The 144,179-nt window shown below is 49.3% G+C and overlaps 1 pseudogene; it reads left to right on the forward strand.

The window, feature by feature from the left end:
- Positions 1-2,953: 2,953 nt before the first annotated feature.
- On the forward strand, positions 2,954-48,032 carry LOC139262460 (homeodomain-interacting protein kinase 4 pseudogene; annotated as a pseudogene).
- Positions 48,033-144,179: the final 96,147 nt, after the last annotated feature.

Below are 144,179 nucleotides of genomic sequence, written 5' to 3' on the forward strand. Positions count from 1 at the left end.
TACAAATAAATCCAACCTGAATAAACATTTATAAGCAAAGAAAAGATTAAATAAACCATCTTCCTACCTGTGTGAAAGTGCTTCAGCCAGCCTCACAAGTTCGTTCGTTCGTTCCCGACGGCAGGGGGGGAGGAGGAGGCCGTTCCCGACGGCGGGAGGGAGGGAGTGCGGGCCCGCCCGCCCGAACGCAGCGGGGGGGGGGCGGAGGAAGACGTTCCTGACGGCGGGAGGGAGGGGAGTGCGGGCCCGCCCGCCTGAACGTAGCGGGGGGGGGGGGGGGGGGGGAGGAATCCGTTCCCGACGGCGGGAGGGAGGGGAGTGCGGGCCCGCCCGAACGCAGCGGGGGGGGGGGGAGGAAGACGTTCCAGAGGCGGGCGGGAAGGAGACAGTGAGAAGGCTGCAGGAAGCCTCAGTGCTGATGTGCTGATGGCAATGTGCTTTTATAAAAAAATGTTCAAAAATTAAACAGCTACAAAGAACTACAAAAATGGCCGAGTGCCAATGTTTTCCTTCACACTGCGCGTGCGCGAATGCTCCAACGCGCATGCGCAGGGTTGCCAGCAGGAAAAAAACTAATTTAAATAGTACCCGCCCCCCTGGGCGCCACGCCAAACAGACAAGGAGCTGCAAGGCTCTCCAGAATCGCTAGTTTTTTTTCCGGCGCCGTTTTAGGCGCGAAAAACGGGCGCCCAGCTCGGAGGGGCGCCCGTTTTTTATCGTGTGGAAACTTGGGCCCATTGAGTGGGGATAAGATTCTATGTACTAATAACCATCAGCTATAGTAGGAAAAGCTGGCCCACTTGTCTCTTCCCCTTTGATAATAGGTAGCCAGATCAGTTTCCTGGCTGAAAATTTCTACTTGTCCTATTGCAATGAATATAATGCAAAATATTGGAACTCTGAAATTAAAACAAAAACGGCTTTAAAAAAAAACACACACAACAAGTCAATCAGCATCTGCCGAAAGAACAGACAATTGATTTTTCAGGTTTGTACTATTCTTCAGAACTGAAAATAAGAGGCGGATAAGCACAATAATAGGATCAGGGAGGGGGGAAGGGGAACATATTTTAAAAATGTACAAGTGAACATAGAGAGGAAGTATCAGTGGAATGATGGAGAGATGTCTCCTGCATTGATGGATTATGTGATAAGTGAGACAATATTACTTGATTTGCTTCATTCTACCTGTCAAAATATCTGCTGTATTGAAGTGTATTGTCTTGAGTATGGTTAGAGTGGCAAAACATTGTCACTAAGAGGTTAGAAAATATACTAAATCTCAATGGCAGGACACATTAGAGAGTTACTGTACAGTATGTCAGAGTTTTAATGCTCTGGGAGGCCCATCATACAAGGTACCGCCAGACCAATAAACATCTGACTCTCTGCTTAAACAGCCTAAGTATTTGCTCTGTAGTGGAGTGCATACTTTTTTGTTTCTGCTGTATTCGGGTCCAGTTGGCATTTAGGGTTGGGTTGGTGTAACAGGATTATGAGCCATGTTCTAAATCATTGCTACTGCTAGTCCTGTCCTGTTCAAATATTAGCCAAGGATGAAGCAGTTAAACATCAACTCTTGAGTATTTTGTTTGACATCACATGCCACCTGCATGTTAAACTAGAAATCTTGCAATGGGTGTTGTATCACTTTTGGATTTACCAATCTCCATCTGGATGCATAGCACTCTGGGAAAGGCAGCAATGCCGTAACATTTTTACTGTGAGGCCAATATTTGAGGAGAAACGAATGGACTTGCCAATGTTCTGGACTTTGGGGGTAAAAAGGTGGGTGATGCTAGTCAGAAAATTAAGTGAAGATCCATTCTGCTGTGGATGGGTGGATGCAAATGTGGTCAACCTTTTCAAGTTGGCATCTGAGCTGACAGCTTCCTACGGAGCTCCTCTCCTGTGAAATTCTGTTTTTGCCTATGCATTATCATTCCTTCCCCTTGTTCTCCCCACCCAATCCCACCCCTGGTCCCCACTATCCCAATGCTTAAGACCCCTTGGCCCTTTAGTTTAATCTATAATTTAATAAAAATATATTATGAGAAGAGCAGCTGAGTTTTGTTTACAAACCCAAAGGTAGCAGAAAATTTACTTTGCACATCTACACCCTCCACGGTCTCCCGCCCAGGAATTTGGAGAGTTTCTTTATGCTGCTGGGTAAGAGTTATAAAGTTAGGGGTCATCTTCTGCAAGCCAGGTAAAAGAAAAGAGAAACTTCCAATGGTTAAGATGAGATGCAGGAATATCCCAGTGTCAGCATGCAGACCATAGTGGGTATGATAATTGATACATGAAATATTCAATTGCCAGCTCTTTCATTAGATAGGAGGATTCTTTTGGACTGAATGGATGTGAGTGAAGCAACATTTCCAGGTGAAGGTGGGAACAAATGGGCACCCTGCTGTATAATGGATGTTTATGGTAAGGTTTAAAAATATTTTAAAGACAATGTGAAAGAGCAGTCATTGTAAGTATTGGCTATGCTCAGGGCACTGTATTAATAGCAGGTCATTGTGGATTCTACTTAGCTGATCTGGTAAAGTTATTGAACTTTTTCCTGCACTGCTTCCAGGTGCATAGTGTCGTGGAGGTGGCATTCACACTAAAAGTACATGCTTTGTAAACCTTTCAATTTAAACTAATGAGAGAGGAGCTCCTTGAACAAGTGTAGCTTTCCACTGGGTAAAATAAAAAGAGGTTCAAACCAAGCAGGATGAATGGACTACCACATTATTGGAAATCATATGGTAGCTGTCAGTCTGAGGTCATCAGATTCTATTACTGGGCACATGGTCACTAGGTGGTGAACCTATGTCACAATGGGATGCCTCTTGCACCTTAGTGACAGCAGTGGAGTTGGAATATGTTGAAGGTTCTGTTGTTGGATACAGTGGAGCTTTACTTGAGCAGTGAAAGGGTTAGACTTGGGATCCTTATGAAAATGTCTATATTGTACTCCGACACTGATGCCTATGAAGTCATTGCCATTTTAGGAAAGGGAACATTCGGAGAAGTGACAAAATGTTGCAAAAGGAACACTGGCCACTATGTGGCCATAAAGATACTCAAGAACTATACTTTCCGGAAAGGGGTCATCAAGTGTGAGTTAAAAATGCTAAGAATGTTGGGAAGTGTGGATTCAGAGAAGTTCCATATTGTTCGTTTTTTTGAGTCCTTCAGTGACAATGCCAGGCTATGCCTAGTGTTTGAACTTCTAGAACAAAATTTATACGAATATCAGAAGAAGAATAATTTTGTTCCTCTGCCAATCAGGCACATTCGCTCGATTACTAAACAGCTGCTAATTGCTCTGCAGAAACTGAAGGAGCTCACTATTGTCCACACAGACATCAAACCCGAAAACATCATGCTTGTTGAACAGGCTCAATTTCCTTTTAAAGTCAAGGTGATTGATTTTGGTTCTGCCTGCATGTTGTCTGAAATTCAGCAACTTAAAGGTATGTATTTGTTTTCATTTTTTTTTTAATTGACTAGGCAAACCTGGACATGTACAATGATGACCAGTCGGTGATGAATGACTATTGGTTTGAGCAACTAATGAAGGAGTCTTGCTATGAGTCGAAACCAACCAGTAAATTGGTGCACTTCGACACCTGTTCATTTAAAAAAAAAGATTCAAGTAGTAAGTGGTTCCACCGGTACGCTCGCGGCCTTCCGCGAGAGGTGGGCACCGGAGGGACTGGAGTGCATCATCACGCCCGGCAACCAAATTTTAATTTGATTTTACGTTTTAAAGTTAATTTGTTTTAATTGCCGGTGCTTTTAGTGTCCCCTTCCCTTTTATAGGGGGCACTGGGGAAAAATTGTGATTTTAGTGCCCAAAAAAAAAACCAAAAAAAGAAAAACACAAAAAAAAAGGGGGGAAAAAAAGGGCCTTGTAAATGTCTGGAGTGTCACCCAGGTCGGGTGGCACTCTTTAATGTTTTATGTTTTCGCAGGTAAACTCAAAAGAGTTTCAAGTAGTAAGTGCTGATGACATCGTTAGGGTAACAAGTTGAGAAAGCAGCTAATTGACTTGTTCCATGAATTCAGAGGATTTGTGTTTCAATGATCAAATATAGCATCACACCTTCATACCTCATTTTAAGTTTAAAACCATTAAGGTGATTTATTTAACTAAAGTCTAACAAGAAGATAAGTGACATTCCCATTGAAATGTATAAAATTCTTACAGGGCTAGACAGGGTCGATGCTGAAAGGCTGTTTCCTCTGGCTAGAGAGTCTAGATCCAGGGGTCATAGTCTCCGGATAGGGGGTTGGCCATTTAGGACTGAAATGAGCAGTTTCTTCACTCAGTGGGTTGGGAATCTTTGGAATTCTCTACCTGGAGGGTTGTGGTTGCTCAAGTATATTCAAGTCGGAGATCGATAGTGTTATGCATGTAAACATTACAAATGTGTAAGACTTGCCACCAGGGGGCGCACCTGTGGGAGACCCAAGGGTCACCTGCACACCCTGGGCAAGCAGGTATAAAAGGCAGTCTACCGTGCTGCTTCCTCACTCTGGAGTTACAATAAAGAGACCAAAGTCAAAACAGTTTGAGCTTAAGGTGTACAGTCTGAACGTAACAATTGGCGACAAGTAACAGATCACGAACTTTCACGCAGTTATGGGTGCCATTGGTATTCTTGAGAGATTTGTTGAGGGTGATGATTGGGAAGCCTTCGTTGAGCATCTTGAACAGTACTTCATGGCCAACGAGCTGGAAAAGGAAGAAACCACGGTCAAGCGCAGGGCGATTCTCCTCACCGTTTGTGGGTCCACAATATATGGCCTCATCAAAAATCTGCTAGCACCGATGAAACCAATGGAGAAGACATATAAAGAGTTGTGCACACTGGTTTGAGAACACCTCAAGCCAAAAAACAGCAACTTAATGGCCAGGTATCGCTTTTATATGCACCACCGCTTCGAGGGCCAGGACGTGGTGAGCTATGTCGTCGACCTAAGATGCCTTACGGGACCGTGCGTATTTGCTCGATTTTTGGGGGAAGTGTTGCGGGACTCTTTCGTGCTTAGAATCGACCACGAGGTCATTCTTCACAAACTGCTCTTTGCCGAATCCCTAGATCTAAGCAAGGCCATCACGATAGCCCAGGCTTTTATGTCCACGAACGATATCACTAAACAGATATCATTGCAGCATTGAAGCTCACCGGCAAGTACTGTGCATAAAATAACACCATCAGCAGGCAGAACTGTACATGGCAGAGCCTACACGCCCGCAGAGGACAAACCTAGGATGACTCAGAGTCCACCGTGGGGCGTGAATGCGAATCCATTAACACCATGATGGCGCTGCGGGGGTAATCATCGAGCCCATCAATGTCGATTCAAGCACTACGTATGCAAAGGCTGTGGAACAATGGGGCACCTCCAGCGAATGTGCAGACGTGCTGCGACTCACCACGTGGCAGAGTCAGCAGAAGATGACCGATCCGGCGTGGATCACGTTGAACGAGTAAGAGAGGTAACTCAGCCCGAGGCTGAAGAGGAAGTGTATGGGGTACACACCTTCACCACCAAAAGCCCTCCGATAATGTTAAAAGTCAAATTAAATGGCATTCCAGTTTCCATGGAATTGGACACGGGGACGAGTCAGTCAATTATGAGCCAGAAGGCTTTTGAGAAACTGTGCAGCAACAAGGCACAAAGGCTAAAACTAAGCCCGATACACACCAAGCTGCGCACTTACACCAAGGAGCTCATACCAGTCATTGGCAGTGCGGCAGTGAAGGTATCATATGATGGAGCTGTGCATGATTTACCACTATGGATTGGACCAGGCGATGGCCGAATGCTATTCGGCAGAAGCTGGCTAGGAAAGATCCGATGGAACTGGGACGACATCAAAGCACTGTCTTCGGTGGATGATGCATCGTGCGCCCAAGTGCTAAACAAATTCCTGTCATTATTCGAGCCAGGCATCGACAACTTCACAGTCACTTAAGTGCAGATCCAGATAGTCCCTGATGCATGACTCGTTCATCACAAGGCCCGCGCGGTTCCATACATGATGCGAGAGAAAGTCGAGATTGAGCTGGACAGACTTCAACGAGAGGGAATCATATCACCAGTCTAGTTCAACGAGTGGGCCAGTCCAATTGGTCCGGTGTTGAAAAGTGATGGGACGGTCAGAATCTGCGGGGACTGCAAGGTAACGATCAACCGAGTCTCGTTACAGGACCAGTACCCACTACCCAAAGCGGATGACCTGTTTGCAACGCTAGCAGTGGGGGGGAAGTCATTCACCAAGCTGGATCTAACCTCTGCTTACATGACACAGGAGCTGGCTGATCCTTCGAAAAAATTGACGTGCATCAACACGCAGAGTACTGTTCATATACCACAGATGCCCCTTTATGATTCGCTCGGTGGCAGCCATCTTCCAGAGGAACATGGAGAGTCTGCTGAAATCGGTTCCATGCACCGTGGTGTTCCAAGATGACATCTTGATCACTGGTCACAACACCACCGAACACTTGCACAACCTGGAAGAGGTTCTCAAGCGACTGGACAGAGTGGGACTCAGGCTGAAATGCTCCAATTGTGTTTTCCTGGCGCCAGAGGTCGAATTTCTGGAGAGAAAGATTGCGGCGGACGGCATCAGACCCACAGACTCTAAGACGGAGGCCATCAAGAATGCACCCAGATCACAGAATGTGACGGAGTTGCGTTCGTTCCTGGGACTCCTCAACTATTTTGTAACTTTCTACCAGGGTTGAGCACTTTGCTGGAACCATTGCATTTATTGCTAGGTAAGGGTGACAACTGGGTTTGGGTTAAATCTCAAGAGACAGCCTTTAACAAGGCCAGAAACCTGCCGTGTTCTAACAAGTTACTTGTATTGTATGACCCATGTAAATGTTTAGTACTAGCTTGTGATCCATCTTCGTACGGGGTCGGTTGTGTGTTACAGCAAGCCAACGGGTCAGGCAAACTGCAACTGGTTGCATATGCGTCCAGAAACTTATCTAAGGCTGAAAGAGCCTACAGTATGGTTGAGAAAGAAGCATTAGCAAGCGTATACGGGGTTAAGAAAATGCACCAAAATCTACCTGGGCTCCGGTTCGAGCTTGAAACCGACCACAAGCCGCTCATTTTGTTGTTCTCCAAAAGCAAAGGTATTAACACCAATGCATCGTCCTGATTCCAAAGATGGGCACTAACGTTATCTGCGTATGATTATGTAATCCACCACAGACCAGGCACTGAGAACTGTGCTGATGCCCTCAGTCGTCTACCATTGCCCACCACCGGGAGGAAATGGAGCAACCCGCAGACTTGCTTCTTGTAATGGATGCTTTTGAGAACGAGGGGTCACCCGTCACGGCTCATCAGATCAGGACCTGGACTAGCCAGGACCCTGTGCTATCACTGGTAACAAGATATGTCCTCAATGGGAGCTGGTCGGCAGTCCCAGGGGAAATGCAAGACGAAATTAAGCCGTTCCACCGACGAAATGTCCATCCATTCGAACTGCCTATGAGGGAATCGTGTAATTTTGCCAAAAAAAGGCAAGGAAACGTTTATACGCAACCTTCACAGTACTCACCCAGGCATAGTCATAATGAAGGTTATCACCAGGTCGCACGTTTGGTGGCCCGGCATTGACTCGGAGTTGGAGTCATGCGTACACCAATGTAACACTTGCTCACAGTTGAGCAATGCATCAAGGGAGGTCCCACTGAGTCTGTGGTCATGGCCCTCCAAACAGTGGTCAAGGGTCCACATAGATTTTGCTGGCCCCTTTCTAGGAAAGATGTTCCTCGTAGCAGTGGACGCTTACTTTAAATGGATTGAATGTATAATAATGTCGTCATGTACATCCACTGCCACTATTGAAAGCCTTCGGGCCATGTTCGCCACCCATGGTTTGCCCGATGTCCTTGTTAGTGACAATGGACCATGTTTCACCAGCTCGGAATTCAGCGAGTTCATGACCCGCAATGGCATCAAGCATGTCAAGTCTGCGCTGTTTAAGCCTGCATCTAATGGTCAAGCTGAACGGGCAGTCCAAACCATCAAGCAGAGCTTGAAACGCGTGACAGATGGTTCCCTGCAAACCTGGTTATCTCGGGTTCTGCTCAGCTACCGCACGCGACGCCACTCGCTTACCTGGATTCCCCCTGCAGAATTGCTAATGACAAGAGCACCCAAAACCAGGCTCTTTAGTCCACCCGGATCTCAATGATCATGTAGAAACCCAGCGTTACCGGCATAATATGTACCACGATTGCGCGGCTGTATCACGTGACATTGAGGTTAATGACCCTGTGTTTGTTTTTAATTATGGTCATGATCCCAAATGGGTAGCTGGCACTGTGTTAGCCAAGGGGGGGAATAGAGTGTTTGTTGTCAAACTTTTGAATGGACAAATGTGCAGAAAGCACTTGGATCAGACCAAACTGCGGTTCACTGACAACCAAGAACAGTTTGAAGAGGACATTACCATCATTGATCCACCCACACACACTTAACCTGCAATCGACCTCACTGTCAACCACGAGGATGAACCCACCATGCCCGACAGTCCGATCAGACCAGCCACACCGCAGCACAGCAATGATCCAACCGAGTCACCCATGCCAGGACTTCAACTCAAGTGATCAACCCGGGAACGCAGAGCCCCGGATCGCCTCATCTTGTAATTAACTTGCACATAAGACTTTGAGGGGGGAATGATGTTATGTATGTAAACATTACCAATGTGTAAGACTTACCACCAGGATGCGCACCTGTGGGAGACCCAAGGGTCACTTGCACACCCTGGGCAAGCAGGTATAAAAGGCAGTCTACCATGCTGCTTCCTCACTATGGAGTTACAATAAAGAGACCAAGGTCACAACAGCTTGAGCTTAAGATATACAGTCTTGTGGAGTTATTCTGAACATAACATAGATTCTTCGGCACTAAGGGAATTAAGGGATTATGGGAATAGGGTGGGAAAGTGGAGTTTATGTAGAAGTTCAGCCATGATCCTATTGATTGGTAAACCAGGCTTGAGGAGTCCTATTGCCTACTCTTACTCCTATTTGTTATGTTATATTTGCAATAGAAATCCTACCCCCTAACTCCAGTGAAAAATAAGAAGGATTCCAGCTCTAAGTGCTAAACTAACCAATGTCTTTTCTTCAGACATTTCTTACTCCTGCAGGAGTCTGCTCTAATCTAAATGAACTCTTCGAAATTTCAAACTGACCAGTTCCTCTTCATGAGATTTTCAACAAAAGTCCACTCAAACAGAATCATAAGAACATAAGAAATAAGAGCAGGGGTAGGCTACACGGCCCCTCGAGCCTGCTCCACCATTCATTAAGATCACGGCTGATCTTCCATATCAATTCCACATTCCTGCCCTATCCTTTATCCCTTGATTCCTTTCGTGCCCAAAAATCTAATGATCTGAGTCTTGAATATACTCAACAACTGAGAATCCATAGACCTCTGGGGTAGAGAATTCTAAAGTCATCTCAGTCCTAAATGGCCAACCCCTTATTCTGAGACTATGACTGTTAGTTCTAGACTTTCCAGACAGGGGAAACAGCCTCTCACTATCTACTCTGTCAAGTCCTTGAAGAATTTTATATGTTTCAATGGATTACCTCCTCCTCCTCCTCATCCTCCTTTTCCGCCTCCCCTCTCTCCTGAGGTGGACTGGCAATCCCATCTGGCAATTGTTGTCCTCTCCTGATAGCTAGGTTATGCAACATGCAGCACACTGCAATGAACTCAGTGACCCACTGAGGGTGGTATTGTAGGTTGCCTCCTTAGTGGTCCAGGCACTTCAGAACTCCAATTGTCTTTGATGATATTGCGTGTGGCTATATGGCTTTCGTTGTAGCGCTTCTCGGCTTCTGTCTGGGGCTTACGCAGGGGGTCATGAGCCAGCTGGCAAAGCCATATCCTTTAACCCCCAGCATCGAACTGTGTCCTTGTGGCTGACTCTTAAATAGTCCAGAGACAATGCTCTCACGCAAGATGTGCGCATCATGGATGCTCCCTGGAAAATTAACATTTGCTGCCATGATTATTTGCTTGTGGTCGACAACGAGTTGCACATTCAGGGAATGGAATCCCTTTCAGTTCTGAAACACCTCTGCATCCTGTAAAGGTGCTTGCAGGGCAAGGTGCGTACAGTCTATTGCTCCCTGCACCTTGGGGAAGTTTGCTATTAGCGAGAAACCCAAAGCCTTCTTATTCTGTGCCTCCCTGCTTATAGGGAAGTTTATAAAGTCCATCCTGCATGCGTAAAGGGCTTCAGTCACTTGTCGAATGCAGCAATGTGTGGTGTGCTGAGAGATGCAGCAAATTTCACCAGCTGAGGCCTGAAAGGAGCCCGATGCATAGAAATTGCCACAGTAACCTTAACCTCAACGGGCAGTGTGGTCCTGATGGTGCTGGTAGGCTGCAGATCTCTCTTAATTAGCTGGCATATCTCACTGTTGACCTCCTTTCGGAAGCACAGTCTTCTAACACACGTGTTATTGGACAAGTCCAGGTATAATCGCTTATCCCAATAAATGCATTGGTTGTAATGTCTCCTCCTCCTCAGCAGTCTGCCACCTTTGGGCAAATAATGTTCTTCATTGAACCTTCTCCCATCTCTATTCTGCAGCATGCGAGTAGTCATCAATACTGGTTGAGAAATTACAGACCCCATCACTATAAATGCCCTAATCTGTCTTTAAAATTCTTAAATTGTCCTCAACAAATACAATATAAACTCAAAATTAACCACAGTGTGATTAGATGATTGGCAAGATTCTAAAACGCCCTTAAAATCATTCACTAATTACTTCAATGCTCCCATCCACTTCAAGCAGCCTTTTATTAACTTCCTCTATACTGCCAAGTTAAGGTCAGGTGAGTGCAGCTTTTCTTGAATGTCTTTTTGGACGAGCGATCGTTTGGGCGCAATATGGGCGAAATGCCGAAAGTAGCACTCAGCGATAATCTGGACGATATTTGGGCGCTAGTTTCCATTATAAACAGTATTCTGGGCCTTGCACGACTGAGGACATTGGATTTTATTTTTTAAAAATAGGCTGGGCGATTCAGCTCATTTCTGTATGCCGAAAGTTGCGCCGGTAATAAATGGGCGATAATCGGGTGTTAGTTTCCATTTATCATCAAATATGGGCGATAAACTGAATCTCAGCGCTAATGGGCGATTATGTGCCGAAAGTCTAGCCCATATAAACTCCAGAAAATATAGGCCCATTATACTCAATCTCTCCTCTCAACCTAGCAAATCTTCGTTGTACCCTCTCTAAGAGAAGAATATTCATTCGGTAAGGAGATCAAACCTGCGCATAGTTCTCCAGGTGTAATCTCACCAAAGCCCTATGTATATTTGCAGCAAACCTTCCTTACTCTTATACACCAACCCCCTTGTAATAAAGGCTAACATATCATTTGCCTTCCTAATTGCTTGCTGCGCCCGCATGTTAACTTTCTGTCATTCGTGAATAAGAACACCCACACTCCTTTGAATACCAACATTTACTAGTCTCTCACCTTTTTAAAAAATATTCTGCTTTTCTTTTCAGTTTTTTTTATATCACAGAAAGCATTATCGCTAGTTCCTCGATTTTCAATATCCAACCATTCAGATTTAAGAAGGAATGGTCAGTCATACACAAGCAGAGCCAATCACATAGCAACCGTTTAACTTTGAACTATTCCTCTCTTTCTCTCGAGCCTATAACTGAGGATGCTTCCAAGTATGTACCAAAATAAGTTTAGTACAGGAAGCTGAACTGCAGTCAGTTTTTAAACTACTTAGGTGCTGTGACTGGATTTAACAGAACATCCACCAATCCAAAACTAGAGCAAAATGCCTAAACTTATTAAATGATGTAACCATCCTCTGTTAATCTTCTTAAAGCTGGCATTGAGGAGAGATGAAAAGTTTTAAAAACTATGTGTAATACTGGGTCCATTATTAGTGACAACCATAGATAGAAAGTCACGTCTTGCCAAAATTTCCTAAATGTCCCTCTTGTAGCCATTGATATAATGGAGAAAATCTACAGCTTCCATCCAGAAATGGGCAACTATTGGAATTAAAAATATCTTGGCTATTGACTGAATATTCTTGGTTCTTTTGAGTCTAATCCACAGATTGATAATATCATTGGTACAAAACCCCAGACACTATTACTTCTACAATGCCCCAGACACTGTGACCCGATCACTGGTACAATGCCCCAGGCATTGAGAAACTATCACTGGTACAATGCCCAAGACACCAAGATATTATCACTGGTACAATACTCCAGACACTTAGGGCTCAATTTGCGCCATTTTTTTGGGCCTAAATTTAAAAATCCAAGTTTCCCCAACCTTTGTGCAACAGTGTAACTCAGTTAGTTACGATTTTTTTAGGTTCATTTTTTTTTGCATCATAGGGGGCGTAATCTGATGTCTGTGCCAGTTTTTCACAATTACGGAAGTTTGGCCAATTTAAATTTCTCCGAGGACGGCGTGTGCGACCATGCCCGAAAAACCTTTTGGACACTGAAGAGAAACCAGCGCACGTTAAAACATTGGCGCAGAAAGAAGCCATTGTTTTTAGGCAAAGTTTTGGAGGCAGTCAAGAACACATTGTTGTGTATCTGTAAAGCATGCACTCCCATGTTCCACCACCAGGGAGCGCATCCCCTGAAGTCCCAAGGGATCCCAGCATCCTTTGGGAGCACTGTATATAAGCTGGCCCCTAAGGCCTGTACCTCACTCTGGAGTGTCTTAATAAAGACTGAGGTCACTGTTATTTTAACTTCCCTGTGTGCAGTCTCATCTATGTTAGGAACACAATAACTGGTGACGAGTATACGCATTCAACGCAAAGATGCAGCAAACTGTGGGCATCCTGGAGAAGTTCTCGGAAGGGTAGGACTGGGGACGGCTAGACCAGTATTTTGTAGCCAATGAACTGGACGGAGAAGGAAATGCTGCAAAAAGGAGAGCGGTCCTCCTCACAGTCTGCGGGGCACCGACCTATAGCCTGAAGAAGAATCTTCTGGCTCCGGTGAAACCCACAGATAAGTCGTATGAGGAGCTATGTACACTGGTTCGGTAGCATCTTAACCTGAGGGATAGCGTGCTGATGGCGAGGTATCGATTCTACACGTGCCAGCGATCTGAAGGTCAGGAAGTGGCGAGTTACTTCGCCGAGCTAAGGCGACTTGCAGGACAATGTGAGTTTGATGGCGACCTGGAGCAGATGCTCAGGGACTTTTTTGTACTGGGCATTGGCCACGAGACCATCCTACGAAAACTTTTGACTGTAAAGACACCGACCCTCAGTAAGGCCATTGCGATAGCACAGGCATTTATGTCCACCAGTGATAACACCAAACAAATCTCTCAGCACACAAGTGCAAGCAATGATCATAAATTAACTGGAATTATGTTTGCGAGCAGAAATGTACAGGTCAGAAACCACAAGTCTGCAACTGCCAGCAGGCCTCAGGTGACCCAGATGACTCAGTCCACAACAAAGGATGAATGCAAGGCAATTCACACCTTGTTGGCGTTGTGGGGGCTTCCATTCAGCCCATTCATGCCGCCTCAAAGGGTATGTTTGCAACAGCTGTGGAACAATGAAGAACCTCCAACGAGCTTGCAGATTAGCTTCAAGCTCTGCAAAACCTGCTAACCACCACGTGGCAAAGGAAGATCGGTCCATGGTGGATCAAAGCAATTTTGAGCCTCAGAGAGGAGGCAGATGCTGAAGTACACGGGGTGCACACATTTGACGAAATGTCCACCTATAATGCTAAATGTAAAATTGAATGGCTTACCCATAGCCATGGAACTGGACACTGGCGCTAGCCAATCCATCATGAGTAAAAAGATGTTTGAAAGACTGTGGTGCAACAAGGCACTCAGACTAGCCCTGAGCCCCATTCACACAAAACTGAGAACGTACACCAAAGAGCTCATCACTGTCCTGGGCAGCACCATGGTCAAGGTCACCTACAAGGGCACAGTGCATGAACTGCCACTCTGAATTGTCCCGGGCAATGGCCCCACACTGCTTGTAAGGAGCTGACTGTGCAAAATCCGCTGGAACTGGGATGACACCCGAGCGCTATCACATGTTGATGAGGCCTCATGTACCCAGGTTCTTAACAAATTTTCTTCCCTTTTTGAGCCAGGCATTGGAAACTTTTCCGGGGCGATGGTGCGGATCCACTTGGTCCCAGAGGCATGACCCATTCACCACAAGGCGCGAGCGTTACCTCACATGATGAGGGAAAGTGTGGAAATCGAGCTGGACAGGCTGCAACACGAGGGCATCATCTCCCCAGTGGAATTCAGCGAGTGGGCCAGCCCGATTGTTCCAGTACTCAAAAGTGATGGCACGGTCAGAATATGCGGCGATTATAAAGTAACTATTAATCGTTTCTTGCTACAGGACCAATACCCGCTACCTAAGGCAGAAGATCTATTTGCAATGCTTGCAGGAGGCAAGATGTTCACCAAGCTTGACCTGCCTTTGGCCTACGTGATGCAGGAGCTGGAGGAGTCTTCGAAGGGCCTCACCTGCATCAACACGCACAAGGGACTGCTCATCGACAACAGATGCCCGTTTGGAATTCGGTTGGCTGCAGCGATCTTCCAGAGAAACATGGAGAGCCTACTCAAGCCAGTATCACGTACGGTGGTTTTTCAGGACAACATATTGGTCACGGGTCAGGACACCGTCTAGCACCTACAAAACCTGGAGGAGGTCCTCCTGCGACTGGATCGCATAGGGCTGCGGCTGAAGAGGTCGTAATGCGTCTTCATGGCAACAGAAATTGAGTTTTTGGGGAGAAAGATCGCAGCGGACGGCATTCGGCCCACAGACGCCAAGACAGAGGCTATCAGGAACGCACCCAGGCCACAGAACGTCACGGAGCTGCGGTCGTTCCTGGGACTCCTCAACTATTTTGGTAACTTCCTACCGGGGTTAAGCACCCTCTTAGAGCCCCTACATGTGTTATTGCGTAAAAGGTGAGAACTGGGTAGGGGGAAAAAAACCAAGTGATGGCTTTTGAGAAAGCCAGAAACATTTTATGCTCCAACAAGCTGCTTGGATTGAATAACCCGTGTAAAAGACCTGTGCTAGCATGTGATGTGTCGTTGTATGGAGTCGGGTGTGTATTACAACTAGCTAACGTTGCGGGGAAGTTGCAACCTGTCGCCTATGCCTCCAGGAGCTTGTCTAAGGCCGAGAAGGCCTACAGCATGATTGAGAAAGCGGCATTAGCATGTGTGTTCGGGGTAAAGAAAATGCATCAGTACTTGTTTGGCCTCAAATTTGAGCTGGAAACCGATCACAAGCCCCTCATATCCCTGTTCGCTGAAAACAAAGGGATAAATACTAATGCCTCAGCCTGCATACAAAGGGGGGCACTCGCGCTATCAGCATATAACTATACCATCTGCCACAGACCAGGCACCGAGAACTGTGCGGATGCTCTCAGTCGGCTACCATTGCCTACCACGGGGGTGGAAATGGCACAGCCTGCAAACTTGTTGATGGTGGCGCAGCCCGCAGACTTGTTGATGGTCATGGAAGCATTTGAAAATGATAAATCACCTGTCACGGCCCGCCAGATTAGGACTTGGACCAGCCAAGATCCTCTGCTGTCCCGAGTAAAAAACTGTGTACTGCATGGGAGCTGGGCCAACATCCCCATTGAAATGCAAGAGCTAATCAAGCCGTTCCAGCGGCGAAAGGACAAGCTGTCCATTCAGGCAGACTGCCTGTTGTGGGGTAACCGCGTAGTGCTACCCAAAAAGGGCAGGGAGATGTTCATCTTGGATCTCCACAGCACACACCCGTGTATAGTAATGATGAAAGCGATAGCCAGATTCCACGTGTGGTGGCCCGGTATCGACTCTGACTTAGAGTCCTGTGTACGGCAATGCAGCGTGTGTGCTCAGTTGAGCAACGTGCCCAGAGAGGCACCACTAAGTTGGTGGTCCTGGCCCTCCAAACCATGGTCGAGGATCCATGTCGACTATGCGGGCCCGTTCCTCATTAAAATGTTCCTGGTGGTGGTGGATGCTTTTTCAAAATGGATTGAATGTGAATTAATTTCGGGAAGCACCGCCACCGCCACCATTGAAAGACTGAGGGCCATGTTTGCCACCCACGGCCTGCCTGATATACTGGTCAGTGACAATGGGCCATGTTTCACCAGTGCCGAATTTAAAGAATTCATGACCTGCAATGGGATCAAACATGTCACCTCGGCCCCGTTTAAACCAGCCTCCAATGGACAGGCAGAGCGGGCAGTACAAACAATCAAGCATAGCCTTAAATGAGTCACAGAAGGCTCACTCCAAACCCGCCTGTCCCGAGTACTGCTCAGCTACTGCACGAGACCCCACTCACTCACAGGGGTGTCCCCGGCTGAGCTACTCATGAAAAGGACACTTAAAACCAGACTCTTGCTGGTTCACCCCAACCTGCATGATCAGGTAGAGCAGGCGGCAGCAACAAAATGTAAACGATGGTCGCGCCACTGTCATGGGAAATTGATCTGAATGACCCTGTGTATGCGCTAAACTATGGACATGGTCCCAAGTGGATCACGGGCACGTTGATAGCTAAAGAAGGGAGTAGGGTGTTTGTAGTCAAACTAGACAATGGACAAATTTGCAGAAAGCACCTGGACCAAACGAGGCTGCGGTTCACAGACTGCCCTGAACAACCCACAGCAGACACCACCTTTTTCGAGCTCACAACACACACCCAAAGGATCAACGACACCACCCCGGACCAGGAAATTTAACCCATCATGCCAACAGCCCAGCAAGGCCAGGCTCACCCAGCAGTCTTGCAGGGCCAACAACACGCCAGCCCAGCGAGGGCACAGCCAACACACCAGAACAGACATTTGTACCGAGGCGGTCCACCAGGGAAAGAAAGGCTCCCGACCGCCTCACCTTGTAAATAGTTTTCACTTTGACTTTGCCGGGGAGTGACGTTGTGTATCTGTAAAGCATGCACTCCCATGTTCTGCCACCAGGGAGCGCATTCCCTGAAGTTCCAAGGGATCCCAGCATCCCCTGGGAGCGCTGTTTTTATAGGCCGGCCCCTAAAGAGTGTCTTAATAAAGAATGAGGTCACTGTTACTTTAACCTCCCTGTGTGCAGTCTCATCTGTGTTAGGAACACAATACACATAACTATCAATGATCAACATAACATTTTTAAAACTTAAAATGCAGGAAATGGATGCTTAATGGAATTCTTTAAGTTTTCATTTTTTTAAAAACTGACACACCACCACCAAACGTCTCCAAACCGGGCTCGAGGGTCGGAGTGTCGGCTGGCAGAATCGGTCCCTCGCCCGGACACAGGGGCTCGGAGTTCGGCTTGAAAAGAAGCCGGGGAAAAGGGGAGCTGTGAAAGGCTACAAAACGCATCAAATGAAGCCTGGGGCGGGGGTTGGAAAGCGGACTTTCCCGATCATTGCGCCTGCTCAGACCTGGGTGTGGTCCATACTATGGCATTGACCTTGGGGAGAGAGACCAAAGAACCTTGTCTTGCCTGCCGTTTTGAGCTTCTTGCAAAGGTAGAATTAAATCATTGGGCCAATACTAACAATGTCATACCTTGTACAATCTTTCTGCATGATGATGCTGCGGAGGAGACAATTGATTTGACGTCATCACATGAGGAACCTCAGAGCCCGTAGGGTGATGGGCAGGAGGCCTTACCCACATCGGGTATATAGAGATAGGCCTTTGTACCTGCACCTGAGTGATGCAGACTATGTCAGAAGGTTGTGTTTCTGCAAAGAAGTTGTAACTGAGATCTGTGAGTTAGTAAAAGCAGACCTGCACCCTAGAAGCGTCAGGAGGACTGCTTTGTCAGTTGAAGTGAAGGTTATAGCTGCACTTTCATTTTATACATCTGGATCATTCCAGGCTACAACTGGGGATGTGTGCGCCATTTCTCAACATGCAACACATATCTGCATTCGGCAGGTGAATGCTGCACTTTCTGCCCGGAGGAATGACTACATAAAGTTCCCCATGACCACCCAGGCAATGTGTGAAAGGGCTGTGGGATTCTCCAGGATTGCTGGCTTCCCAAAGGTACAAGGCTGCATTGATTGTACCCACATCGCCTTGCGAGCACCTTTGGAGGATTCCAAGATGTACAGGAACAAACAAGGCTTTCACTCCGTTAATGTGCAGCTCGTGTGTGACGACATGCATCGCATCATGTCAGTTGATGCAAGATACCCTGGGAGCACCCATGATGCGCTCATCTTATGCCAGAGCGCTATATCTGCCATGTTTCAGCAGCAGCCAGAAGGGCACAGCTGGTTACTGGGAGACACCTGGCTCATGACGCCCCTGCACATAACCTGGACGGAAACTGACCGGGAATACAACATGTTGCATATTGCGGCACACAGCCTAATAGAGAGGACCATTGGCATCTTGAAACAGCGTTTACGATACCTGGACCATTCCGGAGGCTACTTGCAATATTCCCCTGAGATTGTCGGTCAGTTCACTGTTGGTGTGCTGCATGCTGCATAACATAGCCATCATGAGGCAGCAGCAGCTGATAGTAGAAGACCCACCTGAGGTGAGAGTGGCTGATGATGAGGAAGATGTAGATGATGAGGAGGAGGATGAGGACGAGGAAGCCATGCAACTACCTGAACCCGGAGCACGATGGTTACCTTACGTCAGCAGCTCATCCGTGAACGCTTAGCTGCCTGAGGGCTCAGCAGCAACTATTCCAAATGGATCATGTTCACCGGTTGGACCTGTTCCGTAATGTTGTGTTGATGGAACAAATGATGGAAATTATTATTCTTTACTTCAAAAAGTTGTGTAAGAAAATAGGAGCAGTAGTAGGCCATTCGGCCCTTCGAGTCTGCTCCGCCATTCAATATGATCATGGCTGATCCTCTATCTCAACACCATGGGCCCAAGTTTCCACATGATTTGCGCCTGATTTTTAGGAGCAACTGGTGGAGAACGGACTATCTTAGAAATCGCAATTCTCCACATTTTTTTTTTCTGCAGTTCTAGTCAGGTAGAACAGTTCTACTTTGGAACAGAATTTTTTCTTCAAAAGGGGGCGTGTCCGGCCACTGACGCCTGATTTCAAAGTTTCCACAGTGAAAACGTACTCCAAACTAAGTTAGAATGGAGCAAGTGAAGATTTTTGTAGAACTGAAAAAACCTGTTCTACACATTAAAAAATCAGGCGCAGGTTACAAATTAGGCGTCCAGAACGAGGGGGGGGGGAGGGGGAGGGAAGTCATTAAATTCTACAATAAATCCTTACTTATACTTCTACAAATATTATACAAATAAATCCAACCTGAATAAACATTTATAAGCAAAGAAAAAATTAAATAAACCATCTTCCTACCTGTGTGAAAGTGCTTCAGGCACGGAGAATTCTGCAGCCGTTCGTTCCCGTGGAGGGGGGGGGGAATTAAACAGTCGTTTCGTTCCCGCGGGGAGGGGGGGAATTAAACAGTCGCTTCGTTCCCGCGGGGGGGGGGGAATTAAACAGTCGTTTCGTTCCCGCGGGGGAGGGGGGGAATTAAACAGTCGTTTCGTTCCCGCGGGGGGGAGGGGGGGGGAATTAAACAGTCGTTTCGTTCCCGCGGGGGAGGGGGGGAATTAAACAGTCGTTTCGTTCCCGCGGGGGAGGGGGGGAATTAAACAGTCGTTTCGTTCCCGCGGAGGGGAGGGGGGGGGAATTAAACAGTCGTTTCGTTCCCGCGGGGGGGAGGGGGGGGGAATTAAACAGTCGTTTCGTTCCCGCGGAGGGGAGGGGGGGGGAATTAAACAGTCGTTTCGTTCCCGCGGGGGAGGGGGGGAATTAAACAGTCGTTTCGTTCCCGCGGGGGAGGGGGGGAATTAAACAGTCGTTTCGTTCCCGCGGGGGAGGGGGGGAATTAAACAGTCGTTTCGTTCCCGCGGGGGAGGGGGGGAATTAAACAGTCGTTTCGTTCCCGCGGGGGAGGGGGGGAATTAAACAGCCGCTTTGTTCCCGCGGGGGTGGGGGGAAGGAGACAGTGCGAAGGCTGCAAGTGCTGATGTGCTGATGGCAATGTGCTTTTATTAAAAAAAATTTCAAAAATTAAACAGCTACAAAGAACTACAAAAATGGCCGAGTGCCAATGTTTTTTTCACACTGAGCATGCGCGAACGCTCCAACGCGCATGCGCAGCGTTGTCGGTAGGAAAAAAACTAATTTAAATAGTATCCGCCCCCTCCCACTTACAAAATCGGCGCGAGTGTAGGCTCCGCCCCCCTGGGCGCCGCGCCATGCAGACAAGGAGCTGCAGAACGTTCCAGAATCGCGATTTTTTTTTTTAGGCGCCGTTTTAGGCGCGAAAAACGGGCGCCCAGCTCGGATGGGTGCCCGTTTTTTATCGTGTGGAAACTTGGGCCCCATATTCCCTCTTTTTCCCCCATACAGCTAGATGCCATTTGTTTCTCTAAATCTATCTATCTCCCTCTTAAATATATTCAGTGACTTGGCCTCCACAGCCTTCTGTGGTAGAGAATGTCACAAGTTCACCCTCTCAGTGAAAACATTTCTCCTCATCTCGGTCCTAAATTTCCTACCCCGTATCCTGAGACTGTGACCCCTTGTTCTAGACTTCCCAGCCAGGGGAAACATCCTCCCCACATCCGGTCTATCCAACCCAGTCAGAAGTTTATACATTTCAATGAGATCCCCTCTCATTCTTCTAAACTCTAGTGAATACAGGCCTAGATGACCCAATCTCTCCTCATATGACAGTCCTGCCATCCCAGGAATCAGTCTGGTGAACCTCCGCTGCACTCCCACTATGGTATGTTGACTTTGTTTAATCCCGTTGATATTATCGAAGTGTGCCATTATCACATCCTTTATAATAGACTAGCATTTTCCCCACTACTGATGTCAGGCTAATCGGTCTGTATATCCTTTCTTGGGTAAGGAGACCAAAACTGCACACAATACTCCAGGTGCGGTCTCACCAAGGCCCTGTATAACTGTAGTAAGACATCCTTGCTTCTGTACTCAAATCCTCTTGCAATGAAGGCCAACATACCATTTGCCTTCCTAACTGCTTGCTGTACTTGCATGTTTTCTTTCAATGACTGGTGTACAAGGACACCCAGGCCCTCTGTACATAGACACTTCCCGAGCCATCACCATTTAAATAATACTTTGTCCTTATGTTTTTTTCTACCAAAGTGGATAACTTCACATTTATCCACGTTATACTGCATCTGCCATCTGTTTGCCCACTCACTCAACCTATCTAAATCGCCTTGCAGCGTCTTTGCATTCTCCTCACAACTCACAATCCCACCTAGTTTTGTATCGTCAGCAAACTTGGAAATATTACATTTTGTTCCCTCATCCAAATCATGTATATATATTGTAAATAGCTGGGCCCAAGCACTGATCCCTGTGGTATCCCACTAGTCACTGCCCGCCACCCTGAAAAACACCTGTTTATTCCTATTCTCTGTTTCCTGTCAGTTAACCAATTTTCAATCCATGCCAATACATTACCCTCAATCCTATGTGCTTTAATTTTGCACACTAGCCTCTTATGTGGGACTTTATCAAAGGTCTTTTGAAAATCCAAATACACTACATCCACTGGTTCTCCCTTATCTATTCTATCAGTTATATCGTCAAAAAACTCCAATTAGTTTGTCAAATATGATTTTCCTTTCATAAATCCATGTTGACTTTGTTTAATCCCGTTGATATTATCCAAGTGTGCCGTTATCACATCCTTTATAATAGACTCTAGCATTTTCCCTACTACTGATGTCAGGCTAACCGGTCTGTAGTTCCCAGTTTTCTCTCTCTCTCCTTTTTTTAAATAGTGGGGTTACATTTGCCACCCTCCAATCTGCAGGAACTGTTCCATAATCTATAGAATTTTGGAAGATGACAACCAATGCATCTACTATTTCCATGGCTACCTCTTTTAGTACTCTGGGATGCAGATCATCAGGCCCTGGGGATTTAGCTGCCTTCAGTCCCATTAGTTTCTCCAGCACTATTTTCTTACTAATAATCATTTCCTTTAATTCCTCTTGCTCACTAGACCCTTGGTTCCCGAGCATTTCTGGGCCGTTATTTGTGTCCTCTTCCGTGAAGACAGAACCGAAGTATTTATTTAATTCTACTATTTACTTGTTCCCCATTACAAATGCTCCTATTTCTGACTGTAAAGGACCTACATTTGTCTTCACTAATCTTTTTCTTTTTATGTTCTTGTAGAAACTTTTGCAGTCAGTTTTTATGTTTCTTGCAAGTTTTCTCTCATACTCTATTTTTCCCATCTTAAATCAATCCCTCTTGGTTCTTTTTTGCTGAATTCTAAACTGCTCCCAATACTCAGGCTTGCTACTTTTTCTAGCAACTTTGCATAACTTCTCTTTGATCTAATACTATCCTTAATTTCTTTTGTTAGCCACTTTTCCTTTTGTGTTTTTACGCCAGAAAGGAATATATAACTGTTGCAATTCATGCATTCATTCCTTAAATATTAGCCATTGCCTATCCACCGTCATGTCTTTTAATGAATCTTCCCCATCTATCATAGTCAATTCATTCCTCATGCCTTCATAGTTTCCTTTGTTTAGATTTAGGACCCTAGTTTCAGATTGGATTACTTCACTTTCCATCTTAATAAAGAATTCAATCATGTTATGGTCACTCTTCCCTAAAGGACCCTGCACAAAAAGACTGTTAATTAACCCCTTCTCATTACCAATCTATGATAGCCTGTTCCCTTGTAGGCTCCTCAATATATTGGTCTAAAAACCACCTCGTACACACTCCAGGAATTCATCTTCCACAGTATTATTACGAATTTGGTTTGGTCAGTCTATATGTAGATTAAAGTCACCTACGATTACAGTAGTACCCTTGCTACATGCATCTCTAATTTCATGTTTGATGCTGTCCCCTACACTACCACTACTGCTTGGAGGCCTATAGACAACTCCCACCAATGTTTTCTGTCCCTTGGTGCTCCTTAGCTCCACCCAGACGGATTCTACATCTTGATTTTCTGAGCCAATATCCTTTCTCACTATTGCTCAGATTTCATCCTTTACTAACAACGCCACACCACCCCCTCTTCCTTTTTGCCTGTCCTTCCTAAATGTCGAATATCCTTGGATATTCAGTTCCCAACCCTGGTCACCCTGCAATCATGTCTCCATAATTGCAACTATATCGTATCTGTTTACATCTATTTGCGCTGTTAATTCGTCTACCTTATTACAGATGCTTCGTGCACTTAAATTTGTCTTCATAACATTAGACATCTTGTGTTAGATTTTCCATTATTTTTGCATGCATAAAGCCCAGTTAACATCCATTTTACTGCTGAAATGAGGTATAACGGCCAGATATCGCCCATTTAGCCACAAAATGGAAACTGATGCCCATTTTTCGGAGACTTATCGCCGAGCGTTACTGTGAAATAGTTAATTGTCTTATGATGCCATTCATTTCCTTTTAGAGCGCAATTTAACCTCGTAGTTGGGTTGGATCAATGTAACGCCGGGAAAAATAATACCGCCCGCCCACTTTTTTTGGACAGAATCATCAGAATGGGCAAAACCAACGGCCATAATATTGTCCAGCATTACTTTCAGCATGTAATTAACACTGAGGTTCAATAATACCGACCGCCGACTTTTTTTTGTCGTAAAGATCACATTTGCCAAAACTAATGCCCGGTATATCGCCCAGCGTCACTTTCACCACCTCACACACATCTCGCCCACAATATCGCTTGCCCAAAACACCGCTCTGAAAAAGCACCATTTTTCAAATTGCAGGCCGCTTCAACTTTGGGGGAGTTTGCATTGACTCTGGACTTCTTCTCAGGTGAAGTGACCATCTCAACAGATATATTTTCAGACTCTGGATGATTGGGTTTTACTGTTTTAGTGTGGAAATTATTGCTTCTCATCAATCGCTATTATACTTTCATTGGAATGGGGCCAACCATTTCTCAGCCGGCATCGATTATTATGCAGTTGCTGCAGAGTGCAAATGGCACAACGTCTAATGCACATCATTATGTGCCCAATCGAAGACATGCCAGAATGAGGAGGAGATCCAGACCATACACACCCCGCACTTACAGGGAGAAGAGGTTTTACCTCGACGTGTCCGAGCACACCTGCCTTTGGAGACTGCACTTCAACAAGGTGGTGATCACTGAAATATGTGAGCTCATCAAGCCACATATGCAGCCTGCCATCAGGACATCACTGTCTGTCGAGGTCAAAGTCACTGCGGCACTGTCGTTCTCTGCGTCCGGTTTCTTTCTGGCCTCTGCAATCGAGATTTCCCTTCTGTCTCACCAGGCCACGCATCGCTGCATTAGACAGGTCACGGAGGCCCTGTACGCATGAAGGATGGACTTTATCAGCTTCCCCATGACCACGGAGGCTCAGACTGACAGGGCTGGAGCATTCTACTGCATTGCTAAGTTTCCCAGGGTAAAGGGAGCAATACAGTGCACTCACATCGCCATGCGGGCACCTCCTCAGAACCCGGAGCTTTTTTGTAACAGAAAAAGGATTTCACTTCCTGAAGGTCCAACTAGTTGTCGACCAGAAGCAGATAATAATGGCAGTGAAAGTGTCCAGGCAGCTTCGATGAGGCTCACATCCTGCAATAGAGTGCTGTCTTTGACATGTTTAAGAATCAACTACAAGGACAATGCTGGATGCTTGTTGACAACCGATATAGCCTAGCCACCTGGCTGATGATCCCCCAGTGTGACACCCACACCGAGGCCGAGAAGCGATACAACCAGAGCCACAGAGACACACGCAATGTGGTCCAGAAAACAAATCCTGTGCTGAAGCAGCGCTTCAGATGGCTAGAGCACTCAGGAGGGGAGCTACAATACAACCCTGAGCAAGTAGCTCAATTTGTGGTTGTATGCTCCATGCTGCACAACCTGGCTATCAGGAGGGGACAAGAATTGTCAGAAGGACTGATGGTCCACCTCAGGAGAGAGAGGAAGAGGAGGACGAAGGGCTGGATGCTGACCTCGGGCCAGACAATCAGGCTGACTATGCAACCATGCCCACGACCCCTCCAGACCACAGGAAAGGGCCCATAGTGGCAACAGAGCTGCAAGACTCTTGCGCCAGGAGCTCATAAATGAGTGATTTGCCTGAAAGAATGTTGCTGTAATTGAGAAAGCTGACACACTGCTGTGTGTGTGCAGCTCAGACATAAATGGTGGGCATCACCTTGGTGTCAGTTAAAGTTTAAGTTGATTCAAGTTAAGTTTTACTTAATCCTTTCATGTTAAGGAATCACCAGTGTGTAACAGTCTAGCTATCTGAGACTGCGCAACGAGGTTATGTTCAATAAAAAACATTTTATACGATCAGTGGTCTGAAATCATAAGTATCACGGGCAAAAACACCCTACCCCCACCCCATTTTTTCGACCATTGACATCAATCAAATGGTCACAGAATACAGATGCAAAGCAGGAGGGTGGCCCCCTCCCCCCATACATTACAACAAATTGCACACACCCAGATGGAGATATAACACAGCCATCACCTGCTGACATGCACTTCACTTTCCTTCCCCCCTCCCCTTCTTCTCCCCACCTCTACTCCTTCCCCTCCTCACTCCACACCGCCTGGCCGAGGAGCTCCTCAGGCGGTGGTTACATGGGTATGGGAACAGGGGGGTGCTGAGGTGAGAACATTCTCGGATCCAAAAGCAGGATTTTGGTCCTACCTCTCGTGTCGTTGGCACTGGTGGTGCGGAACCGAGGGGTGGAGTGCCGCGCTCCGGGACCACTGGGAGGCCTGTGCCACGAGTCTTCCTGGCTATCGCATCCAGGGCCTCCGCCATCCACGGAACGTATTCTGTCATGGTGCCGGAGATGGTGGCCAGCTGTCAGGATATGCCTCCCAATGCATCGAGGATCTGGTCACCAATGTCTATAGTTTTCCTGGACAACATAACCATCTCTCCGCTCTCATCTGGCGCTCGTGGACCAGACCTGCCGCATCCACGAAACCTCCGCAGGTTCGGCGCCGTCCTGGGGACAAATGGGGCGTCCTGTGGCGAGGTGCTTGGGCCCGGTGCTTCCAGAGTGGAGGCGGGAATGGCTGGAGGAGCACTAGATGGCCTTGGTGGAATGCCTTTGGAGCCTGGCGATGCAGGTTCCTCGAAGTCGGCGCTCTCATCCGTGGAGAACAGACCCAGCCGACTGACAGGCGAGAATCGGAGCTCCTCAGCAGATGTAGGATCGTCTGCCGAGTCCGGCCCCGTGCCGTCACCTTCTGGCCTCTGTGGTCTTGCCCGGGTCCGCGCTGCTGGCTGAGCTGCAAAACACAAATGAGGTTATTAGAGGAGAAGGGGGTGCCAGGGTCACAAGGTGAGTCCAGCGCTACACACAGCATATGCATGACAAAAGCACTACCGCTATCAAAATTGTCACAGACATCACATTTCATGACCATCAACACATTGTCATTAGGCTAGCATTATTTATAGGACAATTTTAGAAATCATCTATCATATATGATTGTTCGGCTAGGAGTAGGTGTGGCATCAATTGACCTTACATCACGCAATGGTGTATACTTTACTCACGTGGCATCACTTCAGGGTCTGCAGCTGCTTGCGTGGCTGTCCGGGTGTGCTTCCCCACGAGTGTGAGCACCCGCTCCTCGATATCGGTGACGTCGCTGATGACTGGTGACCCCCCCACCCGTTCGCTTCTGCATGGACCTCATCGTCGATAGCTTCTTCTGTAAAATGTAACAGGACGACATGGCATGAGATCATTGCATGATATCATTGCTAGGTACTGTCACAGGGACTGATAGAACACATAACCGACAGATGTAATCGTGATTATTATGATAATTATAATTCTTTACCTAAAGACGTAGACCATGAACGCAGGCTTTGAGTACAACATTCCCAGTAAAAGTGAAAGACCTCACATCTGATTATCGTTACTCATGGCTCTTACAAATCAAATTATATAAATATATAAGTACATGTAAATAAATGTAATACTCTTGCGGATCCAACAATGTTGTTCCATCGCTTGCGGCATTGGTTGCCCTCACGCACCTCGTTTGTCGCTGATGAGACCACCTCTGCTGTCTCAGCCCATATCTTCTGGTAGGCCTTTGGGGTGGGCTTCCCACGCCTTCCCTGGGTCAAATCACCCCAGTGTAACTCGACCTCCTGCAGGAGGGAGGCACTTGCCTCGTCTGAGAACCTCCTTGCTCTTTTGCGTTCTCCAATGTGTTCCTCTCCCAGCTTACTACTCTCGCCAGTGTCAGTCTCCACTGCGTGCTGTGTCACCTCCTCCTCTCCCTCCATTATAGGCACCAAATTCAGGCAAATATCTGGCTGGTAACAGCTAATTTTTTTTATCCCAATTTGCTATAAAGCTCTAAACTTTCCTTCCTTCCTCCCAAAGCAGCCACACCACACCCACACACGCCTTCACTCCCTCTCTCTCTCTCTCTCTCTGTCTCCTCTTATGCGCATGTCATGATGACCCTTGACCTCCTGAATCGCGGGAATCGAGCGTTGCCATGCCGTTGCTAAGGACAGTGACACTTTATGGCAGAAGGTCAGAGAGATTTAATGCTAACGCCCAATTCATATCGCTCGCGGTAACGCCCAATTTCAAAAATGGAGACTAGGGGCTTTGAGAATGGGCAACAAGCTGGCGATCTGACAACCCATTTTTACCGTCCATGCGAGAAATAACGCCTATTTTTGGCCGATCTGCACAAAAAAAGTGTAAAATCTAGCCCCTTAACATTATTTTGTACTATAGCCCTATTTGTCTAATCACTATTCTTTCTTACCTAGACCTTATTTTTTAGTGCACTCTTTTGTTTGTATGCTCTGTCTCTTCCTGACATAATCTGATTATCCTTACCACAATCACTTTCCTGCATTGCTTCCTTTTCTTTTATCTTTAGCATTCTGGATTGCTCTCTACTGCGACCGTCCTCTCCCCCACCCACTTATTTAGTTGAAAGCCCTATCTACCTCCCTAGTTAGTCGGTTTGCTAGAACTCTGGTCCCAGCATAGTTCAGGTATAGTCCGTCTCCACGGAACAGCTCTCTTGTTCCTGAGTGTTGGAGCCACTGCCCCACAAATCGAAACCTACTTCTCCCACACCAACCTCTGAACCACGCATTCATCTCTTTGATTCTACTGACCCTATGTCAATTTGCTCGTGGCTCAGGTAATAATGCAGAGATTATTATCTTTGTGGTTCTGCTTTTCAATCTAGTCCCTAGCTGTTCAAACTCTCTCAGCAGAACCTCTTTCTTAGTCCTACCTATGTCATTGGTACCTACGTGTACTACGACAGCTGGATCCTCCCCCTCCCACTCCAAGTTCTTCTCCAGCCTGGAGGAGATGTCCTTTACCCTGGCACCGGGTAGGCAACACAGCCTTCGGGACCCACGCTCTCGGCTGCAGAGAACCCTATCTATCCCCCTAACCATACTGTTCCCCACTACACCCATTGTCTCTTTACTCCCCACCACTTGAATGGCTTTCTGCACCATGGTGCCTTGGTCAGTCTGCTCCTCCGCCCCACAGTCTGCACACTTGTCCACAAGGGTTGCAAGAACCTCAAATCTATTGGAGAAGTGCAGGGACTGAGGCTCCTATAATACTACCTCCTGGATCCCCTTACCTGCTTATCACGCAGTCACACCCTCCTGTTAAGTTCAGGACCCTAGTCTCTGAATTAAGGAAAGGTAACTTCGATGGTATGAGACGTGAATTGGCTAGAATAGGCTGGCGAATAATACTTAAAGGATTGACAGTGGATGGCAATAGCAAACATTTAAAGATCACATGGATGAACTTCAACAATTGTACATCCCTGTCTGGAATAAAAATAAAATGGGAAAGGTGACTCAACCGTGGCTAACAAGGGAAATTAAGGATAATGTTAAATCAAAGGAAGAGGCATATAAATTGGCCAGAAATAGCAGCAAGCCTGAGGACTGAGAGAAATATAGAATTCAGCAGAGGAGGACAAAGGGTTTAATTAGGAGGAGGAAAAGAGAGTATGAGAGGAAGCTTGCTGGGAACATAAAAACTGACTGCAAAAGCTTCTATAGATATGTGAAGAGAAAAAGATTAGTGAAGACAAACGTGGGTCCCTTGCAGTCAGAATCAGGTGAATTTATAATGGGGAACAAAGAAATGGCGGACCAAGTGAACAAATACTTTGGTTCTATCTTCACGAAGGAAGACACAAATAACCTTCTGGAAATATTAGGGGACCGAGGGTCTAGTGAGAAGGAGGAACTGAAGGAAATCCTTATTTGTCAGGAAATTGTGTTAGGGAAATTGATGGGATTGAAGGCCAATAAATCCCCAGGGCCTGATAGTCTGCATCCCACAGTACTTAAGGAAGTGGCCCTAGAAATAGTGGATGCATTAGTGATCATTTTCCAGCAGTCTATCGACTCTGGATCAGTTCCTATGGACTGGTGGGTAGCTAATGTAACATCACTTTTTAAGAAAGAAAGGAGAAAGAAAAGAGGGAATTGTAGATCGGTTAGCCTGACATCAGTAGTGGGGAAAATGTTGGAATCAATTATTAAATATGAAATAGCAGCGCATTTGGAAAGCAGTGACAGGATCAGTCCAAGTCAGCATGGATTTATGAAAGGGAAATCATGCTTGACAAATCTTCTAGAAGTTGTTGAGGATGTAACTAGTAGAGTGGACAAGGGAGAACTAGTGGATGTGGTGTATTTGGGCTTTTAAAAAGCTTTTGACAAGGTCCCACACAAGAGTTTGGTGTGCAAAATCAAAGCACATGGTACTGGGGGTAATGTATTGGCATGGATAGAGAACTGGTTGGCAGACAGGAAGCGGAGAGTCGGGATAAATGGTAAGCAGTGACTAGTGGAGTGCCGCAGGGCTCAGAGCTGGGACCCCAGCTATTTACAATATACATCAATGATTTAGATGAAGGAATTGAATGTAATATCTGCAAGTTTGCAGATGACAGTAAACTGGGTGGCAGTGTGAGCTGTGAGGAGGATGCTAAGAGGCTGCAGGGTGACTTGGACAGGTTAGGTGAGTGGGCAAATGCATGGCAGATGCAGTATAATGTGGATAAATGTGAGGTTATCCACTTTGGGGGCAAAAACACGAAGGCAGAATATTATCTGAATGGTGGCAGACTAGGAAAACTGGAGGTGCAATGAGACCTGGGTGTCGTAGTACATCAGGCATTGAAAGTTGGCATGCAGGTACAGCAAGCGGTGAATAAGGCAAATGGCATGTTGGCCTTCATAGCTAGGTGATTCTGAGTATAGGAGCAGGGAGATCTTACTGCAGTTGTACAGGGCCTTGGTGAGGCCTCACCTGGAATATTGTGTTCAGTTTTGGTCTCCTAATCTGAGGAAGGACGTTCTTGCTATTGAGGGAGTGCAGCGAAGGTTCACCAGACTGATTCCCAGGATGGCTGGACTGACATATGAGGAGAGACTGGATCGACAGGGCCTGTATTCATTGGAGTTTAAAAGGATGAGAGGGGATCTCATAGAAACATAAAATTCTGACGGGACTGGACAGAATAGAGGCAGGAAGAATGTTCCCGATGTTGGGGAGGTCCAGAACCAGGGGACACAGTCTAAGGATAAGGGTTAAGCCATTTAGGACCGAGATGAGGAGAAACTTCTTCACTCAGAGAGTTGTTAACCTGTGGAATTCTCGACTGCAGAGAGTTGTTGATGCCAATTTGTTGGATATATTCAAGAGGGAGTTAGATATGGCCCTTATGGCTGAGGGAGTTAGATATGGCCCTTATGGCTAATAGGATCAAGGGGTATGGAGAGAAAGCAGGAAAGGAGTATCTGAGGTGAATGATCAGCCGTGATCTTATTGAATGGCGGTGCAGGCTCGAAGGGCCGAATGGCCTACTCCTGCACCTATTTTCTATGTTTCTGATCACGTGTCAATTCTAAAGTATTTAATCTAGAGGGTGTGGCTGCCTCCTGGAGCTAAAGGTCCAGGTAACTTTCTCCCTCCCTGATGTCTCGCAATATCTACAGCTCGGACTCGAGCTCCTCAACTCGGAGCCGAAGTTCATCGAGCCGCAGACACTTACCACAGATGTAGTCGCCCTGGACCAAAACGTCCAGAAGCTCCCACATATTGCAGCAGCAACACATCTCCTGTTTCCCCATTATTTTAATTAATTAATTAATTAATTAATTAATTTAGCGTTAATCAAGTATTTATTCTCTATAGTTTATAAAATTAGTTGAACTAATAAAGGTTAGTTTTTAGTATTAAGTTTATTTAAAAGAAAAACTTAGCCTACGATCACTACCAATCACTTACCTGCCTTACCTGTGATGTCACACAGCAGAGTTCTCCTCACCCGGAGCCGTGCGATCTCCTGGGAGAGAAAAAAAAAGGTTAAAATCCCAGGCCAATTGGAGAAAACATCTGGGAAAATTACTCTCTGACCCAACCATGCGATTGAAACTAGTCCAGGAGATCACTCTGGTCGTATGCTATGGTCTGCTGTGGCTTTTATCCCCACTCTTGGGCCTCGGTCTGCTCCCGCTCAGGTATGCCACTGCTCTATGGAAAAAGTTAGGAAAAACAAGGCAAAACAACACCTCCCGCCCCCACTTCACCTAACTCTCCCACTTACCAAACTCTTGTTTTCTCACTCGGAGCTGATGCACTCCAAGCTAGCAGCACCCAGCCCTGGGTTTTTAAACTGCTTGTGGCTTAGATGAGTCACCACTGGTCAGCTGTTCAAAGAACTGGTTTTAACTAGTTTTAACTTATCTGGCTATTTAGCAAACTGTTGGAGAGCTAGCTTGCTAGTTTGTCTCTACTTCAGCCTGAAAGAATCCTAAATATTTAACTGTTAATTTTACTTGAAAGCGACTAGCAATTTCCACTAGCCTCCAAATGGTTTAAAAGAGATTAACCCTTAAGACTCTCCCTTAAGTCTCTCCCACTTACCAAACTCTTGTTTTCTCACTCGGAGCTTATGCTGTTAATAATGGAACAAATAATGAAAATGATTCAGTTATAATTTAAAATATATTTTATTCAACAGTTTAACAAACATTTGTTTGTACTTAACTTTAATAAAAATATTCTTGTATCAAACTTTAAAGTTTTCAGTTAAGATCACTTACAAACTTTAAGATCACTTACAAACTTTTAAACATGTAAATTTACATAACTTATAAAAATCTTTTAATTTGAGAACAGTTACAACAGAAACAACAATAATAACAACAACAGCAACAGCAGCATCTCTCCACCTTATTCTAAGACCGGCCGCTGCGCTTGGCCTTGGTGACGCCACCCCTGCCCGCAGGCAGTGGCGCAGCGTTTCTCGGGTTGGTACCAAGCTTATTCTTTCGAACATCTCAGATAATGCACACTTCTTGAGGAGTGGAGGCGGGGGGCGGGCAGGCAGTAATGTGGAGGGCCCATCTTGGGCCTCTTCAGAGTTTGGTCTGGGGATTGGAGTGTGAGTGGCAGTTTGATTCTGTCAATGGGCGCGGGGTCTGGGCATGTTCCCTTATTGCAGCAGCTACTTCCGACATTCCGTCTCTCATGTGCCCTGACAGTGTTTCAATTACCTGAAACATTCCCTCCCTCATATTCACTGACAGCGCATCAGCTACCTGTAACATTCTCTCCCTCACGTGCACCGACATTGTTTCGGCTGACTGAGACATTCCCTCCCTCATGTTCCCGGACAGTGTTCCCATTTCTCATGAGAGTGCTGTTACTTCTCCCAGCAGTCCTGATACCTCATCACTCACTCCACTGATGGTGTCCAGGAGTGATCGGGTAAGGTCAATGCTCTCCGCAATCACTGCCATCATCTGAATCACGTCTGTTAGATCCTGCTCCTCAGGAGAGTGGTGTCGAGCTCTCCTTCCCCTCCTCACCCTGGGTGTGGCTCACTGCATCCCACTGGGACCCGCAGTCTGGGACGGTGGGGCCCTGGGTGTGGCTCACTGCATCCCACTGGACCTGCAGGCTGCGACAGTGGGGCCCTGGGTGTGCCTCGCTGCACCCCACTGGAATCCCCAGCCTCAGACGGTGGGAAGCCATGGAATGTCCCACCAACACTCAAACCACTCGGGGAAGGGGCTGGCACCTCAATGGGCGGCACCTGCACCTCCTTCAGAATAAGTGCAACAGTGGGGCCTTCTTCCATCCATTCCCCCTCCCCCTCATCCCCATGCTCTTGATCTGGAAGATGGGATTGGAAGATGTTCTCCTGTTCAGGCTCGTCCGCGTTTGAATCTTCTGCATCGTCATGGTTGGCCTCAAGTTCTACAAAATGTAACAGAACAGACAAATAGTTAGCAGCAGAGGAGATGGCAGGGTGGGTGGTATGAATAGGCTCACACAGCACAGCCAGCAGGCTGATTTGAAGGACCACGATGAATGATAGCACATTGCATCAACCGGTGTAGCTGACGGAGACATCCCCATTAACCAAAGCATGGCTAGCCCGCGCAGTACTTACACTTAGGAAAGCCAGAATGTGGAATTTGCAGGACAGACCCTCTCCCTCGAGCGTGGGCCCAGCTTGTGCACTGGTGGTTGCTTTTCTCCAGGCAGAACCCATCAAAGCAGCGACACTCTCTTCCAAGGATGTCAGTGGCTGCAGATTCGGCGGGCCTCCTCCTGTTCGAGTTCTTTCTCGTTTGTTGTGTGCCACTTTCCTCTGCAAAGATGAAAACATAACTTTTTAGAGAGGGTGGGCCAGACTTTCGACTTCATTTTCGGCGATTTTGCCGGCGTTACAGCTGGTATCTCGCCCAGCAAAAGTTTCCATGTAAGTTTATGAACGTTATCGCCTATATCTGAAGTCGCCCGCCGGGACCAAACTGTCCACATGCATCGCCGAGAACTACCACCTTGGCGAAAGTTTGGCCTCAACCAACGACGTCCAGATCGCGGAGAGACCCGCCCTGTAAAAGCTGCTTTCCCAGGGCGGTAAGGGAGGACCCTGCAAAGAAAGGTAAGTTAAAGGTTATTTAATTATTTAAAAAATTTTTTTACCACAGCAATTAGAGTTAAAACTGTCTTGGGAATGCTTTGTATGTGTTTATTTTTTTAATGGAATTTTTTTTTTTACCTTTTCCCCCTTCCGTAGGCCCAACTGCAGCCTTGGACTAAATTTTTCTAATTACCGTCCATTCCGGTAACGACCGCCCATTTGCACTTATCCGTCGAGAAAACCGCCGAGAATGAGTGCGCAACGCCCATTGTCTCGCCGGGCGATCAGTTCTACTTACTTTTACCTTCAAAATAGAAATTCTTGCCCGCTTTTTCTGCCAAACATTAGCAGTCCTTCTCAGCGGGCAATCGGGCGTTGAGGGCCTTTATGGAAAGTCTGGTCCGGTATCTTTCTACTGGGTGGAACATGTACAGCTGGTCACATTTACAATTGCAATTCCATTGAATAAATTAAAATATTACTTGCACTAACTACTTAACCAAGGTCCTGCCACTTCTTTTTGCACTGGCCTCCAGACCTCGGGGTGGTCACCATTGCACAGTAATCTTCTGCAAGTTAGTTCCAGCGTTTCTTCATTTCTTTTTGTGGAAATTTTATTTGACCTCTGCTGGTGTCCAGCTCGTGCCATCTGCCCTCAATCACAGGAACCAGTGCCTCCACTTCATTCTGTAAGAAATTGTTGGTCCTTGCGCCGCGTTGCATATTGTGTTGCAACTCCAATTTTTCCAATGAGAATTAAAGTTCTCACACACAACTGGCTCTTTAAAAATGGCCGAATGCAGACCAGGAGCTGTACTGGGCATGCGTGCTCATAGGAATCACTTCAAAAACGTCCTTTTTTTTCACACATGTGCAGAAGTGGTGGCATGATTTTTTCGGTGCAGTCATTTGGTTCCACCCCCGAAGGCTACAGGACAGGCTGCGCAATGCCAATTAAAAAAAATTGAATGGGAAAACTTTTTTTTTTGGAGTAGTTGGGACCAAGAAAAGCGAGATTGGGGAAAATTGAGCCTTGAGACACTATCACTAGTACAATACCCCAGACACCAAGACACTATCACTGGTACAATGCCCCAGACATCAAGACACTATCACTGGTACAATACCCCATACAATGTGACACTGTCACTGGTACAATGCTCCAGACACTGTGACACTATCACTGATACGAAACCCAAGACACAGTTACACATTCACTGTTACAAAAACTGTATACTGTGACATTATCACTGTTACAATATCCTAGACTTTGTAACAACATCACTGTTAACAATACACAAGAGTATGACATTCACTGGTAGAATATCCAAGACACTGACACTATCATTGGTACAAACATAATGGCAGACATTTTGAAGCTATCATAGATTGCTACCATAATTTTTAAACATTCTACTTATTAAATAAAACTGTTGAATAATTGCATGTTCATTGTTGTAATAGTTCCATAAATGTCATTCATTCTTACTACTGTTCAAAGAAAATATTTTTTTTCCTCCATTACAGGGCCATACATCCAATCTAGATTTTACCGATCACCTGAGATCTTACTTGGATTACCTTTCTCTGAAAAGTTGGACATGTGGTCTCTTGGTTGTGTTATGGCAGAGCTTTACCTTGGATGGCCCATCTATCCTGGTACCAACGAGTATGACCAGATCAGATACATTGTCGAAACTCAAGGGCTACCAAGCGACCAACTGTTGGAAGTGGCCAGCAAAACCCACAATTTCTTCAAAAAAGTTCGTCAACCTAATTCAACTTACCAATGGAAGCTCAAATCAATGGATGAATATCAAGCCGAGACCATGGTTCAACCTTTGGAGACCAGAACAAGAAGCATGCACTCACTTGACCAACTTGCGACAATCAACAGCACCAAAACTATGTTCCCAGATAAGGAGCTCAAAGCTGAATTGTTTGACCAGCTAATGATGGTGGCGCTCATAAAGAAAATTCTCGTGTATGATCCTGGGCAGCGCGCTCCCTCAAATGTAGCCTTAAAGCACCCATTTATTACAATGCAGAAACTCAAATCGAAATACAGACATACAAAATACTATGAGGTATCTAATCAGGCCATCCATGTCGCTCTACGCTATAATCAAAAATGTGAAGATCGGAATGTTTGCTGTCAAAGGTTCGGAAAGAACATCCATTTAGAGAGTGAACCATATGAACAAGTCCATGCACAGCAAACATCTGAAGTAATCGACAAACTAACAGATACTGATGATGTGGATGGTTCACCTAATGAATCCGAAAGACAGGTCGGTCTGCAAATCTGTTGTTTATTGGCACTTTGGGAAACAAATCTTCTTACAGAATTATAGATTTAACCTAGAGCAGTGTTTGTGAGACAGCAGCTGACATTAGTGCCAGTATAAGAGATGGCAGGGTGATGTTCCAGTCTCCTACCACCCTATCTGACGTGCATTGCCCCTGTCCAGGCCTAGGAGCCCTTGGATTGCCTGTCCTGGGTTGTTAACTTGGTCTTAAGATGGCCACTCCTGCTGCAAGCTTGTTCCCTAGATAGGCCCAGCGCCAGCAGAAGAGGCAGCAAATTTAAGCACAGCTGTGGACCTCAGGTCTGCAGTTGCATGTTAGGCCTCCAAGATAGAGATCAGCAGTCAACAACTCTCACTGACCTCTGAACAACCCAGCAGGTGATTTAATTATAAAAATTTTACTTGCCTTTCAATCTTTGTTGTGTCTCAGGAACCCCTGTGGACTCTCAGGTTGGTGGCCTAAGCAGACACAGGCATATCTCCTCCCACCCCCACTCCTCCCCCACAAAAAGAAAGCCCCAGAAATCCTGAGGCAACATAAAAATGGTGGATCTGGTAGAAGTTTATGTCCAGAGAAATAAGTGTTCTCTGGTGGAAAGAGTAATGGAATTAGCCCTTACATTGATTGCAATGTATTGTGATTTGATAAGTATTATGAATCAACAAATCTATGCCTATGGCTGTCAACATAAAGGGTTGTACAGACTTGTGAAAGAGGTCAATTATCTTCCCCATTTTAAAGACTTGCATTTATATAGTGCCTTCCACGACCCCGGGTTGTCCCAAAATGATTTACAGCCAAAATACTTTTGAAGTGTAGTCACTGTTGTAATGTAGGAGCTGGGTCGATGACACAGGAAGTCAGTTAGGTCCTCCATATTCTCCATTGGATAAATAGTGGCAAGAAAATGACAAATTGTGCAAATAGTGCCCTTTGTCTGGTAGCTGGGATAGCAGGTCTGAAGGTGTAATGTTCACTCCCATAGATATATAAAACGGAAGAGTGACTAAAGTAAATGTTGGTCCCTTAGAAGATGAGAAGGGGGATTTAATAATGGGAAATGTGGAAATGGCTGAGACCTTAAACAATTATTCTGCTTCGGTCTTCACAGTGGAAGACACAAAAACCATGCCAAAAATTGCTGGTCACGGGAATGTGGGGAGGGAGGACCTTGAGACAATCACTATCACTAGGGGGGTAGTGCTGGACAGGCTAATGGGACTCAAGGTAGACAAGTCCTCTGGTCCTGATGAAATGCATCCCAGGGTATTAAAAGAGATGGCGGAAGTTATAGCAGATGCATTCGTTATAATCTACCAAAATTCTCTGGACTCTGGGGAGGTACCAGTGGATTGGAAAGCAGCTAATGTAACGCCTCTGTTTAAAAAAGGGGGCAGACAAAAGGCAGGTAACTATAGGCCGGTTAGTTTAACATCTGTAATGGGGAAAATGCTTGAAACTATCATTAAGGAAGAAATAGCGGGACATCTAGATAGGAATAGTGCAATCAAGCAGACGCAGCATGGATTCATGAAGGGGAAATCATGTTTACCTAATTTACTAGAATTCTTTGAGGATATAACGAGCATGGTGGACAGAGGTGTACCGATGGATGTGGTGTATTTAGATTTCCAAAAGGCATTCGATAAGGTGCCACACAAAAGGTTACTGCAGAAGATAGAGGTACGCGGAGTCAGAGGAAATGTATTAGCATGGATAGAGAATTGGCTGGCAAACAGAAAGCAGAGAGTCGGGATAAATGGGTCCTTTTCGGGTTGGAAATCGGTGGTTAGTGGTGTGCCACAGGGATCGGTGCTGGGACCACAACTGTTTACAATATACATAGATGACCTGGAAGAGGGGACAGAGTGTAGTGTAACAAAATTTGCAGATGACACTAAGATTAGTGGGAAAGCGGGTTGTGTAGAGGACACAGAGAGGCTGCAAAGAGATTTGGATAGGTTAAGCGAATGCGAGAAGGTTTGGCAGATGAAATATAATGTCGGAAAGTGTGAGGTCATCCACCTTGGGAAAAAAAACAGTAAAAGGGAATATTATTTGAATGGGGAGAAATTACAACATGCTGAGATGCAGAGGGACCTGGGGGTCCTTGTGCATGAATCCCAAAAAGTTAGTTTGCAGGTGCAGCAGGTAATCAGGAAGGCGAATGGAATGTTGGCCTTCATTGCGAAAGGGATGGAGTACAAAAGCAGGAAGGTCCTGCTGCAACTGTATAGGGTATTGGTGAGGCCGCACCTGGAGTACTGCGTGCAGTTTTGGTCACCTTACTTAAGGAAGGATATACTGGCTTTGGAGGGGGTACAGAGACGATTCACTCGGCTGATTCCGGAGATGAGGGGGTTACCTTATGATGATAGATTGAGTAGACTGGGTCTTTACTCGTTGGAGTTCAGAAGGATGAGGGGTGATCTTATCGAAACATTTAAAATCATGAAAGGGATAGACAAGATAGAGGCAAAGAGGTTGTTTGCACTGGTCGGGGAGGCTAGAACTAGGGGGCACAGCCTCAAAATACGGGGGAGCCAATTTAAAACCGAGTTGAGAAGGAATTTCTTCTCCCAGAGGGTTGTGAATCTGTGGAATTCTCAGCCCAAGGAAGCAGTTGAGGCTAGCTCATTGAATGTATTCAAGTCACAGAGAGATAGATTTTTAACCAATAAGGGAATTAAGGGTTACGGGGAGAGGGCGGGTAAGTGGAGCTGAGTCCACGGCCAGATCAGCCATGAGAGGGCTAGATGGCCTACTCCTGTTCCTAATTCTTATGTTCTTATGTTCTTATAGCCACAGCACCCAAAAACACAGACCATTTAGAATAAAAATAGTGGAACTGCACACTAGGTCAGTCAGCCTCTGAAAGAGAGAGATGGGTTAAGGCTTCAACCAGATCCTCTTCATTAGAACTTACATTTATTTAGGCAGTAAACTTTAAACAATCAGGATCATACATTGCAGTCTTCGAGCACGTGCAATATGTAGACTTCAATAGACATGGTTAACAACTGTATGAAAATCTCCACCTACTTTCTTACCAATTCAGACATGTCCTTGTCTGGGACTGCTTCAGATTTTTATGCCATAAGAAGTAGAGGGATATTCTGTTCAAGGAGGAGAATGACTTCAGTTTTGTCAAATAATGTTTTTGATGCCCTGCATCCCTTCCTTTGCCATTGTTTTTCCTTTATTTTCCTTCTTCTTACATTTTGGTAGGAAGAATAGGGTGGTCGCTTATTGGAGGGTGAGAGTCGAGGTGGGGAAGAGAAACAAAGCGATCTGGGAGTACAAATACACAAATCACTAAAAGTTGCGACACAGGTTAGCAAGGCCAAAAAAAAATCAAACCAAAAGAAAGAAAGACTTGGATTTATATAGCGCCTTTCACGACCACTGGACGTATCAAAGTGCTTTACAGCCAATGAAGTACTTTTTGGAGTGTAGTCACTGTTGTAATGTTGCAGCCAAGCACTAGGGTTTATTTCTAGAAGTATAGAATTGAAAAGTATGGCAGTTATGCTAAACTTGTATCTAACCTTGGTTAGACCACACTTGGAGTACTGCATACAGTTCTGGTCGCCATATTGTAAAAAGCATATAGAGACTCTGGAGAGGGTGCAGAGAAGATTTACAAGGATGATACCAGAAATGCGAGGGTATATACATCAGGAAAGGATGAACGGGCTGGGTCTCTTTTATCTTTAAAAAAGAAGCCCAAGGGCTGACCTAATAGAGGTCTTTAAAATTGAAAGGTTTTGATAGAGTGGATACAGAGAGAATATTTCCACTTGTGGGAAAAAGCATAACTAGAGGCCATCAATATAAGATGGTCACCAAGAAATGCAATAGGGAATTCAGAAGAAACTTCTTTCGGCAAAGAGTGGTGAGAATGTGGAGCTCGCTACCACATGGAGTGGTTGAAGTGAATAGTATAGATACATTTAAGGTGAGGCTAGACAAGCGTATGAGGGAGAAAGGAATAGAGTTAGATGAGGAAAAATGGGAGAAGGCTGGAGTGGAGCATACATGCCGACATGGAGTGGTTGGGCCGAATGGCCCTGTTTCTGTGCCATGTATCCTTCCTGCCCCCTTTTTTCCATAATACCTCTTGCCCACCACTGGAACTTGATCTAACCATACCCTGGTTACTGTAATGCACTTTGTCGATTTTTACTTCCTAATAGGAGAACAACAGCATGACATCTTTACCTGGAAAAAAAGACAAATTGGGCAGTAACGTGCAGAAACAAGCTCACAGTCAGACAATACATAACCGCCTTAAGCTGCTTGGATGGATGTGGTCTCGACCAAGGAGATCAGCACCCACTGAGCAGTCAAAGGAGAATATTTCCTCTGTACCTGTTCTAAACGGGCAGTCTGTGTCACATCAGCATGGAGAAGGTGGTCTGCTTCTATCTAACGAGTGGAGTACATTACGTGTTGGCAGCTGGTCACCTCTTCTACACAACACTGAAATTACATCATCCTTTGCTGTATCTCAGAAAGAACAACTCAACAGTAACTCCACTAAAGCTGAAGAAGAAGGTAAGAATCGGGTTAGGAATAAAACATTTTTTTAAAAAGCCATTTTTTTTTTAAAGAGAAGAATCCAGCGGAACAAAATAATGTTCAAACAAGCAAGAAAATTCAGAATGTAAAGAAACATAAAATAAAACTAGGAACTGTTAGGAGTGCAAAACACAACAGACCAATCGACATTGGTAAGAAAAGTAAAGGTTAACATTTGCAGAGATGGAGGCTGCTACAGAGATAGACAAATAGAGTGGCAGGGAGAGAAAGATAGGCAAGCAGGAAAGCAAGCAAGCAAGGAGAGAGGTGGATCCTTTTCATGCTCTATCCGAACCCATGGCCTTGGGTGCTAAATAAAATCATATCTAGTACCACCTGTCTCTCAAGTGAGTTATGAGCCTTGGTGAAAACATAGAAACATAGAAACATAGAAAATAGGTGCAGGAGTAGGCCATTCGGCCCTTCGAGCCTGCACCGCCATTCAATGAGTTCATGGCTGAAAATGCAACTTCAGTACCCCATTCCTGCTTTCTCGCCATACCCCTTGATCCCCCTGGTAGTAAGGACTACATCTAACTCCTTTTTGAATATATTTAATGAATTGGCCTCAACAACTTTCTGTGGTAGAGAATTCCACAGGTTCACCACTCTCTGGGTGAAGAAGTTTCTCCTCATCTCGGTCCTAAATGGCTTACCTCTTATCCTTAGACTGTGACCCCTGGTTCTGGATTTCCCCAACATTGGGAACATTCTTCCTGCATCTAACCTGTCTAAACCCGTCAGAATTTTAAACGTTTCGATGAGATCCCCTCTCATTCTTCTGAACTCCAGTGAATACAAGCCAAGTTGATCCAGTCTTTCTTGATATGTCAGTCCCGCCATCCTGGGAATCAGTCTGGTGAACCTTCGCTGCACTCCCTCAATAGCAAGAATATCCTTCCTCAAGTTAGGAGACCAAAACTGTACACAATACTCCAGGTGTGGCCTCACCAAGGCCCTGTACAACTGTAGTAACACCTCCCTGCCCCTGTACTCAAATCCCCTCGTTATGAAGGCCAACATGCCATTTGCATTCTTCACCGTCTGCTGTACCTGCATGCCAACCTTCAATGACTGATGTACCATGACACCCAGGTCTCGTTGCACCTCCCCGTTTCCTAATCTGTCACCATTCAGATAATAGTCTGTCTCTCTGTTTTTACCACCAAAGTGGATAACCTCACACTTATCCACATTATACTTCATCTGCCATACATTTGCCCACTCACCTAACCTATCCAAGTCACTCTGCAGCCTCATAGCATCCTCCTCACAGCTCACACTGCCACCCAACTTAGTGTCATCCGCAAATTTGGAGATACTACATTTAATCCTCTCGTCTAAATCATTAATGTACAATGTAAACAGCTGGGGCCCCAGCACAGAACCTTGCGGTACCCCACTAGTCACTGCCTGCCATTCTGAAAAGTACCCATTTATTCCTACTCTTTGCTTCCTGTCTGACAACCAGTTCTCAATCCACGTCAGCACACTACCCCCAATCCCATGTGCTGTAACTTTGCACATTAATCTCTTGTGTGGGACCTTGTCGAAAGCCTTCTGAAAGTCCAAATACACCACATCAACTGGTTCTCCCTTGTCCACTCTACTGGAAACATCCTCAAAAAATTCCAGAAGATTTGTCAAGCTTGATTTCCCTTTCACAAATCCATGCTGACTTGGACCTATCATGTCACCTCTTTCCAAATGCGCTGCTATGACATCCTTAATAATTGATTCCATAATTTTACCCAGTACTGATGTCAGACTGACCAGTCTATAATTCCCTGTTTTCTCTCTCCCTCCTTTTTTAAAAAGTGGGGTTACATTGACGACCAGGATGTCATCCTGGAATACGATTATTCCAGGAATGGATTTAAGCAGGCTTTCCATGTTTAGTTGAAAAATCGCAGCCGCTGATCGAATGCCAAACGGGCACCTGTTATACGCAAACAGTCCCTTGTGCGAGGTGATGGTGGTCAGTAGTTTAGATTCGTTGGCCAGTTCCTGGGTCATATAGGCTGAAGTGAGGTCCAACTTGGTGAACAGCTTGCCACCTGCGAGCCTGGCGAAGAGGTCCTCTGCTCTCGGGAGTGGGTATTGATCTTGTAGGGACACCCGATTGATGGTGGCCTTGTTGTCGCCACAGATCCTGACAGAGCCATCCGCTTTTAGGACGAGAACGATGGGGCTCACCCAGTCGCTGAATTCAACAGGCGAGGTGATACCTTCTCTCAACAGCCTGTCCAATTCACTCTCGCTCTTTTCCCGCATCACATACGGCACCGCTCTGGCTTTGTGGTGCACTGGCCTGGCGTCCGGGGTGATGTGTATCTCTACTTTAGTGCCTTTGAAAATCCCGACGCCAGGTTGGAATCGTAAATCGAATTGTTGTAGGACTTGTGAGCACGAACTTCACTCCACAGATGACATTGGATGAACATCCCCCCATTTCCAGTTCATCTCGGCTAACCAGCTCCTCCCCAACAGTGCGGGACCATTGCCTGGGACAATCCAGAGCGGCAGCCGATTCACTAACCCATTGTGTGTGACAGCCAACATTGCACTGCCTAGCACCGGAATGATTTCTTTAGTGTTGTCCGTAATTGTGTCTCAATACGTGCTAATTTGGGTCTACTGGCTTTAAGTGGCCATAGCTTCTCAAATTGCTGAACGCCCATGAGTGACTGGCTGGCCCCAGTGTCCAGCTCCATGCGTACAGGGATACCATTTAATAAAACCCTCATCATCGTTGGTGGCGTTTTGGTGTATGAACTGTTAATATTCACCACATGGACCCGCTGAACCTCGGCGTCCATCGACTTGCCCCAAAAGTCATCCTGCCTCAAAGAACCCTCTTCTGGTCCATCCACCTCATATATTAGTCTGGTTGCAGGCTTCCTGCACATTCGAGCTCAGTGGCCACTGAGATTGCAGTTCCTGTAGACAAACTGTTGAAATCTGCAAGATCTAGCTGAGTGTTTCCCCCCACACCTCCAGCATGAGTTAAAGTTTCCATTGTTGGGAACAAAGGGACTATGGCCAGGCATTCTGCGCTGACTGTCCCTTTGACTGCTCTTAAGTACCCTATTGGTGGGTGTCAATGGCCCCATCCCGGGCCGCATTGTCCACTGTGATGGCGTGAATGTCCATTCAGCCAGCCATTGTCTCTATTGAAATCCTACTCTGGGGTCTATTGCTGCCTAGGGAGTGTCGGACTACCCCTGCCTGCCTGCAGGGCTCTGAGTCGCATTGATGATGTTGACTCCCTGATCCATCACTGCGTTAGAGGCAGAATTGCGTGCATATATTATTTTCGTCTCTTCATCTCTTCCTCCCCCGCCATGAAAGTTTGAGCTATCAATGCCTCCGCTTCAAGGTCAAATCCTTGGTCTCAATTAATTTGCGGAAAATTCCCGCATGACCGATGCCCTCGATAAAGAAGTCCCTTAGCATCTCCCCCCTGCAGGCGTCTGTGAACTTACAGAGGCTGGCCAAACGCTACGAAGTCCGGTATGCTCTGTCCTTCACGACGTCGGTGGGTGTAGAATCAGTGTCGGGCCATATGTACGCTACTCGCTGGTTTGAAGTGCTCCCCGATCAATTTGCTAAGTTCTTCAAAGGTCTTGTCTGCCGGCTTTTCGAGTGCTAGTAAATCCTTCATGAGCGCGTAAGTCTTTGGTCCGCAGCTGGTCAAAAGATGAGCCCTTCGCTTGTCGGCCGCTGCATCCCCCAGCCATTCTTTCGTAACGAAGCTTTGCTGAAGCCTCTCGACAAAATCGTCCCAGTCTTCCCCAACACAGTACTGTTCCTCTGTGCTACCGGTGGCCATTCTCGTGGGTCGTGAATTTCTGTTTCTCGTCGCCAATGTAAAGTCCTTACTCTATAGTATGAAACCACACGAGGCACATTCTGTGGACAAGGTCACTCTGTAACCTGAACTTTTTACTCACAGGAGTCCAAGTGTTGACCCTGCATGGGACCTCCCTTTTTATACCTGTGTGATCAGGTAAGGAGTGTCTCCCACAAGTTCACCCCTTGTGGTCAAGAAGTGCATCTAGGTTGAATGTATACAGTAATACAATGGTGTTACATTGTGGTTACATACATGACAGGATGAGCAGACATTTTCTCCATTTGAATCTTGGGAAGACCGAAACCACACAATCCGTTTCCTCACCACTGACTCTACCCCTCTCCCCAACTTCTGTCTGAGGTTGAACCAGACTGTTCGCAACCTTGGTGTCATATTTGACCCTGAAATGAGCTTTCGGCCACATATCCGCAGCTTAACTAAGACCGCCTATTTCCACCATTGCAACATCGTCCGTCTCCGCTGTTGCCTCAGCTCATCTGCTGCTGAAGCCCTCATCCACACCTTTGTTACCTCTAGACTTGACTATTCCAACTCCTGGCTGGCTTCCCACATTCTACCCTATGTAAACTAGAGGTGATCCAAAACTTGGCTGCCCATGTCCTAACTAACACCAAGTCCTGCTCACCTATCACCCCTGTGCTCGCTGACCTACATTGGCTCCCGGTTAAGCAATGCCTCGATTTCAAAATTCTCATTCTTATTTTCAAATGCCTCCATGGCCTCACCCCTCCCTATCTCTGTAATCTCCTCCAACCCCACAATCCCCCAAGATGTCTGCGCTCCTCTAATTCTGTCCTCTTGAGCATCCCTAATTATAATGGCTCAACCATTGGTGGCTGTGCCTTCTGTTGCCTAGGCCCTAAGCTCTGGAACTCCCTGCCTAAACCTCTCCGCCGCTTTACCTCTCTTTCCTCCTTCTAGACACTCTTTAAAACATACCTCTTTGACCAAGCTTTTGGTCACCTGCGCTAATTACTACTTATGCGACTTGGTGTAAAAATTTTTATCTCATAATACTCCTGGTGAAACGCCTTGGGACGTTTCACTATGTTAAAGCTGCTATATAAATACAAGTTGTTGTTGTAATTCTATGAAACAATGAATTCATTTTTATGCCATTCTTGTCCACTGTCTTCTTCTCCTCCTCTGCTTCTGGCTTGTGAATTTATGGGTGCTCGGCATTTTCTGATAACTCGTGCAAGCTGTCTTTTGTCATGCATTAGTTTGGGCAGTTAATGTTGCCAAGCTATTGAACCATGGGACTCGGGGAGCACAGCTGAGCCCAATCCTTTTTATGGATGCACGTGTTTTCCAACAGGGTCACTGGATAGCAATCAAGAGTGAGGCCCGTGATTGATTTTACTTTTTATCCACTGTAGCCCATGTATGCTGAGACTGATGATGGCCCTTCTGCTAACTTAACCAGGGACTATTTGACCTGCATGGCTAAGTTACATGCAGCCTTTGCCAAATTAGCCATTGGAGAAGATTAAAACTATTGATTCATCGATGTGTACAGAGCTACAGGACCATTGTGCACTAAAGGCGATACACAGTATTGATGTAACCCAATCAGGCTCCTCTCCGAGATAAATGGAGTAAAGAGTGAGGCAGTAGGACTATAAATCTCTGAAGTGCCTTTGCCAATGCATTTTTGGTTGCATCTTTCAACATACAATTTATAATTCATCTTAAAATCTGTCTCTGTATACATTAAATTGGAATTTGTTTTGAAAGGCGACCTAACAGTTGCTTTGCATAATCTTTGTCTCTGCCCCTCATATCATTGGATCTCGGTTCCCAATCTTTGACCACCCACCTGATAACCATTTCCTAATTTAAAATAGATATTCAGTTCAACCTAGAGTCGAGATTCAAAACTCATATTCAATCCATCACCAAGACCACCTATTTCCAAATTCACAATTTCAACCACTTCCACCCCTACTTCTCTTTGCTGTTAAAAGCCTCATTCCTGTACATTTTATCTCCAGACCTGATTTCTGCAATGTTGTTCTCCATGACCTCCCAAGCTGCATAGACACCAAATCATTCAAACCTACATTGCCCACCTCCTGTTGTATACTAACTTCTGCTCACCTATACTTTTATCCTCCATAATCTCCATTGGCTTCCAATCCCTCAATGCATTGACTTCAAAATCCTCCTGATCATCTATAAAACCCTACATGGCCTCACTTCACTCCTTTAAGCAACATTCTCCAACCTTACATTCCAACTTGCACTTCCCACATTTCTGAATCTAGTCTCGTGCACCCCACCACCCTCTGCTCCACCATTGGTGGCAGACTCTTCAGCTTCTTGTTTGTAACATCCTTCCTGAACCTCTCCACCCTGCCTTCAAAATGCTCATCTTCAACCTCATATTCAATCACCTCCCCTAACTCTTCTCATTCCTTGCATAGTGTCTCATTCCGCCTCCCCCCGCACCGCCACTCGTCCTTTTGTCAACTGATTGCGAACATTTTTGCTATGTTAAAGCCACACTATAAATGTAAGTTGTTAAATTAATTAACAACGTTCTTTATGAAGAAATAAAATGAATGAATTTCAACTGAAAAGTAAAGTTTTCCTAATTTCCATTAATTAATTCATGCAACAAACTATCCACAGCAGTGTTGGGTATAAACAATTTAAAAAAAGAAGAGTGTGGTGGAAATTCATTTTGCAAACATGCAGTAGCATGTATTTATTAACCATACTGATAATTTAAAACCAAGAACCACAGCGATGCAAGAAATGGGAAACAAAGAGAGCAAGAGAAAGGCCACAGAGTCATGAGAAAGTAAGGAAATGAAAGAAAAGTGTTCATTTATATTTAGATTTTAATGGGAGTGAAATTGGTTTCTGGCAAATGCACAAATTGGATGAATCAGCTATCCCGCACTTTTGCTGAAGACCAATATTACCCCAAATGTGCTTGCTCTCTTCTCACACCTACCGAGACTCGCAGGCCTGTGCCTCTTTCCCTCTAAAACTAGTTACTCAGCAATGGTTCAGGACGAACTCTCAATTTGCCCTTCGCATGGTGACTCTCCTTCATGGGTCTGTGAATTGATCTGAATAATTCCTCCTTTTTTCCCTCAGGCTCCCTTGGCAACAAAAAGCCAGGCAGATCTAAGAAATACTGAAAAATAAGACATAGGCCAAGAAATTTGTTTGCCCCCAAAAAAGGCGTGGGGATCATGATGCGCTAGCAACGCATGCCCGTTCGGAGGACACAAACTTTGTGCTGCCTGCTCATTTGCATGATTGTGGCATTCAGCCGAGCACTGAATGGCTGAATGCTCAGCAAGGGGCCCAAGGTTGTGTGAGGCTAACAACAATTAACTACTTAAAGGCAGTCTGCACTACTTAAAGGAGAGGAGCATTCTGCCTGCAGCAGCTCATTCAACTGGATGAGGAAGATAATCAATTAATGATGGCACAACAGGGGAGAGAATGTGCACCAAGGTTCTCTGATGCAGAATTGGGGATCTTGTTGCAGGAGGTCAACAGACGGAGGGAGATCCTCTTCCACAGGGGGACAAGAGGCCCTCCGGGCAACAGACCAATGTGCAGTGGGAGCAGATAGCCACTCTGCTGAATGCTAGCAGTGTATCCCCGAGGACATGGACGTAGTGCAGGAAGGTGCTTAATGACTTCACACGAGTGGTCAAGGTCAGTGAATTCATCTTCAACTGCCTTATCCAACCATCTGCACCACCAGCCTCTCACACTGCTCAATGCACAACACCCCATCACTCACCTACCAACAATCTCTACGAAACACGACTCATACCTCACATTCAAAGCTTCACCTCACCTTCACACACTTACCACTGCTGCAAACCTCACACCCACATCTCACAGCTTGCACTCACTGTCAGCTATTCAACCATGACAGATACATCACCAAAACAAATTGCACCACGCACTGACACACTTCCCTTTCTCTTGCAGGAAAAGGTGCCGCACAATAAGAAAAAGCTACAAACTAATGAGTCACAATTAGTGCAAAATTGAGGGTAAGGAAAAAGGCATACACTAAATACATGCACAGCATGACAAGGGAGAAACATAGAAACATAGAAAATAGGTGCAGGAGTAGGCCATTCGGCCCTTCAAGCCTGCATCACCATTCAATAAGATCATGGCTGATCATTCCCTCAGTACCCCTTTCCTGCTTTCTCTCCATACCCCTTGATCCCCTTAGCCATAATGGCCATATATAACTCCCTCTTGAATATATCCGATGAACTGACATCAACAACTCTCTGCGGCAGGGAATTCCACAGGTTAACAACTCTCTGAGTGAAGAAGTTTCTCCTCATCTCAGTCCTAAATGGCCTACTCCTTATCCTAAGACTGTGTCCCCTGGCTCTGGACTTCCCCATCGTCGGGAACAATCTACCCGCATCTAACCTGTCCAGTCCCATCAAAATTTTGTATGTTTCTATGAGATCCCCTCTCATCCTTCTAAACTCCAATGTACAAAGGCCCAGTTGATCCAGTCACTCCTCATATGTCAGTCCAGCCATCCCGGGAATCTGTCTGGTGAACCTTCGCTGCACTCCCTCAATAGCAAGAACGTCCTTCCTCAGATTAGGAGACCAAAACTGAACACAATATTCCAGGTGAGGCCTCATCAAGGCCCTGTACAACTGCAGTAAGACCTCCCTGCTCCTATACTCAAATCCCTAGCTATGAAGGCCAACATACCATTTGCCTTCTTTACCGCCTGCTGTACCTGCATGCCAACTTTCAATGACTGATATACCATGACACCCAGGTCTCGTTGCATCTCCCCTTTTCCTAATCTGCCACCATTCCGAGAATATTCTGTCTTTGCGTTTTTCCTCCCAAAGTGGATAACCTCACATTTATCCACATTATACTGCATCTGCCATGCATTTGCCCACTCACCTAACCTGTCCAAGTCACCCTGCAGCCTCTTAGCGTCTACCTCACAGCTCACACCGCCACCCAGCTTAATATCATCTGCAAACTTGGAGATATTACACTCAATTCCTTCATCCAAATCATTGATGTATACTGTAAAGAGCTGGGGTCCCAGCACTGAGCCCTGCGGCACTCCACTAGTCACTGCCTGCCATTCTGAAAAGGACCCGTTTATCCCGATTCTCTGCTTCCTGTCTGCCAATCAGTTCTCTATCCACATCAGTACATTACCCCAAATACCATGTGGTTTGATTTTGCACACCAATCTCTTGTGTGGGACCTTGTCAAAAGCCTTTTGAAAGTCCAAATACACCACATCAATTGCTTCTCCCTTGTCCACTCTACTAGTTACATCCTCAAAAAATTTCAGAAGATTTGTAAAGCATGATTTCCCCTTCATAAATCCATGCTGACTTGGACCAATCATGTCACTGCTTTCCAAATGTGCTGCTATTTCATCCTTAATAATTGATTCCAACATTTTCCCCGCCACTGATGTCAGGCGAACCGGTGTATAATTACTCGCTTTCTCTCTCCCTCCCTTTTTAAAAAGTGGTGTTACATTAGCTACCCTCCAGTCCATAGGAACTGATCCAGAGTCGATAGACTGTTGGAAAATGATCACCAATGCATCCACTATTTCTAGGGCCACTTCCTTAAATACTCTGGGATGCAGACTATCAGGCCCTGGGAATTTATCGGCCTTCAATCCCATCAATTTCCCTAACACCATTTCCCGCCTAATAAAGATATCCCTCAGTTCCTTCTTTTTACTAGATCCTCGGTCCCCTAGTACTTCCGGAAGGTTATTTGTGTCTTCCTTCATGAAGACAGAACCAAAGTATTTGTTCAATTGGTCTGCCATTTCTTTGTTCCCCATTATAAATTCACCTGAATCCGACTGCAAGGGACCTATGTTTGTCTTCACTAATCTTTTTCTCTTCACATATCTATTGAAGCTTTTGCAGTCAGTTTTTATGTTCCCGGCAAGCTTCTTCTCGTATTCTATTACCCCCCTCTTAATTAAACCCTTTGTCCTCCTCTGCTGAATTCTAAATTTCTACCAGTCCTCAGGTTTGCTGCTTTTTCTGGCCAATTTATATGCCTCTTCCTTGGATTTAACACTATCCCTTAATTTCCCTTGTTAGCCACGGTTGAGCCACCTTCCCCATTTTATTTTTACTCCAGACAGGAATGTACAATTGCTGAAGTTCATCCATGTGATCTTTAAATGTTTGCCATTGCCTATCCACCATCAACTCTTTAAGTAGCATTTGCCAGTCTATTCGAGCCAATTCATGCCTCAAACCATAGAAGTTACCTTTCCTAAAGTTCAGGACCCTAGTTTCTGAATTAACTGTGTCACTCTCCAGCCTAATAAAGAATTCTACCATGTTATTGTCACTCTTCCCCAAGGGGTCTCGCACAAGATTGCTAATTAGTCCTTTCTCATTACACATCACCCAGTCGAGGATGGCCAGCTCCCTGGTTAGTTCCTTGACATATTGGTCTAGAAAACCATCCCTAACCCACCCCAGGAAATCCTCCTCCATTGCATTGCTACCAGTTTGGTTAGCCCAATCAATATGTAGATTAAAGTCACCCATGAAAATTGCTGTACCTTTATTGCATGCATCCCTAATTTCTTGTTGATGTTGTCCCCAACCTTACTACTACTGCTTGGTGGTCTGTACACAACTCCCACTAGCGTTTTCTGCCCTTTGGTATTCCGCAGCTCCACCCATATCGATTCCACATCATCCAAGCTAATGTCCTTTCTTACTATTGCATTAATTTCTTCTTTAACCAGCAATGCCACCTCGCCTTCTTTTCCTTTTTGTCTATCCTTCCTAAATGTTGAATACCCTTGGATGTTGAGTTCCCAGCTTGGTCACCCTGGAGCCATGTCTCCGTGATGCCAATTACATCATACCTGTTAACTGCTATCTGCGCAGTTAATTTGTCCACCTTATTCCGAATACTCCTCGCATTGAGGCACAGATCCTTCAGGCTTGTCTTTCTAACACATTTTGCCCCTTTAGGATTTTGCTGTAATATGGCCCTTTTTCTTTTTGCCTTAGTTTTCTCTGCCCTCCACTTTTACTTTTCTTCTTTCTATCTCGAGATAGAAGATGATGAGATTGGGAGAGAAGTCAAAAAAACAATTAGGAAGGCAAAGAGGAATTATGAAATTAAATTATCAAGTAACTTAAAATAAAATAGTAAAATATTCTACAGGCATATAAATTAAAAAAAGAAAGTCAGGATGAGAATAGTGCCATTGAGGAATGGTCAGAATAAAATCACAATCAGTGATAGTGAAATGGCAGAAATATTAAATAATTACTTTGCTTCAATATTTACCAGGGAGACATATCAGGTGGACATGACATCAGAAGATTATATTAGGAATGATATGGCTGCATTTAAAATTAAAATAATATGAAATAAATGAATCAAACTCAAAGAGATAAAACCCCTGGTCCAGACTGATTACATCCACGCATTTTAAAAACATCTAGGGAAGAGGTAACAGAGGCACTATTACACATATTTAATAATTCATTAGAAAATGGTGTAGTGCCAGAGGACTGGCAGATAGATAATGCAATATCTATATTTAAGAAGGGAGATAGGACATGTCCAGGGAAATGTAGACCAGTCAGTTTAACATCAATATCGGAAAAATAATGAAATCCCTACAAAATACAAAAACATCTGAAAACCAAAAATATAATAATGAATAGTCAGCATGGATTTCAAAAGGGAAAGTCTTGCTTGATCAACCTCATTGAATTTTTTGAAGTGGTAACAGAGAAATAGACAAGGGTAATGTAGTAGAGGTAATTTATCTAGATTTCTAAAAGGCCTTCGATAATAGACTAATGAACAATATCAGAGAATGCAGAGTCAGGGGACAAGTAGCTTACTGGCAAGATAGAAAGCAGAGAGTAAGGGTTCTAAGGATAGCTATTCAGAGTGGCAGAAGGTAGAAAATGGGGTCCTACAAGGATCAGTGCTGGAACCACTGTTGTTCACAATTTACATTAATGATTTAGACTTTGGAATCAAAAACACAATTTCTAAATATGCGGATGACACAAAATTGGGGGCGATAGTCAATACTGAGGAGGGCTGCAACAAATTACAAGAAGACATTAATGAACTTGCAGAATGGGCATATAATTGGCAAATGAATTTCAGCACAGGCAAAGACACACTGAAGACAGGCACCAAGGGAATGCATAAGGATGATTAGTTGACTTCATTGGATGGGTTGATGCATAAAGTTGGATTGGAATGTTTCTTTTGTGGTGGCTTTTATTTCAGCATTGTGGCCAACACACAGTGATGGTCAGTAACAGAGGGAACGTAAGGACTATTGTTGAATGGGGAATGGGGAATTGGGAGTTGCGTTCACTTGTACTGCAGTCAGATGAGTTGGTCATGGACCAAGAGGCAGAAAGGAGCTGTCTGGGTTGCCTCCTCCCTTCCCCTTCCTCCTCTTCTGCTTGCTCCTCTTCCGCATTGTCTGCCTCTGCCTCCTTCTCACTTGGTCGCCATATGCCTGGTGGCAAAGGCTGTACCCTCATGATGACGAGGGTGTGGAGAATGCATCAGACCACGGCGAATCTTGAGACGCGTTCTGGTGAGTAATGCCGGGTTCCTCTAGAACAGTTCAGGTAGCCGGAAGCATTGTTTAAGGATGCCGATTGTCTGCTCTATCAGATTCCGTGTGGTAGCATGGCTCTTACTGTACGCATTCTGCTCACGTCTGGTTGGGTTGCAGAGCAGAATAATGAGCCAGGTGGTCAGCGGATAGCCCTTGTCAGGCAGTAGCCAGCCTCTGGTTTGTCGTGGTGGCTCAAAAACTGAAGGAACAGCAGACTGGCGCAGAATAAAAGCATCATGACTGTTACCAGGATATGGGCATTTACCATCATGATGTTCTGAGCATGGTCACACACCAACTGCACAATTAGCCAGTGGTAACCTTTGCAGTTACATCTCAGCATTTAGATACAGTGCCCGCAAAGCCACATGTGTGCAGTCGATGGCACCTTGCACCATGGGGAACGCACTATCCTGGCAAAGCCACGTGCATGCTCCACCTGCTTCTCTGACAATGAAGTCCCCTCTCATGGGATAATGAACATCTGTCACTTCTCTTATGCAGCAGTGGATTGTGAGATAGACACATAGAAAATAGGTGCAGGAGTAGGCCATTCGGCCCTTCAAGCCTGCACCACCATTCAATGAGTTCATGGCTCAACATGCAACTTCAGTACCCCATTCCTGCTTTCTCACCATACTTCTTGATCCCCCTAGTAGTAAGGACTATATCTAACTCCTTTTTGAATATATTTAGTGAATTGGCCTCAACAACTTTCTGTGGTAGAGAATTCCACAGGTTCACCACTCTCTGGGTGAAGAAGTTTCTCCTCATCTCGGTTCTAAATGGCTTACCCCTTATCCTTAGACTGTGACCCCTGGCTCTGGACTTCCCCAACATTGGGAACATTATTCCTGCATCTAACCTGTCTAAACCCATCAGAATTTTAAAAGTTTCTATGAGATCCCCTCTCATTCTTCTGAACTCCAGTGAATACAAGCCCAGTTGATCCAGTCTTTCTTGGTATGTCAGTCCCGCCATCCCGGGAATCAGTCTGGTGAACCTTCGCTGCACTCCCTCAATAGCAAGAATGTCCTTCCTCAAATTAGGAGACCATAACTGTATACAATACTCCAGATGTGGCCTCACCAAGGTCCTGTACAACTGTAGTAACACCTCCCTGCCCCTGTACTCAAATCCCCTCGCTATGAAGGCCAACATGCCATTTGCTTTCTTAACCGCCTGCTGTACCTGCATGCCAACCTTCAATGACTGATGTACCATGACACCCAGGTCTCGTTGCACCTCCCCATTTCCTAATCTGTCACCATTCAGATAATAGTCTGTCTCTCTGTTTTTACCACCAAAGTGGATAACCTCACATTTATCCACATTATACTTCATCTGCCATGCATTTGCCCACTCACCTAACCTATCCAAGTCACTCTGCAGCTTCATAGCATCCTCCTCGCAGTTCACACTGCCACCCAACTTGTCATCCGCAAATTTGGCGATACTACATTTAATTCCCTCGTCTAAATCATTAATGTACAATGTAAACAAGGGGCCCCAGCACAGAACCTTGCGGTACCCCACTAGTCACTGCGTGCCATTCTGAAAAGTACTCATTTACTCCTACTCTTTGCTTCCTGTATGACAACCAGTTCTCAATCCACGTCAGCACACTACCCCCAATCCCATGTGCTTTAACTTTGCACATTAATCTCTTGTGTGGGACCATGTCGAAAGCCTTCTGAAAGTCCAAATACACCACATCAACTGGTTCTCCCTTGTCCACTCTACTGGAAACATCCTCAAAAAATTCCAGAAGATTTGTCAAGCATGATTTCCCTTTCACAAATCCATGCTGACTTGGACCTATCATGTCACCTCTTTCCAAATGCGCTGCTATGACATCCTTAATAATTGATTCCATCATTTTACCCACTACCGATGTCAGGCTGACCGGTCTATAATTCCGTTTTCTCTCTCCCTCCTTTTTTAAAAAGTGGGGTTACATTGGCTACCCTCCACTCGATAGGAACTGATCCAGAGTCTATGGAATGTTGGAAAATGACTGTCAATGCATCCGCTATTTCCAAGCCCACCTCCTTAAGATGTTACAGATGTTGCCTGCTCCAGCCTGGAAGGATCCCGACGTGAAGAAATTCAATGCCACAGTCATCTTCACAGCCATTGGCAGCGCCGTGTTTGCCCTGGAGAGAGGCTGCAGGTCTGGTTACAAGAGTTCTGTGAGCACTTCCTTCATAAATCGCAGCTGCTTCAGACACTGCTCCTGGCTCAGGTTGAAGTAAGTGAATTGCTTTCGAAAAACCAGAGGTGGGTAAAGCCTCTTGCTGAGAGCCCCTCCCTCTCCCTCCTCCCCCTCTCCCTCCTTCTCCTCCCTCTGTGAGCAGCTTATCCTCTATGCTGCCTCTGCTTCATCTCCCCGACATACTGCAGGCCAAGGAGGATGACAACTCGAGCATCCATGACTGGGAGCAGATGGACTGACCAGAACCCTTGAATTCAGAAGTAAGGCCATCTCCACTTGCAGCACCACTCCCTGTCACCTTACCAACTTTAAATAACTGTAGAAAGTTCCAATCACTTCCACAAACTTACACAGAGCCAGTAGAAATTAATCAGCAACTGATTGGAGAGTGGTTCTTTGATCCCTTTAAATATTGCTGGTAGGGGGTCCTTGCAGCTGCTGAATACTTGTTCACCATTGAAGATGAAACTGGCAGCGTTGCCGTCAAATCAATGTTGCACGCTGATTGATGTCACAATCTGCCTACTTTACATACTTCTGGCACATACTCCCAGAGCCAACACTAATGTCCTCATCAAGATGGCAGTACACACGGCCTGTGCCAGAATTGTGCGTGCACAGCTCGGACGCCATTTTCAACCCAAAACATCACCTGTAGCGCCAAAACAACGGGCACTATGCAATCAAACTGCAAGAACTGTGAGTGCGTGGAACAGGGTCTGTGGAATGGGAGGCATTGAGCCTTAACATCAATGAGTGAGTGGATCAGTGGCAGACTTGTGGGTCTGTGGAACAGTGAGTCTATGCTGCTATGGGACAAAAGGTTGCAAGGCTGTATGATAGTCTGCTTGAGCACTGTAACTAGGGGGGAACTTTTTACCAAGTTGAATTTTCTATATTATCTGTATGTACTTTTTTTAACCAGTAGGAAATGGGAACCTAACCAATGGAACGGAAAACCATTCTGTGGATGGATTTAAGCAGTAAGTACTGTTATACAATACTTTGCATATTTTTCTTTGAAATCTATCATTGTTTTCTCTATGCCCTCCCCCAACTGTCCCTGCATTTCCTCATAATTCTCCAGATTTGATTGGTAAATTGGCAAATCATTGATAGATTTTGTACCAGTGCAGTAGCCGCTTTCCATCAAGAACGGGGGCTCGCTTTGGAAGAGTACTATCCATTTGCTGCTGTGGGAAACAGAATGGCCATGAAATCCCGGTCAGAGGCTTCCCGCAGGTGCTCACCAGCGATTGTGGTTTTAGACCTAAGAGGCATTCGCATCGGAGCGCGTGCACATCTGAACGGACGTAAAGCTGGAGTTACGTGGGCATGTACACCCAATCAAGGATAAGTATTTTTTCATTCATAATAATGGGAACTCCGTATATAGGAGTTCTCATTATTATGAATGAGAACCCTCCCCCGCAACACCTAAACACACCTAAACATAAATAAAAATGTTTTTAAAACACCCCACATATATAAATTAAAGTTAATAAATGTGTTCCAAAAAAAAAGTATTTTTCCGATTAAAAAAAAAAAGTTTTGTAATAATGGTTTAAAATAAACTTACCTCAGTGGGCAGGGCTTTTAACAAAAAAGTGTTTTAAAATTTTATTTTTATGTTTTTTGTATGTTTTAAAACGCAAGCGTTGTAAGGACATTCACTGGGCAAGAGATGGGCAAATACCATAATCTTGCCCATGCGAATCTCCTGGCTGCCAAGATGCGTTGAATCAGTCAAGCCAGAGCTTGATAGATCGGAAAAGCCGTTTTTCGGCGCATGTGTATTGCGCGCCGAAAATCGGCTTTTGCGATGCCTTCCTGGGTCCATACACACACCGTACGGACTCTGGGCCATTGTCTTCATAGGTGAGCTGCAGTTTCTGGGCACTCAACAACAGAGCTGCTTACAACAACAACAACAACAACAACTTGTATTTATATTTATATGTGGTCGGGGTTGTGCCAGAATTGTGAGGTCTGAGGCAGCCCAGATATTGGACTTCGGGCCCGATTGTGATAGAGCAGTATAAGCATCGAATCCCCTAGGATTTGTTGGACATATTTATCTCACTGCAGAAAAAAAGCTGGAAGCTGTTTGTGGGAGGGGCCCAGATACTTCTCCATGTTGGACATATGTGGTCTGGGAAGACAATGGCCAAGATAAGGCAATTCATCGCAGGTGATGGACAAATAGAGAGTCCATTGTTAAGCAACGTGAACTCGTCAAAGGTAAATCAGGTGAACTGATCACTGATCGAGCCATTACCTGGATGAGATACCAGAACAATAGAAAGCCATTAAGCCCAGGCCGGTCGGAAGCAAAAACCCATTACTGGACTCAAAACAGGAAGCCTTGAAAACAAGGAAAAAATTTTATTGGGCCAAAAGAAGACACCCACAGGAAATCTCGAAACAACAACAAACTTTATTCGGCCTGAATGGGCGGACAGTATGGAGGTATAAAAGAGGCCGTGTGGCCACAGCTCGCTCTCTTGCTCTCGCTGCTTCGCTTCTACAGGAACCGAATCCTCCGCGTGGGACGGAGAAGAAACCAGAAGAGACACGTTTTCATCAGGAGAAGCAGCGAGTAAGTCAACGAATCGGTGAGCATCATCTCTGCGTACACATCTTTTAAGATCACAGCCATGGTGTGAGGGGGTATCGTGCGTTCTCCCAACTAAATCTTAGCGGTTTTCAGGGGAGGTTTTCGATGTGGGTACTTCGCGATAGGGGCTTGTTTAGATGGGCCAGACTGTGTATTGTACTGCATTTGTTTGTTTTACACAGCAGGTGTGTGTGGTTTTCCTGGGTCCAGGTGTGTGCTTTAATTTTAATAAAAGCATTGCTGGTTGAGACCCAGGTATTCATCCCTGACTCATTCATCTGTTCAGTACAGTAATCACTCCCAGCTCTAGAACTATTGTAAAATGGGGGTGCGTCAAAAACACCTAAGGGAAACCACTTACAGTGGAGCCCCAGCCCACTGGCGAAGAGTAGTGCAAAATCGGTTCACTTCTAGTCTCACAGCAACCCTCAGGTAAGTTGATCTAGAGATTGGGTCAGGTCTGGTTGGAGATACATGGGGGGGGAGAGGGGGGTGGAAATTTTGGGATGGGATGGCGGAGCTTGGGGATGGGGGCTGCAGGGGATGCGGTGCTGGTGATTGGAGGTCCGAGAATTGGTGGGGTGCGAGGGAACACAGAGGCAGGGCCCGAGTTGGGGATCACAGGGGTCGGTGTCCGCTGGGATTGGTGTCAGGGGGTTCAGTGTCTGGGATAGGTGTTGGGGATCCCAGGGGGTTGGCGATCCGGGGGGGGTGGGGCTTGGGGTTTGGTGTAGGGGATTGCGGGAGAGAGGGGAGATTGTGGGGTCGGGCTGGGAGGGCTGATGATGAGAAGGAGTTCGGTAACGACAGCGTTGGGGGAGGAGCAGCAGCAATTGTGGCCTTTAAAGTGGGGTCGGGATGAGTGATCATGCTTCTCGTGGCTCCACATTCAGTTATTGACCTTGGGTGCGGCCCGCGATGGCATTGGCTGTACAGGGTAAACAAATCCTGGAGAGAGGACCTCAAAAAAAAAGTGGCATAGGATCTTTTACATCCCCCTGAAAGAGCAGATGGGGCCTCAAAATAACATCTTCTGAAAGAAAGCACATTTGACAATGCAGGATTGCACTAGCCTAGATTTATGAGTTCAGGTCCTGAAGTGGGGCTTGAAGCTAGATCTTGTGATCAGAGATGAAAGATCAAGTCACCGATGTGAGGGTTAGATGGACATGTCTTTATTCAGGGACTATAAATAAGTCACTACAGAACAAAGCATTTTATTGTTACTGTAGGATCTTGATCTCTCTGCAGTGTGAGCACACTGACCACACACTAAAAGTTAATAAAATATCATTAAAAATTAACGCACGAGTTCTCTTGTTTTTTTCACCATAACGCACTCTTGGCTGGCCTCCCACATTCTACCCTACGTAAACTTAAGGTCATCCAAAACTCAGCAGCCCATGTCCTAACTCGCACCAAGTCCCAATCACCCATCACCCCTGTGCTCACACCCCCTCAGTACTGCACTGGAGTGTCAGCCTAGGTTTTTGTGCTTAAGTCCTGGAGTGGGACCTGAACCCACAACTTTCTAACTTTGGAGGTGAAGGTGCTACCAACTGAGCCACAGACTCATATGGGAGTGATATATAAAATTATGCCTTTAATCACTTTTTATTATTGCTGTTTTTTTTAAGCACTGACAAAGCAAAAGGTGAAATCCAGATTGTGAAAGATTTCAATGAGCAGATTAGCTTGAAGCCGAAGAACCAAAAGCTGGTGAGTCAGATTCAACTGACAGAACCAGTGCTGCATTCAGTGATAGTACTGATGCTCTGACTGGGATAGGCTTTAAATTATTGAACATGGTGTCTTCACAAAGTAATTTACAAGCTATTGGAGTATGATATAGTCCAAGCAAGTGTCTGCCTTGGCTTAGTGGTAGCACTCTTGCCTCTCAGGTGGGAATAGATCCCACGGCACTATCCGTAGAAGAGCTGAGGAGTTCTTAACAAAGAATCCTCCAAATTAACACTCTGATCTATTTCAGGCCGATGGAATTGAGTGTATGGTTGATCATTGATGTCAGTAAGTCTCATTCTACAGTGGCTCACAAGACCATTAAAAGAATTGTGGAATTAGAGCTCGTGATTGGTCACTGAACTTGGATTTTTGCCATGGGTAGTGCTGCACATTCGTGTATTTTCATATTAGTGAGTAGAACTTCTGTTTGAACCCTTGATGCAGTTAACATTTACACTTGGGCATATTGGTGACATTGCAGTTGCTGATCCTGGTTGGGTTGTTGTCTGGTGTGGCTCTAAGGAGAAGTGAGGTGCTTTGCCAACGGGCAAGAGGGGAAATCATCAAGAGTTCTATCTTCAGTTACAGTACTGCACCCTTGCTCCCATCCAAACTAACCGGGCACCAAATGGCATCCGAACATATCCTTCTCAATTTAGACAGTGCCCAAGCACACCAGTGATGTTAGTAGACAGGTTATTGTGGCATAGAATTAAACATTGTATTTCATATTAAAATGATGGCATAACTTCAGATATCATTTCATAATACAGGCAGGATTATACACAGGAAAAAGAATAACTGGAACATAGGACAAGAGGAGACCACCCGAACCCTGGGTACAGCTGTGAAGGGCTGCTGGTGTTTGAGTATTAGGAGGACTTATTGCTCGTAATCACTTGTATCCTTAGGAACTTGGTTTCTGTATTTTGATTTCTATGAGCTTTGAAGAAAAAGTTGAAGAAATGACATTTTTTTATAAAAAGTAACCATTTTCTATTGCAATAAGATTTTTAATGACTATATATATATGTGTGTTGGTCATGGTGTTGGTGACATACCTAGAAATAAATCAGTTACCATCTCCATTATTCTCTGCATGTGGTCACCTTATTTTGATTCCTCATTAATTCTGATAATATTGGTTGTTCATTTTCACTGCATGTGTCTTTGCGTGTCTTGGAAACAGCACGATTCACTTTGTGTGCATTTTAAACATGATTGCGTAGACTTTGACTTTACCTTCTAAATGTTACACATTGCTTGGGCAGTGTACAGAGAGGAGAATCTGGTGGTTCTTTAACAGTCGTCCCATACTCCCTACCCAATTTTCCTCTCCACACTCTTCCCAGGCAATGCTTAATTATCAGGCGGTAAAGATGAAAATATACCTCACTAGCTCATGAATTGTACTTTTGATTTGCTCTGGCAACCCCCTTTGGAATTTTCTGATCTTAAGGTATATGAGAGAAACTTTCCAACTAATGTCCAGCTGCAAGTATCAGTTTAAGTCAGTATTAACTTTACACCGTTTTTCCACAGCAGTAAATGATTAGTAAATAAATTGAAGCTATCGCAACAATGCTGAGTGACAGTGAGTAAAGCAAATCAGATGTTGGGATGTATTAAAGGGTCATTATTGAGCCAAACTAGTAAGGTAATCTTGCCACTTTATAAATTATTGGTGCAACCACACTTAGAATACTGTGTACTGTTCTGGTCACCGCAGTTCAAGAATATTGCGGATATTGAAAGGATACAGAAGAGAGCAACCAGAAGGATTGAGGGGATAGAAAGATTGGATTATAAAGAGTGATTATGTAAATTGGGCATTTTCTCACTGGAAAAGCGAAGATTGAAAGGTGATATCATTGTTTTTAGGGTTCTAAAGGGTCTAGATAATGTAGATCATGACAAGATATTTCACCTTGTCCAGACAGCAGAACCAAAGGACACGGCCTGTGCTCGAATGGGGGTAAATTCAAAACTAATTGGTGGAAACAGTATTTCAGTGAATGAGTGGTCAATCTATGGAATAGGCTACCTAGGGTAAGGGTGGAATCAATTAGTGTTGATTGATTCAAATGCAAATTAGCTATATCTTTCAGAAAATAATATTTTGGGATGGAGGATATGAGTAATTTGAGACATGGCATGTGGTAAGTGTAGCATGCTTGGGAGAAACTGGTGACTGTTCCCATAGCTGTCCACCACTGCTATTTTCCTTGCGTTATGTCTGGGTCTGTTGTAGACTATTTGATAGAGATTGATTGCTATGATTACTCAACAATTCCATTATCATTGTATCATGTGATTACTAGGATGGTGGAAGGCGAACTAGATGGATCTTGGTCTTTTTTTTTAGCAATTCATATGTTCCTATGTCAGTGAATTAAATCTACCAACTTAGCCAAGTATTAAGTGGGTCACAATGACCTGTTTGACTCTCATGATTTTGAAGTCTTTATGTCACCAGTATTCTAAGTCACAATCTAAACCGGTTTACTACTGTAGTGGATTAAAACATTCTGTTGAATGATGGCCTGGAATTGACAGAAATTCTAAATAATATCGTTGAACGTCACTTAAGTATACAGAATTTGTATAGCTGCTTTGACACTTCAGTTAACCATATTTTCTAATTCTGTATTCAGAATCTCACATCACATACTGTGCACTGCTACAACTGAGTTAAAACCAGTACCTATATAGAAAACAATATATGATTATAATTATACTCCCCTTATCTGAAAACAAACTATCTTCCTTTGATCCATATGTTATGGCTTCATCCTTTCTTCAAGCATTACACTACCAATTGATGAAAATAGTTTATTTATTAAAGAAAATAATAAATGAAAGCTCTTAATATTGTATTTGGGTGTTTTGCTCTGTGAAACCTTTCTGTACCTTCTCACTGAATGTCCACATTTTCTGATGGTAATTGATTGTGAATCTCTCCAGGCATTAGTACTACTGGAAAAGAGAGTCATTTTTGGATGTGGACATAATAGATAAATCAACAGCATTCTCTGTTTGTCCTTTATTGCAAGGAACACCTTGGGCCATCTTGGAGGGAGGCAGGGCTAGAAATTGGCCAGCCTTGCGCCCGTTTTTTCGGCAATATTTCACCTTTTTTGACGGTAAAAGGTGTTCACCTAAATTGGCCAAAGTTGTGCATTGGCAGTTTTGAAATACCATTGAAAAAATGAGCCGCTGTCGTGCAACACCAAAAAAAGCATTATCGCTTTAAATTGGCCGTTCGGCGCATCCGTATTCTGCGCAAAAAAAAACGCCTGAGAAAAGCCTGCGTTGCAGCCCCAGAAACAGCGGTAAGTATGAAGATCTCAAAAAAGGTAAGTGAAAGTTTTTATTTCAAAATGTTTTTGCAGTGGTTAAATGTTTAGTGATTTTTTTATTTTTTGCATATTTTTTTTGTGTGCTTTCCCCCCTCCCAGAGCCTGTCTTTTTAGCGGTAATCAGCCTCGGACTAAAGTTGGCGAGGACCGTGGTTTCCACCACGAATCCTCGTGCAACGCCAATTTTTATCTTCGGGCGCATTTTGTTGCCAATTTTATGCCTTTTAAAAAACAGTATTTTTAACGGTATTTTTGGTGAAAAATGCCGAAAAAATACCACTATCGCCAAAAGACCAATTTCTAGCCCTCAGTGTTTTTTTTTGAAAGCTTCTAAAATTGCGTTATATGGGTTGCCAGCATCATAGATAAATCACTGGCACAATACCCAGTTTTGTGCCAAACAGGCTTTCCTGATTAAGAAGGTCCAATATGCAATCTCTGGTCTGTGCTGAATCAGCTGATCTCGGTTGAAATGGTGGTGTGGCATTACAATTGGCTTCATTGGTCTTCGGCTAGGAAGGGAAAAATGAGCCACAATTCAGGTTGACCGTCATTTAGTGAACCCATGTTGAAAACGTTTGGCTATCAGTGGCTGCAGCAACCCGCCAAGGCTTTTTTGACAGGACCTCCCTAACCCGCGATCTCTACCACCTACCACGAGGGCAGCAGACGCATGGGAACACCATCACCTCCAAGTTCCCCTCCAAGTTATACACCGTCCTGATTTGAAAATATATTGCCGTTCCTTTATTGTTGCTGGGTCAAAATCCTGGAAGTCCCTCCCGAAGAGTACTGTGAGAGTTATTGTGTTCCTAACACAGATGAGGCTGCACACAGGGAGGTTAAAGTAACAGTGACCTCAGTCTTTAATAAGGTACTCCAGAGTGAGGAACAGGCCTTAGGGGCCGGCTTATATACGGTGCTCCCAAGGGATGCTGGGATCCCTTGGGACTTCAGGGGATGAGCTCCCTGGTGGCGGAACATGGGAGTGCTAGCTTTACAGATACACAACAGGAGTACCTTCACGACACAGATTGCAGGAGTTCAACAAGGGCAATTAGGGATGGGCAATAAATGCTGGCCTTGTCAATGACATCACATCACAGGAATGAAGAAAAAAAAAGTTGAGGACAGGATTCAGATTGGCTGTGATGCCTCAATGCAAACTGCTTATTGACGCTTGCTGTGTAGGTTCACATATGTAGAACGGCCATTTGGATATGGTATTGAAAAGTAGACCTGTACTCCAACATGACAATGTCTTCAGTGATGGTGGGGGAGGGATTGAGAAGGCGGTGGGAGGAGGGAGGTGGGGTATGATGTCCCAGGCTTTGCCTCATGTCGCTTTCAGCATCTAGTTGGCCTCCATGGCAGTCTAACTATTGCTTGGCTTATGGTTTAATATTGTTTCATCAACAGAGTTATTTTACATTATCAACTTTCTGCTGAGGTTTTAATTAATGGATTACCAGTCATGAACTAACGGTACTAATTAAACCAATTATTAGGGGACAGCTCTGCTGTGAATTTGTGCTATTTTCTACATTTTGAAACCATTTAGTTCACAAGTATGTTTAATACCTCCCAATTATTACTTTTAATACTTTCCAAAATGTTCCCATCATGAAAGACAATCTAATATATGTAAGGACTAGATTTTACACTTTTGTGCATATCACCCAAAAATGGGCATTATTTCCGATGTGGGCGGTAAATATAGGTTTTCAGATTGCCGGCTTCTCACCCATTCTCAAAGCACCTAGTCTCCATTTTTGAAATTGTGCGTTACCGCGCGCGATATGAAATGGACGTTAGCGTTAAATATCTCTGACCTTCTGCGGTAAAGTGTCACAGTCCCTAGCAACAGCATGGCAACGCTCGATTCCCACGATTCAGGAGGTCAAGGGTCATCATGACATGCGCAGAAGAGGAGACAGAGAGAGAGAGGGAGCTGAGAGGGACTGAAGGTGTGTGTGGGTGTGGTGTGGCTACTTTGGGAGGAAGGAGGGAGAGTTTAGAGCTTTAGAGCAAATAGGGAAACAAAAATTAGTTGTTACCAGCCACATATATATGCCCAAATTTGGCCTATAACGAAGGGAGAGGAGTAGACATCACAGCACGCTGTGGAGACTGACGCTGATGAGAGCAGTGAGGTGGGAGAGGAGCACATTGGAGAGCGTAAAAGAGCGAGGAGGTTCTCGGACGAGGCAAATGCCTCCCTCCTGCAGGAAATCGAGTTACGCTGGGGTGATTTGACACAGGAGGGCGTGGGAAGCCCACCCCAAAGGCCTACCAGAAGATATAGACCGAGATAGCAGAAGCGGTCTCGTCGGTGGCCAACAAGGTGCATGAGGGCAACCAATGCCGCAAACGATGGAACAACCTTGTGGGATCCGCAAGAGTAAGAATTACATTTATTTACATGTACTTATGTATTTATATGATTTGATTTGTAACAGTCATGAGTGAATATCAGCAGATGTGAGGTCTTTCACGTTTACCGGAAATGTTGTAGTCAAAGCCTGCAGTCACGGTGTACGTCTTTAGGTAAAGAATGATAATTATCATAATAATCATGATTACATCTGTCGGTTATATGTAGTATCAGTCTCTGTGATAGTACCGAGCAATGATATCACACAATGATCTCATGCCATGTTGTCCTGTCACCTTTTACAGAAAAAGCTATCGACGATGAGGTCCATGCATCGGCGAATGGGTGGGGGGCCATCAGTGCCCAGCGACATCACGGAGATGGAGGAACGGGTGCTCGCACTCATGGGGAAGCACACCCGGACGTCCACGCAAGCATCTGCAGACCCTGAAGTGATGCCACGTGAGTAAAGCTTACACCATTGCGTGATGTAAAGTCAATAGATGCCACACCCATTCATATCCGAACAATCAATCATAGATGATTTTTTAAATTGTCCTAGAAATACTGCTGGCCTAATGAAAATCATTGCAATGCAAATGTGCTGATGGTCATGAAATGTGATGTCTGTGATGATTTTGATAGCGGTGGTGCTTTTGTTGTGCATATGCTGTGTGTAGCGCTGGACTCACCTTGTGACCCTAGCACCCCCTTCTCCTCTAATAACCTCATTTGTGTTTTGCAGCTCAGCCAGCAGCGTGGCCCCAGGCAAGACCACAGAGGCCAGAAGGTTGGGGTGTAGGGCCCGACTCGCCGGACGATCCTATATCTGGTGCTGAGGAGCTCCGATTGTCGCCCGTCAATCCGCTGAGTCTGTTCTCCACGGATGAGAGCGCGGACTTCGAGGAACCTGCATCGCCACGCTCCAGAAGCCATTCCATCCCAAGGCCATCTAGTGCTCCTCCGGTCATTCCCGCCTCCACTCTGGAGGTACCGGCCCCAAGCACCTCGCCACAGGGCACTCCATTTGTCCCCAGGCCGGCGCCAACCCTGTGGAGGTTTCGTGGACATGGCAGGTCTGGTCACCGAGCGCCACATGAGAGCAGAGAGATGGTACAGTTGTCCAGGAGGACTGCAGACATTGGTGACCAGCTCATCAAAGCATTGGGGAGCCTATCCCGACAGCTGGCCACCATGACTGAGTACATTCCATGTATGGCGGTGGCCCTGGATGCAATAGTCAGGAACACTGCTGGCACAGGCCTCCTAGTGGTCCCAGAGCGCGGCACTCCACCCGTGGCTTCCGCACCACCACTGCGAACGACAGATGAGAGGCAGGACCAAGATCCTGCTTCTGCATCAGAGAATGTTCCCCCCCCCTGCACCCCCTGCTCCCGTGCAACCACCAGTGGACTTGCTCATGGTCATGGAGGCATTTGAGAGCCAGAAATCCCCCGTTACGGCCCGCCAGATCAGGACCTGGACCAGCCGGATCCTTTACTGTCCCTGGTAAAAAAACTGTGTCCTCCATGGGAGCTGGTCCAGTGTCCCAGTGGAGATGCAGGAAGCAATTAAGCCATTCCACAGACGCAAAGATGAGCTGTCCCTGCAGGCGGACTGTCTTTTGTGGGGCAATCACATAGTCTTGCCCAAGAAAGGCGGCGACACATTCATTTGCGAACTGCACAGCACCCACCCAGGCCTCGTGATGATGAAAGCCATAGCCAGATCCCATGAGTGGTGGCCTGGCATCGACTCAGATTTAAAGTCATGTGTGCGCCAGTGCAACACTTGCTCTCAGTTGAGCAATGCACCCAGAGAGGCACCGCTAAGTTTGTGGTCCTGGCCATCCAAACCATGGTCGAGGATCCATGTAGACTATGCGGGCCCATTCCTAGGCAAAATGTTTTTGGTTGTCATGGACACTTACTCAAAGTGGATTGAATGTGCAATAATATCTGTAAGCACGTCCACGACCACCATTGAAAGCCTACGAGCTATGTTTGCCACGCACGGCCTGCCTGATGTCCTAGTCAGTGATAAGGGGCCGTGCTTCACCAGTGCTGAATTCAAAAGAATTCATGACCCGCAACGAGATCAAACTCGTCACATCTGCACTGTTCAAGCCCGCATCCAATGGCCAGGCAGAACGGGCAGTTCAGACCATCAAGCAAAGCTTGAAACGCGTGTTGGAAGGCTCGAGTACTGTCCCGAGTACTGCTCAGCTACCGCACCAGACCCCACTCACTCACCGGGATTCCCCCAGCTGAGCTACTCATGAAAGGGTGCTTAAAACAAGGCTCTCTCTTGTCCACCCTGATCTACATGATCATGTGGAGCACAAGCGGCATCAACAAAGTGTGTACCATGACCGCGCAAACTTGTCACACGATATTGAAATCAATGACCCTGTGTTTGTGCTCAATTATGGACATGGTCCCAAATGGCTCGCTGGCACGATCACAGCCAAAGAGGGGAGTAGGATATTTCATGTCAAACTGACCAATGGACAAACGCACAGAAAACACTTGGACCAAATCAAATTGCGGTTCACCAACAGCTTGTGGTCAGTTTCAAGCTCGAACTTGAGGCAAAATAAGTACTGGTGCATTTTTTTTTACCCCGTAAACGCACGCCAGAGCCTTTTTTTCAACCAGGCCTTGGACAAACTCCTGGATGCATACACAACTGGTTGCAAAATTCCAGATTCATTAGCCTGTTGTAACATACACTCAACCCCGTATGACGACGCATCACAAGCTAACACCAATCGTTTACATGGGTTATACAGGACAAGCAGTTTGTTAGAACACAATAAGTTTCTGGCTTTCTTAAAGGCAGCCTCTTGTGAATTCCTCCATACCCAGTCGTCTCTCTTGTGCCGTAGCGCATGTAGGGTTCTAGCAGGGTGCTTAATCCAGGTAGGAAATTACCAAAGTAGTTAAGGTGTCCCAGGAACGACCGCAGTTCCATCACGTTCTGTGGTCGCAACGCATTCTTGATGGCCTTTGTCTTGGCGTCGGTGGGTCTGATGCCGTCTGCTGTGATTCTCCTTCCTAAGAATTTGATGTCCTGTGCCAGGAAAACACACTTCGAGCATTTCAACCTGAGCCCCACGCGATCCAACCGACTAAGAACCTCCTCCAGATTCTTCAGGTGCTCCATGGTGTCCCGACCTGCAACCAATATGTCGCCCTGGAAGACTACTGTGCAAGGAACCGACTTTAGCAGACTCTCCATGTTCCGCTGGAAGATCACTGCGGCCGACCGAATCCTGAACGAGCACCGGTTGTAGATAAACAGACCTTTGTGCGTATTGATGCAGGTGAGGCCTTTCGAAGATTCCTGCAGCTCCTATGTCATGTAGGCCGAGGTCAGGTCCAGCTTGATGAACATCTTCCCTCCAGCCAGGGTCGTGAATAGGTTGTCTGCCTTGGGTAGCGGGTACTGGTCCTGCAGCGAAAAATGGTTAATCGTTACTTTATAGTCCCCGCAAATTGTAACCGTACTGTCCTCCTTGAGTACCGAAACAATCGGACTGGCCCAGTCGTTGAATTCCACCGGCGCGATGCTGCCTTCACGTTGCAGCCTGTCCAGCTCGATTTCTACTTTTTCACTCATCAAGTACGGTACTGCCCGTGCCTTGTGATGGATGGGTCGTGTACCGGGAACCAAATGGATCTGCACTTTCGTCCCGAGAAGTTTCCAATGCCTGGCTTGAATAACGAAGGGAATTTGATTAGAACCTGGGTACATGCGGTGTCGTCGATGGACAAGAGCGCTCGGATGTCATCCCAGTTTCAGCAGATTTTCCCCAGCCAGCTTCTGCCAAACAACGTGCCCGGCACAATGCACAGTGGGAGTTCGTGTACTGCTCCATCATAGGAGACTTTGACTTCAGCATTGCCAATTGCAGGGATTCGTTCCTTTGTGTAAGTCCTTAGTTTGGTGTGAATGGGGCTGAGCTTGGACCTGTGTGCCTTCTTTCCCCACAGCCTGTCGAAAGCCGTTTTACTCATTATGGACTGACTTGCCCCCGTGTCCAGCTCCATAGACACTGGAATACCGTTCAGTTCAACTTTCAACATTATTAGTGGGCATTTTGGCATGAACGTGTGTACCCCGTACACCTCTGCCTCCTCCGTATGAGTTTCCAATTCCGTCTGATCCACTGATCGATCTTCCTCTGCAACGTGGTGGTTTGCAGGTTTTGCAGCTAGCCTGCACATTTGTTGGAGGTGTCCCATTGTTCTGCAGCCATTGCATGCATAATGCTTAAAGCGGCATTGATGGGGCCGATGATCACCCCCGCTGCGCCAACAGGATGTTAACTGCTTCGCATTAACAGATGGCCCTCCGATCGTTGACACGTTTAGAACCGATATCTCGCCATCAAAACGCTTTCCTTAGGATTTACGTGCTCCCGGACCATCGTACACTGTTCCTCGTAGCACTTCTCTGTTGATTTTGACGGGGCTAGGAGGTTCTCCATGAGGCCATAGGCTGTTGCCCCACAGACAGGTGGAGGATCGCCCTTCGTTTGTTCATGTTCTCGTCCCCTTCCAGCTCGTTGGCCACGAAGTATTGGTCGAGTCTCCCCACGAAGGCCTCCCAATTGTCACCCTCTGAGAACGTCTCCAGGATGCCAACTGTTCTTTGCATTTTCGCGCGGTTGTTCGTGACTCCATCAGGCTAGGCCCTCTGGTAGACAGGCGTGATGCAGGTTACAAGGGGTTAAATACATAACAACCACCAAGAATTTACCTACTTGCTCAGGGTTGTATTGTAGCTCCCATTCCGAGTGGTCCAGACATCTGAAGCGCTACTTAAGCACAGTTATTGTTTTGTGGACCACATTGCGTGTGTCTCTGTGGCTCTGGTTGTATCGCTTCTTGGCCTCGGTATGGGTGTAACGCAGGGGGGTCATTAGCCAGGTGGCTAGGCCATATCGGTTATCACCAAGCGTCCAGCAATGTCCTTGTGGTTGACTCTTAAAGATGTCAGATACAGCTCTCTCATGCAGGATGTGAGCCTCATCGAAGCTGCCCGGACATTTGGCATTCACTGCCATTATGATCTGGTTGTGGTCGTCAGAGAGTGAAATCCTTTTCTGTTACGAAAATGCTCCGGATCCTGAGAAGGTGGCCACATGGCGATGTGAGTGCACTGTATAGCTTCCTGCACCCTGGGGAACTTAGCAATGCGGTAGAATGCTCCAGCCCTATTAGTCTGAGCCTCCATGGTCATGGGGAAGCTGATAAAGTCCATCCTTCGTGCGTACAGGGCCTCCGTGAACTGTCTAATGCAGCGATGGGTTGCATGGTGAGACAGAGGGCAAATCTCGACCCCAGAGGCCGTAAAGGAACCGGATGCGTAGAAAGACAGTGCCGCAGTGACCTTGACCTCGACCGACACTGATGTCCTGATGGCAGGCTGCATGTGTGGCCTGATGAGCTCACATATTTCATTGATCACCACCTTGTGGAAGTGCAGTCTCCGAAGGCAGGTGTGGTCGGACACGTCAAGGTAAGACCTCTTTTCCCTGTACGTGCGGGGTGTGTATGGTCTGGACCTCCTCCTCATCCTTACACATCTTAAATTGGGCACATAATGATGTGCAACACAGATTGAGCCATCTGCACTCTGCAGCATCTGCGTATTAATCGATGAAGGCTGAGAAATGGCTGGCCCCATTGCAATGAAAGTATAATAGCGATTGGTCAGGAGCAATAATTTCCTCACTAAAATACACATAGAGTAAACCCCCAATAGTCCAGAGTCCAACTCCCCCGAAGTTGAAGCAGCCTTTTGAATGAAGCGACCTGCAATTTTAAAAATGGCAGCCACACCGCTGGCTTTAGTTCAGAACAGTTCCACTTTTTCTGGGCGATTTTTTGGGCGAGCGATATTGTGGGCAATCATTCGGATGATACCACCCAAAAAAAGTTGGCGGGCGGCATTATTTTTTTCCTTGCATTACGCACATGGGGAAAGTAACGCTCGTCAATAAGTTTCTGAAAAATGCCCATCAGTTTCCATTTTGTGGCTAAATGGGCGATATATGGGCATTATACGTCATTTCAGCAGTAAAATGGACATTAAGTGGGCGTTAAGCATGCAAAAAATGTGGAAAATCTAGCCATAAGTCTTGTAAAATAGTAAAATGCAATATTTATTTCCTTTCTCCCCAGTTTTCTCCTACTTTCCTCCCTTTTCCTTTACTCCATCTCCCCATCATCTCTCCTGAAGGCATCGAATCCTTACTGGCATATTATGGCCAATACTACACGCTATCTATCTGTGCTCCCCAATAATGTGATATCTGCTCATTTAAATACATTTTCAGTGCATAACGTAGGACATACTGGGAATGTGCAGGGATCAAGCAGCAGGTGATCCGGTCCCAGCAGTTCTTAAAGGACTGCTGATTGCCTTTAGGGATACTGGCTGTAAATGTAAAAGAACATCAAAAGTAAGGTGCTGAAGTAGAACTGCAGTATTCCAACATGCTGTTTTAGAGGTGCTGCTGTAAGAGATAGTACAGAGAAAAGTGGAGCTGAGGGCCACCCTCCAGTCAAAATTACTATTGGATCAGCCTGGATGGAGGTGACAGGGTTAATAATATCTAACCTGTGGTCTGAATTTGCTGAGCTATGGAGGTTTGTAAGGTAAGTGTGCTCACACATTGTATAATGCAACAGCGCTGTTGGAGAAGACATCTTAACAACACTTCGGTATAAATGTGATGCAGCATCACAGAAAGACAGTGGCCTGCTTTCTAGCAACTTTAATCTAATTTCCAAATGTACATGCACCAGCACACTCTGTGTGGCTGCCTTCACAATGCATTTGCTAGAGTTCGTAGAGGGATGTGATCGGGGCACAGGAGAGGCGTGAGTTTGGGACCAGAAGAGGCGAGGGCCCAGGGGCAGCACGGGTCAGCCCACACTGCGAGATGTGTGCGCACTAGGCCCGTGCAGCAGAGCTGGTCTCCAGTCGTCTTGGTTAATCCTTGCCACTGGACCTAGCTCTGTCAAGCCCGTGTGGTGCCTGGTGTGCAACGGCCACCACACGTTAAAAAAATCCACGCACAAGCATCTTTCACCCTTCAACATGTAGTTCAGGATCTGGAATATTTGGTCCTTCATTGAAACACCTGTGAACTCATCCCTTTTCGGCATGGAAGCAAGTCATCCTCATTTCAAAGGACCTCCTACGATGATGGCATTTGCTCTGTGACCCGAGAAATGTGTCAAGCAACAAACATGCATGCCACCTACAGAAGATATCTCCACGTTCGCACACGCATATAAGGTGACTTCTGGTTGAGGCATTCGGATAATAGGCACCTTAGCTCATACTCCTTATTTCAACATATACCCTTTTACTTTCTGTTTGCAGGAGAAAGCTGTATGTAACCGATGACAGCAAATGCAGACATGAAGGGGTTCATCTAATGCTCAAACTTTGAATCCTTAAAAGGACAGGACCCTGGAGATAGTAATGGTGAGGCTGGAAGTTCCCTCAAGATCTTAACTAGTATCGTCCTTTACTATTTATGCTTTCTCTGTTTATTCACTCACTCACCCATTCACTCTCTCACTCACACAGATCCAGGCTAACATGCTACAAGGTCTTCCCATCTAAAACTTTGATTCAAGGATTGTCTCACTGCTAACATTCCAAAGTATGTTCTTCCTCAGTTCCTTCAACTGCCCAACAGAGGTAGTGTCATAGCCCAATATCCAACTTCAAACAAGTACCACACAGCAACTTGTACTTTACACTGGTAAGCACTAGCACAGATATATACACTCTCGGTGTCATTACATTATAGAAGGAGGCATTAGAAATATTGCAAACATACAATAAGAATATGATCATATTATTCCACACTGGCCAAGTCCAGCAATAGTTCACAAGGACTTTTCTAATGGAGGGAAGCTATTAAACCCAAGTTCTATTTGGCCCAAGTGCATTCCATATTTAATGCTCAATAAGTCATAGAAATAGTAACCATGTGGTTAATGATTGAGTCTTCACTGTTCAGGCCAGTGGCATAGCTTGGAATTGAAATGTGCGTGGGCTCCAACTTATGGTGGACGGGCAATAAAGAAAGGCTTGCATTTATATTACGCCTTTTACAACCTCAGGACAATTAAGTACTTTTGGAGTGTAGTCACTGTTGTAATGTAGAAAATGTGGCAGCCAATTTGCACACAGCAAGATCCCACAAACAGCAATGTGATAATGACCAGATAATCAGTTTTTTTGGATCAAAGGTCTGATGTCACAGAAACGATTTATATTATATTGTATAAATAATTCAAGTCGGGGCTTGAAATGCTGCTCCCTCCCAATCACTCCAATGTACTCAATGTTGAAACACTTTAGAGACAGTACACAGGACGGTACCTCCATATGCTCTTGTGTTATCCTATTACTGTTATTCCTATTGCCTCTTCTGGTCCATCTCCCTTGTAGCATGAGTTTTAAAGGCTGGATTTCACTGCTCTATTGTTTGTGTGAGTGTTTCCAGCACCTCAATGCTGTAGAACACTGACGGCACAATTATCAAACTAAATTTGCGCATGGTCGCTTTAAGGAAACCGGCTGATGACGTGTCAATGAATTACGTCATCAAACCTGCTTCCTTCAATTGGCCGGGAAACGCGTAGGGCGGGCTTAACAAGCCCAATCAACGTAAAATCATTTTGGACAGCGGGTTGGAGCCAGCAGCGAGGTCAGGAGCAGCCACCAACTTCGCCCACCATGGACCCACCAATGTATTTTCTGCTGCTTCTTGCACCAAGTCCTGTTCACGCATCACCAATGTTCGCTCTACTGTTTGTCTCCATGCGCGGTCCCTTTACATTTGCTGCTTGCTATCTCTTCCAGTGGCAGCAGCTGGTTAGCAGTCTGCACGGGACCTCACGATTGATGCCCAGTCACGTGATCACACACCTTTGGTGGAACTTTGTCCATTACCCCTGTACTCACTGACCTACAGTGGCTCCCAGACCAGCAATGCCTCGATTTTAAAATTCTCAACTTAGTGTTCAAATCCCTTCATGGCCTATCCAGGCCTTTCCTTTCCCTATCTCTTTAACCTCCTCCAGCCCTACAACTATTTTAAGTTGAAACAATAATCAAGTGCCCCCTTATTAAACGGGCACTAAAACCGACAAATTTAAACAAATTAAACTGTAGACTTAAAGGATCAAATTAAAATTTGGTTGTTGGGGGTGATGATGCACTCCAGTCCCTCTGGTGCCCACCTCTCGTGGAAGCCCGCGAGCGTACCGGTGGACACCGCGTGTTCCATTTCCAGAGACACTCTGGCTCGAATGTAACTGCGGAAGAGAGGCGAGCTGTTGGGCTGATCGACCCCTCGACTACCTGCTGCCTGGTTTAGTTAATGGCCACCTTGGCCATGCCCAGTAGCAGTCCTACGAGGAGGCCCTCCAACTCTACCGCTCCCCTCCACACAGGATGCCTCCAGCCCTACAATCCTCCAAGAACTCCCGCTTTCCTCCAATTCTAGCCTCTTGTGCATATCCGATTTACTTGGATCCACTATTGGTGGCCATGCCTTCAGTTGGCTAGACCCTAAGCTCTGTAATTCCATCCCTAAATCTTTCCGCCTCGCCACCTTTCGCTCCTTTAAGACGCTTCTTTAAACCTACCTCTTTGACCAAGCTTTTGGTCACTTGTCCTAATATCTCTACGTGGCTCGGTGTCAAATTTTGTCTGGTAACATTCGTCTGAAGTGCCTTGGACTGTTTTACTATGTTAAAGGCGCTATATAAATGCAAGTTCATGTTGCAGTAAAGTGTAGCTGTCCTTTTAATGCTACAAGGTGTAATTGTGCTGCATTCTTGTAACGACTGCTGAGGTCAATTACCAGTGAGGCTGCAGATCAAAATATTGGCTTTATTTGTGCGATGGTCAATTTAAAAAACTGCAGAAATTCTGACTCTGGTATTGTGTAGTATAGATAATAACGACACAGGTTAGTAAGGCCATAAAAAAGCAAACCAAGCACTGAAGTTCATTTCAAGAAGGATAGAATTGAAAAGCAGAGAAGTCATGTTAAACTTGTATAGAATCTTGGTTACACCACATTTGGAGTACTGTGTATAATTCTTGTCTTCATATTATAAAAAGGATACAAAGGCATTGGAGAAGGTGCAAAAAAAAGACTCACAAAGATGATACTAGAACTCAGAGATTATAACTATCGGGAAAGATGAAACATGCTAGGGCTCTTTTCTCAAGAGAAACTTCTTTACCCAGAGAGTGGTTAGAATGTGGAACACGTTACTAACGTTACTAACACGAACTAAAGTAAATGTTGGTCCCTTAGAAAATGAGAAGGGGGATTTAATAATGGGAAATGTGGAAATGGCTGAGACCTTAAACAATTATTTTGCTTCGGTCTTCACAGTGGAAAACACAAAAACCATGCCAAAAATTGCTGGTCACGGGAATGTGGGAGGGAGGACCTTGAGACAATCACTATCACTAGGGGGGTAGTGTTGGACAGGCTAATGGGACTCAAGGTAGACAAGTCCCCTGGTCCTGATGAAATACATCCCAGGGTATTAAAAGAGATGGCAGAAGTTACAGCAGATGCATTGGTTATAATCTACCAAAATTCTCTGGACTCTGGGGAGGTACCAGCGGATTGGAAATCAGCTAGTGTAACGCCTCTGTTTAAAAAAGGGGGCAGACAAAAGGCAGGTAACTATAGGCCGGTTAGTTTAACATCTGTAGTGGGGAAAATGCTTGAAGCTATCATTAAGGAAGAAATAGCGGGACATCTAGATAGGAATAGTACAATCAAGCAGACACAACATGGATTCATGAAGGGGAAATCATGTTTAACTAATTTACTGGAATTCTTTGAGGATATAACAAGCATGGTGGACAGAGGTGTACCGATGGATGTGGTGTATTTAGATTTCCAAAAGGCATTCGATAAGTTGCCACACAAAAGGTTACTGCAGAAGATAAAGGTACGCGGAGTCAGAGGAAATGTATTAGCATGGATCGAGAACTGGCTGGCTCACAGAAAGCAGAGAGTCGGGATAAATGGGTCCTTTTCGGATTGGAAATCGGTGGTTAGTGGGATGCCACAGGGATCGGTGCTGGGACCACAACTGTTTACAATATACATAGATGACCTGGAAGAGGGGACAGAGTGTAGTGTAACAAAATTTGCAGATGTCACAAAGTTTAGTGGGAAAGCGGGTTGTGTAGAGGACACAGAGAGGCTGCAAAGAGATTTAGATAGGTTAAGCGAATGGGCTAAGGTTTGGCAGATGGAATACAATGTTAGAAAATGTGAGGTCATCCACCTTGGGAAAAAAAACAGTAAAAGGGAATATTATTTGAATGGGGAGAAATTACAACATGCTGCAGTGCAGAGGGACCTGGGGGTCCTGGTGCATGAAACTCTTTTAGAGTCTACCTGCAAAACATAAAACATGTATCCGTGCCACCCGACCTGGATGACACACCAGACATTTACAAGGCCCTTTTTTTTCCTTTTTTTTGTTTTTTTTATGTTTTTTTGTTTTTTTTTGTGGTTTTTTTTTTGGGCACTAAAATCAAATTTTTCCCTTTTTCCAGTGCCCCCTATAAAAGGAGAGGGGGACACTAAAAGCACCGGCAATTAAAACAAATTAAACTTAAAAACGTAAAATCAAATTAAAATTTGGTTGCCGGGCGTGATGATGCACTCCAGTCCCTCCGGTGCCCACCTCTCGCGGAAGGCCGCGAGCGTACCGGTGGACACCGCGTGCTCCATCTCCAAGAACACCCTGGACCGGATGTAAGAGCGGAAGAGAGGCAGGCAGTCAGGTTGAACGACCTCCTCGACCGCCCGCTGCCTGGACCGGCTGATGGCACCCTTGGCCGTGCCCAGGAGCAGTCCTACGAGGAGGCCCTCGGACCTACCTGCTCCCCTCCGTACAGGGTGCCCAAAGATCAGGAGAGTGGGACTGAAGTGCAGCCAGAATTTCAGGAGCAGCCCCTTCAAATAATAAAACAGGGGCTGCAACCTCGTGCATTCCATAAAAACATGGAACACGGACTCTTCCAGACCGCAGAAATTGCAGGCGGCCTGGGAGTCCGTGAACCGGCTTAAATATTTGTTGCACGGCACTGCTCCGTGCACCACCCTCCAGGCCAAGTCCCCGATGAATAGTGGGAGGACCCCTGCGTAGAGTGCCCTCCATCGGGAACCCCCGCCTCCTCCGGACGGCAAGATGGTACGCCATGGCGTGTCCGGACGGCCGGCGAGGATGGCAAAGTTGAGGGTGTGCAGGAGCAGCCCGTACAGGAAACCCCTCCGCGCGGAACTGAAAGGCACGGAGGGGATTTCCCCGAGGCGGCTCAAGTTGTGAGGCGCCGGCCCCCGAGGGAGGTTCCGGGGTTTGGCGCCGATGAGGAATTCCGTCCGGACGGGGGTCAGTTCGGACGGGATCTCCCCACGTGCTTGAGCCTCCTCGATGCACCTAACGGAGTCAGGGCCCAGAGCTGTTTTTAGCGACTCGATGGCATCGGCCGTGTGGCGGACGTTGGCAGAATTTAGGCGCCGCGCCAGCGTGTCTGGCGCCATCCAGCCCGCTCCTCCGCCATCGAGCAGGTCCCTGACCCTGGTCACCTCACCAGCCACAGCCCTCTCTTCCGACCGCCACATAAAACCTCGGCCATGGAGGTACGGATTCCCGAGCAGCGGCTCCTGCAGGACGGCCGCCACTCCAGCCGGCGGAGAGCTGCGCTTGGTGGAGACTTTGTTCCAGACCCTGATGAGTTCCCTGTAAAAGACAGGCAGCTCCCGGAGGGCGGTCCTGGCACCCCCCAAGTTCACAAACAGGAGCTGCGTGTCATAATTGAGGTCGCGCTGCTGGCGGAAGAAATACCTCGCCAGAGCGCACCACCTAGGAGGGGGCTCGACGTAAAGGTATCTCTGCAGGATCTGAAGACAGAAAGTCGCGAGCTGGGCGCTGACGCACACCAATGACTGACCGCCCTCCTCAAGCGGGAGACTCAAGACCGCAGCAGAGACCCAGTGCTTCCTGTTGTTCCAGAAGAAGTCCACCAGCTTCTTCTGTATCTTGGCGACAAACGCAGGGGGAGGGGTCAAAGTGACCAGCCGGTACCACAGCATTGCGGCCACCAGCTGGTTTATGACTAGCGCTCAACCCCTGTAGGACAGCACTCGGAGCAGTCCTGTCCAGCGCCCTAGGCGAGCGGCGACCTTGGCCTCCAGCTCCTGCCAGTTCGCCGGCCAGGCTCCCTCGTCGGGGCTAAGGTAGACTCCCAGATAGAGGAGATGGGTCGTGCTCCAGGCAAAAGGCCTGAGCTCCTCTGGCAGGGAGTCCACCCGCCACTGACCCACCAGGAGTCCGGAACATTTCTCCCAGTTGATCCTGGCGGAGGACGCGGCCGAGTAAATCTCCTGGCACTCACGCATCCTCCGCAGGTCAGCGGGATCCTCTACCGCGAGGAGCACGTCATCGGCGTAAGCCGAGAGGACGACCTCCACGCCCGGCCCTTGCAGAGCCAGTCCCGTCAACCTCGTCCGCAAGAGGCGCAGGAAAGGCTCCACGCAAACGGCGTATAACTGGCCGGACATGGGGCATCCCTGGCGCACCCCTCTCCTAAAGCGAAGGGGCGCCGTCAAGGACCCGTTAACCTTAATCAGACACTCCGCGGCGGCGTACAAAAGTCGGATCCGGGCGACGAAATGCGTCCCGAACCCGAAAGCGCGCAGAGTTCCGAGCAGATAGTCGTGATCCACCCTGTCGAACGCCTTCTCTTGGTCGAGGGATAGGAAGGCGACCGACAGACCAGCCTCCTGGGAACAATGGATGAGGTCCCGGACCAGATGGATGTTATCGTGGATTGTCCGGCCCGGGACCGTGTAGGACTGGTCGGGGTGGATCATGTGGTCCAGCACGGCACCAAGGCGAGCAGACATCGCCCTGGCGAAGATTTTGTAGTCCGTGCTGAGGAGGGAGACCGGGCGCCAGTTCTTAAGGAGGCGGAGATCGCCCTTCTTAGGCAGCAGGACGATGACTGCCCTGCGCCAAGAGAGGGGCATCTCCCCGGTCGCCAGACTTTCCCCCAGGACCCGCGCGTAGTCGCTCCCCAGGACGTCCCAGAACGCCCTGTGGAACTCCACGGTCAGCCCGTCCAGCCCCGGGGATTTTCCCCTCGAGAGCCGGGCGAGGGCACCGGTCAGCTCCGCCAGGCTTAGCGGAGCTTCCAGATTTTCGGCGCCCTCCGGGCTGACCTTCGGCAGGTCCTCCCACAAAACTCTACGCGCTTCCTCGCTGGACGGATCCGGAGAGAACAGAGCCCCGTAATATTCACGGGCCCTGTTGTTGACGCCCTCCGGATCCGAGACGAGAGAGCCGTCGTCGGCCAGCAGCGTCAAGAGCTGCTTACGGACACTCTGCCTTTTTTCCAGCGAGTAGAAGAAGTGGGAGCCGCGGTCCAGATCCCGCAGGAACCGGATCCGCGACCTCACGAACGCGCTTCGGGACCCGACGAGCTGCAGGTCCTTCAGCGCGGCCTTCTTTGCTTCGTACACCGTCCGCAGGGCCGGGTCCTCGACGACTTGACCGAGACGGGTTTCCAGGTCGAGCACCTCTTTTTCTAGGCGCCCGACTCTGGCCGCCCGCCTCTTGGTCGACCCCCTCGCGTACTCTTGACAGAAGACGCGGACGTGAGCCTTGCCCACGTCCCACCATAGCCTCAAGGAGGGGAAGCCCCCCTGCTTCCTTCTCCAGTCGGACCAGAATCGACGGAACGAGTCCTGGAACCGCACGTCCTCCAGCAGCCGGTTGTTAAAGTGCCAGTACGCGGACCCCGTCCTCGCGCGGAGCGAAGCGAGCTCCGCCCACACCAGGTGGTGGTCCGAACATGGCACCGGCCGCATGGAGGCCGCCGGGACGCAGGAAACGTACGCCCGAGACACGTAAAGGCGGTCGACTCTAGACCATCCAACTCCAGGCCTCACCCAAGTAAAGGCGCTGGAATCGGGGTGGAGATTTCGCCAGACGTCCACCAAGTCGAAGGACCCGACCAGGTCCCTCAACTTCTCCATCGCCGTCATGCACTGCGGGGCACCGGAGCGGTCCCTCGCCTCGAGGGTGCAGTTAAAATCCCCCCCGAGGACAATGCAGTCGCCGACGTCGACGGAGCCAAGAAGAGCGGACACCTCTTCAAAGAAGCGCGTTTGCTGCGGGCCGGGCTGAGGGGCGTACACGTTCACGAGATGGAGCGGCACGTCCCCCAGGCGAACCGTTACGTGCAGCAAGCGGCCTGGCACGGGCTCCTCGACCCCCAAGATCTCCGGCTGAAAATGCGGGCCCAGCAAGATGGCCACCCCACTAGAAATGGCGGTGAGGTGGCTCATGCGGACCTCTCCTTGCCATTCCAGGAGCCACGTGGCTTCGTCTCCCGGAACGGTGTGGGTTTCTTGCAGGAAGCACACCGCATATTTCCCCTCCCGCAGGAGCGAAAAATTGTCAAATCTACGGCGTGCCCCTCTGCCGCCGTTGATGTTGAGGCTGGCTATGGTTATCTTCATGGCAAAAGCATAGTGCAACCTCTACCTTAACCTATTGTGGGGGAGGGAGCAGAGTCTTTTGTTGAACTCCGCTCCCTCCGCAGCCCAGCGAGGAGTCCCTCGAGCTCGCGCAGCTCAAGGTGTTGCGCCTTTGTCAAGGGCCCGCCCGCGGCCAAGGTTTTGACGGCGGCGCGGACGGACCCCTTGATCAGCTCTGGCTCGGACCATTTTTCCAGGGCCAGTCGGGCTTGGTTGCAGCGACCCCGGCTCTGGGCCAAAAAGTCCCGGAGTTCCTTTGCAGGAATGAGGATGGTCTCGGCGGCGGCCGCGAGCAGATCCACCGCCTCGCTGGCGGTGGTCTCTAGGTCTTCACCCGCGTCCCCCACCGAGTCCCCGTCCTCCTCCGGGAGGTGGCCGCCAGCAGCCGGCCCATCGACCGCACAAGGTACGGCAAATGAACCGGCCGCTCCAACCGGCCCTGGCTCTGCCCCGATCCCACCCCCAGGATCGTCGGCAGAGGAGTCCCCACTGGGCTCTTTTAAAAATGGTGCTGGGTCGGGAAATGACAGCGGAAGGGGTTCCCCTTCCGCCCCAGGAACCGGGGAACAAGGAGAGACCCGGCCATAGGAAATCCCCAGGCTCTCCAAGTGCTCCAGCTCCACAGCAAGAGGCGAGGGTGGGTGTTCCTCCCCCTCCCCGCTGCCACCCCCCGGCCCAGCATCTACAGTGTCATAATAAGCATTAATTTGTGTTTCTGCCGGGTCGAGCGACTCCCGGGGGAAGTTGGGTATTGGCTGGGCGGGCTCAGGTTCGGCCTCTTCGGCCCCGCCCGCCTCAGTCCCCGGGACGCCCGACCCAGCGGCAATGCATTCCTCCGCGATCCCCACGCCCCCCACGACAGGCAGATCTTCCACGCCATCCCCGGGAGGCAGAGGCTGGGCAGCCTCGACTGTCTCACCCTCCCCGGGGACAGACTCCTCTCGCCTACAGCGCAGCTTGGGGGCGCTGGTTGGGGACGCGGGACACGCGGCGGGCACCGACTCCTCCGCGGAGGGATGTTGTTCCCCCTCCGCCTCATCGGAGCCGTGCCTCCTTTTGTTCCTGGGGGCGCGCGGAGTCAGGGAGACCTCCATGTCTGCCGAGGCCTCCCGCTCCGCCCCCCCCTTTTCCTTTTCTTGCCCGCGCCTGGGCCCCTCTGTGGTGTTGTTCAAGGGCTCGGGCACGGGCTCGGGGCACCCCGCGCTCGCCGGTGACTGGGTTGGGCTGAGCGCGGTGGTGAAATTATCTGGCGCACTGAGGGGACCCGCCTCTTGATGTTTTGCCTTCTTCCGCGCCTTCTTTCCGGTCGGACGCTCTCCCTCCCCCCCGCCGGAGGCCCTGAAAACAAAGGCCTCCGACGATGCCCGCGCACCTACGGCTCCCGGCACGCGGACGCAACTCGGGGGAGGGGTGGCGGCGGCGCCAGCCTTGGCCGCCTTCGGTGGTTTGGCGGCCTTGGAGGCGGGGCAGTTCTTACGAACATGCCCCACCTCCCTGCAGGCATGGCACCGCACGCCGTCCGACGTCCAGAAGACGCGGTAGGCAGTCCCCTCGTGCATCACATTAAAATACCCCTCTGTCGTCTCCTCCCGCGCCAGCCGGACAAAGAGCTGGCGGCGGAAGGAGAACACGTGGCGCAGGCTGTTCTCCCTGAGGCCAAGCGGTATGGGGTTGATCCCTGACCTTACCTCCCCCAGTTGGTGTAGGTGAGGGAGGAGGAGCTCAGCGGGAACAAAGGGCGGGACGTTTGATATGATGACCCTCTGCGCAGTGGCCTCGAGAGGATCCACCGGCAGGAACGTCCCGCCCACCGTGAGCCCCTTTTCGAGGGCCAGGGACACCGCCCGCTCCGACCCCAGGAAGAACACAGCCTTCCCAGACATTTTGGAGGCTGCAACAATGGCCGAGGGGCCGACTACCCCAGCCATCGCCCGCACGCACTCCTCAATGCTCATTGTGGGGTGAGTGTAGCTCTTGACCCCGTGTTTTTTGGTGATTAATCTGAAAGGTGGCAGGGCAGCGGGTGGCGCAGGTGGTGCCGTGGAAGCGGTTACCACCTGCGCATACGTCTTCGCTGGCCCTGCCACCGGCGTGGATGGGGTCGCCATCACGGGGTCCCTTTAAGGGCTACACCCACCCCAAAGTCACAGGCCTTAATGGTCTTAATTGGCCTCGTTTGATTAGACTGAGCAGAGGAGCCCTTAATGAGGTACCTCTCCCCTAGTTGGCAATTGGGGAGGGGCCTTGCTCCCTCTGCTCAGTTGTCTCAATTGTTTGTTTGTTGTTTTTTTAATTGATTTGGGAGGAAAAGGGCTCTCAGAGAGAGAGGGGAGAATCAGAGTAACAGGGAAAGAGAGAGTGGGGTGGGAAGGGGGGGGAACTGCGAGGGCAGGTCTCCCCTCGCAGCTGTGGGTGGGTGCACTCCCCAGATGGCAAAACACACAAGCACAGTCTTTGCGTTGGTCTTCAGGTGGGGGGAGAAGATGTCTTCACCTGGGGTAGCTAGAGCTACCAGGCACACACTCCTAACGATGTTAATTGGGTAAATGAGAAAAAATCTTCAGCCTGGTAGCTCCAGCTATCCCAGGCTAGGCAAATGTGGGGGGTGGGGGGGGTTCCAATTGTAGGGGGGGCCTAGCTGTAAGCACGGCCCCCACGCACACTTCCACACACACACACACCCCCCGCGATGTTCCGGCCCTCAGTGGTCTTCTTTCCTCCCCCCACCGATACAACAAAGTCTGTTTGGGAAATGCACCCACACCCACCTGTAGAAAGTGTAGAGTCTCCCTCCTTCCACACTGTATGTTGTTGGTTTTTCCCCCTCTCTCCAACTCCTTGCAGAAATGGTAAAGTTGTTAAAAAGTTTTCTGTTCTCCTCCTCTCCCTCTGGGTAAAAGTTGGTGGTGAAGCCCCTTCCCTCCTTCTCTTCCTGGGCTGGTCTCAGGGCTCTCCAGGCAGGAGCACAGGTTGATAGCTGCTCCTCTCAATGCTCACAGCTCCAACTGAGCAGGAAACGCCTCCACTGCTCCACGATTGCTTCCTTGTGCATGAAACTCTTTTGAGTTTACCTGCGAAAACATAAAACATTAAACGGTGCCACCCGACCTGGGTGACACACCAGACATTTACAAGGCCGTTTTTTTTTTTTCCCCCCTTTTTTTGTTTTTTTTTGTGTTTTTCTTTTTTTTTTGGGGCACTAAAATCACAATTTTCCCCAGTGCCCCCTATAAATGGGAAGGGGGACACTAAAAGCACCGGCAATTAAAACAAATTAAACTTAAAAACGTAAAATCAAATTAAAATTTGGTTGCCGGGCGTGATGATGCACTCCAGTCCCTCCGGTGCCCACCTCTCGCGGAAGGCCGCGAGCGTACCGGTGGACACCGCGTGCTCCATCTCCAAGGACACCCTGGACCGGATGTAAGAGCGGAAGAGAGGCAGGCAGTCAGGTTGAACGACCCCCTCGACCGCCCGCTGCCTGGACCGGCTGATGGCACCCTTGGCCGTGCCCAGGAGCAGTCCTACGAGGAGGCCTTTGGACCTACCCGCTCCCCTCCGCACAGGGTGCCCAAAGATCAGGAGAGTGGGACTGAAGTGCAGCCAGAATTTCAGGAGCAGCTCCTTCAAATAATGGAACAGGGGCTGCAACCTCGTGCACTCAATAAAAACATGGAACACGGACTCCTCCAGACCGCAGAAATTGCAGGCGGCCTGGGAGTCCGTGAACCGGCTTAAAAATTTGTTGCACGGCACTGCTCCGTGCACCACCCTCCAGGCCAAGTCCCCGATGAATAGTGGGAGGACCCCTGCGTAGAGTGCCCTCCATCGGGGACCTCCGCCTCCTCCGGACGGCAAGATGGTACGCCATGGCGTGTCCGGACGGCCGGCGAGGATGGCAAAGTTGAGGGTGTGCAGGAGCAGCCCGTACAGGAAACCCCTCCACGCGGAACTGAAAGGCGCGGAGGGGATTTCCCCGAGGCGGCTCAAGTTGTGAGGCGCCGGCCCCCGAGGGAGGTTCCGGGGTTTGGCGCCGATGAGGAATTCCGTCCGGACGGGGGTCAGTTCGGACGGGATCTCCCCACGTGCTTGAGCCTCCTCGATGCACCTAACGGAGTCAGGGCCCAGAGCTGTTTTTAGCGACTCGATGGCATCGGCCGCGTGGCGGACGTTGGCAGAATTTAGGCGCCGCGCCAGCGTGTCTGGCGCCATCCAGCCCGCTCATCCGCCATCGAGCAGGTCCCTGACCCTGGTCACCTCACCAGCCACAGCCCTCTCTTCCGACCGCCACATAAAACCTCGGCCGTGGAGGTACGGATTCCCGAGCAGCGGTTCCTGCAGGACGGCCGTCACTCCAGCCGGCGGAGAGCTGCGCTTGGTGGAGACTTTGTTCCAGACCCTGATGAGTTCCCTGTAAAAGACAGGCAGCTCCCGGAGGGCGGTCCTGGCACCCCCCAAGTTCACAAACAGGAGCTGCGTGTCATAATTGAGGTCGCGCTGCTGGCGGAAGAAATACCTCGCCAGAGCACACCACCTAGGAGGGGGCTCGACGTAAAGGTATCTCTGCAGGGTCTGAAGACGGAAAGTCGCGAGCTGGGCGCTGACGCACACCAACGACTGACCGCCCTCCTCAAGCGGGAGACTCAAGACCGCGGCAGAGACCCAGTGCTTCCTGTTGTTCCAGAAGAAGTCCACCAGCTTCTTCTGTATCTTGGCGACAAACGCAGGGGGAGGGGTCAAAGTGACCAGCCGGTACCACAGCATTGCGGCCACCAGCTGGTTTATGACTAGCGCTCGACCCCTGTAGGACAGCACTCGGAGCAGTCCTGTCCAGCGCCCTAGGCGAGCGGCGACCTTGGCCTCCAGCTCCTGCCAGTTCGCCGGCCAGGCTCCCTCGTCGGGGCTAAGGTAGACTCCCAGATAGAGGAGATGGGTCGTGCTCCAGGCAAAAGGCCTGAGCTCCTCCGGCAGGGAGTCCACCCGCCACTGACCCACCAGGAGTGCGGAACATTTCCCCCAGTTGATCCTGGCGGAGGACGCGGCCGAGTAAATCTCCTGGCACTCACGCATCCTCCGCAGGTCAGCGGGATCCTCTATCGCGAGGAGCACGTCATCGGCGTAAGCCGAGAGGACGACCTCCACGCCCGGCCCTTGCAGAGCCAGTCCCGTCAACCTCGTCCGCAAGAGGCGCAGGAAAGGCTCCACGCAAACGGCGTATAACTGGCCGGACATGGGGCATCCCTGGCGCACCCCTCTCCTAAAGCGAAGGGGCGCCGTCAAGGACCCGTTAACCTTAATCAGACACTCCGCGGCGGCGTACAAAAGTCGGATCCGGGCGACGAAATGCGTCCCGAACCCGAAAGCGCGCAGAGTTCCGAGCAGATAGTCGTGATCCACCCTGTCGAACGCCTTCTCTTGGTCGAGGGATAGGAAGGCGACTGACAGACCAGCCTCCTGGGAACAATGGATGAGGTCCCGGACCAGATGGATGTTATCGTGGATTGTCCGGCCCGGGACCGTGTAGGACTGGTCGGGGTGGATCATGTGGTCCAGCACGGCACCAAGGCGAGCAGATATCGCCCTGGCGAAGATTTTGTAGTCCGTGCTGAGGAGGGAGACCGGGCGCCAGTTCTTAAGGAGGCGGAGATCGCCCTTCTTAGGCAGCAGGACGATGACTGCCCTGCGCCAAGAGAGGGGCATCTCCCCGGTCGCCAGACTTTCCCCCAGGACCCGCGCGTAGTCGCTCCCCAGGACGTCCCAGAACGCCCTGTGGAACTCCACGGTCAGCCCATCCAGCCCCGGGGAGTTTCCCCTCGAGAGCCGGTTGAGGGCACCGGTCAGCTCCGCCAGGCTTAGCGGAGCTTCCAAATTTTCACCGCCCTCCGGGCTGACCTTCGGCAGGTCCTCCCACAAAACTCGACGCGCTTCCTCGCTGGACGGATCCGGAGAGAACAGAGCCCCATAATATTCACGGACCCTGTTGTTGACGCCCTCCGGATCCGAGACGAGAGAGCCGTCGTCGGCCAGCAGCGTCAAGAGCTGCTTACGGACACTCTGCCTTTTTTCCAGCGAGTAGAAGAAGGGGGAGCCGCGGTCCAGATCCCGCAGGAACCGGTTCCGCGACCTCACGAACGCGCCTCGGGACCCGACGAGCTGCAGTCCTTCAGCGCGGCCTTCTTCGCTTCGTACACCGTCCGCAGGGCCGGGTCCTCGACGACTTGACCGAGACGGGATTCCAGGTCGAGCACCTCTTTTTCTAGGCGCCCGACTCCGGCCGCCCGCCTCTTGGTCGACCTCCTCGTGTACTCTTGACAGAAGACGCGGACGTGAGCCTTGCCCACGTCCCACCATAGCCTCAAGGAGGGGAAGCCCCCCTGCTTCCTTCTCCAGTCGGACCAGAATCGACGGAACGAGTCCTGGAACCGCTCGTCCTCCAGCAGCCGGTTGTTAAAGTGCCAGTACCCGGACCCCGTCCTCACGCGGAGCGAAGCGAGCTCCGCCCACACCAGGTGGTGGTCCGAACACGGCACCGGCCGCATGGAGGCCGCCGGGACACAGGAAACGTACGCCCGAGACACGTAATGGCGGTCGACTCTGGACCATCCTACTCCAGGCCTCACCCAAGTAAAGGCACTGGAGTCGGGGTGGAGATTTCGCCAGACGTCCACCAAGTCGAAGGACCCGACCAGGTCCCTCAACTTCTCCATCGCCGTCATGCTCTGCGGGGCACCGGAGCGGTCCCTCGCCTCGAGGGTGCAGTTAAAATCCCCCCCCCCCGAGGACAATGCAGTCGCCGACGTCGGCGGAGTCAAGAAGAGCGGACACCTCTTCAAAGAAGCGCGTTTGCTGCGGGCCGGGCTGAGGGGCGTACACATTCACGAGATGGAGCGGCACGTCCCCCAGGCGAACCGTTACGTGCAGCAAGCGGCCTGGCACGGGCTCCTCGACCCCCAAGATCTCCGGCTGAAAATGCGGGCCCAGCAAGATGGCCACCCCACTAGAAGTGGCGGTGAGGTGGATCATGCGGACCTCTCCTTGCCATTCCAGGAGCCACGTGGCTTCGTCTCCCGGAACGGTGTGGGTTTCTTGCAGGAAGCACACCGCATATTTCCCCTCCCGCAGGAGCGAAAAATTCTCAAATCTACGACGTGCCCCTCTGCCGCCGTTGATGTTGAGGCTGGCTATGGTTATCTTCATGGCAAAAGCATAGTGCAACCTCTACCTTAACCTATTGCGGGGGAGGGAGCGGAGTCTTTTGTTGACCTCCACTCCTTCAGCAGCCCAGCGAGGAACTTTTTGAGCCGGCGCATCTCAAGGCCCTGCGCCCTTGATAAGGGCCCGCCCGCGGCCATGGTTTTAGCCGCGACGCGGACGGAAGCGATGAGCAGCCCCGGCTCGGACCATCTTTCCCGGGCCAGATGGGCTCGGTTGCGGCGACCCTGGCTCTCGACCAAAAAGTCCCAGAGATCCTCTACGGGAATGAGGGGGGACTCAGCGGCGGGCACGAGCAGATCCACCGCCTCACTGGCGATGGACTCGAGATCTTCACCCGCGTCCTCCACCGAGTCCCCGTCCTCCTCCGGGAGGTCGCCGCTAGCAGCCGGCCCGTCGACCGCACGAGGTACGGCAAACGGCCCGGCCGCTCCATCCGGCCCTGGCTCTGCCCCGATCCCACCCCCAGGATCGTCGGCAGAGGAGTCCCCACTGGGCTCTTTTAGAATTGGTGCTGGGTCGGGAAGCGACAGCGGAAGGGGTTCCTCCTCCGCCCCAGGAACCAGGGAACAAGGAGAGACCCGGCCATAGAAAATCCCCAGGCCCTCCAAGCGCTCCAGCTCCAAAGTAGGGGGCGAGGGTGGGTGTTCCTCCCCCTCCCCGCCGCCACCCCCCGGCCCAGCGTGTACAGATTCATTAAAAGTGTTAATACTTTGTATTTCTGCCGAGTCGAGCAAATCCCGGGGGAAGTTGGATATTGGCTGGGCGGGCTCAGGTTCGGCCTTTTCGGCCCCGCCCGCCTCAGTCCCCGGGATGCTCGACCCGGCGGCTACGCATTCTTCCGCTGGCCCTACGCCCCCCACGACAGGCAGATCTTTCACGCCATCCCCGGGAGGCAGCGGCTGGGCAGCCTCGACTGCTTCACCCTCCCCGGGGACAGATTCCTCGTGCCTACGGCGCAGTTTGGTACCGCTGGTAGGGGACGCGGGACACGCGGCGGGCACCGACTCCTCCGCGGAGGGATGTTGTTCCCCCCCGCCTCATTGGAGCGGCGCCTCCTTTTTTTCCTGGGGGGGCACGGAGACAGGGAGACACCCATGTCTGCCGAGGCCTCCCGCTCCACTCCCCCCTTTTTCTTATCTTGCCCGCGCCCGAACCCCTCTGCGGTATTAGTCAAGGGCTCGGGCACGGGCTCAGGGCACCCCGCGCTCGCCGGTGACGGGGTTGGGCCGAGCGCAGTGAACAGCTTGTCTGGCGCACTAAGGGGACCCGCCTCTAGGTGTTTCGCCTTCTTCTGCGCCTTCTTTCCGGCCGGACGCTCTCCCTCCCCCCCGCCGGAGGCCGTGAAAACAAAGGCCCCCGACGATGCCCGCCCACCCACAGCTCCCGGCACGCGGACGCTACTAGGGGGAGGGGTGGCGGCGGCGCCAGCCTTGTCCGCCCTCGGTGGTTTGGCGGCTTTGGAGGCGGGGCAGTTCTTGCGAACGTGCCCCACCTCCCTGCAGGCATGGCACCGCACGCCGTCCGACGTCCAAAAGACGCGGTAGGCAGTCCCCTCGTGCACCACATTAAAATTGCCCTCTGTCGTCTCTTCCTGCGCCAGCCGGACAAAGAGCTGGCGGCGGAAGGAGAACACGTGGCGCAGGCTGTTCTCCCTGAGGCCAAGCGGTATGGGGTTGATCCCCGACCTTACCTCCCCCAGTTGGTGTAGGTGAGGGAGGAGGAGCTCAGCGGGAACAAAGGGCGGGACGTTTGATAGAATGACCCTCTGCACGGTGGCCTCGAGAGGGTCCACCGGCAGGAACGCCCCGCCCACCGTGAGCCCCTTTTCAATGGCCAGGGACACCGCCCGCTCCAACCCCAGGAAGAACACGGCCTTCCCAGACATCTTGGAGGCTGCGACAATGGCCGAGGGGCCGACTACCCCAGCCATCGCCCGCACGCACTCCTCAATGCTCATTGTGGGGTGAGTGTAGCTCTTGACCCCGTGTTTCGTAGTTATAAGTCTGAATGGTGGCAAGGCAGCAGGTGGTGCCGTGAATGTGGATGCCGCCTGCGCATAAGTCCTAGCTGGCCCTGCCACCGGCGTAGATGGGGTCGCCATCATGGGGTCCCTTTAAGGGCTACACCCACCCCAAAGTCACAGGCCTTAATGGTCTTTAAATGGCCTCGTTTAATAGACTGAGCAGAGGAGCTCTTAACGAGGCACACCTCTCCCCTAGTTGACAATTGGGGAGGGGCTTTGCTCCCTCTGCTCAGTTGACTTAATTGTTTTATATTTTTCCAATCAATTTGGGAGGAAAAGGGCTCTCAGAGAGAAAGGGGAGAGACAGAGATTAACAGAGAAAGAGAGAGGGGGGTGGGAAGGGGGGAAAACTGCGAGGGCAGGTCTCCCCTCGCAGCTGTGGGTGGGTGCAATCCCCAGATGGCAAACAAAAATAGTCTTTGGGGTGGTCTTCGGATGAGGGGAGAAGATGTCTTCACCTGGTGCAGCTGGAGCCACACAGGCACACACTCCCAACGATGTTTAATTAGGGTGGATTAATTGTTTCTTCAGCCTGGTAGCTCCAGCTATCCCAGGCTAGGCAATGGGGGAGGGGTGCTTCAAAGGTGTGTGGGGCCTAGTTGTAAGCAAGGCCCCCACACACACTTCCACACACACACACCCCCCGCGATGTTCCGGCCCCCGACTGGTCTTCTTTCCTCCCCCCACTGATACAGCAAAGTCTTTTAGGGACTGCACCAATACACCCACCTGTAGAATGGTAGAGTCTCCCTCCTTCCACACTGGATGTTGTTGTTGGTCTTTCCCCCTCTCTCCAACTCTTTGTAGAAATGGTGAAGTTGTTCAAGTTTTCTGCTTTTTCCTCCTCTCCCTCTGGGTGAAAGTTGGTGGTGAAGCCCCTTCCTTCCTTCCTTCTCTTCCTGGGCTGATTCACAGGCCCAGCCAGGAGCAAAAGCAGCAGCTCCTTCTCTCACTGCTCACAGCTCCAACTGTTTAGGCCACGCCTCCACTGCTCCACAATTGGCCCAGGTGCAGCAGCTGATCAGGAAGGCAAATGGAATGTTGGCCTTCATTGCGAGAGGGATGGAGTACAAAAGCAGGGAGGTCCTTCTGCAAATGTATAGGGTATTGGTGAGGCCGCACCTGGAGTACTGTGTGAAGTTTTGGTCGCCTTACTTAAGGAAGGAAGGATATACTGGCTTTGGAAGGGGTACAGAGACGATTCACTAGGCTGATTCCGATGAGGGGGTTACCTTATGATGATAGATTGAGTAGACTGGGTCTTTACTCATTGTATTTCAGAAGGATGAGGGGTGATCTTATAGAAACATTTAAAATAATGAAAGGGATAGACAAGATAGAGGCAGAGAGGTTGTTTCCACTGGTCGGGGAGACTAGAACTAGGGGGCACAGCCTCAAAATACGGGGGAGCCAATTTAAAACCTAGTTGAGAAGGAATTTCTTCTCCCAGAGGGTTGTGAATCTGTGGAATTCTCTGCCCAAGGAAGCAGTTGAGGCTAGCTCATTGAATGTATTCAAGTCACAGATAGATAGATTTTTTACCAATAAGGGAATTAAGGGTTATGGGGACCGGGCGGGTAAGTGGAGCTGAGTCCACGGCCAGATCAGCCATGATCTTTTTGAATGGCGGAGCAGGCTCGAGGGGCTAGATGGCCTACTCCTGTTCCTAATTCTTATGTTCTAACTGACTAGGAAACTGGACAATCCTGACACAATGCAATGCAGGTAATAGCTCATTACCGCACTCTCACCGAGTGATGGCCGGCTGACCAACTAATAACCCTGACAAAAGGAAATATCTGGAAACCATGTCAGGACAAAGATGTAGTAATTAACTCTTTATCTGTATTCACTGACTGCGAGACAGAGCCAATACACATGGAGAGGCCATAACTTGGGTTTTACTGTATAAATATCTCGTGAAACTGTACCATTTCGTAGGTGTTCACTTAGCCATTGACTGAGTGTGACCTTTCCCTTGCTAGCAAGTAAATTAAAGAAACTTCTGCCGGAGCTGAAGGTGTCTGAGTCATTTATCGGAGGTCGAGATTTCGGCAGTAGGCAAGGTTCCATGATGGGCCTGCTGCAGGTTGCTGCCGTTCTGCTGGAAACAGAGAAAATAGGTGCAGGAGTAGGCCATTCAGCCCTTCGAGCCTGCACCACCATTCAATAATGATCACCTTATGGCTGATCATTCACCTCAGTACCCCTTTCCTGCTTTCACTCCATGCCCCTTGATCCCTTTAGCCATAAGGGCCACATCTAACTCCCTCTTGAATATATCCAATGAACTGGCATCAATAACTCTCTGCGGCAGGGAAGTCTACAGGTTAACAAATCTCTGAGTGAAGAAGTTTCTCCTCATCTCAGTCCTAAATGGCCTACCCCTTATCCTTAGACTATGTCCCCTGGTTCTGGACTTCCGCAACATCAGGAACATTCTTCCTGCATCTAACCTGTCCAGTCCCGTCAGAATTTTATATGTTTCTATGAGATCCCTTCATATGTCAGTCCTGCCATCCTGGGAATCTGTCTGGTGAACCTTCGCTGCACTCCCTCAATAGCAAGAATGTCCTTCCTCAGATTAGGAGACCAAAACTGAACACAATATTCCAGGTGAGGCCTCATTAAGGCCCTGTACAACTGCAGTAAGACCTCCCTGCTCCTATACTCAAATCCCCTAGGTATGAAGAAGGTGGTGTTCTGGCCATATTTGGGTAGAATGGGGTGGGGTTCTAGTAAAGAAACTTGGTGGTAAGTGCTCAGGAGATCATCATGGTGTGGTGCGGGGTTGTCCAACTTGTCTTTACCTGCTTGTCAATGTTGTAGGTTCATAGTAGGAGCCCAGAGGAACCTGTGGAGAAATTCATGGTTTGGAGATTACAGATCATGGTAGGATGGAGTTGTGTCAGAGATGAGACATTTAAGCTTATCTTTGGCTACCTTATAGCCATGGTGAGATTAGAGAACCTCCCTCCTTTGCTTCACCTGTTGCTTTCATCATCAAAACAGAAGGCCCTGATTCTTCCTGTACTCTGGACAGACATGGCCACAATTCTTTAACAGGAATTAGAGCTCCTCTTGAAGTTGATTGGGGCAGAAGGCTGACAGAAAAATTCTACAGTGCTTCCAAACCAAAGAGTGCTATAGTTACAGCGCTAGAAGGGTCCCCTATAAGTGGCCAGTCTCCGGTTATTTCCCGAGGTTTTCGAGGCCACGCCGTAGGGTCTAAATCCGTAAGGGTTTTTACGTGGCAGTGACCGGTGCCAAATCGGCCCTGCCTTGCTTGCTGTGCTAAGGGTTGGTTTTCCGCAGTTATCCAATCTGCTGTTTATGATTTAACACCCACATATAGCGAGCACACTAACCTTGTCCTTATGTTTGAGCGAAAAGAATTACAACAGATTGTCTTGTCGTGAGACACGGACCAACGTTTCGAGTTCAAAATCACACAAAGTTTATTACAACAGATCAAAACTTTCACTCCACTCGCCAGATGCTTGTGAAGTAGAACCACACAATGCAGTAATACCCAGTAAAACAGTGCACTTCCCTTATTAGCCTTACAACAGACCAACCCACTGTCCACTAATTCCATCTGCCAGCAAGTGTCCATGCCTCAGTTAATCGACCTCTACCTACCATTACTGTTCAGTGCATTGTCCAGGTACAGACATTTGTGCACGCTTGCATTCTAAAGTTAGATCGTACCCCTTTCTCTCATACATTGAAGACTGCCCCATGACTTGGATCCGAATTCGGCAGCTTCCGACTGGCATCAAGTTACCTTTTACAAGAGTGAGACTGTGAAGCACTGTAAGTGCCCTTTCCACAAAAGAAGGAAGTAAGAGTGTCGGAAGTGAACACGCACTTGTTGGATATAACGGGGCTGAAACAGAGACTCACGATGGCAAGTCCCGTCAAAGAAGGAATCCTCCACAACCAACAATTTAAATTTGGAATGGTAAGTTCATTTACCTTGATGTACAACTTACTGGCATTTATAGTCGAGGCTTCAGATGCGTTGGGCTGCAAGTGAGATTGGTCCAGAGAGACCTGACCAGAGGGACAGAAATCCAGGAGGCTTGATCGTTCTCCACCCGCTCAAACCAACCTGGGACTTTTATTTATATTTAACATAACTTCTCAGCGCGTATGAGCATGCATTTGTGGAAATGCACGCAATAACGGCCAGCAGTTTGCATCAGCACAAACCGTATTTGCAGTGTTTTCCACATCGTAGAATATATCTACCCGCCGCCCTTAAAATGGTAGAAGGTCCACTACTGCACTTGGGAACAGGCTCAACACAGCGCCGGTTAGCACTGGCTCCGCCAAATGACTCGGGAATTGGCGTGCAAAAGGGGGGCACCTATTAGTTGTAGATCCTCATTAAAGATGCACTGGTTTCAGGTCTTTTTAATTAGTTAAATCACCACTACATCGGAATATATTAAAATGACAGGTATCAACCTTTAACCAGCGAGTTATCCTCTCCAAAACTGGCCGCAAGTCGGGGGTCCCCAGCGGCACGCTGTTGTGGTGTCGTGGTGTATAAGGTCTCTTGGCCCCTTATTAGATTTTAAGTATTCTTGAGGCTTTCCTTACAATTTGGGTCACTGGACATGCTTCGTGATTATTTTTTTAAAAGATGGATTGCAATTAGGGCATTTTTCTAGATCTGAGAGCACAAAAATGTATTCGTTTATCTATATGATCTCGCCGAAACAGCCGTTAAGATCGACTTCCCCTTTTAAGAGTTTTGTAAAACTTGTTATTTGCAGCATAGAACAAGCTGGATATTCTGATGACTCTTCATCGTTTTATTCTGATACCAGCTGCAGAATTAATCTACATATTTTTTTCCATTTATTTGCAATGTTGGATCTGACTTTATTTTACAAAACAAGCAGATGTACAAGCTCAGCTTTTGCCTGAAGTGTGTGCATTTAGTTGTATTTTTCTATAGCAAATAGATTTAGGATTTACTTTTAGTTCCTGTATGCTGCAAGTAAAATAATGTTACTGGAAAATTAGACCAGACATTCCATATATAATAATCTTGGGCAGTTTTGGTGCACAGTGTTAGGCATCCTAAAATTATTTTAGTTAATCTTCTTTCGTATGGTAGAAGCAAATCAAATGTCAATACAGGTTGAACCTCCCTGATCAGGAACCACCCCTCGTACAGCACCATGCCCGGCCACTGGTTGGCACATGCTCAGCACTCCAACATGAACAAATTGAAGTCCTTCCTTGCTATCGACTCTGCAATCGCTGGCCTGACCCTGTGATCCCCCCGCCCCCCCCCCCCCATGATCTCTCTTCTGCACTCACGGCCCCAAGCCAGCCAGCCCCGATATCCCCTTGCTCAGTACCTGTACCATCCAATTTAACGTGACTACCTTCGTCCGTAAAACTCCCTTATCCAGAACAGGCCAGGTCCTGCGGATTCTGGATACTTTGCGTCTGTTTTCACAGAGAGGGACGATGCAGACACTACTATCGAGGAGAAACAGCGTGAAATATTAGATGAAATAAACGTAGTGAGAGAAGAGGTATTAAGGGGTTTAGCAGCTTTGAAAGCGGATAAATCCCAAGGCCCGGATGAAATATATCCCAGGCTGCTAAGTGAAGCAAAAGAGAAAATAACAGAGGCTTTGATGATCATTTTCCAGTCCTCCTGGCTACAGGTGTGGTGCCAATGGACTGGAGGACTGCTAATGTTGTACCTTTGTTTAAAAAGGGAGAAAGGGATAGACCGAGTAATTACACACCAGTCATCCTAACCCCAGTGGTGGGAAAATTATTGGAAAAGATCCTGAGGGACAGGATAAATCTTCATTTGGAAAGACATGTCAAGGACAGTCAGCATGGATTTGTTAAGGGAATGTTGTGTCTGACTAACTTGATTGAATTTTTCGAGGAGGTAACCAGGAGGGTCGATGAAGGCAAAGCGTATGATGTAGTGTGTATGGATTTTAGCAAAGCTTTTCATAAGGTCCCACATGCAGACTGGTCCCAAAAGTAAAAGCCCATGGGATCCAGGGCAAAGTGGCAAGTTGGATTCAAAATTGTCTCAGAGGCAGAAAGCAAAGGGTAACGATTGTTTTTGCGACTGGAAGGATGTTTCCAGTGGGGTTCCGCAGGGATCAGTACAAGGTCCCTTGCTTTTTGTGATATATCTGGATAGTCTCATCGCCGAGACTATGCAGAAATCAAGCCCAGACAGTGGAAAGAGCATGCGGTAAGCCAGTCCCACCCATCCTTTTCCTCAACGACTGTCTGTCCCACCTGTGACAGGGACTGTGGTTCTCATATTGGACTGTTCAACCACCTAAGGACTCCTTTTTAGAGTGGAAGCAAGTCTTCCTCGATTCCGAGGGACTGCCTATGATGATGATGATACATCAATGATCTAGACTTGAATATAGTGGGTATGATTAAGAAGTTTGCAGATGATACTAAAATCGGCTGTGTGGTTGATAATGAAGAAGAAAGCTGCGGACTGCAGGAAGGTATCAATCAACTAGTCAGGTGGGCGGAACAGTGACAAATGGAATTTAATCCGGAGAAGTGTGAGGTAATGCATTTTTGGAGGGCTAACAAGGAAAGAGAATATACAATAAATGGTAGGATACTGAGAAGTGTAAAGGAACAAAGGGACCTTGGATTGTATATCCACAGATCCTTGAAAGTAGCAGGCCAGGTAGATAAAGTGGTTAAGAAGGCATACGGAATGCTTGTCTTTATTAGCTGAGGCATAGACTGCAAGAGCAGGTGGTTATGCTTGAACTATATAAAACACTGGTTAGACCACAGCTGAAGGACTGCGTGCAGTTCTGGTCACCACATTACAGGAAGGACATGATTGCACTGGAGAGGCTACAGAGGAGATTTATGAGGATGTTGCCTGGAGTGGAGAAGCTATGAGGACAGATTGGAAAGGCTGGGTTTGTTTTCATTGGAACAGAGGAGGCTGAGGGGAGACTTCGTTGAGGTGTATAAAATTATGAGGGGCCTAGATATAGTGGATAGAAAGGGCCTATTTCCCTTAGCAGAGGGGTCAACAACCAGGGGGCATAAATTTAAAGTAATGGTAGAAGGTTTAGAGGGGATTTGAGGGGAAATTTCTTCACGCAGAGGGTTGTGGTGGTCTGGAACTCACTGCTTGAAAGGATGGTAGAGGCAGAAACCCTCACCACATTTAAAAAGTACTTGGATGTGCACTTGAAGTGCCGTAACCTGCAGGGTTACAGCAGACCTAGAGCTGGAAAGTGGGATTAGGCTGGATAGCCTCTTGTTGGCCGGCATGGACACAATGGGTCGGAATGGCCTCCTTCCGTGCTGTAAACTTCTATGATTCTATGAGACTTGAGGTGCTCAGCGCCCTCCCGGATGCTCTTCCTCCACTTTAGGCGGTGTTGGGCCATGGATTCCCAGGTGTCAGTGGGGATGTTACACTTTATCAAGGAGACTTTGAGGGTGTCCTTGAAACATTTCCTTTGCCCACCTGGGGCTTGCTTGACTTGTCGAAGCTCCGAGTAGAGCGCTTGCTTTGGGAGTCTCGTGTCAGGCATGCAGATGATGTGGCCCGCCCAATGGAGCTGATCGAGCGTGGTCAATGCGATGCTGGGGCTGTTGGCCTGAGCGAGAACACTGATGTTGGTGCAGGATTTGCAGGATCTTGCAGAGGCAGTGCTGATGGTACTTCTCCACCATTATGAGGTGCCTGCTGTATATAGTACACGTCTCTGAGCCATATAGGAGGGCACGTATCACTACTGCTCTGTAGCCCATAAGCTTGATGCCGAGTTTGAGGTCCTGGTCCTCAAACACTCTTCCTCCAGCAACTGAAGGCTGCACTGGCTCACTGAAGGCGGATTTGAATCTCGTCATCGATGTCTGCCCTTGTTGACAGTAGGCCCCTGAGTATGGAAAATGGTCCACATTTTCCAAGGCCTCGCCGTGGATTTTGATAACCGGGTAGTAGTGCTGTGTGGTGGGGTCACGTTGGTAGAGGACCTTTGTCTTACAGATGTTTAATGTAACTCTTTTTGGGGGGAACAAAATAAACATTAGATCAAGTGACCCCCGATCTGGGGGACACTCCAGACACTTTTAACTGCCCTCTTTTTAAAATTTTTTTTGTTTTTTGGGGTGTTTTTTGTGTTTTTTTTGTGATTTATTTTGGGCGTTAAAATCATATATTTTACAAATGCCCCCTATAAAAGGGGAGGGGGACATTAAAACCGGCAATTAAATCAAATTAAACTTAAAACATATAAAATCAAATTAAAATTTGGTTGCCGGGGGTACAGATGTTTAATGTAAGGCCCATGCTCTCGTACACCTCGGTGAAGGTATTGACAATGGCTTGGAGTTCGGCCTCCAAATGTGCGCAGACGCAAACGTCATTTGCGTAATGTAATTCAATGACAGAAGATGGGACAATCTTGGATCTGGCCTGGAGGCAGCGGAGGTTGAACAGATTCCCATTTGTTCTTTAATTTAGCTCCACTCCAGCGGGGAGCTTGCTGAGGGTGAGATGGAGTATTGCAACTAGGAAGATCGAGAAGAGCGTTGATGTGCTGACGCAGCCTTGCTTGACGTGGATTGGTTCTGTGGTTGATCCGTTGGTCAGGATCACGGCTTGCATGTCATCGTGGAGCAGGCGGAGGATGGTGACAAACTTTTGAGGGCAGCCGAAACGGAGGAGAACACTCCATAATCCCTCACCGTAAGGTCAAAGAAGGCCATGTACAAGGGTTGGTGCTGTTCCCTGCATTTCTCTTGTAATTGTCGCGTGGTGAAGATTATGTCTGTTGTACCCCTTAGTGAGCGGAATCCACATTGCGACTCTGGGAGGAGTTCTTCAGCCACAGGGAGAAAGCGATTGAGGAGGATTCTTGCGATGACTTTCCCGGTGGTTGACAGTAGGGAGATTCCTCTGTAGTTACCGCAGTCGGACTTGTCACCTTTCTTGAAGATAGTCATGATTATGGTGTCTGAGATCTCCTGGCATGCTCTCCTCATTCCAGATGAGAGAAATGAGGTAATGAATTCGCGCCAATAGTGCTTCTCCGCCTTGCTTTAATGTTTCGGCGGGGATTCCATCTGCTCCTGTTGCATTGTTGTTGTTCAGCTGTTGGATGACCTTTAATACCTCGGGCTGGGGTTGTGCTGAGATGGTGGTGGGTAGCATGCTGCGGGATGGAGTCAAGGACATTCTCGGTTAAGGAGATCTTCAAAGTGCTCCTTCCAACGGGTACTGACTGCCTCTCTGTCCTTGATGAGTACCTCACCATTATTGGCCAGCAGTGGGGTAGGGACTTGGGTGCTTAGGCCGTAGGTGGTCTTGACTGCGCCGAAGAATCCTCGCACCATCTGTTCTTTAGGTTGCGGGTTTTTGTTGGACCTCAGCCTTCAGCCGTCTGTAGAACTGCTTTCTTGCTCTCGAGTTGGGTTGCTGGTTCAAGTTCAGAAATGCCTTGTGCTTGCGACTTATTAGCTCCTGGATCTCCTGGTCGTTCTCGTCAAACCAGTCTTGATGTTTCCTGGTCGAGTGACCGGCCGTCTCTTCGCTTGTGCTGGTTATGGAGGCCTTGAGGGCAGACCAGGCACTGTGAACACTCTGCGTCTCTGGCTCATTGGGAGTTGGCAGTCAGACCCTGGCTGAATAGGGCTTTCTTATATGAGTGCCCCAGCGTTGATTTTCCTGCGCCATTGTTTCTGTTTCTATCTGTTGCCATCGCTGCTTTGGGTCTACACTGATGTTGATAACAGAGCAGATTAGGCGGTGGTCCATCCAACAGTCGTCAGCTCCTGTCTTGGCGCAGGTGATGCGCATGTCCTTGCGGTCCCTCACTCAGACGATGATGTAGTCGAGCAGATGCCATGCTTGGAGTGAAGGTGTTGCCATGATGCCTTGCACTTGTCTCTCTGACAGAACAAGGTGTTGGTAATGACAAGGCCATGTTCTAGGCATTTTGTCAGGAGCAGGGTACTGCTGGAGTTGGTTTTCCCTACCCCCTCTCTGCCGATCAATCCTCCCCAGAGACCTGTGACCTTTCCAGCTCTGACGTTGAAGTCACCAAGGAGGATCACTTGTCGCCCGTTGGGACTCGGAACTGGAATTGTTCGAGACTGGAATAGAATTCCTCTTTGGTCTCATCTGTAGCTTCCAGTGTTGGAGCGTACGCGCTGATGACCGTAGCGCACTGGTTCCGTGCTAGGGTGAGTCGAAGAGTCATGAGGTGTTCACTTATCCTGCAAGGAGAGTCTCTGAGACAGCCCACTAGCTCATTCTTTATGGTGAAGCCTACCCCATGGAGGCGGTATTCTTCTTCTGGTTTACCTTTCCAGAAGAAGGTGTAACCACCACCTTGTTCTTTGAGCTGGCCTTCCCCTGCCCGTTGGGTCTCACTTAGGGCGGCGATGACAACGTCGAAATGTCTGAGTTCCCGGGCAATGATAGCAGTGCGACATTCCGGTCTGTCGCTGTTGGGGTTGCCCATGAGGGTCCTGACATTCTAGGTCCCGAACTTCATTTTGAAGGGTGGAACATGCCTGTGCCTGAGTTCTTTTAACGTGGGGTGGCCGTTGCACACCAGCTACCACATGGGCTTGGCAGAACGAGGTCTTGGTCCAATGGCAAGGGGGTCTAAGATGACTGGAGACCAGGCTCTGCTGCATGGGCCTAGTTGCATACAGTGGAATGTAAACTGTAAGCTTGGCACCGAGCAGCGCCTTTAGGAGAGATGGTGAGAAATCCGAGGTGTGGGGAATGAGAATAAGATGTTTCACTCTCCCAGGCAAGAGGGCCTGGCTGAAGACAGACACAGGAGCCCCACTCGCACTTTTCTACTGCACCCCACTCCATCTTTGTTTCTGACTGAATCAAGATTGGTTGTAGAAGAAGTCAGAAGAGAATTCAGGTAAATCACAGAGACATTCCGAGACGAATACGGGCCTGAGACATGGCCAGAGGGGTGCATACAACTCTCATTGCGGCTTTTTTCAAACGGATAAACGTGGTCGTATGATATTTAATTATACCATTCTGGAGTGCATTGTCTTCCCACCGCCATTACACGCACTGCGTGCCAGACAGAGGCTGCACCGCAATTCTTCCAGCTGCTTTCACCTCCGTAGTTGAGTGGGAGCGGCGGCCGATGAGAGGCCGAATCGTCGACAGAACCGAATTAGCTCGATGTGGGGGTGGAGAGAGAGAATAAGAGTAAAATCCAAACCTGAGAGTGGGGTGGGAGCTCCTCGGACACCGAAAGGTGTCTGAATAGAATATCTAAGTTGGAAGTTAGATTTGAGTGAAGATCCAGTGTTCACTGACTGAAGCAAAGAGCAGGCATGGTTGGGGGATGGGCAGTGGGCTCAGGTAGCTAACCTTGCAGCATGAAGTTGCACTTGGGGGTGAAAAATGCGCGCACAATTGGGGCCAGGGGAGCTTAAATAGTGGAAGGGAGGAGATTCGGGGAGAAAAAGCAAAGGATGGCAACGGATGGCCAAGGATAAAGTTGTACAGCAAAGGAGCTTCCCTAGGGAGCTGCCATCCCAGGAGCCATCTTGTCAATCAGTGTATATGAACTTGCAGGACTCCGTTTCGGGCAGGTCACTGGTGTAAATGTTGAATAACATAGGTGCCAGAACAGAACCCTGTGGGAGTCCGTTCAATGTCCTATATCTGCTCTTTTGGGTGCCAGAATACACACTGAAGCATCGGTTGCGAAGCATGGACTTAAGAAGATGGATCGTTGCTCTGCGGCGTAAAATGTTGCAGAGCTTGAAAAGCAATCCATGCTTCTATACTGTGTCATATGACGCTGACAGGTCTACGAGTACTATGGCGGTCTTGAGCTGACATTGGAAGCCTGCTTTGATGTACGTTGTTAAAGCTACCATTTAGTCGCAGCAGTTACGGCCGCTCTGGAAGCCCGCTTGCTCCTTCGGAATGGTTAGCCCGATGATGGGGGCTAGTCTGGAGTAGTAGCCTCTCCAGCACTTTATAACAAGTGCAAAGTAAGGAGATCGAGCAGTAGCTTAGTTAATGAAACCTTTAGTGGCTGAATCATCTTTATTTTTGTGTATCCGTGTATAACATATAAAGGACCATTAAGATATTGACACTTTCACAACACAAGGTCCCTCTCTGTAATGCCCAAATAATGAAAGCCCATTCCAAAGTGATTCATATTATGGTGTGTTTTGATCTCTACGAGGACACAGTTTCATGACTAGTAGGATGCCGCTTCATTCACCTCTCTCACACTGCAATTGCTGACTTTCTCAGCTTCAACTGATATCTTATCAAAAATTTCTAGAGAATGGTTTCATCACTTGGAAATGGAAGTGGAGTAATTTCTGCACCAAAATAGGCTTAATGCATTAAAGCACTGCATGGTTGTGGTACTAAGCCATGGAGACCAGAAGGTCCCATGGCCAGTTCCCATTCTGTGCTGAGTTAGCTGGAGCAGCAGTTGGGACTTCAGAAATGAGCTTTAACCCCAACACTGTCCCCTCCCCCGGCTAAAGAGGGGAAATATCATTCATTCCTGATTGATACCTGGTGACCCCGCTGCAAAGTGTGGATGTTGGTATTGTTATTGCCATTTCTTTACCCTCTTGTTTTCACTCCTCAATCTTCTTTATTCTGTCTTCATAATTTAACCCTCTAAGCCCTGGTATCATTCAGGATACCTTCTGGAGGCTTAAGGGCTTTAACTATAAATACGTTTATTTAACAGTAAAGGAACAAGCAAATGTTAGCAGTAATGCATCAGATATTTTTACACTAGTTGATGAGATTAGCTGGCTTCCCGTATAGTAGAACATAAATAGTTTGCAAATGCTGTGTTAAACTATGAGAGAGGTAATGGTGTGGAACTTACTGTGAATCATAGAATGGTTACAGCACAGAGAAGAAGGCCATACAGCCCACCGAGCCCGTGACGGTTCTCTCTGCAAGAGTCCCTCAGCTAGTCCCACTTCCCTGCCCTTTCTCCGTAGCCCTGCACATTTTTTTTCTTTCTGTGGTACATTCTCTATTGACAGTCATTTTCCAACATTCATAGACTCTGGGTCAGTTCCTATGGAGTAAAGGGTAGCCAATGTAACCCCACTTTTTAAAAAAGGAGGGAGAGAGAAAACGGAATTATAGACCGGTCAGCCTGACATCGGTAGTGGATAAAATGATGGAATCAATTATTAAGGATGTCATAGCAGCGCATTTGGAAAGAGGTGACATGATAGGTCCAAGTCAGCATGGATTTGTGAAAGGGAAATCATGCTTGACAAATCTTCTGGAATTTTTTGAGGATGTTTCCAGTAGAGTAGACAAGGGAGAATCAGTTGATGTGGTGTATTTGGACTTTCAGAAGGCTTTCGATAAGGTCCCACACAAGAGATTAATGTGCAAAGTTACAGCACATGGGATTGGGGGTAGTGTGCTGACGTGGATTGAGAACTGGTTGTCAGACAGGAAGCAAAGAGTAGGAGTAAATGGGTACTTTTCAGAATGGCAGGCAGTGACTAGTGGGGTACCGCAAGGTTCTGTGCTGGGGCCCCAGCTGTTTACATTGTACATTAATGATTTTGATGAGGGGATTAAATGTAGTATCTCCAAATTTGCGGAAGACACTAAGTTGGGTGGCAGTGTGAGCTGCGAGGAGGATGCTATGAGGCTGCAGAGTGACTTAGATAGATTAGGTGAGTGGGTAAATGCATGGCAGATGAAGTATAATGCGGATAAATGTGAGGTTATCCACTTTGGTGGTAAAAACAGAGAGACAGACTATTATCTGAATGGTGACAGATTCGGAAAAGGGGAGGTGCAACGAGACCTGGGTGTCATAGTACATCAGTCGTTGAAGGTTGGCATGCAGGTACAGCAGACGGTTAAGAAAGCAAATGGCATGTTGGCCTTCATAGTCAGTACAGGGGCAGGGAGGTGTTACTACAGTTGTACAGGGCCTTGGTGATGCCACACCTGGAGTATTGTGTACAGTTTTGGTCTCCTAACTTGAGGAAGGATATTCTTGCTATTGAGGGAGTGCAGCGAAGGTTCATCAGACTGATTCCCGGGATAGCATGACTGACATATTAAGAAAGACTGGATCAACTGGGCTTGTATTCACTGGAGTTCAGAAGAATGAGAGGGGACCTCATAGAAACGTTTAAAATTCTGATGGGTTTAGACAGGTTAGATGCAGGAAGAATGTTCCCAATGTTGGGGAAATCCAGAACCAGGGGTCACAGTCTAAGGATAAGGGGTAAGCCATTTAGGACCGAGATGAGGAGAAACTTCTTCACCCAGAGAGTGGTGAACCTGTGGAATTCTCTACCACAGAAAGCTGTTGAAGCCAATTCACTAAATATATTCAAAAAGGAGTTAGATGTCATCCTTACTACTAGGGGGATCAAGGAGTATGGCGAGAAAGTAGGAATGGGGTACTGAAGTTGCATGTTCAGCCATGAACTCATTGAATGGCGGTGCAGGCTCGAAGGGCCGAATGGCCTACTCCTGCACCTATTTTCTAAGTTTCTGTGTTTCTCTAATACATCACAAACACACAGACTACAAAGTAATCCATTAGGTGGAGCTATATATTACACTTTCAGGTACTTATTCTACTTCCTTTTGAAAGCCGTGATTGAGTCTGTCCCTACCACCCTTTCAGGCAGTGCATTCCAGATCCTAACCACTCGCTGCGTAAAAAAAGTTTTTTCTTGTGTCGCCTTTGGTTCTTTTGCCAATCACCTTAAATCTGTGTCCTCTGGTTCTCGGCTCTTCTGCCAATGGGAACAATTTCTCTCTATCTACTCTGTCTAGATCTCTCATGACTTTGAAGGCCTCTATCAAATCTGCTCTAAGGAGAACAATCCCAGCTTCTCCAGTCTAACCACATAAATGAAGTCCCTCGCCCTGGAATCATTCTCATAAATCTTTTCTGCCCCTCTCTAAGGGCTTTACATCCTTCCTAAAGTGCAATGCCCAGAATTGTACACAGTACTCCAGTTGAGGCCAATCAGTCTTTTATACAGGTTCATCATCATTTTCACACATTTGTACTCTATACCTCTATTCATGAAGCCCAGGATCCTGTAAGCTTTTTAAACTGCTTTCTCAACCTGCCCTGCACCTTCAACAATTTGTGCATTTATACCCCTAGGTCTCCCTCTTCATGCACCTCCTTTAGGATTCTATCCTTTAGTTTATATGTCCTCTCCTCATTCTTTCTACCAAAATGTATCACTTCACACTTTCCTGCGTTAAATTTCATCTGCCACGTATCCACCCATTTAACCAGCCTGACCATGTCCTCATAGAATCATAGAAATTTATAGCACAGAAGGAGGCCATTTCGGCCCATCGTGTCCGCGCCGGCCGACCAAGAGCTATCCAGCTTAATCCCACTTTCCAGCATTTGGTCCGTAGCTCTGTAGGTTATGGCATTTTAAGTGCACATTCAAGTATTTTTTAAATGTGGTAAGGGGTTCTGCCTCTACCACCCTTTCAAGCAGTGAATTCCAGACCCCCATCACCCTCTGGGTGAAGATATTTCCCCTCATATCTGCTCTAAACCTTCCCCCAATTATTTTAAATTATGCCCCCTGGTTGTTGACCCCACTGCCAAGGGAAACGGGTGCTTCCTATCCAATCTATCTCGAAACATAGAAACATAGAAAATAGGTGCAGGAGTAGGCTATTCAGTCCTTTGAACCTTCACCACCATTCAATAAAATCATGGCTGATCATTCATGTCAGCACCCCTTTCCTGCTTTCTCTCCATACCCTTTGATCCCTTTAGCCATAAGGGCCATATCTAACTCCCTCTTGAATATATCCATTGAACTGGCATCAACAACTCTCTGAGGTAGGGAATTTCACAGGTTAACAACTCTCTGAGTGAAGAAGTTTCTCCTCATCTCAGTCCTAAATGGCTTACCCCTTATCCTTAGACTGTGTCCTCTGGTTCTGGGCTTCCCCAACATCGGGAACATTCTTCCTGCATCTAACCTGTCCAGTCCCGTCAGAATGTTATATGTTTCTATGAGATCCCCTCTCATCCTTCTAAACTCCAGTGAATACAGGCCCAGTCCTCAATTGGGGTAAAGCCAATTTTGCTGGGCTGAGATGAGATTTGGCCAAAGTGGACTGGAAATGGCTACTTGATGGTAAATCAGTGTCAGAGCAGTGGGGAGCATTCAAGGAGGAGATAGTGAGGGTACAAAGCAAGTATGTTCCCTGAAAAAAAAAGGATGGAATTAACAAATCTAGACCCTCCTGGATGTTAAGGGACATACAGGGTAAGATAAAGAAAAAAAGGGAAGCTTATGACAGATACCGAGAACTCAATACTGCAGAAACTCTAGGAGTACAAGAAGGGCAGGGGTACAATTATAAAATATATCAGGAGAGCAAAGAGAGAGAATGAAAGAATGCTGGCAAGTAAAATCAGGGAAAACCCAAGATTATCTATAAATACATTAAGAGCAAGAGGATAACTAAAGAATGGAGCCTATTATAGACCATAAAGGAAATATGTGTGTGGAGGCTGAAGATGTGAGTATGATTCTTAATGAATACTTTGCATTTGCTTTCACAAAAGAGAGGGGCATTGCAGACTTTGCAAGGAGGGAGGACGAGTGTGAAATATTAGTCAAAATAAACATAGCGTGAGAGGAAGTATTAAGGGGCTTAGCAGCTTTGAAAGTGGATAAATCCCAAGGCCCGAATGAAATGTATTTCAGACTGTTAAGAGAAGCAAAAGAGGAAATAGCAGAGGTTCTGACCATTTTCCAGTCCACCTTGTTGCAGGTGTGGTGCCAATGGACTGGAGGACTGCTAATGTTGTACCTTTGTTTAAGAAGGGAGAAAGGGATAGGCCGAGTAATTACACACCAGTCATCCTAACCTCAGTGGTGGAAAATTATTGGAAAAGATTCTGAGGGACAGGATAAATCTTCATTTGGAAAGACATGTCAAGGACAGTCAGCATGGATTTGTTAAGGGAAGGTCGTGTCTGACTAACTTGATTGAATTTTTCGAGGAGGAACCAGGAGGGTCGATGAAGGCAAAACGTATGATGTATATATGGATTTAGCAAAGTTTTTGATAAAGTCCCACATGGCAATCTGGTCATGAAAGTAAAAGCCCATGGGATCCAGGGCAAAGTGGCAAGTTGGATCCAAAATTGGCTCAGAGGCAGAAAGCAAAGGGTAATGGCTGATGGGTGTTTTTGTGACTGGAAGGCTGTTTCCAGTGGGGTTCCACAGGGCTCAGTGCTAGGTCCCTTGCTTTTTGTGGTATATAACAATGACTTGGACTTGAATGTTGGAGGTATGATTAAGAAGTTTGCAGATGGCACTAAAATAGGCTGTGTGGTTAATCATGAAGAAGATTGCTGCGGACTGCAGGGAGATATCAATGTACTGGTCAGGTGGGCAGAACAGTGGCAAATGAAATCTGGAAAAGTGTGAGGTAATGCATTTGGGGAGGTCTAACAAGGCAAGGGAATACACATTAAATGGTATGACACTGAAAAGTGTAGAGGAACAAAGGGACCTTGGAGTGCAGGTCCATAGATCCCTGAAGATAGCAAGCCAGGTACAGAAGGTGGTTAAGAAGGCATATGGAATACTTGCATTTATTAGCCAAGGCATGGAATACAAGAGCAAGGCCATTTGCTTGAACTGTATAAAAACACTGGTTAGGCCGCAGCTGGAGTACCGTGTGCAGTTCTGGTCACCACATTATAGGAAAAATGTGATTGCACTGGAAAGGGTGTAGAGGAGATTTACAAAAAAATTTGCCTGGACTGGAGAATTTTGGCTATGAGGAAAGATTGGAGATGCTGGGTTTGTTTTCTTTGGAACAGAGGAGGCTAAGGGGAGACCTGATTGAGGTGTATAAAATTATGAGGGACCTAGCAGTCAGATTCAGGTGAATTTATAATGGGGAACAAAGAAATGGCAGACCAGTTGAACAAATACTTTGGTTCTGTCTTCAGGAAGGTAGACACAAATAGCCTTCCGGAAATACTAGGGGACCGAGGGTCTAGTGAGAAGGAGAAACTGAGGAAATCCTTATTCGGCGGGAAATTGTGTTAGGGAAATTGATGGGATTGAAGGCCGATAAATCCCCAGGGCCTGATAGTCTGCATCCCAGAGTACTTAAGGAAGTGGCCCTAGAAATAGTGGATGCATTGGTGATCATTTTCGAACAGTCTATCAACTCTGGATCAGTTCCTATGGACTGGAGGGTAACTAATGTAACATAGAAACATAGAAAAATAGGTGCAGGAGTCGGCCATTCGGCCCTTCGAGCCTGCACCGCCATTCAATAAGATCATGGCTGATCATTCCTTCAGTACCCCTTTCCTGCTTTCTCTCCATACCCCTTGATCCCCTTAACCGTAAGAGCCATACCTAACTCTCTCTTGAATATATCCAGTGAACTGGCATCAACAACTCTCTGAGGCAGGGAATTCCACAGGTTAACAATTCAGGTTAACAACTCTCTGAGTTTAAAAAGGGAGGGAGAGAGAAAATGGGTAATTATAGACCGGTTAGCCTGACATCAGTAATGGGGAAAATATTGGAATCAATTATTAAAGATGAAATAGCAGCACATTTGGAAAGCAGTGACATGATCGGTCAAAGTCAGCATGGAGCTGTGAGGAGGATGCTAAGAGGCTGCAGGGTGACTTGGACAAGCGTCCCCACTACCGAGGTTAAACTGACTGGCCTATAGTTGCTGGGTTTATCTTTACACCCTTTTTTGAACACTTGCAGTTTTTCAGTCCAAGACCTAGCTCTGTCAAGCCCATGTGGTGGCTGGTGTGCAACGACCACCACACGTTAAAAAAAAATCCACGCAAGGGCATCTTCCACCCTTCAAGATGTAGTTCGGGACCTGGAATATTAGGTCCTTCATTGAAACACCTGTGAACTCATCTCTTTTTGGCGTGGAAGCAAGTCATCCTCATTTTGAAGAACTGATGATGATGATGATGATGAGTACTTTAGCCATGTGTGGCTCTCCTTTTTGGTCCTTAAACGGCCCCACCCCTCCGTTTACTATTTATATGTCTATGGAAGACTTTTGGATTACCTTTTATGCTAGCTGCCATTCTATCCTCATAGCCTCTCTTTGCCCCTTTTATTTTCTTTTTCACTGCTCCTATGAACTTTCTATATTTAGCCTAATTCTCAGATGTATTCTCGACCTGACATCTGTCATACGTGCTCTTTTTCTGCTTCATCTTACTCTCTCTTTTGTCATCCAGGAAGCTCTGACATTAGTTGCCCTTCATTTCCCCCAAGTAGGAATGTACCTATTTTGGATGAGAGGTTAAACTGAGGCCCAGTCTGCTCTCAGGTGGACGTAAAAGATCCCATGGCACTATTTCGAAGACAAGCAGGGGCGTTATCCCTGGTGTCCTGGCCAATATTTATCCCTCATCAACAACAAAAAAAACAGATGATTTAGTCATTATCACATTGCTGTTTGTGGGAGTTTGCTTGTGCGCAAATTGGCTGCCGCGTTTCCTACATTATAACAGTGACTTCCAAAGTACTTCATTGGCTGTGAAGTGCTTTGAGATGTCAGTGGTCGTGGAAAGTGCTATAAAATCCAAGTCTTTCTTTTACCTTGACTGTACCCGACCTATTTCCTCCTAAAAGGCAGCCCATTGTTCCACTACAATTTTGCCTGCCAATGTTTGATTCTAAATTACCCGGGCCAGATCCATTCTCATCCCACTGAAATTTGCCTTCCTCCAATTAAATATTTTTTACTCAAGATTGCTCCCTGTCTTTTTCCATAGCTAATCTAAACCTTATGATACTATGATCACTGTTCCATAAATGTTCACCAACTGACACTTGCTCCAGTTGACCTACCTCATTCCCTAGAACCAGATCCAGCAATGCGTCCTTCCTTGTTGGGCCGGAAACATACTGATCAAGAAAGTTCTCTTGAACACACGTCAGAAATTCTTCCCCTCTCTGTATTTTACACTATTACTATGTCAGTCTATTAGGATAGTTGAAGTCCCCCATTATCACTACTCGATAGTTGTTGCATCCCTCTGAAATTTCGATGCAAATTTGCTCCTCCATGTTTTTCCCACTAGTTGGCGGCCTATAGAACACACCTTGTAGTGTAATGGCACCTCTATTATTTCTTAACTCAAGCCATATAGATTCTGTCCTTGACCCCTCCAGGATATCCTTTCTCTCCAGCACTGTAACATTCTCCTTAACCAATACTGCCACACCAACTCCTAGCTTTCCTTTCCTATCTTTCCTGAAAACCCTATATCCAGGAATTTTTAATACCCAATCCTGCCCTCTTTTGAGCCATGTCTCAATTATTGCCACAACATCATATTCCCCCGTGGGTATTTGCACCTGCAGCTCACCAACTTTGTTTACTATGTGTCATGTGTTAATATACATATACTGTCAACCTATCTTAGACCACTGGGGTTCAGAGTGGGAGATCAGAGGGTCACAGCCATGATGCTCACCATGTGTTGGTGCCAGGTCACCAATGGGGCAAGAGAGCCCCAGTCGTCGCATCGCTGTTGGGGAGGAGGTCGTCTGTTACCGTATGGGCTCTAGCCGTCGTCAGGGAGGAGAGGCCCATCTGCCGCTGCTGGAGGTATTCCGATTGTCAGGTCCAGGTCGTCGCCGCAGGAGGCAGCCCTGGTCAACGCCGCAGGAGGAGGCCCCGGTCAACGCCGCAGGAGGAGGCACCGGTCAGTGCCGCAGGAGGAGGCCCTGGTCAGTGCCGCAGGAGGAGGCCCCGGTCAGTGCCGCAGGAGGAGGCCCCGGTCAAAGTCGCAGGAGGAGGCCCCGGTCAGCGCCGCAGGAGGAGGCCCCGGTCAACGCCGCAGGAGGCGGCCCCGGTCAACGCCGCAGGAGGCGGCTCCGGTCAGTGCCGCAGGAGGCGGCCCCGGTCAGCGCCGTAGGATGCGGCCCCGGTCAACGCCGCAGGAGGCGGCCCCGGTCAGTGCCGCAGGAAGAGGCCCCGGTCAGAGCCGCAGGAAGAGGCCCCGGTCAGAGCCGCAGGAGGAGGCCCCGGTCAACGTCGCAGGAGGAGGCCCCGGTCAGAACCGCAGGAGGCGGCCCCGGTCAGTGCCGCAGGAGGAGGCCCCGGTCAGAGCCGCAGGAGGCGGCCCCGGTCAACGCCGCAGGAGGCGGCCCCGGTCAGCGCCGCAGGAGGAGGCCCCGGTCAACGCCGCAGGAGGCGGCCCCGGTCAACGCCGCAGGAGGCGGCCCCGGTCAGTGCCGCAGGAGGCGGCCCCGGTCAGTGCCGCAGGAGGAGGCCCCGGTCAGAGCCGCAGGAGGAGGCCCCGGTCAACGTCGCAGGAGGCGGCCCCGGTCAGTGCCGCAGGAGGAGGCCCCGGTCAGTGCCGCAGGAGGCAGCCCCGGTCAGTGCCGCAGGAGGCGGCCCCGGTCAGAGCCGCAGTAGGCAGTCTCGGTCAATGCCGCAGGAAGAGGCCCCGGTCAGTGCCGCAGGAGGCGGCCCCGGTCAGTGCCGCAGGAGGCGGCCCCGGTCAGCGCCGCAGGAGGAGGCCCCGGTCAGCGCCGCAGGAGGCGGCCCCGGTCAACGCCGCAGGAGGCGGCCCCGGTCAGTGCCGCAGGAAGAGGCCCCGGTCAGAGCCGCAGGAGGAGGCCCTGGTCAACGTCGCAGGAGGCGGCCCCGGTCAGTGCCGCAGGAGGAGGCCCCGGTCAGTGCCGCAGGAGGCGGCCCCGGTCAGAGCCGCAGTAGGCGGTCTCGGTCAACGCCGCAGGAAGAGGCCCCGGTCAGTGCCGCAGGAGGCGGCCCCGGTCAGTGCCGCAGGAGGAGGCCCCTGTCATCGCCGCAGGAGGAGGCCCCGGTCAACGCTGCAGGAGGAGGCCCCGGTCAACGCCGCAAGAGGCGGCCCCGGTGAACGCTGCAGGAGGAGGCCCCGGTCAGTGCCGCAGGAGGCGGCCCCGGTCAGTGCCGCAGGAGACGGCCCCGGTTAGCGCAGCAGGAGGAGGCCCCGGTCAGCGCCGCAGGATGCGGCCCCGGTCAACGTCGCAGGAGGAGGCCCCGGTCAGAGCCGCAGGAGGCGGCCCCGGTCAACGGCGCAGGAGGAGGCCCCGGTCAGTGCCGCAGGAGGCAGCCCCGGTCAGCGCCGCAGGAGGAGGCCCCGGTCAGCGCCGCAGGAGGAGGCCCCGGTCAGCGCCGCAGGAGGAGGCCCCGGTCAACTCCGCAGGGGGAGGCCCCGGTCAGTGCCGCAGGAGGCGGCCCCGGTCACCGTCGTAGCAGGAGGCCCCGGTCAACGTCGCAGGAGGAGGCCCCGGTCAGAGCCGCAGGAGGAGGCCCCGGTCAGCGCCGCAGGAGGCGGCCCCGGTCAACGGCGCAGGAGGAGGCCCCGGTCAGTGCCGCAGGAGGCGGCCCCGGTCAGTGCCGCAGGAGGCAGCCCCGGTCAGCGCCGCAGGAGGAGGCCCCGGTCAGCGCCGCAGGAGGAGGCCCCGGTCAACGCCGCAGGGGGAGGCCCCGGTCAGAGTCGCAGGGGGAGGCCCCGGTCAGTGCCGCAGGAGGCGGCCCCGGTCAGTGCCGCAGGAGGCGGCCCCGGTCAGAGCCGCAGTAGGCAGTCTCGGTCAACGCCGCAGGAGGAGGCCCCGGTCAGTGCCGCAGGAGGCGGCCCCGGTCAGTGCCGCAGGAGGAGGCCCCGGTCAGAGCCGCAGGAGGAGGCCCCGGTCAACGCCGCAGGAGGCGGCCCCGGTCAACGTCGCAGGATGCGGCCCCGGTCAGTGCCGCAGGAGGAGGCCCCGGTCAGTGCCGCAGGAGGCGGCCCCGTTCAGTGCCGCAGGAGGCGGCCCCGGTCAGTGCCGCAGGAGGAGGCCCCGGTCGTGCCGCAGGAGGCGGCCCCGGTCAGTGCCGCAGGAGGCGGCCCCGGTCAGTGCCGCAGGAGGAAGCCCCGGTCAGTACCGCAGGAGGAGGCTCCGGTCAGTGCCGCAGGAGGAGGCCCCGGTGAGAGCCGCAGGAGGCGGCCCCGGTTAGCGCCGCATGAGGAGGCCCCGGTCAGAGCCGCAGGAGACGGCCCCGGTCAGCGCCGCAGGAGGAGGCCCCGGTCAGCGCCGCAGGAGGAGGCCCCGGTCAACGCCGCAGGGGGAGGCCCCGGTCAGAGTCGCAGGGGGAGGCCACGGTCAGTGCCGCAGGAGGCGGCTCCGGTCACCGTCGCAGGAGGAGGCCCCGGTCAGAGCCGCAGGAGGAGGCCCCGGTCAACGCCGCAGGAGGAGGCCCCGGTCAGAGCCGCAGGAGGAGGCCCCGGTCAACGCCGCAGGAGGAGGCCCCGGTCAGCGCCGCAGGAGGAGGCCCCGGTCAACGCCGCAGGAGGAGGCCCCGGTCAGCGCCGCAGGAGGAGGCCCCGGTCAGCGCCGCAGGAGGAGCTCCCGGTCAGCGCCGCAGGAGGAGGCCTCGGTCAGTGCCGCAGGAGGAGGCCCCGGTCAGTGCCGCAGGAGGCGGCCTCTGTCAGTGCCGCAGTAGGCGGTCTCGGTCAAGGCCGCAGGAGGAGGCCCCTGTCAGTGCCGCAGGAGGCGGCCCCGGTCAACGCCGCAGGAGGAGGCCCCGGTCAAAGCCGCAAGAGGTGGCCCCGGTCAACGCCGCAAGAGGCGGCCCCGGTCAACGCCGCAGGAGGAGGCCCCTGTCAGCGCCGCAGGAGGCGGCCCCGGTCAGTTCCGCAGTAGGCGGTCTCAGTCAACGCCGCAGGAGGAGGCCCCGGTCAGTGCCGCAGGAGGCGGCCCCGGTCAACGTCGCAGGAGGAGGCCCCGGTCAGTGCCGCAGGAGGCGGCCCCGGTCAGTGCCGCAGGAGGAGGCCCCGGTCAGCGCCGCAGGAGGAGGTCCCGGTCAGCGCCGCAGGAGGAGGCCTCGGTCAGTGCCGCAGGAGGAGGCCCCGGTCAGTGCCGCAGGAGGCGGCCTCTGTCAGTGCCGCAGTAGGCGGTCTCGGTCAAGGCCGCAGGAGGAGGCCCCTGTCAGTGCCGCAGGAGGCGGCCCCGGTCAACGCCGCAGGAGGAGGCCCCGGTCAAAGCCGCAAGAGGTGGCCCCGGTCAACGCCGCAAGAGGCGGCCCCGGTCAACGCCGCAGGAGGAGGCCCCTGTCAGCGCCGCAGGAGGCGGCCCCGGTCAGTGCCGCAGTAGGCGGTCTCAGTCAACGCCGCAGGAGGAGGCCCCGGTCAGTGCCGCAGGAGGCGGCCCCGGTCAACGTCGCAGGAGGAGGCCCCGGTCAATGCCGCAGGAGGAGGCCCCGGTCAGTGCCGCAGGAGGAGGCCCCGGTCAACGCCGCAGGAGGCGGCCCCGGTCAGTGCCGCAGGAGGCGGCCCCGGTCAGTGCCGCAGGAGGAGGCCCCGGTCAGTGCCGCAGGAGGCGGCCCCGGTCAGTGCCGCAGGAAGAGGCCCCGGTCAGAGCCGCAAGAGGCGGCCCCGATCAACGCCGCAGGAGGAGGCCCCGGTCAACGCCGCAGGAGGCGGCCCCGGTCAGTGCCGCAGGAGGCGGCCCCGGTCAGTGCCGCAGGAGGAGGCCCCGGTCAGTGCCGCAGGAGGCGGCCCCCGGTCAGTGCCGCAGTAGGCGGTCTCAGTCAACGCCGCAGGAGGAGGCCCCGGTCAGTGCCGCAGGAGGCGGCCCCGGTCAACGTCGCAGGAGGAGGCCCCGGTCAAAGCCGCAAGAGGCGGCCCCGGTCAACGCCGCAAGAGGCGGCCCCGGTCAACGTCGCAGGAGGCGGCCCCGGTCAACGCCGCAGGAGAAGGCCCCTTTCAGTGCCGCAGGTGGTGGCCCCGGTCAGTGCCGCAGGAGGCGGCCCCGGTCAGCGCCGCAGGAGGAGGCCCCAGTCAACGCCGCAGGAGGAGGCCCCTGTCAGTGCCGCAGGAGGCTGCCCCGGTCAGTGCAGCAGGTGGCGGCCCAGGTCAGCGCCGCAGGAGGCGGCCCCGGTCAACGTCACAGGAGGAGGCCCCGGTCAGAGTTGCAGGAGGAGGCACCGGTCAACGCCGCAGGAGGAGGCCCCGGTCAGAGCCGCAGGAGGAGGCCCCGGTCAACGCCGCAGGAGGCGGCGCCGGTCAGCGCCGCAGGAGGAGGCCCCGGTCAGCGCCGCAGGAGGCGGCCCCGGTCAATGCCGCAGGAGGCGGCCCCGGTCAGTGCCGCAGGAAGAGGCCCCGGTCAGAGCCGCAGGAGGATGCCCCGGTCAACGCCGCAAGAGGCGGCCCCGATCGACGCCGCAGGAGGAGGCCCCGGTCAACGCCGCAGGAGGCGGCCCCGGTCAGTGCCGCAGGAGGCGGCCCCAGTCAGTGCCGCAGGAGGAGGCCCCGGTCAGTGCCGCAGGAGGCGGCCCCGGTCAGTGCCGCAGGAAGAGGCCCCGGTCAGAGCCGCAGGAGGAGGCCCCGGTCAACGCCGCAAGAGGCGGCCCCGATCAACGCCGCAGGAGGAGGCCCCGGTCAACGCCGCAGGAGGCGGCTCCGGTCAGTGCCGCAGGAGGCGGCCCCGGTCAGTGCCGCAGGAGGAGGCCCCGGTCAGTGCCGCAGGAGGCGGCCCCGGTCAACGCCGCAGGAGGAGGCCCCGGTCAACGCCGCAGGAGGCGGCCCAGGTCAGTGCCGCAGGAGGCGGCCCCGGTCAGTGCCGCAGGAGGAGGCGCCGGTCAGTGCCGCAGGAGGCGGCCCCGGTCAACGTCGCAGGAGGAGATCCCCGGTCAGAGCCGCAGGAGGAGGCCCCGGTCAGCGCCGCAGGAGGCGGCCCCGGTCAGAGCCGCAGGAGGCGGCCCCGGTCAGCGCCGCAGGAGGAGGCCCCGGTCAGAGTCGCAGGAGGAGGCCCCGGTCAACGCCGCAGGAGGAAGCCCCGGTCAGAGCCGCAGGAGGAGGCCCCGGTCAACGCCGCAGTAGGAGGCCCGGGTCATCGCCGCAGGAGGAAGCCCCGGTCAGTGCCGCAGGAGGAGTCCCCGGTCAGTGCCGCAGGAGGAGGCCCCGGTGAGTACCGCAGGAGGAGGTCCCGGTCAGTGCAGCAGGAGGCGGCCCCGGTCAACGCCGCAGGAGGAGGCACCGGTCAGTGCTGCAGGAGGAGGCCCCGGTCAGCGCCACAGGAGGCGGCCCCGGTCAACGCCGCAGGAGGAGGCCCCGGTCAGTGCCGCAGGAGGAGGCCCCGGTCAGAGTCGCAGGAGGAGGCCCCGGTCAACGCCGCAGGAGGAGGCCCCGGTCATCGCCGCAGGAGGAAGCCCCGGTCAGTGCCGCAGGAGGAGTCCCCGGTCAGTGCCGCAGGAGGAGGCCCCGGTGAGTGCCGCAGGAGGAGGTCCCGGTCAGTGCCGCAGGAGGCGGCCCCGGTCAACGCCGCAGGAGGAGGCAATGGTCAGTGCTGCAGGAGGAGGCCCCGGTCAGCGCCGCAGTAGGAGGCCCGGGTCATCGCCGCAGGAGGAAGCCCCGGTCAGTGCCGCAGGAGGAGTCCCCGGTCAGTGCCGCAGGAGGAGGCCCCGGTGAGTACCGCAGGAGGAGGTCCCGGTCAGTGCAGCAGGAGGCGGCCCCGGTCAACGCCGCAGGAGGAGGCACCGGTCAGTGCTGCAGGAGGAGGCCCCGGTCAGTGCCGCAGGAGGAGGCCCCGGTGAGTACCGCAGGAGGAGGTCCCGGTCAGTGCAGCAGGAGGCGGCCCCGGTCAACGCCGCAGGAGGAGGCACCGGTCAGTGCTGCAGGAGGAGGCCCCGGTCAGCGCCACAGGAGGCGGCCCCGGTCAACGCCGCAGGAGGAGGCCCCTGTCAGTGCCGCAGGAGGAGGCCCCGGTCAGAGTCGCAGGAGGAGGCCCCGGTCAACGCCGCAGGAGGAGGCCCCGGTCAGAGCCGCAGGAGGAGGCCCCGGTCAACGCCGCAGTAGGAGGCCCGGGTCATCGCCGCAGGAGGAAGCCCCGGTCAGTGCCGCAGGAGGAGTCCCCGGTCAGTGCCGCAGGAGGAGGCTCCGGTGACTACCGCAGGAGGAGGTCCCGGTCAGTGCAGCAGGAGGCGGCCCCGGTCAACGCCGCAGGAGGAGGCACCGGTCAGTGCTGCAGGAGGAGGCCCCGGTCAGCGCCACAGGAGGCGGCCCCGGTCAACGCCGCAGGAGGAGGCCCCGGTCAGTGCCGCAGGAGGAGGCCCCGGTCAGAGTCGCAGGAGGAGGCCCCGGTCAACGCCGCAGGAGGAGGCCCCGGTCATCGCCGCAGGAGGAAGCCCCGGTCAGTGCCGCAGGAGGAGTCCCCGGTCAGTGCCGCAGGAGGAGGCCCCGGTGAGTGCCGCAGGAGGAGGTCCCGGTCAGTGCCGCAGGAGGCGGCCCCGGTCAACGCCGCAGGAGGAGGCAATGGTCAGTGCTGCAGGAGGAGGCCCCGGTCAGCGCCGCAGGAGGCGGCCCCGATCAACGCCGCAGGAGGAGGCCCCGGTGAGTGCCGCAGGTGGCGGCCCGGGTCAGCGCCGCAGGAGGCGGCCCCGGTCAACGTCGCAGGAGGAGGCCCCGGTCAGAGTCGCAGGAGGAGGCCCCGGTCAACGCCGCAGGAGGAGGCCCCGGTCAGAGCCGCAGGAGGAGGCCCCGGTCAACGCCGCAGGAGGAGGCCCGGGTCATCGCCGCAGGAGGAAGCCCCGGTCAGTGCCGCAGGAGGAGTCCCCGGTCAGTGTCGCAGGAGGAGGCCCCGGTGAGTGCCGCAGGAGGAGGTCCCGGTCAGTGCCGCAGGAGGCCGCCCCGGACAGTGCCGCAGGAGGAGGCCCCGGTCAGTGCTGCAGGAGGAGGCCCCGGTAAGTGCCGCGGGAGGTGGCCCCGGTCAACGCCGCAGTAGGCGGCCCTGGTCAATGCCGCAGGAGGCGGCCCCGGTCAGCGCCGCAGGAGGAGGCCCCGGTCAATGCCGCAGGAGGCGGCCCCGGTCAGTGCCACAGGAGGAGGCCCCGGTCAACTTCGCAGGAGGCGGCCCCGGTCAACGCCGCAGGAGGCGGCCCCGGTCAGTGCCGCAGGAGGAGGCCCCTGTCAGTGCCGCAGGAGGCGGCCCCGGTCAGCGCCGCAGGAGGTGGTCCCGGCCAGCACCGCAGTAGGAGGCCCCGGTCAGCGCCGCAGGAGGCGGCCCCGGTCAGTGCCGCAGGAAGTGGTCTCGGCCAGCGCCGCAGGAGGAGGCCCCGGTCAACGCCGCAGGAGGAGGCCCCGGTCAGCGCCGCAGGAGGCAGTCTCGGTCAACGCCGCAGGAGGAGCCCCATGTCAGTGCCGCAGGAGGCGGCCCCGGCCAGCGCCGCAGGAGGAGGTCCCGGTCAACGCCGCAGGAGGAGGCCCCGGTCAGAGCCGCAGGAAGTGGTCTCGGCCAGCGCCGCAGGAGGAGGCCCCGGTCAGCGCCGCAGGAGGCGGCCCCGGTCAGCGCCGCAGGAGGAGGCCCCGGTCAACGCCGCAGGAGGAGGCCCCGGTCAGAGCCGCAGGAAGTGGTCTCGGCCAGCGCCGCAGGAGGAGGCCCCGGTCAGTGCCGCAGGAGGCGGCCCCGGTCAGAGCCGCAGGAGGAGGACCCGGTCAACGCCGCAGGAGGAGGCCCCGGTCAACGCCGCAGGAGGAGGCCACGGTCAGCGCCGCAGGAGGAGGCCCCGGTCAGTGCTGCAGGAGGAGGCCCCGGTCAGTGCCGCAGGAGGAGGACCCGGTCAACGCCGCAGGAGGAGGCCCCGGTCAGTGCCGCAGGAGGCGGCCCCGGTCAGTGCCGCAGGAGGCGGCCCCGGTCAGTGCCGCAGGAGGAGGACCCGGTCAGTGCCGCAGGAGGCGGCCCCGGTCAGTGCCGCAGGAGGCGGCCCCGGTCAGTGCCGCAGGAGGCGGCCCCAGTCAATCTCCAATTACAGATGGCCGTTACAGAGACTCCAGTGTGCCAGTGCAGCCTTCGGCCGCCTGAGGAAAAGAGTGTTTGAAGACCAGGCTCTCAAAACTGCCACCAAGCTCATGGTCTACAGGGCTGTAGTAATACCCGCCTTCCTGTATGGCTCAGAGACATGGATCATGTACAGTAGACACCTCAAGTAGCTGGAGAAATATCACCAACGATGTCTCCGCAAGATCCTGCAAATCCCCTGGGAGGACAGATGCACCAACATTAGTGTCCTCGACCAGGCCAACATCCCCAGCATTGAAGCACTGACCACAATCTATCAGCTCTGCTGGGCAGGCCACATAGTTTGCATGCCTGACACGAGACTCCCAAAGCAAGTGCTTTACTCGCAACTCCTTCACGGCAAATGAGCCAAAGATGGACAGTGGAAACGTTACAAGGACACCCTCAAAGCCTCCCTGATAAAGTGCAACATCCCCACTGACACCTGGAAGACCCTGGCCAAAGACTGCCCTAAGTGGAGGAAGCGCATCCGGGAGGGCGCTGAGCACCTCGAGTCTCATCGCCGAGAGCGTGCAGAAATCAAGCGCAGGCAGCAGAAAGAGTGCGGCAAACCAGTCCCACACACCCCTTTCCTCAATGACTATCTGCTCCACCTGTGACAGACTGTGGCTCTCGTATAGGACTGTTCAACCACCTAAGAACTCATGTTAAGAGTGGAAACAAGTCTTCCTCAATTTCGAGGGACTGCCTATGATGATGATGATGATCTTAGACCATCCTGTGTTCTCTATTAGTCTGACCCCACCTTACAATTCCTTGCTTTAGTGCTATCCATCTCTTCCAATCCTTTGTGCCCTTTGTTTCTCCTTTCTTATGCTACATTCTTATGCCCATCCTCTTGCCAAATTAGTTTAAACCCTCCCCAGCAGCACGAGAAAACCTTCCCATGAGTATATTGGTACCGGCTCTGTTGAGGTGCAACCTGTCTGGCCTATTTCCCCCCAGAACTGGCTGCAATGCCCCAGGAATCTGAAGCCCTCCCACCTGCACCATCTCTCCAGCCACGCATTCATCTGCTCTATCCTCCTATTTCTATACTCAAAAGTTTGATTTTTCCTTTGTTGTGTTTTGGAATTGAGTGAGGGTACTGGCTCAAGCCAGCATTTGCTGTGAATCACGCATTTGGGAAGTTACACCCCAAATCGCACCTATTTATGTACCTATTTTGCTGAAGTAAGTGGGCAGCTTCACTCAATCATCTATTTGTTTCAAGTAAAGGACCCATCGTACAGCATGGAGTCTGAGTGTAAATCGATTTAAATTATATCACAGTGCTTCACTGCTAAGTCAATCATTTCCCTGCCTCCTTTTCCTCATTAATATGACTCTTCATACCAACCCCTGGTCTAGACATTTTTTTTCCCCTCACCATAACCCTGGATAGATATCTTGGCTCACTGTTGTAACCCCCGTCCAGGTCTGCTCTGACTACCTTCTGTTCTCTTCCTCCCCTTCCACCCACCCCCCCCGCCTCGCCATTGGGACTTTAGACAATCTCCTGTTTGTCCTCTTCCATTGTGACCCTGCCTAATTTCTCTCTGATTTGGTTAATTAGGTAATTCTAAGTATAGGAATGCAATCTAAATAATTCCCCTCAGTTCAGAAACCAAGTTTCTCAGGTGATAGCCTCAACTAATCTTTTAATTCAATAGATACAAGGATCTAAGCAATAAGCCAAAGTCTAAGATTCCCAGGATGTAATTCACGAGAGACAAGGGACTCAATTTTCTCGGGTCATTTGCGCCATTTTTTTTTCAATGTTTCCCCCTGCGATCTGTGCCAGCGCAACTGTCTTAGTTACGATTTTTCTAGGCCAGTTTTTTTGACGTCATAGGGGTTCCCTCATGTTTGCGCCGGTTTTTATAATTTTTCGCAGTTTGGCCAACATTTTTTCCTCCTAGGTCGGCGTATCTGGCCACTCCCAAAAATACCTTCTGAGCACTTAAGGAAACCAGCGCACATTGAGAAATCGGCACTGAAAGACGCCATTGTTTTTAAATTGAAGATTTTGGAGGGAGTCAAGAACACTGTAAAAATCAATAATAAAGTTCAACTTTTTTTTACCTGTCAATGAAGTAAATGTAAATTTGTTGGATTTCAGAAGTTTTCTCATTTTTTTACTCACTCACACGCCGCCACCGAACGTCTTGAAGCAGGGCTGGAGGGTCGTAGCTTTGGCCGGCAGCATCGGCCCCGGACACGGGCTCAGGGCTCGGCTAGAAAACAAGCTGGGGGTTGGGGGGGTGGGGGTGGGAGAGCAGAGAGAGGAGAGAGAACGAGGTGACGATTGGAAGGCTTCGTGCCCGGGGAGCGAGGTGCCGATCGGAAGGCTTCTGAAGACTGCAATGAGTGGGGGGGGGGGGGGGCGTGGGGGTTGCGTGGCAGGGGAGAGAGAGAGAGAGCAGTGGAGCAGTCACAAGACTGCAATTAGTTAAGGAGGGTGGAGAGAAGTCACAAGACCTTGGATGTGGTCCATCCATACAGACCTTGGGGAGAGAGAACTGTGAATCTGTCCTGCCTGCTTTCCTGCCGTTTTGAGCTTCTTTCAAAGGTTAAATTTAAGTATGGAGGCAATACTGACAATGCCATACCATGTGCAAGCCTTTTGCATCATAGTGATATGGAGGAAATAATTGACTCAACATCATCGCATCAGGAACATCAGAGTCCGTAGGGTGCTGGGCAGGAGACCTTACCCACCTCAGGTATATTGGGCCCAAGTTTCCACACGCGCCTAGAACGGCGCAGTCCCGACCTGGACCCCCGTTTTTCGCGCCACAAAGTGCGCCGAAAAAAATTCTCCGTATTCTCCACCTCCCTGCAGGTCCTCTGGCCCTCGGCGCAGCCAGCACGAGCTGTGGGAGGTGGAGCTAGGTCCCTGCGCTGAAAACAGTGCCGGGACCTCTGCACATGCGCGCTACAGTGGGCACGCAAGTGCAGTAGCTCCAGGCGCCGAACTGTGTGGGAGGGGCCCGAAGCACGCAGCCCCTAGCCCTAGCCAAATGGCCTCACTGGGGCTGCGTGCATAAGGCTCCTCCCACGGCCAGCTCCTGCTTGCTCCGGACCAGACCTGACACCCGCTCCCCGCCCCCCCCCTGCCTCCAGACCGGACCCGACACCCGCTCCCCCCCCCCTGCCTCTGGACCAGACCCGACACCCGCTCCCCCCCCCCCCCGCGACTGGACCCGACCCGACCCGACCCGCGCTCCTGTTCCCGCTCCGCCCCCCCCCACTGGACCCAACCCGCGCTCCTGTTCCCACTCCCCGCCTCCCCGACTGGACCCGACCCACGCTCCCGACCCCCGACCCGACCTGACCCCCCACTGGACCCGACCCAACCTGCCCCCACTGGACCCAACCCGACTCCCGCTCCCGGACTGGATCCGACCTGACCTCCCTCCCTCCCTCCCTCTCTCTCCCTCTCTCCCTCCCCCCCTCTCTCTCTCTCCCTCCCCCCCCTCTCTCTCCCTCCCCCTCCCCCCCCTCTCTCTCCCTCCCCCCCTTTCTCTCTCTCTCCCTCCCCCCCTCTCTCTCTCTCTCCCTCCCCCCTGACCCAACCCGAACCGAACCGAACCGACCCGACCCGATCCGAACCGAACCTCCCCGACCCGACCCGACCCGACCCAACCCAACGCCACCTACCTGTAAATCTGGTGCTGGGGACGGGCCCTGCCCAAAGTCTCGGGCCGGCCGTTCAGCCTTCGGTCCCGAAAGGCCTGCCTGAAGCACTTTCACACAGGTAGGAAGATGGTTTATTTAATCTTTTCTTTGCTTATAAATGTTTATTCAGGTTGGATTTATTTGTATAATATTTGTATAAGTATAAATAAGGATTGCGACACATAGCATAGTAGAGAGGACTATTGGCATCTTGAAACAGCGTTTCCGATGCCTGGACCATTCCAGAGGCTACTTGCTGTACTCCCCTGAGAGTGTCGGTCAGTTCACTGCTGTGTGCTGCATGCTGCATAACTTAGCCATCATGAGGCAGCAGCACCTGATAGTGGAAGACCCACCTGTGGTGAGAGTGGCTGATGATAATGATGTGGAAGATGCAGATGACGCGTAGGAGGAGGACGACGAAGATGAGCAAGCCATGCAAGTGCCTGAGGCTGGAGCACGACGGCGGAGGAGGGCGGGCCATCATGCCCTTTTAACGTTTGCTCATCCATGAATGTTTTACTGATGCCTGAGGGCTCAGAGATAGCTATTCCACATGGACCATGTTTACTGTTTGGAGCTGTTCCATAATGTTGTGTTGTGTTAATGGAACAAATAATGGAAATGATTCAGTTTTAATGTAAAATATCTTTTATTCAAAAGTTTAACAAACAGTTCTTTTGTACTTGTAATGTATGTAGCACTCAAATCACTGACTCCACACAGTCTCGTGTTGTATTAACTGCTGTGACCTTAGTCCTTTATTGTGCAACTCCAGAGTGCCTCTCAGGTGTGGTGGGCAGCCTTTTATACTCTGTCTTGCAGGTACTTTCAGGTCTCCCACCAGAGCGCCCTCTGTGGCGCACCATTGTACTTATACATTTAATGTACCTGGACAATACATAACATCTCACTCCCCCCACCCTCCCCAGTTCCAAAAGCCATTGCCGGTAACCTCGGCCTTGTTCGTCCTGGTTGGTTTGTGAGTTTGAGTCCATGACCATCCACTTCCCTCTTCCCCCCCCCACCCCCATGTAGAGATTATGCTTGCGATCCGGTGTCCTTGCAGTCCTTACATGGGTGATGAAGTACACGAGTATAACCTCCAACAGAAAGCAGGTATACATAGACAGTACATTTGTATGGTACGTATGATATATGGTACAGATGTTATGTCAAAAGGTTGCAGGTGCACTGAACAGTTATTTAATCCCAGCTCCACTGGGTGAGGTACGGTGGCAGTATACTGCCCCTTTTTGCCCGAGGTGATGGCTGTGCTGAGACAGGGTATCGCAACTAGTGCATTGCCTCTGTTCTCAGTAGTCGCCTTAGCGGCTCATCTGTAGCCGCTGAACCATTGCATGAATCACATAAATTTGGAAATTGCAATGGCCCCTTAGGCATGTTAGTCACGGACCCATTAACCCTTTTACTTGTACCTCGTGGTATTAACTCTTTTCGTAAATCATTCATATCAATCATTTTAAACACAGTAACCATTCAGCACAATATCAACTCTTATCCTAAATCACTACATCATACAAATCACGTTACACATTTAGATTCGCTCTTGCCTTACAAAAGTATTTTTGTGGGGACCGCCAATGGTGTAAGGCCCTTTTAAGGCTATCGGGTACATTTCCCTTTTCAGACGCCATCTTGTGGTTCCCACGAGGCTTCCCTTGGGCGCCGCCATTTTAGATGTACTGCTTGCTTTTGTTCTTTGTAGCCACGAGGCTCGCCATCATCTTGAGCTCACTGGCCTAACGTTTTGCTGCAGTTAAAAGGGATAGAGGGGATAAAGAAGAGAGAAAGAAAAACGGCCAAAAACAAGTCGTGGACCTGACTGATATTGCAGCCGCCGGAACGGCTCCTCCTGCCGCCGCCGCTCAAACCAAGGCTCCCAGCAAGAAGAGGAATGTGATGAATGGCTACCTGAAGCAGATCAAGGGCACGGGCACCTCGGACTCCTTCAAAATCGCTACGACGGATCCCCAGGGGAACGAAGGTGAAGAAGTCAGCAGCCAAGAAAGCAGCAGCCAAGAAATCTCCAGCGACGAAAACAGCAGCCAAGAACGATTCGATCAGTCATAGTCCCTGTGGCCTCCGTAACTGCCGTAACTGCTGCTGTATCCGCCGCTGTGGCTCTTATGCCCACTCGAGTAGCTGTCGTGTTCTTCCGAGTTATGCCGGCCGCCTCCGTAGCCTCCTCTGCCGCTGTAGCCTCCTCTGCCGCCGTGGGCTCCTCTGTCGCTGTTCTCCCAGTAACTGCCGCCTCTCCTGCGGCCGCCGTAGCCGCCACCACTGCCGCCCGACTTTTTCACCGCACGGCCCCCCCCCCCCCCGCCCCCCCCCGATTTATCGGCCGTCGATGGGTTTGCCGTTCAACACCTGCTCTTCCAGGTCTTTCGTCTGTGTGTGGTTTCTTTCTCCTCCAGCTCGGTCGGCGCTGCTCTTTGGGAACCCGGGGGACAGCGGTCTGTGAAGGAATGAAGTCTTCCCAGCTCCCACGGACCTTCCCTGGAAGCAATACGGTGGAAGAGGATTTCCTGGAGTGCATAAGGGATGGTTTTCTAGACCAATATGTCGAGGAACCAACTAGGGGAGAGGCCATCTTAGACTGGGTGTTGTGTAATGAGAGAGGATTAATTAGCAATCTCGTTGTGCGAGGCCCCTTGGGGAAGAGTGACCATAATATGGTGGAATTCTGCATTAGGATGGAGAATGAAACAGTTAATTCAGAGACCATGGTCCAGAACTTAAAGAAGGGTAACTTTGAAGGTATGAGGCGTGAATTGACTAGGATTGATTGGCGAATGATACTGAAGGGGTTGACTGTGGATGGGCAATGGCAGACATTTAGAGACTGCATGGATAAACTACAACAATTGTACATTCCTGTCTGGCATAAAAATAAAAAAGCGAAGGTGGCTCAACCGTGGCTATCAAGGGAAATCAGGGATAGTATTAAAGTGGCATACAAATTGGCCAGAAATAGCAGCGAGCCCGGGGACTGGGAGAAATTTAGAACTCAGCAGAGGAGGACGAAGGGTTTGATTAGGGCAGGGAAAATAGAGTACAAGAGGAAGCTTGCAGGGAACATTAAGACGGATTGCAAAAGTTTCTATAGATATGTAAAGAGAAAAAGGTTAGTAAAGACAAATGTAGGTCCCCTGCAGTCAGAATCAGGGGAAGTCATAACGGGGAACAAAGAAATGGCGGACCAATTGAACAAGTACTTTGGTTCAGTATTCACTAAGGAGGACACGAACAACATTCCGGATATAAGAAGGGTCAGAGGGTCTAGTAAGGAGGAGGAACTGAGGGAAATCCTTATTAGTCGGGAAATTGTGTTGGGGAAATTGATGGGATTGAAGGCCGATAAATCTCCAGGGCCTGATGGACTGCATCCCAGAGTACTTAAGGAGGTGGCCTTGGAAATAGCGGATGCATTGACAGTCATTTTCCAAAATTCCATTGACTCTGGATCAGTTCCTATCGAGTGGAGGGTAGCCAATGTAACCCCACTTTTTAAAAAAGGAGGGAGAGAGAAAACAGGGAATTATAGACCGGTCAGCCTGACATCGGTAGTGGCTAAGATGATGGAATCAATTATTAAGGATGTCATAGCAGCGCATTTGGCAAGAGGTGACGTGATAGGTCCAAGTCAGCATGGATTTGTGAAAGGGAAATCATGCTTGACAAATCTTCTGGAATTTTATGAGGATGTTTCCAGTAGAGTGGACAAGGAAGAACCATTTGATGTGGTATATTTGGACTTTCAGAAGGCTTTCGACAAGGTTCCACACAAGAGATTAATGTGCAAAGTTAAAGCACATGGGATTGGGGGTAGTGTGCTGACATGGATTGAGAAATGGTTGTCAGACAGGAAGCAAAGAGTAGGAGTAAATGGGTCCTTTTCAGAATGGCAGGCAGTGACTAGTGGGGTGCCGCAGGGTTCTGTGCTGGGGCCCCAGCTGTTTACATTGTACATTAATGATTTAGACGAGGGTATTAAATGTAGTATCTCCAAATTTGCGGATGACACTAAGTTAGGTGGCAGTGTGAGCTGCGAGGAGGATGCTATGAGGCTGCAGAGCGACTTGGATAGGTTAGGTGAGTGGGCAAATGCATGGCAGATGAAGTATAATGTGCATAAGTGTGAGGTTATCCACTTTGGTGGTAAAAACAGAGAGACAGACTATTATCTGAATGGTGACAGATTAGAAAAAGGGGAGGTGCAACGAGGCCTGGATGTCATGGTACATCAGTCATTGAAGGTTGGCATGCAGGTACAGCATGCGGTTAAGAAAGCAAATGGCATGTTGGCCTTCATAGCAAGGGGATTTGAGTACAGGGGCAGGGAAGTGTTGCTACAGTTGTACAGGGCCTTGGTGAGGCCACACCTGGAGTATTGTGTACAGTTTTGGTCTCCTAACCTGAGGAAGGACATTCTTGTTATTGAGGGAGTGCAGCGAAGGTTCACCAGACTGATTCCCGGGATGGCGGGACTGACCTGTCAAGAAAGACTGAATCAACTGGGCTTGTATTCACTGGAGTTCAGAAGAATGAGAGGGGACCTTATAGAAACGTTTAAAATTCTGATGGGTTTAGACAGGTTAGATGCAGGAAGAATGTTCACAATGTTGGGGAAGTCCAGAACCAGGGGTCACAGTCTAAGTATAAGGGGTAAGCCATTTAGGACCGAGATGAGGAGAAACTTCTTCACCCAGAGAGTGGTGAACCTGTGGAATTCTCTACCACAGAAAGCTGTTGAAGCCAATTCACTAAATATATTCAAAAAGGAGTTAGATGTAGTCCTTACTACTAAGGGGATCAAGGGGTATGGCAAGAAAGCAGGAATGGGGTACTGAAGTTGCATGTTCAGCCATGAACTCATTGAATGGCGGTGCAGGCTCGAAGGGCCGAATGGCCTACTCCTGCACCTATTTTCTATGTTTCTATATTTCCCCATCCATCTCCCCAGCACCTCATCTTCTTCTGCCTGCTCCTCGCTGGATAGTAGATCATCCACCATCTCCTCAGCCACATGGTGAGTCAGGTTTCTTTTGCACATACGCTGAAGGTGGCCTTTCGTGTGGCAGGTGTTGCACGTATACTCCGCAAATCTGCACCGGTGAGCCCCATGGCTTCCTCCGCAGCGCCAGCATGGTGCTACTCGATTAGCCCCTCCCTCAGCGGACTCTTGAGTTCCAGGACCCCGAGGTCCATGCTCTCTGCCCTGGGCAGAGCCACGTTCTGCAGTTTTGTCCATGGTGGGTGCTATCCTGTGTGCCTGCCGGGTTCGAGACTGTGTGGATCATCTGCTTGGTGCTGCAATTCGAGGTCATGAATGCCCTGCTGATGGTGATAGCTTGCTTCAGGGTGACTGTAGGTTCAGTGGATAGCAGCCTGTGAAGGAGACCCTCATGGCCAATCCCCATAACAAAAACGTCCCGCAACGCCTCGTCAAGGTGCGTGCCAAAATCACACGGCGCCGCGAGTCTCCTGAGGTCCATAGCGTATTTGGTGACATCCTGGCCCTCAGGTCTGCAGTGGTGGTAGAATTTGTGCCGGGCCGTGAGGATTGCTCTCCTTCGGTTTCAGTTGGTCACGAATGAGTGCGATCAGCTCCTCATATGACTTGTCCCTGGCGCTCCCGGGTGCCAGTAAATCCCTGACAAGACAGTAAACCTCATCACCACAACTGGAAAGCAATATCGCCTTACGCTTCTCTCTGAGTGCGTCCGTGTTCCCCGTCAGGTCGTTTGCTGTGAAGTAGTACTCAAGCCTTTCCGTGAAGGCCTCCCAATCATTGCCCACCTTTAGTAAGCCCAGAGTAACCATGGTTGTGTGAAGTTCATCCGTGTCCTTGTCGCCAATGTGGTGTATGTAGCACTCAAACCACTGACTCCACACGGTCTGGTGTTGTAGTAACTGCTGTGACCTTAGTCCTTTATTGTGCAACTCCAGAGTGCCTCTCAGGTGTGGTGGGCAGCCTTTTATACTTTCAGGTCTCCCACCACAGCGCCCTCTGTGGTGCACCATTGTACTTATACATTTAATATACCTGGACAATACATAACAGTACTTAACTTTAATAAAATTGTTCTTGTATCCAACTTTACTTTAAGATCACTTACAAACTTTTACGGCTAGACTTTCCCGAGAGCCCCTCAATGCCCGATTGCCCACCCAGAAAAACCGCTAACGTTTTGCTACTAACACTGGCGAGAATTTCCATAATTAAGTTAAAAATAATCGCCCAACGAAAAAATGGATCTTACACCAGTATTCTCGGCAGTTTCTCGGTTAAAGAGCAAACTAAGTGAAACGGGCAGTTCTTAATTTTTTTTAAAATTTAGTCCGAGGCTGCGGTTAGGCCTAGGGAGGGGGAAAAACATTTTAAAAAAATGTCACCAAAAATGTTAAACATTCCCAGGACAGTTTTAAAGCTAATCGCCGTTTTACAATTAAAAAAAAATAAAGAAAGAACCTTTAACTTACCTTTCTTTGCAGAATACTCACCGATCGCCCTGTTTAAGCAGCTTTCACAGGGCGGTTCCCTCAGCGATTTGGATGGGCTTCCGTTGAGACCAAACTTACGCCCTGGCGATTTTCTCGGCGGTGCACATAAATAGTTTGCTCCCGGCGGGCGTTTTGAGAGTTGAGATTTAAAAACTAAGGGGGAAACTTTCGCCGGGCGGTTTCTCTACCAAAAACAGCTGTACCGCCAAGACAGCTGCCGAAAATGAAGATGAAAGTTTAGCCCTTAAACTTGTAAATTTACATAACTTACAAAAAACTTTTAATTTGAGAACAGTTACAGCAGTAGCAACAATAATAATAACAACAGCAGTGAAGAAAGGCTACACCCACCATCTCTCGTCCCTCTTAGTCTAACACCGCCCGCCGCGCTTGGTCTTGAACTCTCCACCACCCCTGCCCACAGGCGGTGGCGCAGTGTTTCTGGGCTTGGTACCAAACTTATTCTTTCTAAGATCTCGGGTACTGCGCACCTGTTGAAGTTGGGGGGGTGGCGGCGGGGTTGTCGGCAGCAGGCAGCAAGTTGGAGGTCTCGGCTTTGGGCTCTTCAGAGGCTGGTGTGGGGATTGGAATAGGAATGACAGTTGATTCTGTCAATGGTTCCCTTAGTGCAGCAGTTAACTCCTGTTAGATCCTGCACCTCAGGAGAGCGCAGTCAAGCTCTCCTTCCCCTCCTCCCCACGGGTGTGTCTCACTGCACCCCATCACTGGGACCCGCAGCCTAGGACGGTGGGGCCCTGGGTGTGCCTCGCTGCACTCCACCTCGGAAGGTGAGAAACATGGAATGTCCCACTGACACTCAAACCACGAGTCACAGAATGTTATCTCCATGAGTGGCACCTCCTCCAAAGTCAGTAAAACAGTGGGAGCTTCATCCAGCTCCATCCCCTCCCCCTCACCCTCACCCCCATGCTCTTGGTCTGGAGGGTTGGATTGGAAGATGTTCTCCTCTTCAGGCTCATCCACGTCTGAATCTTCTTCTGCATCATCAGGGTTGGCCTCAAGTTCTGCAAAATATAACAGAACAGTCAAATGGTTAGCAGCAGAGGAGGGGGAAGGGTGGGTGGTATGAGTAGGCTCACACATCATAGGCCAGGCAGCAGGTTGATTTGAAGGACCATGATGAATTGGCAGGACTTATTCTCTCCCTCGAGTGTGGGCCCAGCTTGTGCAGTGGTGATTGCTTTTCTCCAGGCAGGACCCATGAAAGCAGCAACCCTCTCTTTCAAGGGTGTCAGTGGGTGCAGATTTGCTGGGCCTCCTCCTGTTCAAGTTCTTTCCCTTTTATTATGTGCCACCTTCCTCTGCAAAGATGGAAACCTAACTTTTTAAAGAGGGTGTCTTTCTGCAGAGTGGGACATACAGATGCCACATTTACAATTGCAATTCCATTGAATAAATGAAAATGTTACTTGTACAAATTACTTGACCAAGGTCCTACCACTTTTTTTACACTGGCCTCCAGATCTCGTGCTGGTCACCATTGCACAATAATCTTCTTCAACTTGGTTCCAGTGTTTTTTCATTTCTTTGGGTGGAACTTTTATGTGACCTCTGCTGGTGTCCAGTTCCTGCCATCTCATCTCAATCACAGTAACTAGTGCCTTCACTTCTTCCTGTAAGAAATTCTTGCTCCTTGCACCGCGTTGCATCTTGTACTGCTGCAGCTGCAATTTTTCCAATGCTCTCTCACAGCACGCCTTCTCACACACACAACTGGCTCTTTAAAAATGGCTGATTGCCAACTCGGAGCTGTACTGCGCATGCGTGTCCATTGCAACAACATCCGAAATGTAACCTTTTTTTGCGCATGCACAGAAGGTGTGGCATCGTTTTTCGGCGCAGACAGCAGACTCCACCCCCTGAAGCAACCGGACAGGCTGCGTGGTGCCAAATTCGAATTATAGATTGGGGAAACTTTGACAAATTATTTCCGGTGAATTTCTGGCCTAGAGAAATGGGCGTAACTCTGGCAATACGCCAGAAAACGGGCTTGGGCAAAATTGAGCCCAAGAGAGATGCTTTTCAGAACAGAGAATACACAGGCGTTTAAAGGAAGTGCAACTTACTTCATTATAGAGGGAGATTTAATCATTATTAACTCCTAATATGCCTTACCTAATAGTCCTAGAAAAATGGAACCGTGTAAATGGAATTCTACTAAACATCAGAACTATTCTTGATGGTGTTTGTGTTTTCATTTGCTAGATTGGATAGGGTACAATGGGCTATAAATAAGAAGAACATTATGAACCTGTGTGGTGTAGATGATTATAAAGTATAACTTGAGACCGGATACTAAAGAACATCTGACACCAGAAGTAGTTTCTTATTAAAATTTTCTTCGGCTAAAATATGGTGACATACATTACACTCATAATGAGCAATACTAATGGTATGGTTGACATAATAGATGGAGGTAAAGATGAGTTATGCTGAGTGGGGTTGTAGATGACTCCAGGTTTAGTGGAGAGTATAATAAGGTGTATTGAGTGTGCCTGCTTTTTATTTTTGATCACTTTTTGCCAGCATTTTATCGAGGATAACCGGAGTCCCTTTTAATTTATGGATGGTAGACACCTGCCGCTAAATGCACAAGACGACAAGTCACACATGGTCAAGGCCACGATCAAGAGGCTCGTAGTAGTTACTGAAATGAAGTTATTTTTATATTAAACTGTTATGTTAACAGTGATTCATTTTGAGACGAAAGGTTACTACTGGATATATCAGTAATCAAACTAGGCTAAATATTCACCTTGTATCAGGCTGAAAAAGGTCTACTGGTATAGCAAGGCACAAGAGTCAAGAAGCAAGTATTTCAGTTTTTAGTATAGTTTTCAGTAGGGTATATCTTCTCGGATGAAGTAATATACACATCAAGAAACCATTTAAATAAAAATAAAAAGTCAAAACTAAATATTGGAAAGTGCACCAAATGTGTTAAAAACATTTCCTGGGGGTGGGGGGATGGATGTGCCCCCACAATTCCCCAGGATGACAAATCCCATACACCATGTCGAGGCACTTCTAAAATTGCCACCATACCATCGTGGATGATCCTGGGATTGGTTCCCAAGTAGTGGCAGTCAAGTTAGTGTGTACTTTTGTGCTGCCTGGTTGTGTAAGTAGCATAGTGGTTATGTTACAGGACGAGTAATCCAGAGGTCCAGTCTAATAATTCGGAGACATGAGGTCAAATTCCACTATGGTAGCTGGGGAATTTAAATTCAGTTAATTAAATAAATCTGTAATAAAAAGCTAGTATCAGCATTGGTAACCATGAAACTATTTGGTCTGGCCAAAAGTGATTCCAGACCAACAGCAATGTGGTTTGACTCTTAACTTCGCTCTGAAATGGCCCAGCAAACCAGTCAGTTGTATTCAAGTCACCTTCGCGAGGGCAATTAGGGATGGGCAATAAATACTGGCCTTGCTGGTGAAGTCTACATCCCAAGTTGTTGCAGTGCATTTTGTCGATGGTACAAACTGTAGCCACGTGGTGGAGGGAGTGAATGTTTAAGATGGTGGATGGGGTGCAAATCAAGCGGGTTGCTTTATCCTGGATGGTGTCGGGCTTCTTCAATGTTTTTGGAGGTGCACTCATCCGGGCAAGTGGAGAGTAGAGAGTGACTTGTGCCTTGTAGATGGTGGAAAGGCTTTGGGGAATCAGGATGTGAGACACTCACTGCAGAATGCCTAGACTCTGACCTGCTCTTGTAGCCACAGTATTTATGTGGCTGGTGCACAGTATTTATCTGGCATCTATTTAAATCCCTATTGCCTGTCTCCTCCACCTTCACCTCCAACAACAAGTGCTCGGTGCTCATGGACTTCTTTGGATGCTCTCAATCTTAGAGACAATCAGCGACAGTCCGGTGCAATAAGTTTTTAAGTCGGTTCATGGACTCCCAAGCTGCCTGCAACTTCTGCGGTCTGGAGGAGTCCGTGTTCCACGTGTATGTACAGTGTGTGAGGTTGCAGTCCCTCTTAAATTATTTAAAGGGGCTGCTTCTCGATTTTTGGCTGCACTTCAGTCCCACACTCCTGATCTTTGGGCACCCGGTGCAGGGAGAAGCGGGCAGGTTGGAGGGCCTCCTCGTAGCACTGCTCCTGAGCCTGGCCAAGGTAACCATTAACCGGTCCAGGCAGCGGACGGTCGAGGGGGTCGTTCAGCCTGACTGCCTGTCCCACTTCCGCAGCTACGTTCGCGCCAGGGTGTCCCTGGAAATGGAGCACGCGGTGTCTACCGATACGCTCGTGGCCTTCCGCGAGAGGTGGACACCGGAGGGATTGGAGTGCATCATCACCCCCGGCAACCAAATTTTAATTTGATCTAATTTCCCGTTAAAGTTTTTATTTGGAAATTTGTAGGTTCTAATGCCCTTGCCAAAGGGGGCACTTGATTTAAAATAGTTGTTGAGTTGGGAGTGGTTTAGCCAGTCACGAGATGTTCACATGACTCAATAAAATCCCAGCCAGTTGGGTTTGGGGGATCCACAATGAAACAAGTGGTTGTGAGCCTGGTGGATGAACTGGTAATGTGTAGTGTGATTGTTAAACGTTTTGCTAATAAACCAAATAGTTCTTAATAGCAATGTGTTGCTATGAATTCTTAAGCAAATAACCCATGAAGCAAACCCATTTCACCTTCCTTCCCCTAACCCACTGTGCCAGACTTCCACTAAGGCTCCCCCCTCGCCCTAGCCCTGAATTATTTTTCTCCAGTTTCTCTCCGATCTCACCCTATGCCCTCTCCGAGCTCTTCTTGTCCATTAGATCCATTTATCCACTTCCTGCTCCCTTGGTCCTATTCCCACCAAACTGCTGACCACCCAACTTCCTTTTCTGCCTCCCAGTTAGTTGATATTGTTAACGGTTCTCACCTCAGGTACTGTCCGCCTTTCCTTCAAATCTGCCATCATCACCCCTTTCCTCAGAAAAAACAACGCTTGACCCCTTTGTTCTTGCAAACTACCGTCCATCTCCAACCTCCCTTTCCTCTCAAGTCCTTGAACCTGTTGTCGCCTCCTAAATCCGTGCTCATCATTTCCGCAACTCCATATTTGAATTCCTCCAATCAGGTTTCCGCCCCTGCCACTGTACCGACATGGCTCTTATCAAAATCACGAATGGCATCTTATATGACTGTGACAAAGGTAAACTATCCCTCTTCGGCCTTTGTTACTGCTAGACTTGACTATGCTAACACACTCCTGGCTGGCTTCCCATGTTCTACCCTATGGAAATTTGAGGTCATCCAAAACCCTGCTGCCCGTGTCCTAACTCGCACCAAGTCCCGTTCATCTATCAGCCCTGTGCTCGCTGACCCACATTGGCTCCTGGTTAAGCAATGCTTCGATTTTCAAATTCTGATCCTTGTTTTCAAATCCCTCCATGGCACTGCTCATCCTTATCTCTGTAATCTCATCCAGCCCTACAACTCCCCTGAGATATCTGCACTCCTCTAAATCTGGCCACTTGAGCATCCCTGATTTTAATTGCTCAACCATTAGTGCCATGGCTTCAGCAGCCTAAGCTCTGGAATTCCCTCACTAAACCTCTCCGCCTCTCTACCTCGCTTTCCTTCTTTAAGACGCTCCTTAAAACCTACCTCTCTGACCAAACTTTTGATCATCTGACCAAATTTCTCCTTATGTGGTTGGTGTCAAATTTTGTTTCATAACGTTACCGTGAAGCACCTTGGGACGATTTACTACATTAAAGGCACTATATAAATACAAGTTGTTTTTGTTGTTGGTCCTGTTAAATTTCTGGTCGGTGTACCCCTAGGTCATTGGGGGATTCGACGATGATAATTCTGTTGAATGTCTAGGGGAGGTGGTGGTTAGACTCTCTTGTTGGAGATGGCCATTGCCTGCCACTTGTGTGAAGCAAGGATTCAAGTCCCTTTATCTTCTCCAACTGTAGACAGGCAGTTGTCCTTTCATCTGTTTTCCATTCAAGGCTCATTTAAGATACAGGAGTCACACAGAGATGAGAGTGCTATGTGATTTAATCTCTGACTTGTTGGAACCATTTTCTGTCTCCTTTGGTCCATTTTTTTAAGATAAGTTTGGCCCTCCTGCTATAAACAGTGAGCTAAATGGCATTCCGAAAACATCCACAATGTGCTGGGACATACTAGGGTTTATCTGGGTTCAGTCATGCTAACAGAGTTCAGGTGCATTCAGAGTTTCAAATTGTTTCTATGTTCGACCTTAGTGTCCATTGAACTCCTCTTGTTATTTCAGAAAGTTTGGAAGAAGACCTGGTCTATATTGTATCCAGCAAGTTCCTCCAGTATTGCCAGGCTGGAACAGTTTGATATAAAGGAGAGCAGCACCCACTTTGACAGACAGAATCCAAAAAGAGCAGAGAGGAGGATAATTCGTTTGTCTGACTGTATCAGTATCAATCAGAATCAAACGGAAAACACCCCTAAAGAGATGACTGCATTCTACATCAGCACCACGGAGAAAACCTACATAATGGCAGCTCCAAAACATGAGATAATGGATTGGATCAAGTGCCTGTGTGATTTAGCATTTCAGGTAGGTAAATCACAAAGAACTGAAATTTAAATATGTGGTTATTAGATCTATTGTTTATATTTAATAAATGAATATTTTAATGTCATTTTAAAAAATGGAGCAATTATATACATTTGTCTTTATGAAGAGCCTTCCTTAAAATAAACCAAAATTATATTTAATGCTGATCTCCCCATGTATTGTTCAATTATCTATTGGGCTGTCTAGTCATTTTTAGCAGCAATCATGTGTAAAATTATACTTGAAACCTTGGCCTTGAATTTCTTCTGAAAATGACATCATGTGGATATTGTGGCAGGACCCCGTTATGCCAAGTTCTGACCCTTTTTCTGGGTCACAAACTGGCCTTTCACCTCATGGACCTGGAATCTAATCCAACCCATCTTGATGGGATAAAAGTTTTCTCTGTCTGTTGTTTGTAAGGATCCTATGTAAAATGAGTTTGGTCAGTCAGTCAGTTTCCTAGTGGGCACGAATATACAGCACAGGCTTTCCCCTCAATTGCATTAATTGGCAAAGTCACTCAAATAGGCCTAAGGATGTTTGATGTGGGAAATGGAAAAATGCAACTACTGGTCTAATATGGGTGTTCTTGAGATTCGAGCAGAGTCATTTTGCAACAGAGATTGGAGGCAGATTTTCTCTGCATCTAGACTCTGCCACACCTGATCCAGGAGTACTTGATGCTGACTGTCCACCTTTGACATCCCTCAGTTTGATGAGCATACAAAAAGTGTGTTTAAAGGAGTTCCTAGGACTCAGGGTATTGCCATTCCTACAACTTAGCCTTTGTCAACCTACAGTATTATTCTTAAAAAATTTACAAAAAAGTTACATACCATGTTTTCTATACATGTTTCCCAGTAAGCAACACAATGACATAATTGCATTGGTAAAATTATCTGATGATGTTTTGGTAATACAGCATGTGTAGCTTCTGCTGTGCCATGCTGTCCCCATACACAATGACCAAAATCTTTACAGCAGTCTGCTCTTGGCCATTCAAACCACTGGGCTCTCTCAAACAGTCCCTAGTAAAACTGTCCTGTTACATTAATAGTCTGAAGTGCAGCAATGTTGTATGGAAAAAAAATGTACTTGGTTGTGACGTTTAAGTAAAGTATATAATTAGATGTTTCATCTATCTTGCCAGAGCACCAGCACACGAAAGCAAGATGAAGATTTTTCTGCTTCCAGTTGCACGTTGCCTTGCGACTCATTATTAATGGAAGAAAATGAGCTTTACTCAACCATAATTCAAGGTGCAGTAATAAGTAAGAGAAGGAGACTGTGCTATCCATTGTAAATCCATGTCTAGAACATGTAGCCTCTGACACAGCACTAGAATGCAGTTGCAGGTATTCCAATTGTGTTCATGTTAATTTTGCCTCATCGCATACACAAAACATTAATACCCACTTCACCTGATTTCCTATGGTCAATTGTGTTGTGAGTATTGACAATGTAATTAGATGTTCAATGAATTGTTTGAAATGGCCACTTTATTAGACCAGAGACCATTTTTTTTCTTTTGCTGGGTATAAACCAACGGAGGGTCATTTTCACTTTGTGTGATAGTGTAAAACGGGTGATAACAAATTGGCAGTTTGTTTTACATCTCTCCCGATTTTTACATCACTCACGATTTTTATATCCTTCGATGTAAAATGGGTTGCAAATTCGCTATCACCCGCTGTACACTATCACACATCATCATCATAGGCAGTCCCTCGAAATCGAGGAAGACTTGCTTCCACTCTAAAAGTGAGTTCTTAGGTGACTGAACAGTCCAATACGGGAATTACAGTCTCTGTCACAGGTGGGACAGACAGTCGTTGAAGGAAAGGGTGGGTGGGACAGGTTTGCCGCACGCTCTTTCCGCTGCCTGCGCTTGCTTTCTGCATGGTCTCGGCGATGAGACTCGAGGTGCTCGGCGCCCTCCCAGATGTTCTTCCTCCACTTAGGGCGGTCTTTGACCAGGGACTCCCAGGTGTCGGTGGGGATGTTGCATTTTATCAAGGAGGCTTTGAGGGTGTCCTTGAAATGTTTCTTCTGCTCACCTGGGGCTCGCTTGCCATGTACGAGTTCCAAGTAGAACGCTTGCTTGACTATCTCACAAAGTCAAAATTAACACCAGTATGTGCAAAGCTAAGACTGGGATTCTAACATTACGCTATTTGTGTGTAGCAGATAGAAAAATCAAATTTAGATACATGGAGGCCTTAAGGAAATTGGGTTGGTAAAAGATGATTACTATCAAATAGGTATGTGGAGGAGAACTTGGTGGGCCTGTTGCAGTGTGGCAAGGTAGGGATATAAGATAGGGACCAGGTAATTCAGGCTTGTTTTGCCTCATTATTGTGTCTAAAATGCATACCTCCTTGATGATTGTTATATCAAAGGAGGAGGTACAGCGGTGTGTGGAGGGTTAGGCAGGGAATTTAGAGTGTGAGACCTCTCCAGCTGAAGAAAAGCCATTGATGGCGAGGTGAAGATGGGAGGGGAAATGTCCAAGGGCAAATTCGGAGGAAGAGAAAGGTTTGCAGGAGTGAGGAGATTATTCATTCATGGGAAGTGAGCATCGCTGGCAAGGCCAGCATTTATTGCCCATCCCTAATTGCCCTTCAGAAGGTGGTGGTGAGCCGCCTTCTTGAACCACTGCAGTCTGTGTGGTGGTGGGTATTCCCGCAATGCTGTTCGGTCGGGAGTTCCATGATTTGACCCAGCGACAATGAAAGAACGGCGATGTACATCCACCTCAGGATGGTGTGTGGAGGGGAACTTGAGGTGGTGGTGTTCCCATGCATCTGCTGTCCTAGTTGGTAGAGGTCACCGGGTTTGTGAGGTGATGCCGAATGTGTCTTGCAAGTTGCTACAGTGCCTCTTTTAGATGGTGCATAGTGCAGCCACAGTGCGCCATTAGTGGAGGAAGTGAAAGAGAGAAATTTGCATCCGTTGCGCCTCCCATTAGCGTCCCCAGGGGGCGCAAAAGACTTCCCACGCGGGGCCACGACCACCTCCCGCAAAATTCCGTGGGAGTTAGCAGTGGCACGGCCTAGCAGCACCCTGCTCCTGCCGGTAGCATCCCGGCCCACAGCATCGGCAATGACTGATGTCATCGTGTGCGCAGTAACCCATTTTCACCCCGGAGCGGAAATTCCGCAGCGCTCTGTGACGCCGCTTCGTTCGATGTACGCGCCAGCCTCGCAGGTCGCAAACCAGGCTGCACTCCGCTCATGGGGCAAAAATTAAAGGGGAGGTGCGTGGTGCCATTTTTCTTCAATGTCCGACATACCGGTCGCTCCTTGCGTTGTCGGTTTTGCAGGGTCCATGCTCGGCACTCCAATTTTGTGCCGGGTTGCTGCCATGGCACCCCGCTCCCCGGTGGAGAAGTGGTGGCCCCTCGCCTCATTGCAGAGTTCGCAGCGTGCCCCTCTCCTTTACCAGAAGGAGAGGCCCAGTGCTCCTGCAGCACACCGCTTAGCGCTCTGGTCCCGCCCAGAGAGGAAATGGAACGCCCGACATTGCGCTCCACTTCCTTGCGTGAGCGGTAACTCCAATTTTGCGGCCTGGGCGGGACTTTTGCACTGGGCACAGGAAGTCCCACCTTATCTCGACTACTGCCCCCAAACGGGATGTTACTGAATTTCGGCTCCTGAATGTTTAAGGTCGTGGATGGGGTGATAATCAAGCAGGTTACTTTGTTCTGGACGGTTTTGATCTTGAGTGTTGTTGAAGCTGCACTCTTCCAGGCAAGTGGAGAGTATTCCATCACACTCCTGACTTGTGGCTTGTAGATGGTGGAAAGGCTTTGGGGAGTCAGGAGGTGAGTCACTCGCCGCAGAATACCCAGCCTCTGACCAACTCTTGTAGCCACAGTATTTGTATTTATGTGGCTGGTCCAGTTAAGTTTCTGGTCAATGGTGACCCCCAGGAAGTTGATAGTGGGGGATTCGATGATGGTAATCCCATTGAATGTCAAAGGGAGGTGGTTAGACTCTCTTGTTACTTGGCACTTATCAGACAAAGCCTGAATGTTTTCCAGGTCTTGCTGTATGCGGACATGAACTGCTTCATTATCTGAGGTGTTGCGAATGGAACTGAACACTGTCATGTATTTCACCATCTTGCAATGACAATAGTTATGCAACTGTAACTCATGCACACTGTACCTGTACCCTTGAAATGCACACCCTGACCACAGGGGGTGAGCTTGCGGGAGACACTCCTCACCTGGGTTTCCAGGTATAAAAGGGGAGGTCCCACCCAGGGTCAGCACTCCTTGGTCCTGGGAATAAAGTGAAGGCGACAGAGTGACCGTGTCTGATGTATACATGCCTCGTGTGAGTTTGTAACAAGGTGCAGAGACACTACATTTGGCGACGAGAAACGGGGATCACCGAACCACGAGGATGGCCACCGGTGGCACAGAGGAATGCTACTGTGTGGGTGAGGACTGGGATGACTTTGTGGAAAGACTCCAGCAGAGCTTTGTCACAAAGGACTGGTTGGAAGAGACAGCGGCTGACAAGCGGAGGGCGCATCTACTGACCAGCTGTGGTCCACAGACGTATGCGCTGATGAAAGACCTGCTCGCACCCCAAAAGCCAGTGGACAAGTCCTTCAAAGAGCTCAGCCAGCTGATCAGTGAGCATCTCAAGCCGGCAAGTAGCGTACACATGGCCCAGCACCGGTTCTACTCTCACCGGCGTCGGGAGGGTCAAAACGTCTCGGATTTCGTGGCGGAACTGCGGCATTTGGCCAGTCTCTGTAAGTTCTCCGATGCCTGCAGGGGGGAGATGTTAAGGAACTTTTTCATCGAGGGCATTAATCATGCCGACATTTTCAGGAAGCTCATAAAGACTAAGGACTTGACTTTAGAAGGAGCGGCGTTGATAGCTCAGATCTTTATGGCAGGGGAAGAGGAGACCAAGCTAATTTACGCACGCAGCCCTGGTTTTAACGTTGCGATGAACCAGGGAGTTAATGTTGTAAAAGTGATACAGAACCCCGCAGGCAGGCAAGGGCAATTCGACACAGCCCAGGCAGGCAGGCAAGGGCAATTCGACACCGCCCAGGCAGCAACAAGCTCCAGGGTGGGCCCGCAACAGGGACAATGGAAAGGGGATCGACAATTCACGCCATCACGAGGAACAATGCATCCCGTGATGGGACCAATAACACCCTCCATCAGATTGCTTAGAAACAACCAAACGGGCCATCAGAGAGGAATGCCTGGGAATAGTCCTTTTGTTAACAGCAATCTCAGCTCATGCTGGAGGTGTGGGGTAGACACACTGTCAAAAGCTGCAGATTCCAGCTTTATGCCTGTAGGATTTGTAATGTCAGTGGACACTTGGCCAGGATGTGCAAAAAGGCAGTAACGAGGCTAGTCTGCGAGACAGAGGAACCAGACGAGGGGTCTGCAATGCAGGATGATCCTGGGGAACAACCATGGATGCTGAAGTTCAGAGAGTTCATGTAGCTGACGTCCACAGCTCATACACTAAAACGCCACCCATGATGATGAAAGTCTTACTGAATGGCATCCCGGTGCACATGGAGCTGGATACGGGAGCTAGCCAACAATTTGAGAGACTATGACCACACAGAGCTAGCAGGCCCAAACTGGAACGCATTGAGACGCAGCTACGTACGTACACCAAAGAGATCATCCCAGTGCTGGGCAGTGCAAACTTGGTGGTAACGCATAATGGATTACAGAACCGGCTGCCACTCTGGATTGTTCCAGGAAATGGCCCCGCGCTCTTGGGGAGGAGTTGGCTAGCTGAGATGAATTGAAACTGGGGGGATGTACACTCCATTTCATCCGTGGAGCGAAGTTCATGCTCGCAGGTATTGCAAAAATTCAAGTCACTCTTTCAACCCGGTGTCGGAACGTTCAAGGGCACTAAAGTAGTGATAAGCATCACTCCGAACACCAGACCAGTGCACCACAAAGCCAGAGCGGTGCCGTACGTGATGGCGTGAGAAAATTGAAAGTGAACTGGACAGGCTGCTCAGAGAGGGCATAATTTCGGCTGTTGAATTCAGCGACTGGGCAAGTCCCATCATTCCCATCCTCAAAGCAGATGGCTTGGTTAGGATTTGTGGCGACTACAAAGCCACCATCAACTGAGTGTCGCTGCAAGACCAATACCCGCTCCAGAGAGCGGAGGACCTCTTTGCCACGCTGGCAGATGGAAAGCTGTTCACGAAGCTGGACCTCACTTCGGCCTACATGACTCAGGAACTGGCTGAAGAATCCAAGCTTCTGACCACCATCACGACGCACAAAGGATTATTTGTTTACAACAGGTGCCCGTTTGGCATTCGATCGGCAGCGGCTATCTTTTAGCGAAACATGGAAAGCTTGCTCAAGTCCATCCCTGGAACGGTCGTATTCCAAGACGACATCCTTATAATGGGTCGAGACATCGAGGAACACTTCCGCAACTTGGAGGAGGTGCTATGCCGATTGGATCGGGTAGGCTTGCGGCTGAAAAAGGCCAAGTGCGTGTTTTTGGCCCCAGAGGTCGAGTTCCTGGGCAGGAGGGATGCCGCAGACGGGATCCGGCCCACTGAATCAAAAACTGAGGCGTTTCGCTGGGCACCCAGGCCCGGCAACACGTCGGAGTTGCAATCATTCCTGGAACTTTTGAACTATTTTGGGAACTTTCTGCCGAACTTAAGCACATTGTTGGAGCCGTTACACATGCTCCTCCTTAAAGGGTGTGAATGGTTTTGGGGGAGATTGTCAAGAACGGGCTTTCAATAAGGTGAGGAACCTGCTGTGTTCCAACAAACTGTTGACTTTGTATGACCCCTGTAAAAAATGGTTTTAACATGCAATGCATCATCCTATGGGGTTGGGTGTGTGTTGCAGCAGGGTAACGATGACGGCCAACTCCAACCGGTGGCTTACGCCTCCAGGTCACTCTTCCAGGCAGAGCATGGATACGGCATGGTCGAGAAGAAGGCACTCACGTGTGTGTGCGGTGTGAAAAAGATGCACCAGTACCTTTTCGGTAGACAGTTCGAGCTAGAGACGGACCACAAGCCGTTAACATCCCTGTTGTCTGACAGCAAGGCTGTCAACGCTAACGCGTCAGCTCACATACAGCGATGGGCCCTCACACTGGCTGCGTATGGCTACACCATACGGAACCGGCCAGGCACCGAAAATTGCGCTGGCGCACTCAGCAGGCTCCCACTGGCCACCACCAAGGGGGCATCGGAGCAGAGCGCTGAGATGGTCATGGCCATTGAGGCTTTTGATACTGCGGGCTCCCCCATCACAGCCCGACAGATCAAACTCTGGACCAACAGGGACCCCCTCCTATCCATGATAAATAAATGTGTCCTGACTGGGAATTGGGCGCCCGCACACAGGGCGTGCCCCGAGGAAGTCAGGCCGTTTCAGAGACGGATGGATGAACTCTTCATCCAAGCTGACTGCCTGTTATGGGGCAGCCGGGTAGTCATGCCCCAGAAAGGAAGGGAAGCGTTCATCAGGGAACTCCACAGCGAGCACCCTGGCATCGTGTTAATGAAGGCCATTGCCCAGTCACATGTATGGTGGCCGGGGATTGACTCAGACCTGGAACACTGGGTTCGCAGGTGCATGACTTGTGCCCAGCCGAGCAATGCCCCCAGGGAGGCCTCACTCAGTCCGTGACCCTGGCCCACCAGGCCATGGTCACGCATTCACGTGGACTATGTGGGCCCGTTCATGGAGAAAATGTTCCTGATCGTTGTCGATGCATACTCGAAGTGGATCGAGTGCATCATATTGAACTCGTGCACGATATCCATCACTGTGGACAGTCTGCGTACGGTTTTCG

Source organism: Pristiophorus japonicus, chromosome 4 (assembly GCF_044704955.1).
Source record: "Pristiophorus japonicus isolate sPriJap1 chromosome 4, sPriJap1.hap1, whole genome shotgun sequence".
NCBI classification, from domain to species: domain Eukaryota; kingdom Metazoa; phylum Chordata; class Chondrichthyes; family Pristiophoridae; genus Pristiophorus; species Pristiophorus japonicus.